Raw genomic sequence first — 140,070 nt, forward strand, 5'->3', positions numbered from 1 at the left:
TAGCAAGAAGATATTCTAACAGCTGTCTCTGTGTAACATGTGCAGTGTTATTTGCCCAATTATGTTTTAGTCACTGCATTTCTATATTTCTGATACGCTTTGTGGAAAACTGGCACTATTACTGATTTAGCTGTTTACTCTGAGGGTTTTTAAAAAATTTGTATTTGTGAAAAATTAAAATTTCTGCTTCCTTTTTTCTCATTCTGATTTTATTTGTGTTACAGATCCGAGTAAATAGTTCCAAATTGGTTCGAGTCATCCAGGTGGAGAATGAGGAGAAACTGAAGGAGCTAGAGCAGTTTAGTATCTGGAACTTTTTTTCCTCCTTTTTAAAAGAGAAATTGAATGACACCTATGTTAACGTGGGTCTATACAGCACAAAAACCTGCCTCAAAGTTGAGATTATAGAGAAGGACACCAAGTACAGTGTCATTGTGATCCGGAGTAAGTCTCACCTCTGTTTTTCTGATGGATTCTGTAGTGATAAGGACTGAGTTTTGAAGGGTATAATTAGTGAGACTGAGAAGTCGCCCAGGACAGCTCCAGTTGGGTTCTGATGATAGCCCTGAGTATACCGCTGCTCCAAACAGTTCATGGAGACTTCACCTGACATCAGACACTTTAGACCTAGAATTGAAACTCCACCTAAGGAAATTCTGAATACCTCCTTACCTAGAACTGTGAAGACTTTTATTCCTAATACAGTGTGCTACTAATGGCCCTGAGCATATATGTCAAATACTCTTAGAGTAAATCAGGTAGATGTATTCTACCTTCTGGACACTTCTAGACAAAGGTAACTGTCTGATGTGTACATGCCTACATTTGAAGACGTGAATGGCTAAGCAATAAAAATTGGAGAAAGGTAAAATTGAATATTAATAATTCACAAGTAAAGGCTGGGCGTGGTGGCTCACACCTGTAATCCCAGCACTTTGGGAGGCCAAGGCGGGTGGATCACAAGGTCAGGAGTTCGAGTCCAGCCTGACCTACACGGTGAAATTCTGTCTCTACTAAAAATACAAAAAAATTAGCTGGGCATGGTGGTGTGTGCCTGTAGTTCCAGCTACTCAGGAGGCTGAGGTAGGAGAATCACTTGAACCCGGGAGGTGGAAGTTGCGGTGAGCTGAGATTGCACCACTGCACTCCAGCCTGGGCAATAGAGCAAGACTGTCTCAAAAAAAAAAAAAAAAAAAAAAATCACAAGTAAAAAGAGTATTCGTGGAACCATAAAGATGAAGACCACTGCAGTTTAAAACTTATTCAGTGGAACTGGGAAATGACTGAGAAAGTTTCAGAGGAGGCGAATCCTGTTGAATTCTCTCTAACTTTGTTTCCCCTTGGTTACTATACAGAGCCCTGGGATGTAAGTAGCAGAAATGTTTCCAGGTTTAGCTATGAAATAGGTTGTGCCCTTCCATTTGTCCTAGGGTTCTTTGGTTGTGTAGGGTTGGCTTGTTTTTTGACGTTCCTTCTGCATTTACTGATTCCTCCTGCTCCTGTTCTGTTTGTGGGCCTCCTGTAGACTTAGAGCTCTTGAATGTGAAAGCTGTGGGAGTATCTGGTATGCCACCAAGGGGCCTTTGCTAGGGCCCCCTGGTCCTGAGTGAGATGTATTTGTGTGTAGGCTTTTCCAGCACAGTGCTCTGTAGCAAAAGGAAGTAGGTGGTATTGTTGGGCAAGAAAAGCACCCAGTTAGAGAACAGCACAAGGCCCTGACCCACAGTTTTGGGCAAATCTGCTGAATTCCATGACTCTGGGTGCCTTAAAACTTGAAAGCCAGAGTGATAGAGACCCCTTGTGGGTGATTACATGAATTGCTGATGGTACTGTGTATAGCTCTGTCCAAAATGAAGCTTGAGTTAATTTTAACCTTAGCATAGGTAGTCGAAATAAAAATAAGATCTTCAGGCAAATACAGGTTAGACAGAGACCTAATTATACATTGGAAGGGTGCCCAGGCTGTAGGTGGAATTTACAATGCTTTTTAGATGGGCTGTTTGCATTTATTTTTACTGTAGCTGATGAATAGTGCCAATATTGTCTTTATTCTATAATGCCTTAAGCTGTTTTGTTCCCTTATTAAGCAAAAATCTTTATTTATTTCAGGATTTGATCCCAAACTCTTTCTTATTTTCCTTCTTGGACTTATGCTATTTTTTTGTGGAGACTTGCTAAGCAGGTAGGTTCTAAGACTAGTGTGCAGAATGACATGGCTCAAATCTATCCTGCTTGGGTTTTATCATAATAACTATTAAGTACTGCCATTCCTGTTTCCTGAACCTTTATGGCTTGGCCATTGCCTGCTTGGATATTTTAAAAAGTGCTTTAATGTGTATTATGATTTTTGTTTTTTCTTATTTGAACAATATTGGCAAAAATGAAATTCCCACATTAAGTTGTTCCATCATTAGATTGACAGGAGTTAGTCAATACAATGAAATGGAACACCTTCTCTATTGCTAGAAGTAATGTGTTAAGTTGTCATCTTTATGGATCCATGGGTTGATGAGTTTCATTTTGTTCAGATGTAAAGAGACAAATATCAACTGCTCAGCCTGGGCAACATAGTGAAACCCTGTCTCTACAAAAAATACGAAAATTAGCTGGGCGCCGTGGCATGTGACTGTGGTCCCAGATACTGGAGAGGCTGAGGCATGAGAATTGCTTGAGCCTGGAGGCGGAGGTTGCAGTGAGCCGAGATCACACCACTGCACTCCAACCTGGGCCACAGAGGGAGACCCTGTTTCAAAAAAAAAAAAAAAAAAAAAATCAAAGTTCTTATTCATTTTCTTCTTTTAGGAACCTACTAGCTAAAACAGGTGTACTAATATGAAGAAAACATATAGGTAACTAAATAAACATTGAATGAAGGTAAAATCAACATTAAGTTTATATACAAGTAAAAAGTATTTCTGGAGTAGTGAATGAAAGATTAACAAATTAGAGTTTGAAGTTGGGCTGGAGTGGGGTTGGTGGAAGTTGTTCCTTATTTTAGGGATGCTGAGAGAAATAGTGAGGGAGGAATAACTGGTAGAAAAAATCTGGAATGAGGGCTGGTTGTGGTGGCTCACACCTATAATTCTAGCACTTTGGGAGGCTGAAGGGGGAAGATGACTTGAGCCCAGGAGTTTAAGACCAGCCTAGGCAACATACTGAGACTATGCCTCTACAAAAAAATACAAAAATTAGCCAGGCATGGTTGTGCGTACCAATAATCCCAGCTACTTGGGAATCTGAGATAGGAGGATCACTGGAGCCCTGGAGGTTGAGGCTGCAGTGAGCCATGATCACACCACTGCACTCCAGCCTGGGTGACAAAGTGAGACCCTGTCTCAAATAATAATAATAATAATAATAATCAGGTTGAGAGAGATGATGGGGTTGGGAATAGGACATTACGCAGAGGTTTATTATTGTGAACTATTTGAGGGGAACCCTTTGATATTAATCTTCATAATCTGGTAGTAACTACATACTATTAGTCTAGTCTCTGAAGTTCTCTGACCTCAGGTTTTGGGCAAATACAGGCACACTTCACTTATTGTGCTTTACGTTATTGTGCTTCACAGGTCGTTTATTTCTTTCCAAATTGAAGGTTAGTGGCAACCTTGTGTCAAGCAAGTCTATCACACTGTTTTCTCCAGTAGCATGTGCTCACTTTGTGTCTCTGTGTCACATTTTAGTAATTCTTACAATATTTCAATTTTTTATATGATTATTATGTCTGTTACAGTGATCCATGATTAGTGATCTTTGATGCTACTATTGCTATTATTTTGGGGTACCATGTGCCCACGTAAGACAGTATATTAGTCCATTTTCATGCTGCTGGTAAAGACATACCTGAGACTGGGTAATTTATAAAGAAAAAGAAGTTTAGGCCAGGCGCAGTGGCTCACGCCTGTAATCCTAGCACTTTGGGAGGCCGAGATGGGTGGATCATCTGAGGTCAGGAGTTCAAGACCAGCCTGGCCATCATGGTGGAACCCCATCTTTTTAAAAAAAAAAAAAAAAAAAGAAGTCTAATGGATTCACATTTTCACATGGCTGGGGAGGTCTCACAATCATGGTGGAATGCAAAAGTCACGTCTTACATGGCAGCAGGCAAGAGAGAATGAGAGCCAAGTGAAAGGGGAAACCCCTTATAAAACCATCAGGTCTCGAGAGACTTATTCACTACTGTGAGAACAGTAGGGGGGAAACTGCCCCCATGATTCAATTATCTCCCACCAGGTTCCTCCCACAACACGTGGGAATTGTGGGAGCTACAATTCAAGATGAGATTTGGGTGGGGACACAGCCAAACCATATCAGACAGTGAACTTAATCGATAAATGTCATGAGTGTTCTAACAGCTCCACCAACTGGTGATTCCCTTGCCTCTCTCCCTCTTTTTGGGCCTCCCTATTCCCTGAGAAACAACAATATTGAAACTAGGCCAATTAATAACCCTACAGCAGACTGTAAGTGTTCAAGTGAAAGGAAGAGTCATGCATCTCTCACTTTAAATAAAAAAGCTAGAAATGATTATGCTTAGTGAGGACGGCAAAAGGCAAGATAGGTTGAAAGCTAGGCCTCTTGTCCCAAGTAGTCAGCCAAGTTGTGAATGCAAAGGGAAAGTTCTTAAAGGAAATTAAAAATGCTACTCCAGGGAACACAAAAATGATAAGAAAGTGAAACAGCCTTATTGCTGATATAGAGACAGTTTTAGTTGGCTTCTGAGAAGATTAAACCAGATACAACTTTTTTTAAAAAAACTAAAGCCTGATCCAGAGCAAGGCCCTAACTCTCTTCAATTCTGTGAAGGCTAAGAGAAGTGAGGAAGCTGCAGAAGAAAAGTTTGCAGCTAGTGAAGGTTCTTGGTTATTGAGGTTTAAAGAAAGAAGCTGTCTTCATTACATAAAAGTGCAAGGTGGGCTGGGTGTGGTGGCTCACACCTGTAGTCCCAGCACTTTGGGAGGCTGAGGCGGGCAGATCACTTGAGCCCAGGAAGTTTGAGACCAGCCTGAGCAACATGGTGAAATCCTTCCTCTACAAAAAATATTTTAAAAGTTAGCCAGGCATGGTCCTAGCTATTCGGGAGGCTGAGGTGGGAGAATCACCTGGGCCCATTGATCGAGGCTGCAGTGATCCATGATCACGCTATTGCACCCCAGCTTGGGCAAGAGAGTGAGAAAAAAAAAACCCACAAGGTGAAGCAACAGTTGATATAGAAGCTGTAGCAAGTTGTTCAGAAGATCTAGTTAAGATCATTGATGAGGTGGCTATAACTACAGAGATTTTCAATGTAGACAAAATAGCCTTATACTAGAAGAAGATGCCATTGAGGACTTTCATGGCTAGAGAGAAGTCAGTGCCTAGCTTCATAGGAGGGGTGATCCTCTTGTTAAGGGCTAATGAATGCTGTTGGAGGATTAACTCTAATTTTGAAAGTTCTCTGGTAAAATGCTATCAGACGGTATTGCATGCTTTAGAGAAATCTTCATGAAAGGAGTCAATACAGCAAATTTCATTGTATTTTAAGAAATTGCCACAGCCACCCCAGCCTTCAGAAACTACCACCTTTATAAGAACAGCCATCAACATGGAAGTAAGATCCTCCACCAGCAAAAAGACGATGACTCACTGAAGGTTTAGATGATCTTTAGCAGTCTTTAAGCAAAGTATTTTTAATTAAGGAATATACTTTTTTTTTTTTTTTTGTGACGGAATCTCACTCTGTTGCCAGGCTGGAGTGCAGTGGTGCGATCTCACTGCAACCTCTGCCTCCCAGGTTCAAGCAGTTGTCCAGCCTCAGCCTCCCAAGTAGCTGGGATTACAGGCATGTGCCACTATACCTGGCTAATTTTTTTTTTATATTTTTAGTAGAGACGGAGTTTCACCATGTTGGCCAGGCTGGTCTTGATCTCCTGACCTCATGATCTGCCCGCCTTGGCCTCCTAAAGTGCTGCGATTACAGGCATGAGCCACTGGGCCCACCCATAGGAATATGCATTTTTAAGACATAATGCTGTTGTACACTTAATAGACTATAGTATAGTGTAAACATAATTTTTATATGCACTGGGAAACCAAAAAATTTGTCTGACTCACTTATTGCAATATTTGTTTTATTGCAGTGGTCTGGAACCAAATTTGAGATATCCCTGATGTATGCTTGTACCACTCTAATCTTGTACCTTTTACAATCTTTTGGCTGGGTTAGTTGTCCTAGTTTCAACAGTGCTATGTATGAAATATGTGCATATGGTCATGAAATACATTTTCTTTCTGCAGAAGTCCAATTTTTTACTACTCCACCGGGATGAGTGTGGGAATTGTGGCCTCTCTACTAATCATCATTTTTATACTATCTAAGTTTATGCCTAAGGTAAGTATCAGAATCCTCATGTGCAGCTATGATGAATTTGGATAGCTGAAGGACTGTTTTCCTGGGTAATCTTAGAACATTGAAAATGTGTATTGATGGCTGATGAGTCAATGTCCTACTCTCCTTGATTCAGAAAGGTACTTTCCACGATGAATCTTGGAGCCCGATTATAAATTCTTTTTATATAAAATCCTGTGCCCAGAGGGGGATTAAAGTCTCCTTCCTGTTTTTTAATTATATAGCCAGGCTTTTAAGTTATTTATCATCTCATCTTCCCAGTGTTCCTTGCAGACTGTATCATTTTAAGTATAAAGGACATCTTTTTAAGAGAAGTAGTTTTTGTGCATTTTGAGTAGGTTGAATTTTTTTTTTTTTATCATAGTTCCATTTTGCTTCTTTTATGTATGGAAACCCTGTTGTAACTTTTTGCTTTCACTTCTACTCTCTGTCTTAGAAAAGTCCCATTTACGTCATCCTGGTGGGAGGCTGGTCTTTTTCTCTGTACCTCATTCAACTAGTTTTTAAAAATTTACAAGAGATCTGGAGGTGGTACTGGCAGTATCTTTTAAGTAAGTGTTGTTGGTTTTGCTTTCCTTTTTGTACGTTTATAGGCTGTTTCAGTTAATTTGATCATGAAAAGATGTTGACTGCTTATGGGATTTAAAAGTTCATGTCATTTTTAAAAAAAATTTATTTATTTATTTATGTTTAAAGATGGGGTTTCACCATGTTGGCCAGGGTTGTCTCAATCTCCTGACCTGGTGATCCACCCACCTCAGCCTCCCAAAGTGTTGGGATTACAGGCGTGAGCCACCATACCCGTCCCATGTCATTTTTTAAAACTTTTTAAAAATCACATTTTTTCACATATTTCTAACCCCTACCTCTACAATGATCACCTCTTAAATTAGAATGGTGCGTTAAGGAGAAGACATTCATTTGTTGGTATTTATAAGTATACCTTTCTTTACAATAAACATCTTTCTGAAAAGCTGTAAATTGACTTTATTAATGTAATCATATTTTAAATATACTTGGGGACCTTAAGTAAAGGACTCTGCAGTTAACTTTTTTCTCTCCTTCATTTCTGAATGAACTGCTGTAGATTTTATGTACAAAGTAAAAATCCTTTGGTCATACAGATAGTAACCTTTGATTTATCCTTTAAGAGGTGACTAATCTGGATTTCCATATATTGGTTTTTTTAAATAGACTTATTTCAGGGTTGTTCAACATGAAGCTCTAATGTTCTATTCGAACCAAATAAATATGGGACAACAGAAAGGATAGAAACTTAGAGAATTATATTTTAAGAAAAAAGTGTGAATAATTAAGTTAAAATCTTACCTGATTTCCTTGTTCAATGGGTGCTATACAGTAAATTTACTACTGCTTCCCACACAAATTATTTTTACCAAGTATAGATGAAAAAGAATGTCTTCTGATAACTCTTCTTACAGGCTATGTCCTCACAGTTGGATTCATGAGTTTTGCAGTGTGTTACAAGTATGGGCCCTTAGAGAATGAACGAAGTATCAACCTGCTGACCTGGACCTTGCAGCTGTTGGGCCTGTGTTTCATGTATTCTGGCATCCAGATACCACATATTGCCCTTGCCATTATCATCATTGCTCTGTGTACTAAGAACCTGGAATACCCTATTCAGTGGCTGTACATCACCTACAGGTGATTGAAAGGCAGAGTAACTTTATTGACATGTACAGTGTGGGATGCATTTGCAGTAAGAGGATACAGAGGTGTTGACCTTGGAGCCTCTTTGTTAATGAAAAGTCATTGTATTGTACTTCCACTTTTGTTCCTTCCCGAGTCTATTTTTTTTAACTTTCTGTAGGCATTTTTATATTTTTATTCTAGTCATTTTAAATAAAATAAAAACATCTAGTAAAATGTCATGTGTTCCCGTTACCACAAGGTGGTGCAAATTATATCACTTTTTTTTTTTTTTTGAGACTGAGGCTCGCTCTGTTGCCCAGGCTGGAGTGCAGTGGTGTGATACCGGCTCACTGCAAACTCTGCCTCCCGGGTTCAAGCAATTCTCCTGCCTCAGCTTCCCAAATAGCTGGGATTACAGGCATGTGCCACCACACCTGGCTAATTTTTGAAATTTTAGTAGAGACAGGGTTTCACCATGTTGGCCAGGCTGATCTCAAACTCCTGACCTCAGGTGATCTGCCCGCCTCGGCCTCCCAAAATGCTGGGATTACAGGTGTGAGCCACCATGCCTGGCCGCAGATTATATCACTTTTATGCCGTATGCTTATTCAGATCTCCTGGTTTCAGATTTTTTTTTTTTTTGAGACAAGAGTCTTGCTTTGTCATCCAGGCCGGTGTGATCTTGGCTCACTGCAGCCTCCACCTCCCAGGTTCAAAGGATTCTTCTGCCTCAGCCTCCTGAGTAGCCGGGACCACAGGCATGCACGACCATGCCTGGCTAATTTTTTTATTTTTAATGGAGATGAGGTTTCACCATGTTGGCCAGGCTGGTCTCAAACTCCTGACCTCAGGTGATCCACCCACCTGGGCCTCCCAAAGTACTAGGATTACAGGTGTGAGCCATCACGCCAGGCCTGTTTCAGATTATTTCTCATTAACTTTCAGATTGCTCTGGAGGTTCTAGTCTTATTTTAAGATGTAATTCATAGAATGTTTTGTCACTTTGCAAAATAAATCAGAATGTTCTGAGGTTGTCTATTATAGATAGTGAAGGTGATACCTTCAGTTTGGGAAACCAAGTTATTAGACCACAATCTTTTTCTTTTTTTTTTTGAGATGGAGTTTCACTCTTGCTGCCCAGGCTGGAGTGCAATGGCATGATCTCGGCTCACTGCAACCTCCGCCTCCTAGGTTCAAGTGATTCTCCTGCCTCAGCCTTCCAAGTAGCTGGGATTATAGGCATGAGCCACCACTACTGCCTAGCTAATTTTGTATTTTTTAGTAGAGACAGGGTTTCTCCTTGTTTGTCAGGCTGGCCTTGAACTCCTGACCTCAGGTGAACTGCCTGCTTCAGCCTCCCAAAGTGCTGGGATTACAGGCATGAGCCACTGTGCCCAGCCAAGACCACAATCCTATACCATAATTTTCTTGTTATTTTCCCATCTATTAAAAAATAAGGATTTTATCATTTTTAGGAAAATAATGTGAGTTTGTTCACAATAGTGAATAATATTGACTGCTCTGAGTTGTCACTCATAGCTAAAGATGTCTATAGAAAAAAGTTAGGAGTGATGACTCTTAATGTTCAGACTATCTACTGTATGCTTGGCCCACTAAAGCAAGCTGGAAGTAAGGATAGATATAGATTACTGATTAATTATTCATAATGTTATTTTGGTGAGCACAGAAAGATGTGTAAGGCAGCAGAAAAGCCTGTCCCCCCTCGTCTCCTGACAGAAGAAGAATATCGGATACAAGGAGAGGTAGAAACCCGAAAGGCTTTAGAGGAGCTCCGAGAATTTTGTAACAGTCCAGACTGCTCTGCTTGGAAGACTGTTTCTCGAATACAGTCTCCAAAAAGGTAAACTCTTGGGCAGATATACTAAGCATCTATCAGGGTAATTGTGACCTTAAGTTCTACCAGAGATCATACTTCTAGAGAATCGTGCACTTGAGGTTTTTGTTTTCCTGTTAATCTACAAGTAGTCAAGAGAAAGGTAGAGATAAAATCACACATTAAAAAGTAACCTGGGGCCGGGCGCGGTGGCTCACGCCTGTAATCCCAGCACTTTGGGAGGCCGAGGCGGGTGGATCACAAGGTCAAGAGATCAAGACCATCCTGGTCAACATGGTGAAACCCCGTCTCTACTAAAAATACAAAAAAATCAGCTGGGCATGGTGGCGCATGCCTGTAATCCCAGCTACTCAGGAGGCTGAGCCAGGAGAATTGCCTGAACCCAGGAGGCGGAGGTTGCGGTGAGCCGAGATCACGCCATTGCACTCCAGCCTGGGCAACAAAAGCGAAACTCTGTCTCAAAAAAAAAAAAAAAAAAAAAAGTAACCTGTTTCCTCAAGGAACTATCTACTCTAGCTTTGATTGTAGCATTAAGATGGAAAGACTCCAGTACCATATTGTTTCCCTTCTGAGAGCTTTGCATTGCTGTCTGAGTTGGTAGGGTTCCCCCCACCCCCTTTTTAGTTGGGAGCAACTGTACCAATGAGTATGTGAAGTTTCAATTTGGAATCCTGATGGCATAAAGTTTATAGGGCTATAAACATGAATAATTGTGTGATGCCCCTTAATCTTCTCTTATCAGGATTACAGATGACTAAAGGAACCTTGGCACTTTCATAATTAGAAAGGATAGGCAAATGCTTATTAGGCAGGATGGAGTTGCAGGGGTATTGGCCTATGATCCCAGCTTTCCTTTTCTTTTAACTTCATGCTTCAGTCTACTTACCTGCCAGAGTAAGGACAGGGATGTTGGCAAGACTCAATATAATTTGAATTGTGAGCATAACAAGGGTTTCAATTTGTTCTTATTTTGAAAGAAAACCAGAAAGGACAGAAGGCATATTTCTAATGAGTATTATCTTCTGTTTTCCAGATTTGCTGACTTTGTGGAAGGCTCTTCCCACCTTACACCAAATGAAGTTTCGGTCCATGAGCAGGAGTATGGATTAGGGAGCATTATTGCCCAGGATGAAATCTATGAGGAAGCATCCTCTGAGGAGGAAGACTCATATTCTTGGTGTCCTGCTATCACACACAACAACTTTCTAACCTAGGTGGTGGTCAGTTCTCTTTATGTGGAGTGATTTGGTGCCTTGGTCCATGTTGCATGTGTTGTGCAATTGCTTTCAACCCTTTGAAACAGAGTAAGATAGTGTAGACATTCTCCCACTGAAATGAGGCCTATAAAGGCCTCCCTTTGGAAATGGGAGGTCTCTACAGGATCCCTGAGGAAGGAGAGTAGATGAAGTAGTGAATGCTGTGGAAGTTCACTTCCCATTGATTAAGCTAACAGTCCACTTTTATGTTCCCAAAGAAGTTGGATGGCCACAGCTAGCATGGAATTTTAGCTCCTTTTTGAAAGTTGATTCAGTCATGGCATTTCTGTCACTGGGTGGCTCTCCAAAGTAAGAACTGTTGTTAAGTACGGGAATGCTTTTAGACTATAGTCTGCATCTTCCAGAGAGAAATTCACAAATCTGAGCGTCCTTCACTTAGGCTTTTATTTCAGTGACTTGAGAATAATTATTGATTTAACTGTTTTGGGAGGAAAATAGATTTTTATTTTTTGTTTTTTAAGTGAATGTCTTTTAAAAAAATGTAACAAACTCACGTTCCAGAACCAGCAAGTACACCAGAGTGGCAAACCCCTTGGGCCCCTACGTATTTATTAATATGGATTATCCATTAAAGCCCCAGGAGCTGTTGTTTTAAGCTTTGAATTAGTTCTCATACATATGATATAAAGTCCTATTTGCCTTTAGGAACATGCCTGTAGCTCTTCTGCAGGTGAGGTATGTTGGGCTTCTTATTATATTCAACTTTGAATTTCATCTTAAAAAACATTCTTACCTTCTCATTCTTTATTGCCCTGCTTTTGCCCTGTTGGGAAGCATCAAATGCCTTACCTGTGAACTATGTATGTTCAGAGTAGCATTATTCCTGCTAACTAGGAGAAGTTATCATTTTTAGGCGATTTGGATGCCTTTTATAAGTTCTCCATTTTTTCAGTCATTGAGTCATGTATCTTTGAGTTGCTGTAAAATCAAGAAACTGCCTCCTTTTCCTTTCCCTTCCTTCATGTACATGTTCTATCCATTCCTTTTAGCCTTTCCTCACTACCCACATTACTCCAAATCTGGCTAATTTGTAAGCCCTGAAACTATGTAGTTTCCTGATACAAAATTTGTGTTATGCAGCAGCCACAATTTGCATCATCAGGAAATAGATTCCAGATTATCTTCATGCCTCTGGGTGCTCATTCAGTTGTCAGGTTTCCATGAACTTTACACTTATTTGTAATTATGTTTCTGATGTGAGATTTATGCTGCCTGTTACTGCAGTAGCATTAGTTGTAGATTATTTTGCCATTGCAAAGTACCCCTTGTAAGCCAGCAATGCCATCTATGAGGAAGCAGATTCTCAATTGTCTGTCTTTGCTTGGTTCTTTTTCTTTGTGGTTTTCATCCTCATACCCTAGAAAAATCTTTAGTAATTTTTCTAGTGAAAATTTTTTCTAGTAAAAAAAATCTAGTAATTACTTTAGCCAGAAAGATATATGCTCATGGCAAGCGCACAGTATCAGACTTACTGGCTCACCATGATTATGAAAAAGGCAGATGATTTTTTAAAAAGCTGCAATGACTCCTTTAGACCAGCCATTTAGTGTGGGTAATTTTGAAAGGCCTGGCTCCATTGCTGACTTCCAAAGGGTCACCGCTGAGACTTCCCTCCAGCTGGGCAGTTGATTATTTCCACCAGTATTTTCCACAGCCTTAAACTGTCCTAAAGTGACAACTACCTCAGTTGGCATGAAAGAGACATATAATAGAAAGTGAAAAAAGAAGCAGTATTTGGGCAAATGCAGTGGGCTACAGTTGAAGGGTGAAACGAACTTTACACTGGGAAACCTTTATACCCTAGTGAATTATGTACATGTTAAAATGTTATCACTCTACGAAGAACTATTAAAACTTCTGAAATATACCACTTTTTACCTTAGTTATAGAAATTGAGACCTAGCATATTTAAGCGTAAGTTTATTTTAAAAAAAACATTCAACTTGTGCAAGTGGTCTCAGGATTCTCTGGAGATTTTGGTGCCTCCCCTACTTAGGGAGGTGGTAGCTTGCCTCTAAGGGTGACTTTTCATGATCATGTCTTTATTTCCATGAGAAAGCACTGTGAAATAGTGAAAGGTTCTCCTCCTTCTCTGTTTAATAAACCCCCATGAAATATAACTTTCATCTCTAGGTCAGTTTTTTTCCCAACGTGTTTAGATTTGAGGTGAGTAAAATCAAACTCCGTTTTTTGCTCCCTGTTAGTTGGAGACCTGAGCTGTAGGCAGTGGAGATGGCAATTGGTTCTGCAGCCTGAGAGTTGTCTCAGACAGTGAAGGACAGTGCTGCCCTGGTGTGCTGTGTGTCCTTGCCCTGCCTGCCTGCGGCTCCGCCCAGATGCTTCAGAGCCTCTGTGTTCCCGGAGATTGCTTGACTTCAACCTTCTTTAGGAGCTGCTCTTGTCTCCCTCTTGGCCACTTAGTTTGCTAGCTCAGTCACTACTTGAAGACCCCATTTAATTTTCTCTGGCAGTTATAGCTCTTGTGATTTCAGTACAGTCTCATCTCTCAGACCAATCTCATCAAGGATTGAAGGAATAACTATGAAGTAAGCTGGGCATCAGAGCCATGTTTGCTGCCACGTCAGCATCTTGTTCGGCAAATGTCAAGCCATAAATGGGCTCCAGGGCTCCAGATCTCATCAGCACTGGAAATCTATCACCTCTCATCAGTCTGACCAAATTGTGTAGAGCATTAATGTAGAGACTCTCATTAATGGGAATACAAGAGGCAAGTGGCATAAAACATTTCTCTTTCACTTTCCTTTTCCACTGAGATTTCTTCAGGAGACCAAGAGAACACAGTGATTAAAAAACAAGGAAAATTTAGTCACTTTGTTACCGTCTAATAAGTAATTCCTGTTGGCCACTGCATCCCACCAAAACTAATTTATTTTTCCCCTCAAATTCATGATTTTTACATCTGTTACAAAGGGAATTATGCTGATGATTACTCTTTGGGTCCCACTGTTCCATTTTATGCTATAGATTCCATTCTAGGCTCCAGCGTCTCTTCTCTTCATTGATGGTGTTCCCTTTAACCCTTGGCATGTATAATAGAATTTTGGTGATTGAAAGAACCCAAATGGACCAGATAGTGCCCCCAGTCCCTGCTATCCATAAAAGGCTTGGGAATGCATTATGTAATTGTCCTTAGTCTTTTTGTTGTTTTAGATAAAAAAAGATGGGCTCAGATGGGTGCTTACGTAAAAATGGTTCCTAGCTGTGTACTCGTAACTTGTCTCTGAATTGAGTAGCAAAAGGAAGTAGGAAGAAAGGAAATTAAATGTCCTTCTAGTATTCTCTGGACTCAAGTCTGACATGTGAGATAATAACCTATATTGAAATTCCAAGAATTTTATCTGAAACGAGAACAGTTTGACACATTTATCATGCCTTCATATTACATATTAACTGAAACCAATAAACATACGAAATATCCATTGCACAAGGCAAATGCACCTAGACCTTTTGTTTCTGTTTCTACATAGCAGAAATCGATTTTTTTTAGGGGAACCTATATAATTGTGACCCAGTGGTGTCTTCGGTGACTTAAGCTTATGGATTCAGGTTGCAGTTGAGTTGGATTCTAGATGGTTACTACCTTGAAAAGGATGTTGGTGCCTTATGTGACATGAGCCAGAGCCTGCTGGGAATAAACAAAGCAGATTCATGCCAACACCAACTCATAGCTTTAGCAGGGGACAGGAGTTGTCACAGACTCCCAGAATGTGGGGCTTTGGATTTCTACACCACCCTGTGTGTGTGTCATCTTCCTCTTTCATACTCTGATGATAACTTGAAAATGGTGAAATCACCTTCTCTGAATTTGCCTGTAGCATGAGCACATTCTTATGATAACAGATAGTTCATAATGTGAATATTAGAAACTGTTACAGCCTGCAATTGCCGTAATTTTCCATGTTTGTGGAATTGATATTGAAATAACAGGGCGAAGGAATTACTGGGCAAGTTTTAGCTTGTGGGTAATACCTTAGGGTTATTTAAATATTTGTAATTTTATTTAAATGTTCATGAAAGTTTGAAAGGAACAAAATTATCAGGGATGGCTCTTTGCCATGGGTCTTATTTTCATGCTCTTTTCTGTAAGAAAAAAGAACAATGTCTTATGTATTTTTAAAGTTTTTGGTATAGTTTCTAATTCCAATTTTAATAAAAGTTTTATAGATATATAGTGGTCTTTCTTAATAAACATAGTATTTTCTTGTTTGGATTTCTTGTTTTCAGGTAATCAGCAATTAACTCCTCAGTTTCATCTTTCTAATGAGATGGTTTTGCATGCCATTGATTTCCCTTTTTCTCTTAGCTACCCTTCCTGTCCTGAATTGGTACCAGTTTACTTTCATCCTTGGACTGGATGACTTCCCAGGATGCAAAATCTCTAAGGGATATTCTTGCAGGAGTAGCAGGTTGCACTACCATGCTGTCTCATAGAAAAGCAAAATATAAGTTATTCCTGGCCCAAGGAACTACTCTGGTTATACTTTAGTTCTTTGTTTTTTTAATGGCATAAAGTATCTGTTTGTCCATTGGGATGGGGGGAAGATGTATGACTCCAGCTATGGGATCCCTACCAAGAGCTCTATATAGGGTAGAAGAATAGGGCTATACTGAGCATTATGAGCCATTGAATAAAAACTTCAATTATGTCCAGGCCTAGCTTCTGCTGTAGGAGTCTGGTACCTTTCATTTTCTTTTATGTATTGACTGTCTTTGCTCTGGGAATCCTTTGTAGTATTCTTATTAATTCTGTACCTGTCTTCTTTCATCTTAGTTATTTATTATTATTTATTTTTATTTTTTGAGACGGAGTCTTCTTGTCGCCCAGGATGGAGTGCAGTGGTGTGATCTTGGCTCACTGAAACCTCTGCCTCCCAGGTTCAAGTGATTCTCCTGCCTCAGCCTCTCGAGTAGCTGGAATTACAGGCACCTGCCACCACATCTGGCTAATTTTTATATTTTTAGTAGAGACAGGGCTTTACCATGTTGACCAGGCTGGTCTTGAACTCCTGACTTCAAATGATCCACCTGTTTTGGCCTCCCAGAGTGCTGGGATTACAAGCATGAACCACTGCACCCTGCCTATTTATTATTATTATTATTGTTTGTTTTTTGAGATGGAGTTTCACTCTGTCACCCAGATTGGAGTGCAGTGGCGTGATCTTGGCTCACTGCAACTTCCACTTCCTGGGTTCAAGCAATTTTCCCTGCCTCAGCCTCCAAGTAGCTGGAATTACAGGCACCCACCACCATGCCTGGCTAAATTTTTGTATTTTTTAGTTTAGACAGGATTTTGCCACGTTGGCCATGTTGGTCTTGAACTCCTGACCTCAGGTGATCTGCCTGCCTCAGCCTCCCAAAGTTCATCCTCAGTTATTTAGACTACATGGAAATCCATTGTCTATTTTTTTTTTTTTTTTTTTTGAGACAGTCTTGCTCTGTTGCCAGGCTGGAGTGCAGTGGTGCGATCTTGGCTCACTGCAATCTCCGCATCCCGGGCTCAGGCGATTCCCCTGCCTCATTCTCCTGAGTAGCTGGGATTACAGGCATGCACCACCATGCCCAGCTAATTTTTTGTATTTTAGTAGAGATGGGGTTTTACCATATTGGCCAGGATGATGTTGATCTAACCTTGTGATCCACCCGCCTTGGCCTCCCAAAGTGCTGCACATGGCAGTGTCTATTTTTTTTAAAAACAAAGTTGGCAAGGAGGAAAACAGGATGTAGAACATATATAAATTTATGTTGATTAATGCACACTAGTGACATCTTTTCTCTCCCTTCCATAACTACCACTAGGTAAATAAGAGACATAGGTGATCATTAATGGTACAACTAAAAAAGCATAATTGCTAGATATACATCATAGGGTTTTAGTGAGGACAAATAAAGATAAGTTGTATAAAGCAGTTCTCCAACTTTAAAAGTGCATGGGAATCACCTGGAGATTTTGTTAAAATGCAGATTCTGATTCAGTAAGTCTTCCATGGTGTCCAAGAATCTACATTTCTTTCTTTCTTTCTTTTTTTTTTTTTCTTAAGAGAAAGAATTTTGCTCTGTTCTCAGGCTGGAGTACAGTAGCACGTTCATAGCTCAGTGTAGCCTGGAACTTTTGGGCTCAAGCACTCCTCCCACTTCAGCCTCCTGAAGATTCTGGATTTCTAGTAAGCTCCCACGTGATCAGATGGTGCTGGTCTGTGGACCTCATTTTGAATAGCAGTGATGTAAAAGCACTTAGCTTGTTGCCTGGCACATCTTAGTCCAGTCTAAGTATGATCAATGTTATTAACACCAGATAATTTATGAGAGCCAAGAAGATTCTCTACCAGCAAATATCTTCCTCACCATATCTGAAAATACCTGCATTTTTATTGTGTAACATCTTTTTAAAAGTTAATATCTGTGGGGGGATTAGTGAGCGAATTGGCTTAATCAGATTGCCGCCCTCCCAATTTGTCAGAAATCAAATGATTTAGAATTTTTTTCTTTTTTTTTTTTGAGAGTTTTGGCTCTTGTTGCCCAGGCTGGAGTGCAATGGTGCGATCTTTGCTCACTGCAACCTCTGCCTCCCGGGTTCAAGCGATTTTCCTGCCTTACCCTCCTTAGTAGCTGGGATTACAGGTGTCTGCCACCATGCTTGGAGAATTTTTTTTTTTTTTTTTTTTTTTGTATTTTTGTAGAGACGTGGTTTCACCATGTTGGCCAGACTGGTTTTGAACTCCTGACCTTAAGTGATTGGCCTGCCTTGGCCTCCCAAAGTGTTAGTATTACAGGCAAGGGCCATTGTATCTGGCTAAGATTTTTTTTTTTTTTTTTGCCAGTTTCATTGAAGTAAAATTTATATACAATAGAATTCACCAGTTTTTTTTTTGTTTTGTTTTGTTTTTGAAACGGAGTTTCACTCATGTTACCCAGGCTGGAGTGCAATGGCACGATCTCGGCTCACCGCAACCTCCGCCTCCTGGGTTCAGGCAATTCTCCTGCCTCAGCCTCCTGAGTAGCTGGGATTACAGGCACGCACCACCATGCCCAGCTAATTTTTTGTATTTTTAGTAGAGACGGGGTTTCACCATGTTGACCAGGATGGTCTCGATCTCTTGACCTCGTGATCCACCCGCCTCGGCCTCCCAAAGTGCTGGGATTACAGGCTTGAGCCACCGCGCCCGGCCTGAATTCACCATTTTTAAGTGTACAAATTTGCTAAGTTTTGACAAATGGAGACAGTTGTATAACCACTACCACAATCAGGATATAGACAATTTCTATAACCCCAAAAAGTTACCTCTTGCTCCTTCCAAGGTCTAAAATGTTAATGGGGGAGAAAGGAAGGTGATTTAGGAGTCAGAGTAAAGGAAGACTAATAAGTTCCGGTAGTTTTAGTTTTGCCTGGAAAGCAGGAGATTAGAAAATCCCAGCTGACTTGGATGCATTGTTAATTTAGGCTGGCCCACTGGTTCCAGTTTGCCTGGGACTTTCCTAGTTTTAACACTCAAATTTCCATGTCCAGAGAACCCCTTTTGTGTCCCACAGGCAGACCAGTACAGTTGGTTGCCCTAGCTGTGATGTTCATGTCATTGTTCTTACGCCTGAGATTACCATCTTGTTTTAGAGGCACTTTTCTCATGAGTAAGCACAGAGTAGGCATTCAGTTGAGTGAATGGGTGGACATGCAGATAAACCCCACATGGCTGCAGATTCCTGGCCTAGAGAACATGAGACGTGGGTTTTGGTGCAAGCTCTGCCAGGTTTGCAGTGGTGTGACCCTGGGAAAGTGGTTTTCTCACTCTAGGTCTGTTTACTCCACTAGTAGTTAGGGGATATGTAACCACTTCTGCCTCTAGGACATGGATACTCCTCTACCTACACATGGCATTATGTTTTGATGTTACCTCCACTCAGCTTTCTCTCTTTTCCTTGCCCCCCTCCACCTTCAAATATATGTAGTAGATTAATAAATTATGTAAAGGCAGGTTGATAATAGTTAACTGCTGATGGGCTGGGCTTATGCAGAGTGCTTCGGTGAAAGCAATAGAGCTTGGACCTTGCACCAAGCAGCCATAGCTGGAAATTGGAGAATCAAGTCTCTGTCTTCAATTAAGTGTCTATAATTGCCTAATTTGTTCTTTGTGCATGCCTGGGAGAGAGGATGGTAGGCAGTGCGGGACTGCCACTTTTTTTTTTTTTTTTTTTGAGACGGAGTTTCGCTCTTGTTACCCAGGCTGGAGTGCAATGGCGCGATCTCGGCTCACCGCAACCTCCGCCTCCCGGGTTCAGGCAATTCTCCTGCCCCAGCCTCCTGAGTCGCTGGGATTACAGGCACGCGCCACCATGCCCAGCTAATTTTTTGTATTTTTAGTAGAGACGGGGTTTCACCATGTTGACCAGGATGGTCTCGATCTCTTGACCTCGTGATCCACCCGCCTCGGCCTCCCACAGTGCTGGGATTACAGGCTTGAGCCACCGCGCCCGGCCTGGGACTGCCACTTTTAGGAATTTTCCTGGCTGCATGAAGGGGTACTTCTTATCTATCAGAGGGAGCTATTACAGCATCTCAGGGTCTTACTCAGTAGCTTAGTGCTGAAGAAGAATTGAAATTAGAAATATCAGAACTTGGCCGGGCGCGGTGGCTCAAGCCTGTAATCCCAGCACTTTGGGAGGCCGAGGCGGGTGGATCACGAGGTCAAGAGATCGAGACCATCCTGGTCAACATGGTGAAACCCCGTCTCTACTAAAAATACAAAAAAGTAGCTGGGCATGGTGGTGCGTGCCTGTAATCCCAGCTACTGAGGAGGCTGAGGCAGGAGAATTGCCTGAACCCAGGAGGCGGAGGTTGCGGTGAGCCGAGATCGCGCCATTGCACTCTAGCCTGGGTAACAAGAGTGAAACTCCGTCTCAAAAAAAAAAAAAAAAGAAATATCAGAACTTGGGTTGCAACCTAGGGCAAACTTAGGGTTAGGGAGCTGCATTCTGTTTCTGATTCTGCATGTACTAGCATGGAACTGTGGGCACATTGTGTAACCTCTGAGTCTGGTGTTTGCCTCGAGTTTTCCATTTAATGGAGTATCTGTATTGCCTTCAGGGTGGTGCTAGTCAGTGAGGCAATACGGGGGGAGTTCAATGAAACTGGGACATCTATACATGTGTGAGGTATTATTATTAATCACTTAGTCTCTATGATGGGGCCTGATACCTGGGGGAAGGAAAATGGAGAAGAATTTGGGGATTTTGTCTGGTTAGCTCTCCAAGTAATCTCATTAACACACCTGACTTCCAATAAGATAGGGAAAGTAGATTTAAGGGAGGTACTTTTTTTTTTTTTTGCTAGGAAGACACTCTTGTAGAGACAGTTTCTCGCCATGTTGCCCAGGCTGGTCTCGACCTCCTGGGTTCAAGTGATCCTCCCGCTTTGGCCTCTGAAAGTGCTGGGGGTATAGGCATGAGCAACCGTACTTGGCCCTACCTGTCTTTGACAAAATTCCTGACTTCTATTTGGGAAATCTTTTCCTTGGCTGTAAGTTCCCTTATTCCAGCTTTCATTTCCAAATTTGGGAGACAATAGAGCAAGAATCTTCCTTTAGTTAAGCCTCTCAGCTAAAGCCAGGCAGATACCCCTTCCTACCTAGAGCAAGCTTGGGTGTCTCCCTCTGGGGCTTCAGGCCTGTGAGGGGTTAAGTGAGCCACACCCTCAGCAGGAACAGCCTGGACTTTGTGCTGAGCAGCCATCTCTGGCCTCTCCTGGTTTGGCTGGCACAGGGAGCCTGGGTTGGAAGAGGCAGCAAACGGGAAAATCAGAAGAGTGGACACTGGCAAGAGGAGGGCAGCCTCTTTCCTGGCTTCCCTGAACCATGGACAGCTCCCATTAAGCCACCTCTCCATCCTTGGGGCTGGAATTCCTATGCCCCATTCCTGTCAAATTGAGATTTCATCCACCATTCTTCAAAAGACAGTGAAGTTACACCCTCGTTCCTGTGTTGGGTGAGTCCTGCATTAATTAACCTGTCACTGTGTCTCTTTAACACTTTGGGGTGCTCCATCTGATGCCTGTTGCCTTTTTCCCTTCCCCACCCTCAACCAGTCACATTCCTGCTCCCTTCAAATCCAAATCCAAAGAAGCTGCCGATTCCCAATCCACCTTCTGCTTCTCACCCTTCCCTCCCAAATTAGTTAAAAGACTTGGCTTTTTGTAAAATCTAGAAAATACAAGAATAGTATGTACTTCGTGGGGATATTGTAAGCACTAAATGAATTTGTGTATGTACAGTGCTTAGAGCCCCGCCCAGCTTGTGGTAAATGTTGCATGATTCCTAGAGACTGCTATTATTGGTATTCTTATTGCTTCCTCAGGTGTGTCCTTCTGGGAAGTGACAAGCACCCTCTTTTCCTAGAGCTTGGGGAAAGCCAAGTGAAGGGAGAAGGAAGCCTGTGCCCCTTCTTGCCCCACTTCCATTCCTGCTTTCTGCCTGCCCCCACCCAGGTTCAGAGATGCAATAGCATAGGAGGATGTGTCTCTTTCATTCCTGTTAGGGAGTGGCATTGACCATTGTACTAATAATTCTGTTCTGTACCCAGCCATTCTGCCTACTCAGTCTCACAGGAAAGACTGAGAAGGGCCGGGTTTCCTCCCTAGGGGACACCTGCCATGTGCCTGCTGCGTGGGGGCCAAGCCCTGCCACCCTCCCTGCAGCTCCAACTCTGTTCCTTCTTGCCCACTCCCACCAAGAAGCTGGGTGTGTCCCTCTGGGACAGAGTCCATGCCAGAAGGTTACAGGAGTGGGTGTAAAAGCTGGAGATGGAAAAATAGAGACAGATCTGTAGCACATCCAGAGGTCTTGACAACTGCTTGTTTGTTGGGGAAGCAAACCTCACTTTCATTTTCTTTGGGAAATTCCAGTGTCTTAAACGGAGGAACTCCTGCCTCTGTCCTCTATAATTCTGCCTTGTCCAGTTCCCATTTTAAAAATGAAACTCACTGTAGCAATGACAGGGGAGGAGGGATCTTTGGAACAAGTTCTGAAATGGGTATGGGTAGGTTGGGTGTCTTTAATAGGGGCTGTGAGAGGTAAGGCATTGAGAAGAAGCACTGGGGCAGATAGGGAGTCTGGACCCTGGCCAGGGTCCAGTGCAGGAGAGAGAGGGCTTTCTGTACCTGGTGGCAGCACGAATCTTTGCTTACGCTTTCCTCCTCAGCCCTCTCTCCTTCAGTTACAACTCTGCTTCCCCAGCTGTAGCCCACTCGGTGCTTGGCTTCCCCTGGTGATCAGAGGCAGGTGTTCCTGTCCCACCTCTGCCCCACCCCCACTAACTCTAACCCAAGTAGCAAGCGATCCCCCCACGTCCTGCTGAGAATTTCAGCCTCCCTTAGTTAGCTTGGGCTGGTCCAGAGGCCTCTCCTAGATTGGGGGCTTTCTTTAGGGCCAGGGCAGGAAGAAAGGAAGGCTCTTTTGGTCCTTCTGCCATCCTCCCCTCAGTTACTGGCCCCTAAGGCTGAGTTGACATCAGCAAACTGTGCTCCTCATCCCCAGGATCAGTGGCCCCTCTGGACATGCCTCTCCTGGAAGGTTCTGTGGGAGTGGAGGATCTTGTCCTCCTGGAACCCCTGGTGGAGGAGTCACTGCTCAAGAATCTTCAGCTTCGCTATGAAAACAAGGAGATTTATGTGAGTGTCATATGGGTGTCTATGGCTGTGGATTTGTGGCTGGAGGGGTCACAGGCTCCTGCCTTACCCCCCAGCTGATTCCCTTCACCTTCTTCCTGGCTCCAGACCTACATTGGGAATGTGGTGATCTCAGTGAATCCCTATCAACAGCTTCCCATCTATGGGCCGGAGTACATTGCCAAATATCAAGACTGTACTTTCTATGAGCTGAAGCCCCATATGTGAGTAGACCAAGGGAAGGCCGACAGGGCGCCAGCTTTTTGACCCTGAGGCATCCTAATTTCCTCTGTCCCTTCCCCTGAAGGGGCTTCTCCAGCTTTCCCTTCCTTCCCTGACCTTCTGGAGGTCCCTTCCAAGCCCTGTCACATCTTGTACAGTCTGCTCCAAGTAGAGAGAGTGGGTGAACGTGCGTGCTGGAGATTGAGTGAAAGATGGTGTCTTGAACTGGCTCCACAACAGTCATTGTCCACTTCCTCCCCACAAGCTACGCATTGGCAAATGTGGCATACCAGTCACTGAGGGACAGAGACCAAGACCAGTGTATCCTCATCACAGGCGAGAGTGGATCGGGGAAGACTGGTGAGGCCCCTGGCTGGGGGAACACCTGGAGTCACCTCTGGAACTGCTTCTTTGTCTCTTTCTAAGCCAGTCCTAGACCTGACCCTCCACTCTGCAGAACTTCCTTCCCACTTTTTCTGACTCCAAGGGGTGGTGAGGCACTGGAGTGAGGGAAGTTAAGGAGGCGGGGCTATGGGCTGGTCCTGGGTTGGGACCCACAAGTGTTTCTCCTGCACAGAGGCCAGCAAGCTGGTGATGTCTTACGTGGCCGCCGTCTGTGGGAAAGGAGAGCAGGTGAACTCTGTGAAGGAGCAGCTGCTGCAGTCTAACCCAGTGCTGGAGGGTGAGAATTCTGGTCTCTGGCCTCTCCACCCTCCACCTAGCCCTCAGAATCACTCAGCCCTAGGCCCTCTTTTCCAGTGCTGCAAAATCACTGCTCTTGTTCAGCCCCCAAAAACCTATTGGCAAGAGGACTGGAAGCCCTTCCTCCTTTCCCTTCTCTAGAGTTTCACTTCTCCCCTCCTCACCTCTGCAGCTTTTGGCAATGCCAAGACCATTCGCAACAACAATTCCTCCCGATTTGTGAGTAAATGTCTCCCCACCTGGGAGGAGAGGAGATGGGGGCTTGAGAGGGAGGAATGTAGCACAGACCCCTCCTGGGCAGGGTGGTAAGAAGAGGAAGAAGCTAAGTCTCTCTCTCTGGTCTCTCTCTGAAGGGAAAATACATGGATATTGAATTTGACTTCAAGGGATCCCCCCTTGGTGGTGTCATCACAAACTGTACGTGTCTTCCCATTCCACTTACCTATCTTCCACCTGCCTCGGGTAGCCCTTCCTGCTAATCTGTCCCTGTAGAAAGGCAGAATGTTAGACATCAAGGAGACTTCCCAACCACTAGTAATGTTGGCAATGGGGGCAGAATTGGAGGGAAGCCTCGGTATCTCCCTGGCCCTCAGTATGTTTTCTAATTATCTGCCAGATCTGCTTGAGAAATCCCGAGTGGTGAAGCAGCTCAAAGGAGAAAGGAACTTCCACATCTTCTATCAGCTGCTGGCTGGAGCAGATGCACAGCTGCTGAGTATGTTCTTGCATGGGGAAAGTGTCCTCATGAGTGACACATGGCAAAGTCCCCAACCTCCATTCAGTCCCAGAACCCCTGTTTCCTCTGAGCCCCTGAAGCCCTCTTCCCTTGAGCCTCCCAGATTTTCCTTGCTGCATTTCCCACTCTGAGCCTCACCCACTCGTTGGGAACAAATTCCTTTAACCGCCTGTTCTCTTCCTTTTCTGGGTTTTATTGCCAGGGATATGGCTTCTTGCCTTTTCACTGTTCTTACTCCTGTTTCCTGCCTGGGTTCTGCTTTCACTGAGCTGGCTTCAAATATGAAACACTTGTTTCCATCTACTTTCCTTTCTACCTTCAATTTAAGGGGATTTAATTAAAGCAGGTAATCAGGCAGGATGTTGTAAGTGTTCAGGAACTTCCAGTGAGCTCCAGTTGAAGCTGTCCTGGGTCTACATCTGCCTCACCTAGGACCCTGTTCCTGATTTTCTTTTCATCCATTCAACATCTCTTGAGTACCTACTATGATCAAGTATTATGCTAGCCTCTAGGGAAACAGAGTTGAGTAAGACATAACCCTGTCCTTGAAGAACTTATAGTCTTTTAGGGGTAACAGGTATGTGAGCAGATCCATTATAATATTGTGTGATCGGGGCCATCAGGCCTGTGCAAGTGACTGTAAGAGCAGAAGGCCTAGAGCCCCTTGCCTTGGCCTAGGGAAGAGTCCATCGAAGCCTGGATGCCGGACTGGCCTGAAGTGGCTCTGGGTGGACATCACTGGAGGGTCTGGTGGACTTTAAGCCCTACTAGAGTTTGCCTCCCAGTCTCCCCTCTGGCTGTGAGCACCATGGATGTCTGGCTCCCAAGAATGTCTCTTTGGTTTATGGTGATTCTATGCTGGACCTGTGCTATCTCCTTTTCCACTCTTGGAGATCTCTATGATCCCCAGGAACCGCTGCAGATCTCATGCTCATTTCTAGCTTAATAGTTTTGGTAGTGTTCAACTTGTCTGCATCACAGGCATTAGTGTCTTGTTCTGGTTGGTTCTGTCACTATTGGTTTAAATCAACTCTGGATGAAATCTCCCAGGTGTCATCATCTCCACACTTTCTGACTCATTCTCCCTCCAGATGCCCCTCCTTAGCAGGCTCTTGTTTCAGAATTTGTGTGCCAGGGGGAGCTTCCATTAGAATAAGGTTTGAGAGATACTCCCTGATTCTCAGATCATTTGCATACCAGATAATTGACAACCCTCAAACTCCATGATTAACCCAATCCTTTCCATCCTAGGGAAACAGCTTTGATCATTCACTTGATTCATTTATTAAAAAGAGAAAAGTTCCTGTCTACCAGACAGGCACACAGAATATGGAGATGAGAAACAGTCCCAACACATAAGTTGCTCATTTATGGGAGAGACAGAAAAACATAACCTAATCCGTATGATATGGGCTGGGATAGAGATTCACCAGTGGGGAACGCAAGAGAGCCACTTGGCTCAGGCCCTCAGCATCAGAGAAAACTTTTTAGAAGAGGTTTCAGGGTCAGGGAACATCCTATCTGCCTTTATTGGTATTCAGTGTTCAAACAGTGAATGAGCAACCCAGGCCAAGAGTTGAGGCTAGGGGCAGGCAGGAGATATAAGCTTACCTTTCTCCCCTTACCATCACCCTCTAGAGGCACTTGCATAGGATGGAGGGGTTGCTTATTTGTTATTGTTTAGAACCCCGAGGGTGGGGAGAAGAGTTAAACAGGCTTTTGTTTCATAAAAGTTGGGGGAAAACCTAATCAGTATGAGTGTCAAAACCCTAAACGCTACTTAAAAGTGCACTTAAAAATTTAGTATATTAAGCAGAGTGCAGTGGCTCACACCTGTAATCACGGCACTTTGGGAGGCTAGGTGGACAAATTGCTTGAGTCCAGGAGTTGAGACCGGCCTGGCCAACATGGCAAAACCCTGCCTCTACTAAAAATACCAAAATTAGCCAGGCATGGTGGCATGCACCTGTAGTCCCAGCTACTCAGGAGGCTGAGGCATCAGAATCACTTGAACCTGGGAGGTGAAGCTTGTAGTGAGCCAAGATTGCACCACTGTACTCTAGCCTGGGTGATAGAGTGAGACCCTGTCTCAACAACAAAAAATTAGTCTATCATTATAAGAATTAATGACCCCAAAACAAAGGAGGCAGGGGAAGAACCCCAAACAAAAATTGCTCCTTTGAATAAATGAATGAATCCATCAGGGCAAGGGCTGTGAGGTATCAAGGCTGTAGGGCTCCAGAGAGCCTGGGTACTAACCCTCTTCCCCAACACTGGCCCTCCCAGAGGCCCTGAAGCTTGAGCGGGATACAACTGGCTATGCCTATCTGAACCAGGAGACATCAAGAGTCGATGGCATGGACGACGCCTCCAGCTTCAGTGCTGTACAGGTGGGTACCCAGGGCGGGGCAGGCTTGGGCCCTTAAGTCATCCTCGATTCTCATTGGACTGGCACCAACAGTTCAGGTTTTGATTCCTGTTTTCTGCCTAAGAGTGCAATGGCAGTGATTGGGTTCTCGGAGGAGGAGATTCGACAAGTGCTAGAAGTGACAGCCCTGGTGCTAAAGTTGGGGAACGTGATGGTGGCTGATGAGTTCCAGGCCAATGGGATACCAGCAAGTGGCATCTGTGATGGGAGAGGTCTGCACCCTACCCTGCTGGAGCCCCAACCCAGGCCTTGAATCTCCTACTTCGAGTCGTGTCCTTCTACCATGTCTAGCATAATTGACTTCACCCTGATGCAGCCCCACTCAGCCCACTCCTGAATTCTCTGCTAAACAGACTCATTGAGAACTCCCAATGAAACATATTGGAATGAGGTTTTGAAATTTGATAGACCTAGGTCTGGAAATTCTCTGAGTCTGAGTTGATTCTTTTGCAGAATGGGGGTAATGACACCTAATTCAGGACATTCTCATGTTAAAGTAGATGATGCATGCAAAGTGCCCAGATCCCCTTTTTCCTGCCCCCTAACTCCCTGAGATTCCTCCAAGGGCCATGTTTTGGGTTGGCTGCAATGACTTCTCCAGTGAGACCCTGGGATACCTGTTTCTCAGGCAGTTTCACTTATCAGATTGTGGTCCCTCCCCTGAGAGAAAGCTGCCTCTAAGGACATGCTGTACTTTCTCATTACCTCAGGTGTTCAGGAGATTGGGGAGCTGGTGGGCTTGAGTTCAGAGGAACTAAAGAGAGCTTTGTGCTCAAGGACCATGGAAACAGCCAAGGAAAAGGTGGTCACTGCATTGAATGTCATGCAGGTAAGGGGCTCAGTGGAGTGGAGGGGTCTGTTTTGACTCTGTTCTGTAATGGCACCCTAACCAGCTGGGCCTCATCCACAGGCTCAGTATGCTCGGGACGCCCTGGCTAAGAACATCTACAGCCGCCTCTTCAACTGGATAGTGAATCGAATCAATGAGAACATCAAGGCAAGTGCCCACTCCTCTCTCAATGCTCTCCTGTCTGCCTCACCTACTTGCCCAAACCTTGGTTTCTGAGATGAGCAGCGTAGGGAAGATGACAGGGAGCGTACAGTTCCTTCCAACGGTGTGTTGTCATAGAAGCATCACTGACTTTTGAGTTAGACAATCTGGATCCATCATCTACTAACCAGTCATGTGGACTTTCAGTTTCACAAAGATTCTGGCACTCAGTCCCCTGATTTGGAAATGCCCATTAAGAAACACTAATGTGCTGGGTGTAGTGGCCCATGCCTGTAACAGGACTTTGGGAGGCTTGGGTGGAAGGATTGCTTGAGCTCAGTAGTTCAAGGTCAGCCTGGGCAATATAGTGAGACCCCAACTCTATATTTTATGAAAAAAAGTAAATAAAAAATATTTAAGAAACACTAGTGCATGCCTACCTGCTTCATAGGGTTTAATGAGGATCAGATAAATTATGTAAATAGTTACCATACGATTCCACAATTCCCACTCCTAGGTATATATCCAAGAGGACTGAAATTAGATGTCCTCACTAAAATTTGTACACAAATGTTCATAGAAGCCTTATTTGTAACAGCCAAAAAGTAGAAACAGCCTATATAACCATCCGCTGATGAAGAGATAAACAAAATGTGGTATATCTGTACAAAAGAATGTTATTTGGCCACAAAAATAATGAATAATGAAGTACTGATACATGCTTCAAGATTGATGAGCCTTGAAAACATTATGCTGAGTGAAAGAAGCTAGTCACAAAAGGCCACATTTTGTTTGATTCCATTTATATGAAATGTCCAGAATAGGCAAATTCATAGAGATGGGAAGTAGGTCAATGACTGCCAAGGGCTGAGGGGAGAGGAGTATAGGGAGTGACTAATAATGGGTATAGGAGTTCCTTTAGGGGGTGATGAAAATGCTCTGAAATTAGGTAGTAGTGATGGTTGTAGAACCTTTCAAATGTACTAAAAAGCCACTGAATTGTACGTGGTATGGGAATTATATTCAGTAAAGCTGTTATTAACAAATTACCCTCAAGGAAGTGCTGTCTATTTAGAAGCTAGTACTGAAAGGTAGTAGCATAAGAAGGGATTTAAGTCTAGGCTTGGGTAAGTACCTATCCTTCTAAAATTCGACTTTTTCATCTGTAAAATGGGAATACTAATACCTCATAAGTTTACGATAAGCCTTAAATAAACACATAGACTCTTTTATAGAATGCTCTACAAATATAAGAGATGGTTATTGTCCTGAGAGGTTTTAATGTCTTTCTAGCTGGTACCATGGGAGCACCCTCCTGGAATCTATCTGTATCTTCCTTTTCCTCCTTTCCTCCCTCTTTGCTTGTCCTCTAGTGCGTGGAGGAAGGAGAGTAAAATCACAACAGTTCCTTTCCAGTTTGGCAAAGCTCTTGCTAATTCTGTTTGCCCCATACTCCAACCCCATCTGCTCCAGAAGGACCTTTCCTGGTGTGCAGAGGGGGCCTGTTTTCAGATTTATCTTTCCCTCCTCCTCAGGTGGGCATCGGGGAACAGAAGAAGGTAATGGGAGTCCTTGATATCTACGGTTTTGAGATATTAGAGGTGAGAGCACCTCACTTCAGCACCCTGCTCCCATAGGTTTAGAGGCTCATGGCGGGGAGGTGGGGGGAGGTTGTGAGGGAGGGGAGGTAGGGCTGAGAGGGAGAGAGTGTCTTGGAGTGAGCTCTCTAACCTGTGCACCCTCTCTCAGGATAACAGCTTTGAGCAATTCGTGATCAACTACTGCAATGAGAAGCTGCAGCAAGTGTTCATAGAGATGACCCTGAAAGAAGAGCAAGAGGAATATAAGAGAGAAGTAAACTAAGTCTTTTCTACTTCCCCCTCTTAAACAACTTCTAGGCATATGCCAGAGCTTCTTTTCTCCTTGTTCACAATTTCTTCTAAGTCATCCCTAGATGGGAACACAGAGGACAAAACGTTGCCCTTGCATAGTAGATCATTCCAAGGAGCCGCGGTGGCTCGGGCCAGTTGTCCTGGTGCTTGAGGAGGCGAGGCTATGTGTTCAAAGCCAACATGGGCAACATAAGAACCTCTCATTCATTTAAAAAGAAAAAAAAGTTTGGCCGGGTGCGGTGGCTCACGCCTGTAATCCCAGCACTTTGGGAGGCCGAGGCAGGCGGATCACCAGAGGTCAGGAGTTCAAGACCAGCCTGGCCAACATGGTGAAACCCCGTCTCTTAAAAAAAAAAAAGTAGATCATTCCAGCATTACCAAATAGCCCTAATCCTCTGCTCTCCCTTTCTGTGGCCTACCATTCCAGGCCAGGCAAGGTAGGGGCACATTGATTAAAGGGTGCATGTGTAGAAAGTCCTGACAAGAAGGAAATGACAGCTGTGCTTGGCCTATGGCAGACTGTGAGCCAAATATAGAAAGGACATTTCTCCTGGGCTTGGCCCAACCACATCTCTTTCTGTTCCCTTCTCTAACATCTCAGAGCCCTTGGTCTCCCCCAGGACCTAGCTACTATTGCTGTCCCTTCTTGTAACACCATGATCCCAGACTTCCTCACCAGAAGTGCCCCATGGCTCCAATATCTATGGGCAGGTGTTAGAAAAGCTCTCTGATTGAGCTCATTCCCTTCAAAGTGTTAATGGCTGAGTCTCACGCATCAAAACCCTCCCAGGGATGTTCCCTTGTGAGCTCTCAGGAATCAGTTGTAACAGAATTTCAGGCAATGTGGTCACAATGTGTGAAACAGTTTTTTAATTTGTTTTGTGTGTTTTAATTTTAACAGTTTAAATGATCAAATACATAATACATTCCCATGCTTCAAAATTCAAAAAGCTTAGAAAGTATATAAGGAAAGGTTTCCTCCTACTTCTGCCCCTAGACTCCTAGTTCCCCTCCCTACCCAGAGGCAACCAACATGGGCCTCCTTTCAGAAGTCTCTTACACATATGCAAGCAAATTTATAAATATATTTTTCCACAAAATCTATACAAATGGCAGTAAATACACTCTGTTCTGTACTTTGTTGTCATCACGTAACAAGATATTTCCATATCAGTATGTAAGGATGCTTTTATATAGTATTTTAAGGATATCATAATTCCTTTAACTGGTTAGGGAAGGTATTTTGGGGATGAAGTGGGAGGGCAACTTAATTTAATTCTGTTTTCTGTAAAGATCTGTGATAGAGGGAGGAAAGAAAGACCTATGCTTCCCAGCCATACCTGAGAATGTCTCAGCCTGGGGCATCTGGCCCTTGGGTGGGATTAGGAGCTATCCTATCTGTGGGCCTGATGCCCAGCAGGTCCCCAAAGTAGAGAACGATTATCTTTGTGTCTTCTGCTTTTGTACCATTCTTGCTTTTCAAAAAATTATTTTGTCTCAAAGTCTAGAGTAGATAAGGTGGTTCCTAAAGGGTAGCCCTAGACCAGCAGCATCAAAACCACCTGGAAACATGTTGGAAATACACATTCCAGGCCTATATCCCAGACCTGTTGAATCAGAAACTTAGGGAGTGGGACCCAGCAATCTGTATTTTCATAGCCCCTCAGGTGATTGTGATGCACACTCAAGTTTGAGAATCACTGATATAGATCTTCGAAAATGTAACCCATTAGCCCTGTTGTTTGATAATAAACTCTCACTCATGTGCTGTGGTTTTATAGAACACAGAGTAGTGTGGCCACTGTTCCACATACACATGTATCCTTCCCCACTCCCACATCGGAAATCTCTATCCTAATCTTCACTCAGCATTTTACACTTTCGTCTCCACCCCACACCACCTACAGGGATCTCTGCACTGTCTCACTCTCTCACAGCCGCTCCAGTTCCTTCCGTGTGTCTGTCTACCCACCCCACAAATTCTCCACCAACCTTGGAGGGATGGAGACAAAATAGAAATCATACCAAAGACCCCTGTGAACTATGGGGCTTTCTGATGTCCTTTGTTGGGTGGGTGAAAGGCTGGATCTGGTGAGGTCTCTGGAGATTTGTCTTGGACCAGTTCCCTGTAATTTGTTGTCTCTCCCGACCAGGGCATACCATGGACAAAGGTGGACTATTTTGATAATGGCATCATTTGCAATCTCATTGAGCATGTGAGTTATCTTTCTCTTATCTGTGGGACTTGCCCTTCCAGACTGTCTGAACATCCTTCCCCTGTCTCTTCCTGATTCCCCACTTGGTAAGCACAGTAAAGAGGGCAGAAAATGAGAAGGGGGAAGAAGGGGCAGCAATGAGAACGTGGACATCTTGGGAGACCAGATTTAGGTTGGGTTTCTTTTGTTTCCCCGGCCCAGAATCAGCGAGGTATCCTGGCCATGTTGGATGAGGAGTGCCTGCGGCCTGGGGTGGTCAGTGACTCGACTTTCCTAGCAAAGCTGAACCAGCTCTTCTCTAAGCACAGCCACTATGAGAGCAAAGTCACCCAGAATGCCCAGCGTCAGTATGACCACACCATGGGCCTCAGCTGCTTCCGCATCTGCCACTATGCGGGCAAGGTGAAATAACAGGGCCGGAGGGCAGAGATTAAGGGCCCAGGCCCAGGCTGAAGGCAATAGGGGAGGAACCTGGGGAAAGTGAGAGTCTGGAATACTTCACAATGAGACTGGGAGGGCCAAGTGCTAGGACAAGGTTGTGAGGTCTCCAAACCAATAACTGCTCCTTTACAGGTGACATACAACGTGACCAGCTTTATTGACAAGAATAATGACCTACTCTTCCGAGACCTGTCACAGGCCATGTGGAAGGCCCAGCACCCCCTCATTCGGTCCTTGTTTCCTGAAGGCAATCCTAAGCAGGCATCTCTCAAACGACCCCCGACTGCTGGGGCCCAGTTCAAGAGTTCTGTGGCCATCCTTATGAAGAATCTGTATTCCAAGAACCCCAACTACATCAGGTGACATGCTGGCATGCAGGGGAACATGCTGCATATGTGATGGCATGTGCAGGGTCCATGTGCTGTAGAACATGTGTGTGTGGAGGTACCTCTGGAATAAGGATATTAGAAGTCCTTTCCTCACAGAAAACAGCCAGATAAGGAGCTGAGAGTCCCATAGGAGGAGAGCATCAGATTCAGTAGGGAATACTTAGAAGTGAGTGAAACTGGGGAGGCCAATGTGTCTACTTTCTTTGAAAATTTTCAACGAAGTAGACTGTATGAAGCACAGGGGTATAGGATGGGCTACACTGGAAGTGGTGTCAGCTCCTGAAGCCTGTACCTTACCCCGCCTCCCACCCAGGTGCATAAAGCCCAATGAGCATCAGCAGCGAGGTCAGTTCTCTTCAGACCTGGTGGCAACTCAGGCTCAGTACCTAGGACTGTTGGAGAATGTGCGGGTGCGACGGGCAGGCTATGCCTACCGCCAGGGTTATGGGCCCTTCCTGGAAAGATACCGATTGCTGAGCCGGAGCACCTGGCCTCGCTGGAATGGGGGAGACCGGTAAGCCCCCGTGGGGAGACGGGCATCAGGAAAGGGCAGTGCAGGAAGAGACCTGGGGGAAGAGACCTGGAGGTGTCATGCACATCTGTTGAAGCTGGGTGAATGGATACTTGAAGGAATAAATTGAATGATCACTTCTTGGAGGCTGAAAGGATTAGGGGAAAGGTGGAAGAAGACTCTCTCCTGAGGTACCCCTCTGCAGCTCTCCATCATTTGCTTCCATAGGGAAGGTGCTGAGAAGGTCCTGGGGGAGCTGAGCATATCGTCAGGGGAGCTGGCCTTTGGCAAGACAAAGATCTTCATTAGAAGCCCCAGGACTGTGAGTTAGAAAATGCACTTGCATTTGGTGAGGATGGAAGGTGGAAGAGTGAGAGCCCACCTGAGAAAGGCTGGAGGGGGAGGGAGCATGTATAACGTGGAATGGATAGAGGATGGGAAGCTTCCTGTCTGCAGGAACCTTATCCCTGGAAACTGAACTCTTGGGTTCCTAAACTGCCCTGAACCTGGGGAGCTCCATGCTGCATGGCTCTAAGTGCCTCTGCCTGAGGCACAACTCTTGAGGGTTGAGGTGATGTGCTACTCGTGTCTGATTTCCCAACATCTAGCTCAGTGCCTGCTACAGAGTTAGAGTTCAGTAGATACTTGTTTACTAAACGAATAAATGAATGAACTAAGAAGACAAAGGAATGATCAAATAAGGCCTTGTTGGGAAGCCTCAGTACTGTTGGGGTACAGGAGAGGAAAGCACTGTTCCTCTGGGCCAGTCTCTCTGTCCCACCCTTCCACCCCTCCACAGCTTTTCTACCTCGAAGAGCAGAGGCGCCTGAGACTCCAGCAGCTGGCCACACTCATACAGAAGATTTACCGAGGCTGGCGCTGCCGCACCCATTACCAGCTGATGCGAAAGAGTCAGATCCTCATCTCCTCTTGGTTTCGAGGAAACATGGTATAGTCACCCCCAAAGTCCCACCCTGTTCACTCTAATAGGGAGGGTGGGAGGTGGCTCAGGAGGTGCTGTTTTTCTAACAACTCCCATGTTTTCTACAGCAAAAGAAACGCTATGGGAAGATAAAGGCATCCGTGTTGTTGATCCAGGCTTTTGTGAGAGGGTGGAAGGTAATGGAGAGTGGAAGAGGGGTTTCCTCACATTGTTCCTCCTGGATTGTGCCACCCTCTGGCTACAGCAGCAGAGAGCTAGTCCTACCTGCACCCAGGCCATACCTCTGTGTATCAGCCCGTCCATGTATGGGTGGGTGCCTGGGAGTGAGAGGCCTGTAGGGGAGACCTGTGTAGGTGTCTGGGTGTGTAGATGCCTAACTTGGCAGCAGAACTTTGCCTTCTGCTCTAAGTGTCCTCACTGCCAACTTGTCTATTTCCTCTCTCCAGTTACAATCTCAGCTCTTTGTCTTCCTCTGTTCTTTGTGTGGTTGAAAAATAGTAGAACCTCTTTTAGAATCTATCTTTACTTTGGCCCTTTTCTTGTACTTTTCTGCCAGGCCCGAAAGAATTATCGCAAATATTTCCGGTCACAGGCTGCCCTCACCTTGGCAGATTTCATCTATAAGAGCATGGTAAGTGGTAGGGGTTAGGGTGGATGTTGGGGGTGAAGCAGGGAGATACAGATTTGGGAGATGGGTTTGAGAAGAGGCAACCCAAAGCTTTCCTGCAAGAGTTTCCTCAGTCTGCATGTACTTAAGTCCTAGGAGAAGAGGGGATGGGCAGCTACCTGCAGGGAGCAGGTCCCAGCGCCTTGGACTCAGGGGAAGAATCAGATAGCAGTTTGGCATGAGTGCACACTGCAGGTGACCTTATGGCAGGAAGAGGTCTCAGCACACCCATCATCTGGTCTGTGGACAAATAGGCTTGTGAAGAGCCTGGAGCTGGATGTTTAACAACAGTTGAAGAGGCTAAGCCTCATTGAAGAGTAGAGTGATCCACACACTAGCCCAACCTCCCAAGATCCATTTTAGGTTTGGGGTGAAGGTGGGGGAATTATGTCTTCCTTCTACTTCCTCTGAAACTATTGTGGACAAGTCAGAAAGTAAATCTTAGGGAGGACCTATCCTAATTCTGGAGGATTTGAGTCAGGTTGGGTGGGAAGACCCACCTGGAAGGCCTACACAATCAAACTTACAGGCAATTCCCAGGGGGAGAGAAACAGAGCCAGAGAAGAGTAACTTCTCGAGATATCAGTCAGATAGTAATGGTGCTTCTGAGAAGTGTCAGGGAGGAAACCAGGGAGGGAGAAGCACTTCCAGTGAAACCCCAGGAAAGACCAGAAAGAAGGAGGAAGAGCATAGGGTCTTGGACTGAGGCTGGAGCAAATTGTAACTGACCTCCACTGATTGGGCTTTTGACCATAGTTAGGACCCTGACTGTGCTCATTCAGACATGAGACACATTTGCTTGCAGCCGCTCTTTGTTGTTCGAGAATCTGGATCCCCCAGCTCAAGACAGGAATGGGTGCTCTGAAGCTCCTGGCCTCTTTTTTGCCTTCCTGAGCCTTCATTTGCTCGTCTTCTTCCCCTCCCCAGGGAAGTTCCATCTTCCAGGTCTCTTTAGTTGCCTGGTCGCCTCTTGTGCTGGTGCTAGAGCATCTGCCTTCCCACCATACATGCTTCTTGCTACACACCTGAGACTTGTAGTCTGATTTTGCTCTTATCTCCTGACTGCTCTTCTTCCTGCTTTTCTTTTACCTGTATATTGTCAGGCAGCTACTAAATGTCAACCCAGAAGCTGCTGGGTTTAGACCAGGGTCTCAATAAATCACACCCCCACAGAAGCCTGCAGCCACTGGGCACTGATCCCCCCCAGTGTTTCTGACAATTCCAGTTTGCAATTGCCTTGACTGTAGCTAATGACAGTACCCATTATCTTTTGTTTTATTCTTATTTGTTTATTTATTTACTATCACTCTTGTCACCAAGGCTGGAGTGCAAGGCATGATCTCGGCTCACTGCAGCCTCTACCTCCTGGGTTCAAGCGATTCTCCTGCCTCAGCCTCCTGAGCTGGGATTACAGGCACGCACCACCATGCCCAGCTAATTTTTGTATTTTTAGTAGAGACAGAGTTTCACCATGTTGGCCAGGCTGGTCTTGAATTCCTGACCTCAAGTGATCTGCCTATCTTGGCCACCCTAAGTGCTGGGATTACAGGTGTGAGCCACCACACCCAGCCTGTTTTTTTTTTTTTTTTTTTTTTTGGAGTGGAATCTTGTTCTGTCGCCCAGGCTGAAATGCAGGAAGCATGATCTCAGCCTCTCTAGTAGCTGAAACCACAGGCACATGCCACCACGCCCAGCTAATTTTTTCTATTTTTGGTAGAGATGGGGTTTCACCATGGTTCCCAGGCTGGTCTCAAACTCCTGGGAGTTTGAGATCGCTCAGGCGATCTGCTTATCTTGGCCTCCCAAAGTGCTGGGATTACAGGCGTGAGCCACTGCACCTGGCCTTACCCATTATCTGTTGCACACCTACTATGCATTAAGCTCTTTGCATGCATTAACTCTAATACTTTCAACAACCCTGTGAGGTAGGCTCTTTTCTTTCTCCCATTTTATAGTTAAAAAGCCAAGCCTCAGAGAGGTTAAGTAACTTGCCAGGGGTTCCACAGCTATAAGTGGTAAAGCTGGGATGGATACAAACTATTTGACTCTATAGTTTTTAAACACTGCCTAAGACCACCCCCACCCAATAGATGCTTGGGCAACCCATGGCTCTAGGCAGACCTGGGGGCAGGAGGGCTGCATAGGGAAAGACAGAACATTCTAGATCTAGAAAAAAACAATAAAAAGAAGAAAGCCTTCAGAACTCCACACTAATTGGAACAAAGAGGATTATGACAGATGCTTAGACATATTTGTTGAATTATTAATAAATAAAATCAGACCAGGGACTGGGGACTCCAGGGTGATTGGAGGCCTTTCCAGGCCCAGATCCCATGGACCAAACCTACCAGACCCATAGTCTGAAGCTACAGTGAGCTTGGATATTTCCTGCAGTTACAGCAATTTACTGTGTGTTCTGCCTCTTTCGATTTAATTTTTTAACCTGCTGATTTTCTTAGGTGTGGTAACAGAGTTACGATTGTGTAAGAGAATGTCCCAGTTCTTGGGAGAGGCATGCTGACATTTTAGGGTAAAATGTCATGATATCTATAACCTACTTTAGGATGGTAGGGTAACAAGGATTTGTGTAAATGTGTGTATGCATGTATTTATATGCACATATATGTGTGTATGTGTTAGAACACACAGCGCAAGGTGTTAACATTATCAGTTGGTGAATTTAAATGAGGGACATACAGTATACAGATGTTAATTATATCAATTTTTCCAACTTTTCTGTAAGTTTAAAAGCTTTCAAAATAATAAATAAGCTGTATTGAATTTAAGAAATTTACATCATATTATGCTACTATTCTGCATAAACTCTCCAATGGTGTTCCATTTCACTCCTTACCATAGCCTACAAGGCACATCATGATCTGTACCGACCAACTCTCTGATCCTCTCTCTTCCTGCTCAAGTGATTCTGGTCACGATTTTTCTTTTTTCTTTTTTTTTTAAATATATAAAGATGGAGTTTTGCTCTTGTTGCCCACGCTGGAGTGCAATGACGTGATCTCTGCTCACCACAACCTCCTCCTCCTGGGTTCAAGTGACTCTCCTGCCTCAGCCTCCCGAGTAGCTGGGATTACAGGCACGCGCCACCACGCCTGGCTACTTTTGTATTTTTAGTAGAGATGGGGTTTCTCCATGTTGGTCAGGTTGGTCTTGAAATCCTGACCTCAGGAGATCCAGCTGCCTCGGCCTCCCAAAGTGCTGGGATTACAGGCATGAGCCCCCATGCCTGGCAGCTTTTTGTTTTGTTTTTGAGATGGAGTCTTGCTGTCACCTAGGCTGGAGTGAGACCTGGAATCCTGCCTTGTAACAACTCAGTATCTAGGAGAGGGAGATGTTTTACATGCAAATAACTATAGTACAAAGACAAGTGTAGGCAAAGTGCTGGGGAGCTTCAAAGGAAGGAGGCAGCAATCCAGGGCCTGGCGAATCAGGGATGGCTTTGAGTTGGTCTCTCAGGTTGGCAGAGTTGAGTCAAGAGAGCAGCGGGAGCCAAAGCACACAGTCATCATGCTTGGGCTGGGGAGGGGCATGGGAAAGAGTCCTGTCTGGGTGGTGTGCCCGGGGAATGCAGGGGTCCTGTGACATGAGGCTGGGCTCTAAATGTCATGGAGGAAACCAGGGAGAGAGAATCATTTCCAGTGAAACCTTGGGAAAGGCCAGAGAGAAGGAGGAAGAGCATGGGATCTTGGACAGAGGCTGGAGCAAATTGTAACTGACCGCCACTGATTGAATATTTTACTGTGGTTAGGGCCCTGACTATTGTGCATTCAGACATGAGATACATTTGCTTGCAGCACTTCTTTGTAGTTCAAGGGTCTGGATCCCTCAGCTCAAGAGAGGAATGGGGGCTCTGAAGCTCTGGGCCTCTTCATTGCCTCCCTGAACCTTCATTTGCTCTTCCTCCTTTGCTCCTTCATTTGCTCCTTCTTCCTTTGAATGGAGGCTGACATGTTTGGACTTGACTGATGTGAGAGGAGGGGAAATTTGGTACCTAGCCAACAGCTGACACAGTAGCTGCCACCTTGTAGGCAATTGTGAACAGAGGGAATAGAAAGCTACAGGGGTAAAACAATGAGACCAGCTTTCATATTGGTTCCTCTTACGACACTGCCCTGGGTAGCAGGTCTCTGGTTGGAACTAATCCTTCTCTCCCTCCAGTCTCCTATTCATGCTCTTAACTCCCAGCCTCAAGCCTACACCTAATGCTGAAAAAGATCTAAGAGGTGACTCCTTTTCATCTCTTCAGCAGCACCCCTTGCTTCTCACTGTGGGTTAACATCCTCCTTTGAAGTAGCAGGATCTGGGTGCCAGTTTGCCTGTTAGGAAGTGTTTCTTCTGATCACTCCACTCCCAATCCCCCTGCTCCCAACGCAGGTACAGAAATTCCTACTGGGGCTGAAGAACAATTTGCCATCCACAAACGTCTTGGACAAGACGTGGCCAGCCACCCCCTACAAGTGCTTTAGCACAGCAAATCAGGAGCTGCGGCAGCTCTTCTACCAGTGGAAGGCAAGTGGAGCCCAGGAACCCCTCCTCTCATTTCGTCTTTTTTTTTTTTCTTCCCGATGATTTTCCTCTTTTGCCCCCCTCTTCTATGTTTTTCCCATTTAAAAAATTGTGGTAAAATCTATGTAACATACAGTTTACCATTTTAACCGTGTTTAAGTGTACAGTTTAGTGACATGAGCGACATTCATTTGTTGTGCAACCATCACTGCCTCGATGGTCCTGCAGCCCCCGCTTCTCCCTGAGGTGTTTAGTGCCTGTCCTCTTTTCTTGATCTCTCTCCTCTCCTGGTGTCTTCTAGTCCATGTTTCTTACTTCCCTCCACAGCCTGCCCTCCCACTCTATGATTTTAGCTCCTGTCCCTCCTTCCTCACAGTGCAAGAGGTTCCGGGATCAGCTGTCCCCGAAGCAGGTAGAGATCCTGAGGGAAAAGCTCTGTGCCAGTGAACTGTTCAAGGGCAAGAAGGCTTCATATCCCCAGAGGTGAGGACCTCCCGGACCCTGCACAGCCAGTTCCATCAGACAGTGGTTCTCAAACTTGAGTCTGCCTCAGAATCACCTGGCAGGATTGTCATCCCCAGGCGCTGTGCCCCTCCTCAGAGTCTCTGATCCAGCAGGTCTTGGGATGGGGCCCAAAATTCGCCTTTCTAACGAGTCCCCAGGTGGTGCTGATGTCTTGGTCCTGGACTGTGCTCTGTGGAGCACTGACAGAGGATACATGGACGTGGGGAAGGGCACGGGAGGACTAGGATGGGAGCTCTGGAGGTGGGGGAGAGGCCTTGTGGGGCCTTGTTTCCACTGCACACCTCCCATGTGTTCTCAGTGTCCCCATTCCATTCTGTGGTGACTACATTGGACTGCAAGGGAACCCCAAACTGCAGAAGCTTAAAGGTGGGGAGGAAGGCCCTGTTCTGATGGCAGAGGCTGTGACGAAGGTCAATCGTGGCAATGGCAAGGTAAAGGGCCTGTGGGCTGAACTCCTCTGCAGAACTATGGGCCAGCAGCTGGAAAGCGGATAGCAGGCTGTGTGTGTGCCCTGCCGGGTGGGGTGGGGGCAATAGTCCTGCCTTTCCTCACCCTTTCCTATTCTGTCCCTAGACTTCTTCTCGGATTCTCCTCCTGACCAAGGGCCATGTGATTCTCACAGACACCAAGAAGTCCCAGGCCAAAACTGTCATTGGGCTGGACAATGTGGCTGGGGTGTCAGTCACCAGCCTCAAGGATGGGCTCTTTAGCTTGCATCTGAGTGAGGTATCAGAGTCAGGTGGGGCAGGCCTTGGACTGGAGAAGGTGGTACGCATCCCAGGGCTGGGGCAGGCCAGAGGTGATGGGGACCAGACCTTTCACTTTGGGCCATTGCCATCCCTCAGGCTGCTCCTGGAGAGAAAAAATGAATCCCTTCCCTGCTATGTTTCCCTCTTTCTAAGATGTCATCTGTGGGCTCCAATGGGGACTTGCTGCTGGTCAGCGAGCATGTGATTGAACTGCTGACCAGAATGTACCGGGCTGTGCTGGATGCCACGCAGAGGCAGCTTGCAGTCACCGTGACTGAGAAGTGAGGCCATGAGTTGGGGTGAGGGGTGGCTTAGGGCAGATGGCCAGGCTGATGGTCATTGTGACCAGGATCAGAAAGCGAAGCATGTAGGGCAGGGCAGGGCAGGGCTTGGAGGTGTTTCTCAGGCCCCTAACCCAGGTTCTCTGGGGCCTCAAGTCCTCTGACTTGCATGATGGGGGAGCTATCATGGAAATGCAGGAGTCAGGTAAAGGGATTGGCACTAGATTTGGTTTTTCTGTTCCCTCTCCAGGTTCTCAGTGAGGTTCAAGGAGAACAGTGTGGCTGTCAGGGTCATCCAGGGCCCTGCAGGTGGTGACAACAGCAAGCTACGCTGCAAAAAGAAAGGGAGTCATTCCCTGGAGGTGACTGTGCCGTGAGGAGGGGCACCATGCAGAGACGGCAGCTGCTTCCTCCTGGCCAGCACTAACCCTCCTCTGCCCTCCTGTGTGGGGAGATCTCTGTCTAACCCCTCTGATCGTGGGGCACAGCTTGGGGATTAAACTACCTTGAAGAGGACCCTTGTCCCAAACCCTTCTAGTTCTCTCCTCCAAAAGTAGCTTCCTGCCACCCTCAGCCTCTCTGCCCACTAATAAAACATGTGCCTTGGTAAGGTTTGGTCAGGGTGGGTGGGTCCTTGTTCCCCATATCTTTTCACCCAGGTATACTTAGACCCCTGCCCCCCATGCCCTTGTTCCTCCTCAAGCTTCTTGGAGCCAGGTAGTGAGGTAATAAGAAAAGAAAAGAAGGGAAATTGTCTTCAGGCTCCTTGACCGGCTGAGCTCTGCGGGGGTTTGGAGAGACTGAGGGGGTGGGGGGCTGTGGGGAGAGTTAAGGATGGGGCTCAGGTCGCAGGTGGCCAGTGGACTGATTCATTAAGTGTGTCCCTGGAGGGAAGAAGTGAGCATCCCTGTCTTGGCAGAAACTGGGATCCTTTGGCGATTTAGCCTGAACAGCGGCCCAAGGCTAGAGGGCTCATGTATGCTGGGGGCTCGGGGGAATGCAGGGTCCCCTGTAGCTGGGAACACCATCACCCTTCTACTCCCACACACAGCACAGGGCTGCATCACACCAGCCTCCATGGCACCCCCTTCCTTCCCACACACCCATGGCCAAACTGCTGCCAACGGCTATCTTGCGGGTTATTTGTTTGGCACTGTCCCACAGCTGGGGCCTGCAGCCCGTGGCACTTCACTGGGGGGCTCCCTCATCAAGACCCTCCCATGCCAGTGAACTGGCCCTTTCCTCTCCTCTTCCTTTGTTTTTTTCTGCATCATTGTCATTATCTTTTTCTCACCCTCCAACGATCTCACACCATCTCATTGTCCCTGTTTCTGTGGGCTCTGACTAATATTAATATGTAATATTTTGTAAAATGCTTTAAATATTTTTCTACTCCCCCTCATATCTATTTTCTCATAGATTCTGTCTCATCTCAGCCTCTCACCATCCTGGCCTCTACCTTTGGGGAACAAGATGCTCATATATTCACAGTAAAATTTAGATCCGTGGTCTGTGGGAGCTTACCAGGGGCTGCCTTTGTCTCTGGCTGTCTCTTCCCCCTCTCGAGATCTCTACCTTGCCCACCTCTTCCCAATTCTTTCCCTGAGCTCACTGTGCCTTGAGGCTGGGGTCTCCCTCCACCTGACTTCCATCTGCAGGCAGCTCACGGCCCCTGGCAATCATGCTGGTGAAGGAGACCTGATTAACTTCTCTTCCTTCCTGCAGATTAATCTGCTCTGAGCACAAGGCACTTGCTTCTGGCACACCCTGCTCTGAGCTGAGATAGGACCTGGGGAGTCATCTGTTTTCAGGCGGGTGAGGGGCTAGAGCCTGCCTTGTTTGGGAGGAGGGCAGCTCTGTTCAGAATAGGAGCAGCTTAGGCTCTGGCCAGCCTTCTTCCACCCCCAACAACTCCCCCTATCCTTGACTTCTCAGAATCAGGCCAAGAAGAGCCTGTCTGGCTGAGAGGGGGGTGGTGACCTGTGCCTGATCGCCCCCGCTCTCTGTCTCATCTCCTGCTCCCAGGGCCCAAATTGTCGTCACTTTCCCAGTGAAGTGTCTGGTCATTTTCAGAAGCAATTTCAGAACATGCAGCTGCTGCTCTCTATCCTGCATTTCTCTTTGCAGGGCTGAAGGCACTCTCGGTTCCCTGGGCTGGGGGGTGGTGGTGGGAGAGGAGAAGGGCTAGGGCCCCACATCTGACTCCTGTTCTCACTGTGTCCATCATGTGGATGGACTGGAGTTCAAGGAAGGGTGGGCACTTCCCTTCTCCTTTACTCTTCCATCTCTCCCTTTGTCCTCCTGTTTCCTGTGCCTCCCTCTCTTGCCTGGAGCCCAGGAGTGTGTATTTTCATCCTCTGAAACCAATAGGGACTCAGTTTCCCCACCTGTGTTGCAGGGTTGGAATTGGCTCCATCACTGTGGAAGAAGCTGGAGTTCTGCTGCCAGTCCTCCCTTCCCAGCCCTGCCCCTTCTCTTCCAGCCCTCTCCCTTCGGCGGCCAGTTCCGCACTCTGAGTCTGGGTTGTTTCAGCCTCTGAGGGGCGCAAGCCATCCTGGATTCCCCTAACCCCATGAGGAGCCATTCTGGCATCTCACAGTTTAAACCAGCTCTAGCTCAGTCCTCCTGGCTTAGTCCATTTCTTCCCTAGGCTCTGAGGGCCTCTTGTTCCTTGGTCTGTGGGTTTTTCTCCAGCTGTCTCCTGGCTTCAGGACATGGCAGGATGTAGAATGCTGTCATCCTTCCACTCTTCATTGGTATCTCCACCCAGTGTCACGTTGACCCTAGCCCTGCCCTGCCCTCCCCTTGCCAGTACCCCTCTGGGATTTTGAGAGTCCACAGGTTGTGCATGTGGTGGATATATTCAGGCCATTTCGTGTGCACAAGCTAGAGGGTCTACTTCCACCTCTGGCCCTTAGTCAATTGCTGACTAACGTGTCTCATCACAGCACAACTGTACACACCTCTTCCTGGCCTCACCCCTAACCCATCCTAGCAGCAAAGAGGGGAAGTGGCAGGGGAGGAGTTGCTAAGGACCCTGGACTCCAAATACCCTGCTCCTCTAGGCCATGGATATCATCTGAGATGTGGCTCAAATAAAGGGTGGGTATTCAAGAAAAGACACTTGGGGTCTCTATAGCTGCAACATCCACTTTGCATGTCATTTCCATATGATCTTTAGGCAAAATGAAACCCAGGCTGTCCTAACCCTCCAGTACCTCCCTCCCTTATCACCTCTCCAACATAGCCTAGCATTAGCTCTTTCAAGTCTTTGCTAATCCCAGAGATCAAGGGGTGATCAGCTCTCCCTGCCATCCCCTTGCCTCCCACCCCCCATCCTCGGCTCCTGCCATCCTCTGTGAGATGGTGCATCATCAAAGGACATTATTTATGGTGGACCTTTGCTGAAGCACTGCTTCCCTGGTGCCAGGGGTTGGGAGCAGGGATGAATGCAGAGATTGGACCCAGGAGGCTTTTGGTCCTCAGCTCTTGGCTTAACACCTCCTCCTCTTGCATATCCAACTTCCTCCAGGCTGCCTAGCTTGGGACTGCAGCCCCAGACTGGTGGGGTTAGGAGAGGAGGAGAAGGGAGATGGATGGATCCAATTAGCAACAGCACTTGGGCTTCTCACAGGAATGAACCAGTCATGCCATTTGCATGTAAACAGCTTCTCACTTCTCTCCTCATCCTACCAAATGCTCCCAACCCTGGGTCCTGGCCCATGCTCTTTACCCACACAGCACTGTAATTAGCTGGGTAATGAGAAGCTTTTGATGAGGCCCCATTAGCATCTCACGTAATAAAGAGGCCTTGAGACCCAGCTGCTGTCCTCACTCTGCGATGAACATGGGGCCCTATGTAGCCACAGTGACTTCTGTCAGTACAGTCTAAGTTCCAGGGTGGGTGGGGTGGGAGACAAACATTTCAGGACCTGAGCAGCACTTGAGAAGTTCCATGGTGGATCCATGTTTTGGACTGTGATACAAGAAACCTGGCTGTGGCTTCCTTGTTCATTTTGTAAACATTTTCTTTTTTTAAGAGAGAGTCTTAACTTTGTTGCCCAGGCTGAAGTGCAGTAATGCAATTATAGCTCACTGCAGCCTTGACCTCCTGGGCTCAAGTGATCCTCCTGCATCAGCCTCTGGTGTAGCTGGGACTACAGGCATATGCCACCATCCCTGGCTAATTTTTTTTTTTTTTAATTTTTTTTTTTTTTTTTGGGACGGAGCTTCGCTCTTGTTACCCAGGCTGGAGTGCAATGGCGCGATCTCGGCTCACCGCAACCTCCGCCTCCCGGGTTCAGGCAATTCTCCTGCCCCAGCCTCCTGAGTCGCTGGGATTACAGGCACGCACCACCATGCCCAGCTAATTTTTTACAGTTTTAGTAGAGACGGGGTTTCACCGTGTTGACCAGGATGGTCTCGATCTCTTGACCTCGTGATCCACCCGCCTCGGCCTCCCAAAGTGCTGGGATTACAGGCTTGAGCCACCGCGTCCGGCCCCCTGGCTAATTTTTAAAAATTTTTTGGGCTGGGCGTGGTGGCTCATGCCTGTAATCCAAGCACTTTGGATGCCAAGGTGGGTGGATCACCTGAGGTCGGGAGTTCAAGACCAGCCTGACCAACGTGGTGAAACTCAGTCTTTAAAAAAAAAAATTTTTTTTTAATAAAAAAAGAAGGAAAAAAAAATTTTTTTTGTAGAGATGGGGTCTTGCTTGCTATGTTGCTCAGGCTGGTTCTAGAACTCCTGGCTTCAAGCAATTCTCCCACCTTAGCCTCCCAAAGTGCTGGGAATATAAGCATGAGCCACTATGCCCAGGCTTGTAAATATATTTTTATTGAGCACCTATTATATGTTAAACATAAAATGGGGGATAAAATGGCAAACAAAACAGACAAAAATTCTTACCACCATGACACTTATATTTCTGGTTGGGAGTGAGGGTAGAGAGACAATAAGTGAAATACTTAGCATGGTGGATGTAATAAGTTCATGAAGGAAAAAACTGGAGTGAGATATATGGAGTTTTGGGGTGGTGATAATTTTAAGTAGGGTGATTGGGGAAAGCCTTGTTGAACAGATTGTTTTTGTAGTAAATACAATATAAAAATACAGTTCTCTCCCAATCCCAAGATGTAGAAGAGTAGCAGATTCCAAATCTTCAAGTCTCTTGGAGAGATGGGCCACCCATTCCCTCTGGCACAGTTAACAGTTCCCTCACAGATCAAAGTTTATGTCAGTGCAGTAAAAAGAGTGGGAGATCTCGGGTGAGACAAACTGGATTTGAGGCTGTTCTTCACTGGTTAGTAGCCATATGTACTAGAGCAAATGACTGAACCTTCTGGGCCTGTTTTCTCATCTGGAAAATGGGAATATTTCCTACTTACATAGTCATGGTGATGAAAACCAGATGGATTGCTCGACGCCAAAGCACCCTGCAAACATTCAAACACTGCACCCTTTGCAAACGCTGGGCTGACAGTTGGCTCTGGCTTTGATTTTGCATCTCCCCTGTCTCACTGAGCAGCAGCATCGGGCTCTGGCTCTTGGCTCTAATCCTGGCTCTGACTTTTTCCTGGGGCTCTCTCCCTTGGGTGTGAAATAAGCAGATAATCCCCCTCATCTGTGTGGGATGTGAACAAGAGGCTTGAAAGGTCAGAGGAGAAGATGCCTGAACTGCAGGGAGATGAATTAGAGTGGGAAAAACGTAACTTCGAGGAAAAAGGGAAGCAATTAAGAGATCAAGGGCTGGGAGGGGATGGGGGCATGCAGCCATCAAATTCTGTTCATCTTCTCTGAGATTACATCAGGAGAACTCTAGAAGGATGCAGCTAAATCCAGCTGCTTCAGGGGTCAAAAAGGATTGGGGTGGGAGAGGCATGACCACTGCCAAGGAGTGGAGGGAGGCTGACACTGGAGCTTTCTTCACCCAGTGGCAGGGGAGGGGTGTGCCACTCCGGAGGACCACTGTGATGGGGCAGCTCCCTCTGGGAGGAGGATGGGAGAAGACTGGAGGGAATGCCAAACTCACTTTCTAACCTTCGCCTGGTTGTCCTGGGAGGAGTGCCTGCCTGAGACTGTCCTAGCCCAGACGTCAAGCCTGAAGGCTAAATGGCAAGGAGCTGGTGGGTGAACAAGGTGGGGAAAGAGGCCCAGGGTCCACATCTACTGAACTGGACTCAGGCATGGAAACACTGACATGGAAACACTCATTGATTCGTAGGAGAAAAGGTAGATAAATGTATTTAATATGTATATATGAGAGCCTTCAGAATGAAGACCCAAATATATAGGGGAAATTGCCCATTTTTATGTTTATGTTTTGCAAAGTATGGACAGCTGTGTAGAAATATGACTGGACAGAAAGGGCAAGATCTAATGTTAACAGACTGAGTGGGGAAACCCAGCAAGACCTGTCTGTTGAGATTCCGCCTGGCCTCCTGCATTCCTTCCTTCTGAGTGTGGAGCAGGACCCCCTCCGGAATGGGGGTCTTACTACCTAAGTCAAATGAGGTAGGTCATACAATTTTTTATGGCCAGTTTTTACATAGTGTAATTTTAGGTTTTATGGCTGGCTTTGGAGAAAAGGGGTTCTGGTTTTTATAGCTGACCTTGGGGGAGAATGGGACCCAGAGACATGAGGGCAGGAGAGGGTCAGAGAAAAACTTCTGCTTTTGTGGCTGCTACTGAGGCCTTCATTTTAGGGTATCGTCTTCTGAGTCCCGGCATTCCTCGGTGTGAAAATTTTAAAAGAAATTTTATGGTCCAGAAATTGAGTTGATGAATTGTCTTATAAGCCATGGAACTAGTCTCTTAGTCCTAAGAATAGGCCTGTCTAGTTAAAAGTTATTAGTTGTGTCTCATTTAGGCAGTGGTGTTGCAGATGGGCTTCCACCAAAGCCAGGCCTCTATGTGATATCAGTAATCAGTTATTTAGTAAGAGGCATTTTTGTATCAATCAATCAATCAATCAATCAATGTATGTTTCTTATCAGACTTACTGTGTGCTATCAGTAATTCCAAAAGGGAGGAGTTCCCCCTTCCCATCATGTCCTGACCTAGTTTTCAGGTTAATTTTAGAATACCATTGGCTGTGAGGAGTGGTCCATTCAGATGGTTAGGGAGGCTTAGAATTTTACTTTTGGTTTACAAAGTCATGTGAATTAAACAGACATTTCAGTTAAAGTTTTTATTTTTTTAATAAAATATAATTTAAGCACTTTTTAAAACTGAATTAGAGCTCTTTTATATATTTTGATAATGGAATATTACATACACAGGCACATATAAATATACAGACATATAAACAGAAGTAGAACTTATAGATTTATAATTTTTTTTTTGAGATAGGTTCTCCCTGTGTTACCTACGCTGGAGTGCAGTCGTGCCATCACAACTCACTGCAGCCTCAACCTCCAGGGCTCAATCAATCCTTCCACCTGACTGAGTAGCTGGGACTACAGGCATATGACACCAGGCCTGGCTAATTTATGTATTTTTTGTAGATAAGGGGTTTCACCATGTTGCCCATGCTGGTCTTGAATTCCTGGGCTCACGTGGTTTTCCCAACTTGGCCTCCCAAAGTGTTGGAATAACAGGCGTGAGCCACTACCCCAGACCAGACTTTTTTTTTTTTTTTTTTTGAGATGAAGTCTTTCTCTGTCACCCAGGCTGGAGTGCAGTGATGTGATCTTGGGTCACTGCAACTTCTGCCTCCTGGGTGATTCTCCTGCCTCAGCCTCCTGGGTAGCTGGGACTACAGGCATGCACCACCATGCCCGGCTAATTTTTGTATTTTTAGGAGAGATGGGATTTCACCACATTGGCCAGGCTGGTCTAAACCCCTGACCTTGTGGTCCGCCCACCTCAGCCTCCCAAAGTGCTGGGATTACAGGTGTGAACCACCAAGCCTGGCCCCCAGACCAGATTTTTTATTTGTCAGTTTCTAGGTAGTTTTCCCCAACTTCAGACTATCAATTTTTAAATTATCTGTTTTATATCTTAATTATTAACTAGGCAACTCTAAACTTGTATCTCTAAGACATGACTTTTAGGTGAAAAAAAGTAGAAAATGTGTATCTCTAAGGCACAGAATTTAGATCTAAATAAAGTTAAGGTTTGTTATCTAAACTTTAAGCCATTGTCTTTTCTATTCTAAAAGGTTTTGGAGGTTTGGGTGTAGAGAGGGAGATGCCCTTACAAATGGAGATTTTTTTTTTTTTTTTTTTTTTGAGACAGAGGCTCACTGTGTCACCCAGACTGGAGTGCAGATCTTGGCTCTCTGCAATGTCCACCTCCTGGGTTCAAGCGATTTTCCTGCCTCAGCCTCCTGAGTAGCTGGGATTATAGGCACCTGCCACCATGCCCAGCTAATTTTTATAGCTTTAGTAGAGACAGAGCCTTCACCATGTTGGTCAGGCTGATCTTAAACTGCTAACCTTGTGATCCGCCCACCTTGGCCTTCCAAAGTGCTGGAATTACAGGTGTGAGTCACTGCGCCTGGACTTTGTTTGTTTGTTTGTTTGTTTCAGAAAGCTGTATTTTGGGCTGGGCGTGGTGGCTCACGCCTGTAATCCAAGCATTTTGGAGGCCAAGGTGGGCGGATCACCTGAGGTTAGGAGTTCAAGACCAGCCTGGCCAACATGGTGAAACCCTGTCTTAAAAAAAAAAAAAAAAAAAGAAAGCCGTATTTTGGGCTTTTTAACTAGCTTTTTAAAATTAGATTATTGGCTTTGGGGTGGAGCCCTTTAATAAGTAGGGGGAAGAAAACCTAGTTTTTAGGGCCTCATATTTAAATGTGTAAAGCAGGCATAGCAGGAAGGTAGAATACAGATCCCTCCCATCAAGGATCTCATTTTTATATTGAATCCTGGTTCCCCCAAAAGAGGGACAAAATGTGTGGCGTTTTTCATTGAGTGTCCCACTGCAAAGATGCTCCCCCGAGGCTGGTGGGCAGCCCAGTGCCGATTAGCCCACCCCGTGCTTGGCCTATTTTTAATGGGAGTTTCATCTCTCTGTGGGGACTGCTTTTATTGTCTTTACATGCACCAAACCATGTTTTTAAAAATTTAAATGCACAAATAAGTAGCCCTGTATAGTAGTAATAATTTGTTGTGAATAACTGTCATAAGTCATCTCTAAAACTATATTTTTATCTAATTATATATGTCTAGCTATTTGTATAATTTTTTAAAATAATACAAATTTTTGGTATCCTCAAAAACAAAAGAGATTAGTTAATCTAGTGTAGAAGAGAGCAGAGCTTTAGACCTGAGAAGAATCTGCCCATGACTCTTGAAACTCCACAAGGAAAGTAGGAGACCCCAAACAAGGGGAGAGTGGCATCTTTTCTGAGGTGTTTTTTGTTTTTGGCAGAGTCTCAACTCTGTTGCTCAGGCTGGAGTGCAGTGGTGTGATCTCGGCTCACTGCAACCTCCACCTCCTGGGTTCAAGCTATTCTCGTGGCTCAGCATCTTGCGTAGCTGGGATTACCAGCATGCACCACCACACCCAGCTAATTTTTGTATTTTTAATAGAGGTGGGGTTTCACCATGCTGGCCAGGCTGGTCTCAAACTCCCAACCTCAGGTGATCCACTCGCCTTGGCCTCCCAAAGTGCTAGGATTACAGGCATGAGCCACTGCGCCCGGCCTTTTCTGAGTTTTTTAAGAGTCTGAGTCATTAGAAGTCTTTTTCTAGATTTTTTAAAAACGTGGTATAGAAGATGGCAACAAGGAAGGAGGAATAGGATGGAATAAAAGTAAATGGGAGAATAATTTTTAAGAAAGTGCATAGAGATATCGAACATATTTTTTAAAAAAGATTTTAGTCTACTGAAAAAAAATTTTTTAAATAGGATTTAAAGAGAAAACACAGAAAGGTTTTAAAAATAGACACATAGCTTGAATATTAGCTTTTAATTAAGCTGACTTCTAACCATGGAGCTCTTTAACAAAAATTCTTTTAAATCTCTCTCTCTCTCCCCTTTAAAACTTTTTATAGAGATTGGGGCTTCACCATGTTACCCAGGTTGGTCTCAAGCCTGGGCAACTTCGGGGCTAACGCAATCTGCCTGCCTTGGCCTCCCAAAGTGATAGGATTACAGATATGAGCCACTGTGCCTGGCCTTAAATCTCTTGTTACCAGATTTTAGTTGGGCCAAATCGCTGATACTTTAAAAGTCACATAAATATTAAGTTGAAAAGGACCGATTTCTGATTAGGAAGGAGACCCTAAGCCATGGTGGGAATTTTAATTATTAAACTGTAAAACGGAGCAGCCTCCGTTGTTAATTTTGTATGGAATCCAAAGTGGGAAGTTAGCGTATAATTGTTTTAGGTCAGGTTTTTGTACTTTAGTCAAGAGAATTTTTAAGGATAGCTATGACACTATTATGTGTCCTTTTAATTTGATCTTCCTATCAATTGTTAAGAATAAGTGTTTTTTAAAAATTTACAAATTTTAGTCTAAAGGATTTATCTTTTGGCCATTGACAATTGGAATTTTTAATGGGGTATTTAATTCCGATAGTGACTTAATCAAAAGGTTTCTTTATGTCAAAGAAGACAGAGCCTAGTAGGGATGAGACTTTGTAAGACGACACTCCCCTAAGAGCTCGGAATGTTTGAAAAGAGGTCTTGGAGCCGGGCGCGGTGGCTCACACCTGTAATCCCAGCACTTTGGGAGGCTGAGGCAGGCAGACCACCTGAGGTCAGGAGTTTGAGACCAGCCTGACCAATATAGTGAAACCCTGTCTTAAAAAAAAAAAAAAAAGAGAAAAGACGTCTTGGGTTCCCAATCTTTTCATACAGGCTGTGATGTTATCCGATAAATCACATCCTTTGGATGGTGGAGACCAAGTGGGAATATCCCCATCTAGTCATGTCATGCTCTCAAGGACATAAGACGAGAGGGAAACCTCACCCTGTTTTTATTTCAGGGACCGGCAGCAAACTTTGTTGTAACAGAAGTCGGTCTAACCAGAACCACGAAACTGACGGGTTTGCAGGGCCTACTCAATCAGTGGGTTGCAAGCCTGTTCTCCCCTAGGGTACCCCCTCTTATGACAGAACACCAAAAGGCAAAGACAAAGGAAAACTGCGACAACAAAAAGGCTATTTCTGAAAAGAACGGGGTCAAACAACATGAATATTCATAGCACAAAATAGCAAAAAATACATCAGCGTCACTATACCAAGGTTAGTCACACACAAAACCTGTTCTCTCGTTAATCTTACATTTGGAAAGGACAAGGGAAACAACAATTTCTACTGTCCGTCCACTCATCCAGAGTCCACGGAAAGAGAGAGGAAAACTGGGAGTCCAGCAGGAAATTCATACTCTTCTGCTGGCTTGTCAAATTCCTGTGTTTCCTTCTCTGCGGCTTCCAGAAAAACACAGTAACTCTGGTGATCTTATTTGTGATGCCAAACTGTGGTCTTGGCTCCCTAAAATTTCAGTAAAAATCACTGACATGAAGCAGATTAATAGGGGAAAAGGCATACAGATTTATTTAATATGAATGGGAGCCTTTAGAATGAAGCCCTGAAGATATAGGGGAAATTGCCTCTTTTTATGTTTATGTTTTACAAAGTATGGACAGCTGTGTAGAAATATGACCAGACAGAAAGGGCAAGATCTAATGTTAACAGAGTGAGTGAGGAAGCCCAGCAAGGCTTGTCTGTTGAGATTCCTCCTGGCTTCTCCCATTCCTTCCTTCTGGGTGTAGGGCAGGACCCTCTGTGGAACTGAGGTCTTATGATGTAAGTCAAATAATGTAGGTCAGTTTTTTTTGTTTGTTTGTTTGTTTTTTTTGAGACAGAGTCTCGCTCTATCACCCAGGCTGGAGTGCAGTGGCGAGATCTCGGCTCACTGCAACCTCTGCCTCCCGAGTTCAAGCGATTCTCCTGCCTCAGCCTCCCGAGTAGCTGGGACTACAGGCGTGTGCCACCACGCCCAGCTAATTTTTGTGTTTTTAGTGAAGACAGGATTTCATCGTGTTAGCCAGGATGGTCTCAATCTCCTGACCTTGTGATCCACCTGCCTCAGCTTCCCAAAGTGTTGAGATTACAATTGTGAGCCACCACGCCCAGGCCTGTCAGATAATTTCTTATGGCCAGTTTTTACATAGAGTAATTTTAGGTTTTATGGCTGGCTTTGGGGAAACGGGGTTCTGGTTTTTATAGCTGGCCTTTGGGGAGAATGGAACTGAGTGACAAGAGGACAGGAGAGGGTCAGAGAAACATTGCTTCTGAGGCTGCTGTTGAGGGCTTCATTTTGGGGTACTGTCCTCTAAGCCCCAACAGTGTCAAAGTGTACACAAACCATTCACAGCACTGTTAGGAAATGGGCTCCTGGCTGGGTCTGTGGGGTATGTGTGTGTCTGAGTGTGTGGCTGCTGTCTGCATCCTTCTCCCCCTACTGCCTCCCCGCCTCCTCTCCAGCCACCCTGGGATTGGTGACTCTCAGCCCCTCCCCTCGGCTCCCCTAGACCCTCCCAGAGCGTTTATCAGGGAGCTGGGACGGAGTGACTGGCACCTTCCCAGATCCCTGCCACTCGGTTTGTCTCTTTGCAGCAGCACAGGCAGCACCAGTGCGTGAGGGGAGCAGGCAGAGCTCCCAGCCATCTCCCTGATCCTGCTAGAACACCTAGCCCCAGGCACAGAGCTGCTCCACAGGTAGGTGAGCGGGAGAATGCTGGATGGACTGGAGTTGGCATCAGGGGACAGGAGCCAGCGTCAGGAGGGAATAAAGGAAATGGCAGCCTTTGATAGGGGAGCAGGGGACTGGGAAGGTGAGCAGAAAGCACCTGTAGGGCCGAGAGCTGGTTAGTGTTTGGAGCCTGTGGCTACAGACTAACTCTTTCAGACCAGAAAGTTTTTGCCTAAGTCTTGGGGTTATCCAGTACTGGAGAACAGCTCCAGGATTCCTCCTCCAGCTGACTAGGGAAACAGACCACCAGCCCATGTCCTATAAATCTATCATCTTCCTTGGGAGTTAGAGTCCCCCTGGCATCACTATACCATTGCTCATCTCCTGCAGAGATGTCTGATGGGGGAGGAGGGAAACTAAGCCCAAGGGCTGTACCCCCTTCTCAGAGATACTTTCCATCCTTGTTCCAGACCAGGGCTTGGACAACGGAGTTGGGGGCTGGGGAAGAAGGGCCAAACCAAGCTGCTGGTAATGAATGTCTCTTGTGTCTTCACCCATGCTATATCCTCCTCTTCTCCCCCTTACCTGAGTCCTGCCCTTTGCTCTCCCAGGCACCATGAGGATCACGCTGCTATTCACAGCCATCCTGGCCTTCAGCCTAGCTCAGAGCTTTGGGGCAATCTGTAATGAGTCACAGAAGGAGGTGGCTTCTCGAGGGGGCCACAACAAGGTAAGTGCCCCCCGGCAGAGTACTGGGGACATCACGGGAACCTGGGACTCTGGCTGTCTGGACAGCTGTAGTGAGGAAGCTGGGGTGGGTGGGTTATCCATCAGAGGGCATTTTGCCTCCCTTTGGATTCCTTTGCTTTTCTGGTCCTCTCATGTTCCCACTATTTCCAGGTGTGTTGTTTGTGTCTCCATATCTCTTCATGTCTTTGACACCTTGTACATAAAAGGTGCCCTACAAATATGTTGTTTGGTGGGTTGATTGATGGGAGACTTGGTGATTGGCTGGGACTATGAGGGGTGAGCTAGGGTGGTCTAAGGCTCTCTGTGGTCTACCTCAGTTCCCTTTGCAGGGAACAGATCACTTTTATTTTCTGGATGGTATGAAACAGTCAGAATTTCTTTCCCAAATGGTCATTTGTGTGCTATTTTACCTATCAGTTATGTCTATTGTTTTATTTTCAAAATGCAAATAAATCCCCTTATCTTTGGCTCATCTACCCCCAGTAACCTCAGGTGCTTCTAAGGTCCCAACTCCTTCCTTCTTCTCTCCTCTCCTTTGCCCACCTCTATCCTCTGCTTAGTCAGGATAGGAAAACAACAACAGCAAAAAAACCAGGTTGAGCCTCGATGTCCACAGTTCCTTTATGAAAAAGAATAGGAATTGTCAGGGCAGGGTGTACGGGGGAGGATAGGGAGGAAGCCTTTTCGAGGTTTTGCAATGACAGCAATTACACCAGTACAAATGCTTTTAAGATGATCACAGGTGGGACTTATTACAAATTCAATGTGTGAAGTTTAACTGCCTCCTCTTCAGCTCAAATCTGTTTAGCATCTCATTACAGGAGGTGGGCAGAGTATTCAACAATTTGGGAAAAGTGGCTGCCTGATAGCCACATGCTGGGCCAAGAGAGATATTGCCAGGGCAGCCTTGCAGGTGGCAGCCGTTGTGCTGTATCCAAAAGACTAGAACCATTCAGAAAATACCCAGAGAGTACCAAGTATGGGCTGGACACCATTTGGAGCCACAAAATTCCAGCCCAGGATAGAGTATCTGGGTTCTTCTGAGACAAACTTGCTGTAGGACCTTAGCCAATGAGATGTCCCCTCTGCTGCTCTTGGTCAATGAAAGAGAAGGATTTCCATCCTACCCCTTCTCCCTGAGAGTCTATGAGAATGAGAGAAATTGGGGCAGGATGAGGGTAGTATGTATGTGTGCCTAGGCAACTGGGTTGGTATGTGTGTGGTGTGTGTTCTGTGTAAATGCACTTCTGTGTGTGCACAACAGCCCAAGGATGCCTGGGTTCTGGAAAGAGAGGCACTGCCAACACTTGAGATTTGAGGTGAGGCTCTCCAACCATGATCATTATTATTGTCTCTCTGTAGCTGCAATTAACTGGCTGTGAGTGTGTGCCCGCCATCTTGCTGTGCCCAAGTTGCTAACAAAAAATCACAGGGACAATCAAGAGCCCCTGCTGGGCAACAGCTCTAGAATTTGGGGTTCAGTTGTGGGGAGAAGAAGGGGTGCCTTCTGAGCATGTTGCCTTCCTGGAATTCTAGACCCAGGGCTGAAAAAGGAGAGGGAAGAAAACTAGAGGCAGAAAGCCATGAAGAATAAAGAGGCAGTGCAAAACAGGGAGAGAAACATCCGTGGACATTGTGCAGCATGGGGGAATCACAGGTGCAAATGTGCGCCTCAAACCTCACCATGCATGTGAATCACCTGGGGGGCTGCTTAAAATGCAGATTCTGTCTCAGGAAGTCTGGGGTAGGACCAAGAGTCTGCATTTCTAACAGGCTCCATGCAGGGCTGGTGTGGCTGTTGGTCCACAGGTCACTCCTGGAGCGCCTACTTCTCGTCCAGTGTGAACCAGAGGAAATTCTGAAAGAAATAGGGTCTCAGATTCTGGATGGGTTCAGGAAGAGGCAGTTTCTTGTGGGAAAAGGATGAGTGAATCCAGGTGGAAGCTTCCTGCCTTAGCCCTCTTTGTTTTTTCTGTAGAAGGACATGAATCTCCACCAGCTGGTCCAGAGACTCTACAAAATCCACTCCTTTTCTCTGGAGGAACTGCTCATAGCCCTGAGCCAGGCTATCTTGGGTAGGAGGCCGCCTTAGGGAGAGAGGGGAGTGAGGGGCAGGATTCTGAAGTTGAAAGGCCTGGTAGACCCTTTCAGCTGGGAGGGAGATGGGGGATAGTCTAGTGAATTGGTGACGGTGTGATCCGAATCCCCTCTCCTCACTTTCCAACTTCACTCCCCATTTAGACACTTGTTCTTCGTTTCACAGATTCTAGGGGATCAGAAACACCACTTCCCCGGAAACGTGAGTAGCCTCTTCTCCCTCCCTATCTTTGATGACCACTTGCCCAGAGCTCCTTGGGGCATTGGGCCGAGGGGCCATTTTGTCCAGCTCCTTCTCACCTGGTACAAACAACATGCCAGCTGCCACTGCTCAGCCAACCTTTCCTGAAAGGGAGAGGCTATCAGGAACTAGGAGGAAGCCAGTGTGAGGGACATGGTGGACTCTCCCTCTGCTGGCTGGTCATTGGGAAACAAGAGGATCTCTTGGTGGCCCTGAAGATTCCAAGCCAAACACCTGCTAGAGCAGAAAATTCTTGAAATGTGGAGGAGGGAAAGGTGGGCAGAGAGAGTGGTTAGGGGAGGCACTTGCTAATGTGAGGAGTCATGCTTTGACAAGAAAAAGGAACGGAGACCAGAAATCTGGAAGTGCTGACCCATGTCTGGGGAAATGCATCACTTTCTCATCATCACTGCTGACAATGTTGGCCCTTTTCTACAGGTAACATGCAGGACTTATTTGTGGGACTTATGGGCAAGAGGAACGTCCAGCCAGGTAGGAGTGTGTGGGGGTACATTGGAAGGGTTTAGGGTATGGGCAGAGTGTATGATAGAAGTCACATGCCTCATATTTGTCACCAGAGGGAAAGACAGGACCTTTCTTAGCTTCAATGAGGGTTCCTCAGCCCCTTCATCCCAATCAGCTTGGATTCACAGGCAAGCCTTCCCTGGGAGAAGAGGAGGGGGTACCTTTATAAGGTAGTCTTGCTGCAGCTGGGAGGAAGGACAGGGAGACTCTGCTTCCTCCCCAGTCTTCCAACTCTGTCTTTGAACGCTGCCCTTCATAGCCAGCCCTTTGCTGTTGGGTTAGGCTGGCTATGAGAAAGATGCCTCTTACTTACACTGTTCACTTTACTCTAGACTCTCCTACTGATGGGAATCAAGAGAATGTCCCTAGCTTCAGCGCCCTCAAGTATCCCCCCAGTGCGAAATGAGGTAAGGATTGTGTTAGAGAGGGGAGAGGGGATTGGGGAGGGAGCTGTGAGGGTTGCCAGCTGCTACAGGCATTAAAGCTCATAGATTTGCCCTGAAATACACTGCCAGTGCCCAGCACACTATCGGTCAAACACAGACACTTGGAGGCACATGTGTGTGCATGCACATCCCCCCCGTCTTTCCTCTCTTTTGCCCTGGATCATGGACTTCAGCTTTGAGCAGGAGTGAGGGTTGGGAGATGAGGAGAGAGGAGCTTCCTAGATGGCAACTTCTGTTGTTTGGACTTCATTCTTTTGTGATCTGTGCAAAAAGATGGAGAGATTATTATCTGATAATTACAAACACCACAACCAATTCACAGGCAAGCATTGCTTCCCAGACAGGCTGAGCCTTTTAGATCACTCAGAATCCCCGGTTACCGGGTCCAGAGGGTAGTGATACTCAAGGATGACTCAGGAAGAAATTCAAGGAACTCTGAAATCTAATGGGGAGTAGCTGGAAACCATATCTTAATCTCACTCTTTTTTAGCACAATGAATAAGAACATGGCCTGCATGTGAATCCTGGACCTGCCACTCTCTATCTGTTTCCCTTTGGCCAAGTTACATAACCCTTCTGTGCCTCAGTTTTCTCATCTGAAAAATGAAAGTGATAATAGTTTCTCGCAAGGTTGTGGTTTTAAGGATTGAGTATAGGTAAAGTGTTCAGAACAGTGCCTGGTGCACAGTGCTGTGTGCCAATTTTCTGATGATTGTCCCAGTTTGGGCGGTGTGGGGGATGTCCTAATGTTTCCCCTGACTGGCTCTGTCTGGACCCCAGGCCTGAGTGGGCTGACAGATTCCTCACTTGGTATGCAAGCGTGAGAGTCCCCCAGGGAAGTGTCTAGTCAAAACATGAACCTTCTGCCTTGACACCGTCTTCCCACACACAGCAATAGCAGCTCCGCCAATGGCTTTCTTTTCACTAGCTTCTCAAGAAGTGGGGCAGGGGAAGCGAAAGGAAGAGGGAGAGGGATTGGGAAGCCTCATAATCATGGAGAGCCTCCTGCCTTACTCCCTGTGTCCCTGTTACCCATACTCATTGGTCTCAAGGTGGCACGCCTGAGATCCAAGGAGCTGGCACTTGATGATGCTGCCTATACATGACTTCCTGGGACCAGAGACTGGGTCTGGCCCCCCATTTAGTGTTGGGTGAGAGGGCACAAACAGCTATAATAACTGTAACTCGCTGATTACATGGTGCTTACTGTATCATTTTGCTCTCATTAGATGGTTATTTCAGTCCTACCCACGGCCAGATAATTACACAAGCAGCTATATCTGGATGACATACTCTCCTCCAGCGTTATGCACTGGCCATAAAGATAATTACAGTGCAATTTTGCCATAGTATTTTATGTAAATGGCAAAAACAGGTGCATTGTGGAAATCTACTTTCAATGCTTGCTTGTGAATCCAGGCTCTTTCAGAGGGACCCGTAATTGCAGCCTTCATAATCTTACCACTGAGGGAGCATTCTCAACCTGTTAGGTGGCAGGGAGAATAGGACATAAGGTTTCCGGGAGCTGGCATTTAACGATGGGATGAGATGGATCAACACAGATCATTGTGTCATCTGATTTCATTCATGTGACACTGTTGAAAAAGGAAGTTTTCCTGGGCCTGTCCTTCCTCTAGGAGGTTTCTAGGAAGAGGAGAGGAGCATTCATAGTAGGGCACCTTGGACGGGGCTGTGTGTCTGTTTGGCTCATGGGGGTGCTAGGATGGCATGAACTTGGTTCTACATTTTTGGTTCACATGGGCCCCACTGGCCATGCACACAGGTGTGTATAGTAACGTAAATATGGTGGCTGGGAAGGTGCAAGCACCTGCTGCTAGGAGAGTTCCAACCTCAGGCCCAAAGGCGGGAGGGGAGGCTGAGGGTCAAGACTCTTGTTCTTTTTTCTCTCCCAGGTGGCCCTTCCCTTCTCTCGTGCTGCCCTAGCAGGTGTTCAGTGGAAGTTTTTTACAGGATGTAAGAGATGATTTCGGTGTTGTTTTTTTTTTGGTCCTCAGCACTCTACTTTTGGACCCTTGGACTACGTCAGGAAGACCTGTCTCCCTGCCCCAATCCCCAGGTGCACATGCTCCCATTGCCCTTTTTCTTCCCCATTCTTGTAACATTCTTGTGATTTGACTCCTTCCCTATCTTTTCCACCTGACCCTGGCATGAAAACTGCGTAGTGAATATCCCCAATCCCAATGGGCATTGACTACAGAGTCCCCTAGAGTTCCTGAAGTGTCCTACATTAAAAATATAATGTCTCTCTACTCCTCAACAATAAAGGATTTTTGCAGATGAATGATGTGATATGTGTGTTTACTTGTTTGGTTAGTGGGTTTTCTGTTCCTTGACTCTTCCAGCTACATGGTAAATACACACATATGTATGATACACATGTTCATATTTAAATGTAAATATCTTCACATATCTTTCTGTATTTATCTATTTCCTGAACAGTGCCTTACACAGTGCTTTGCATGATGACTATCAGATTTATTTAGTGATTAAAATAACAAATATGTAAATTCGGAAGATGGGTTTTTTTCTTTTTATTTTTCCAAGACGGAGTTTCACCATATTGGCCAGGATGGTCTCGATCTCCTGACCTCGTGATCCGCCCGCCTCGGCCTCCCAAAGTGCTGGGATTACAGGCATGAGCCACCATGCCCGGCTCGGAAGATGGTTTCTAACACAAAGATATTCACAGACCAGTTTTAGATAAAGAAAAAAACATTCAGAATGACTTGTATTACTAGGATGGGCCTGGGAGACATGCATTCCTAAATCTGACTCGACTTAACTAGAGGAGGTGAGGATAAAGGCTGTGCAGAGACCTAGCCACAGAGGAGGAATATGTAACACTATATCATTTTTCTGTCTCCAAATGCCAAGCCTGCGTTCTGTGACAGATCCTGCAGATGAAATGATGACTCATACACAGAGTTTACAGTCTAGCAGGGCTATGGATGAGCAAACAGAACTTGATCCAGCTACGATGGGGTGTGGACAGGGAAGTTACTAATGAGACCAAGAGAGGAGCAGATACATTCAGCGTTAACTGTCTGCCTTAGTTATCATAAAGGGGAAAACATTTATCTCTGACTCTTCTCTAATGTGCCTGTTACCAGCCCCTGCAGCTCTGATCTGACAGTCCCCAGAATGTGTAAGGCACTTACATGTGGTATGCATGGGTATGGGTGTCTTTTATTAAGCTGAGATGTCAACTATCAGCCTATCATCCCAAGGGGGGTTCTGTACCCTAATGGAACAGCCAGTGAAATCCTCAGGCTCCTTATTCTTAGCCTGGTACAAAGGCCTTGGTTATGCCCCTGAATTGCACTGATACAACATCCACACGTGGATTTCCCAAGGCAGTGTAAGGACAGGGCCACAGAGCCAAAGGCCACTTCCTATAGTCCTTTCATTCCAGTGAAAGTTCTGTCTTCCCAGAGCCTGACTTGGGGCCACTTTGGAATGACAGCTGTACAGTGGAGGGCGGAGAAAGGAGGGAATACTCACCCCAGTATTACTTATGTCAGCTTTATAGCCAGAGGTCAAAGAATGCCTCCACACCAGAGCATGTGAAGTTTATTGGGGTCAATACTTTTTCCAGTGAGTCATCAACTTGACTTTTGAAAATTATCTGTCTGTGGGGCTTAACACTGGGGACACTTTTGCAGAGTCTAGGGGCTTTCTTTGGATCCTAAAAGCCGCAAGAGTTGGTTCTGCTCATACTTGGTGGGAATTAGGCACGTAGGCTGAGATGAGACTATTGCTTTGCAAGCAGGAACAAAAATGCAGAAAGATTGCTCTCTAGTGGGACTGACAAAAATTGCAGTACTGGGGACTCCAGAAAAAAAAATGAAGACAAATGTTAAGTTAGATCCCTGTTTTTGTACTTGAAGAATGTGTGAAGGGATCCTGACTCTCCCCTTCCTGTTGTAAAATGGTTGATGTCTAAAGAGATCTGGTCAACAAGACCTTGACTAAATTCCTGGCCCTTTCTTCTCCACTTAATTGTGTATGTGTTTTATTGTGACTATATCGTGATTTACTTTAAAAAGACTTCAGTGTAAGTGGTATATACTTTCACCTACACCATTTGGGTGCTTTATTTGCATGTGAAGTTTATTGGTAGTGTTGTAACCCAGTGAGCACGAAATCGGCAGCCACGGAGGACTTGTGTCTCTCTAACCCATGGCCCCGAAAGGAGGGTGTCAAGACCTTTTATGCCCATAAACCACCTCCTGGGCGGGGGTGAGGGCAAGGGGCTTCGGACATTCTGATTGTTACTTAAGTGGTTTACAGAAGTTAAGATAAAGCGTTAGTTTACACATTGTCTGGGCAGGGTGGAAATTACAGACCTTAGTTACTTATTACAAGTCGAAGTGGCCAGGATGGTGTGGGTTTGGACTGCTTGCCTGTCATATTAGGGTTACAGAGAGCAGTTTCAATGGAAAGCCGAGGTATGGTCGAGGTATGCAGCTTATGGGGCAATTACCATGTCACAGTGTCAACACTCCGGAGATGGCTGGGACAGTTGGTTAGAAAGACTGAACAGGCCCAGGCCCTTGCAAGCCCAGCAGCCCTAGGTCTCCAGAGTTGTGCTGGAGGTCTGGGTCTGCCGATTGTGTGATATTCCACTTTAGGGAGACTCAGTCACCTTGCACAACTGTGGGAGCTGGGCCTGCCATTGAAACATTGTGTTGGCCTCCAAGTGGCCCTTTCACTAGATGGCAAAGTGAGATTTCTCATTCCCAAAGTATAAGAACAGTATGTGGAATCATACTGGAACATGGAGACCATGTAGCTCAGGTCAATGAAGGGACCATTGATGGCGACAATATCCACAATATCCACTTTACCAGAGTTACAAGCAGCCCTGGTGACCAGGCGCCCAGTACGACCAAATCCGTTGACTCCGACCTTCACCTTCCCCATGGTGTCTCAGGGATGTGGCTGGCGATAGGAGACAAGTTGCGGCTGTCTGGCGAACAGGAGGAGCAGAGAGCTAATCAATCTTACAACTTTTTGTAAAATGCCCATAGCAGATGTTCTGAGGACAGGCTTTAGGAACTGTGAACGTAGAACAGGGGAAGCAATGAGGGTTTCGACAGGGTTTTTCACTCTTCAGGCATCAGGTCCCCCACACAGTGAATCATCGCTTGGAAAACGCCAGGCCTGGGGGCTTGGAAGCCCCTGCCCCGCTCGCGCGGGTCCTGGCCCCTGCCCCGCCGTCGGGGGGCGCTGCCTCCTCCCGGGCGGCGGGGGGCGCTGCGGCCCGGCGGCGGGGGGCGCTGCCTCCTCCGGGACGGCGGGGGGCGCTGCGGGCCGGGCGGCGGGGGCGGCCCGGGCCGGCGCGGCGAGCCGCGCGGCGGATGGAGAGTCTGGCCGCGGCCGGCGGCGCCGCCTCCTCGTCGGGCCGGGCACGGCGGGCCGGGGCCTTTGTGTGAGGCGGCGGCGGCGATGGTGCTCGGGGCCCCGCGGAGCCGGGTAAGCGCGGCCGGGCAGAGGGCTGCCCCTGGCCGAGGCCCGACCCCCGGCTCGGCATTTCTCTTGCTCTTGCTGGGGTCCCTCCTACCAGCTCCCCTCGGCCGGACCCATCCTCCCTGCCCGCGCGTCGACCCCGGCCGGCCCCGCTGCCCCTCCCTTGGCCCCATATTCAGCCCCGTGACCTCTCCGGGCTCACCCGGGTGAGCCCCCACGCTGTTTGTGGAAGGACCGAGGCGCGCAGTGCCCCCCAGAGGGAGCGCCCCAGCCGATCCCGTGCCCTTCCCTCCCAGATGCGACTTTCCGGAGGAGAGACCGCCGCTCCCCGGGATTGTTGGGGTGTCCTTCTCGGAAGTTCCCAGCCTGCCCCTCTCCCGCCCACCACTACGGCTGCCCAGGGCTCCGACCCGCCGATCCTTCACGGGTGGCCACCAGGGGCCGAGAGATGCTTGGCCGGTACCCCACAATACTCAGACGCTTGCTGGGCCCCAGAAAAAGTTGGGAGTTGTTGGTAGAATCTGGAGAGATAGAGAAAGGGGCTGTGTTGCGCAGAGTTGTGAGACTGAACAGGGATGCAAGTAGCTCTTCTTTAGTCTTGCAAGAGTCAGAAAGGGCAGAAAGTGGTAATGAACTAGCCTCTAGGAGTCTTAACTGTATGATTAGAAGTCTTTCTTGCGGCATCAAGTAAATCTGTTAGCACAGGGCCAAAAAAGCATAGACCCCGAAAAGGATGGCAAAAAAGAATACATCATATTAAAGTTACATTAAATGCTACCACAGTTGTGTTCTACTTTGCTTTACTGTGCATTCTGAGTGCTGTAACTTCACAGAATACAGGGACTGTGATGAACCAGTATCTGGAGTGGCTCTGCGTTATCGAAAGACCAGAGAGCAAGTATGTAGTATAGGCAGAGAGAGATGGGGCTTCAAGAATGTGAGATTTAGTTAGAGATTTATTGAGAGGCCGAAGACGCAGCAATGACAAAGCCAAAAGATGGAGCCCCCTTACTGTTCCTCAGCAGCAAATGGAGCTTTGATAGTTGTGTCCAAGCATGTGTATGGCATTTGGCATCGTGAGGGAAAAGAATATGCTCAATGAATTAGGGAAGCTTGTATTTAGAAGGAAATTAATAGGAGAAAAATCTGGTCCAGTGGCTCTGGTAATGAAGTATAAGATTGTGTCCGAGGGAGTGCCTCTGGCTCGTTTCTAGGCACTAGTTTAAGACCAAGCTATGCAGGGGGAGATGCCATTGCCTTGTGATAATGGAGGAACTCTCCATGCCCATTTACTCCTGATTCCCACCCGTGGCTTGGAAGAGTTGGGAGTGGTGGTATTTTCTCCTGCATAGCCTCTCTTTTGCACAGGTGTGTTTGGCTATCCATCTTTTTCTCTTGCTCTCCACAGATTAACCGTGCTGATAAGGAGATAATTTCATAGGAGCTGCTAAGATGGGCATGAGGATCAAACTGCAAAGCACCAACCACCCCAACAACCTGCTAAAGGAACTCAACAAGTGCCGGCTCTCGGAGACCATGTGCGACGTCACCATTGTGGTGGGGAGCCGCTCCTTCCCGGCCCACAAGGCTGTGCTGGCCTGCGCAGCTGGCTACTTCCAGAACCTCTTTCTGAATACTGGGCTTGATGCTGCCAGGACCTATGTGGTGGACTTCATCACCCCTGCCAACTTTGAGAAGGTTCTGAGCTTTGTCTACACATCAGAGCTCTTTACAGACCTGATCAATGTTGGGGTCATCTACGAGGTGGCTGAGCGTCTGGGTATGGAGGACCTCCTCCAGGCCTGTCACTCTACCTTTCCTGACCTGGAGAGCACTGCCAGAGCCAAGCCCCTGACCAGCACCAGTGAGAGTCACCCTAGTACCCTGAGTGGTCCTTTAGCAGAACCTGCCCATCCCCTTGGAGAACTCAGAGGTGGTGGGGACCACTTTGGTGCTGATAGAAACTATGTGTTGCCCAGTGATGCCGGAGGCAGCTATAAAGAGGAAGAGAGGAATGTTGCCAGTGACGCCAACCATAGCCTGCCTCTGCCGCAACCACCACCACCACCACCAAAGACAGAAGACCATGATACCCCTGCTCTCTTCACGTCCATTCCTAGCATGATGACCCAGCCAGTCCTAGGCAGTGTCAGCACAGGCATCCAGACCAGCACGAGCTCCTGCCAGCCATACAAAGTTCAAAGCAATGGAGACTTCAGTAAAAACAGCTTCCTCACCCCTGACAGTGCAGTAGACATTACCATTGGGACCAACTCCTGTCTGAGCAATAGTGAGCACTCCAAAGATCCAGGCTTTGGGCAGATGGATGAGCTTCAGATGGAGGACCTTGGGGATGATGACTTGCAGTTTGAAGACCCTGCTGAGGATATAGGCACAGCTGAGGAGGTGATTGAGCTAAGTGATGACAGTGAGGATGAACTGACTTTTGGAGAGAATGACAATCGGGAGAATAAGGCCATGCCCTGCCAGGTGTGCAAGAAAGTTCTAGAACCCAACATTCAACTGATCCGGCAGCATGCTCGGGACCATGTAGACCTGCTGACGGGCAACTGCAAGGTCTGCGAGACCCACTTCCAGGACCGAAACTCCCGGGTAACCCATGTCCTGTCCCACATTGGTATTTTCCTTTTCTCCTGCGACATGTGTGAGACTAAGTTCTTTACCCAGTGGCAGCTGACCCTTCACCGACGGGATGGAATATTTGAGAACAACATCATTGTCCACCCCAATGATCCCCTGCCAGGGAAGCTGGGTCTCTTTTCAGGGGCAGCCTCCCCAGAGCTGAAATGTGCTGCCTGTGGGAAAGCATTGGCCAAAGATTTTCATGTGGTCCGGGGCCACATCCTTGACCATCTGAACTTGAAGGGCCAGGCCTGCAGTGTCTGTGACCAGCGTCACCTTAACCTCTGCAGCCTCATGTGGCACACGCTGTCCCATCTCGGCATTTCAGTCTTCTCCTGCTCTGTCTGTGCCAACAGCTTTGTGGACTGGCATCTTCTAGAGAAGCACATGGCTGTGCACCAAAGCCTGGAAGATGCCCTCTTCCACTGCCACTTGTGCAGCCAGAGTTTCAAGTCAGAGGCTGCCTATCGCTACCACGTCAGCCAGCACAAATGTAACAGTGGCCTTGACGCACGGCCTGGTTTTGGGCTACAGCACCCAGCTCTCCAGAAGCGGAAGCTGCCAGCAGAGGAGTTTCTGAGTGAAGAGCTGGCACTGCAGGGCCAACCTGGGAATAGCAAGTATAGCTGCAAGGTCTGTGGCAAAAGATTTGCCCACACAAGCGAATTCAACTACCACCGGCGGATCCACACGGGCGAGAAGCCATACCAATGTAAGGTGTGCCACAAGTTCTTCCGAGGCCGCTCGACCATCAAATGCCACCTCAAGACACACTCGGGGGCCCTCATGTACCGCTGCACAGTCTGTGGACACTACAGTTCCACCCTGAACCTCATGAGCAAGCATGTCGGTGTGCACAAAGGCAGCCTCCCACCCGACTTCACCATCGAGCAGACCTTCATGTACATCATCCATTCCAAAGAGGCAGAAAAGAACCCAGACAGTTGACTGGGTCCCACAGAGCCAGGGGGAGCACCCAAGCAGCGGCCAGGACGTTGATTTCTAAGGGCTGTTGGTCCCTCCCCAGCTGAAGTTATAATTTTGCCTTGGTAGGAATTCTGTTCTGTGTTTGTGTTTAAAGAAGAAAGAAGAGGAAATAGCACACAAGCTGTTACTGTTTTTGAGACGCAACAGCCCTGTCACATTTACCTCCATACCTGTTCTTGCCCATGAAGGGCTGCATTTTTCATTCTTTTGAGGCTGATTTTGGGATCTAGTCAAGCAGTTGGTATCAACCAGATCCCTTCCCCAGCCTCTCTAGTTTTAGTTTACTGATAGGTTTTATGCTGCTAAGAATCCAACCAACAGCCTCACTGAACAGAGGAGGTGAAGGGAGCTTTTCACTGTGGGTGGTACTGCCAGGCCTCCAACTGGGATGACCAGCTTTGAGAAAGATTGTGGGGATGCGGTTGTTCAGAAAAGACAGGTCAGCAGGGCAGTCAGGTTCCAGCCTCAGCTGGGTATCAGGGATGTAGGTGTCTGCTTACTTTACGGCCCTAATCTGCTGATTGGACAGTGAAAATCTTTTGGCAGCTAGATTCACACTGGGGACAGAGCTTTCTATTTAGGTCAGAAAGCTTTGGGTTGAATCCCTGCCAGCCACAAGGGGTGCTCTGTGGTGCTACCAGAAGTGGCAGTCTGGATGGACAAGAAAGGTTTCTCTTTTCTCCTCATTTCCAAAGAAACATGATTTTGTGGAGTCGTGGGCCGGGATTTCCGGCCTGTGGGGCAGAGAGGATAGGGAACCCCTTTGATATAGTCATTTCTGTTGTGGCTACTCCTGTTGGCCGTGAGTGTCCTGGTGGAGAGGTGGGGATGTCTCTGACAGCAGCAGCCTTGCCTTAATTTATATCTGGTCTCCCACCCAGAAGTGTTTGGCCCATGGTGTAGATAAGCTGACTCCATGAGGTAGTGGAGTGGTGGACCCCGAGCCCTTCGGGATTAAAGGGACCTGGGTAGCTGATGGTGTGTAGCAGGGTGTGCGTTCTGACTGTGCTAGTCGGGTAACCTGTTTACTTTGTGCTAACAGTGCGGGAGCTTTGGCAGCTCACCTTTGACCTGCTGGAATTTATCCTGAGCTGTCGTTGCTGTGACCTCCAGGGGGTGCTGTTGGATGGCAGCTGGTTCAGGCCCTCCCTGGGTGGCTGCAGAGTGTGCCCGCCCAGCCCATGCAGCTGGTTAGCTCCACTCTTACTTGGTTTTCTAAGGGGTTTTTCCCAAAGAAGGCTTGAGGGAGAGGGCCCTCGATCTTGCATACTTACGAGGTGTCACCTCAGGAGCTCATACTACCTCACCCTGCTCAGGCAAGCCCTGGCCTCAGCCCTGACACTGCCCCTGGTGGGATTCCACAGTACCCCGGGATGTTTCACAAGCAAGTGGTTTTCATTAACTCACAAAGCCTTTTTGGACATTAATATTTATTTATTTTTGTTTTTTTATACCTATTATCCAGCATCTCTTTTGTGTAAGAGACTTTAGGAAAATGAGTTTCTCCCCAGCAAGTAGCCATATTCCAGAGATCAGTCTTGACCAGAGATTTGGAGAACCAGGAGTATAACTAAGGGACGACATGTCAAGCCTTTAAGCAAATTCTTTTATTCTCCAGATTGTCTCTAGCGTAATAAAACCAGTGAAGCCTTTAGGCCATGGGTATATGTTCTAGAAAGTTTGGACCAGTTTAATTCCAGGCCTTTCATCCCCCTTCCATCCTGTGATGGAGTAGATTGGGGATGGGGTTGAATGGAACAAGTGACATGAAGGACCTTTTTGCACAGTTTGGAAGCCTCCCGTCCTTATTTATATTGAGACGTCAAACAAACCAAAGCTCCATCCCTATTGGACCTGCTGCTTCTCCCCAGCCCTGAACTGATAAAGCCGCAGAGTAAGAGTGCATGGCTCTCTGATGGGGCGACTATTAGATGAAGGGACTTGTACAGTGGCCAGTTTAAAGGTCCACCTTAGACCATCTAAACCCACCTTATTCAGTGTCCCCTCAGGACATTCTTATCAGGAAAGCAGTGTTGAGACTCTTCATTACTGACTGGCTCCCTTTCTGACAGACCATTAGAATTTACAAAGGAGATGTGTAACAGACTACAATCAAGTGTCTGCTACATTTTCAAGCATGAGCAATCCCTCCCAAATTGTTGGTGAGGACTGATTTTTGAAATGCCGGTGTGAGAGAGGCAGTAATTACTGGAACCATCCAAGTGGCTGAGAGTGGATAAATGTGCTGGAGAAATCTTTTTCCTTAGCAGAGGGCATCATGGATGCTGGGTGGTCTGTGTACTTAAACTGAAACTGTGAAGTTTTCCCTTTTTGCCAGTAAACCAAAAAGCAGATCCTTGAAACTTTGCCCTTGAAACACGAAACAAAAAACTGCACTTCCTGATCCCCCTGGGGCTAGGTGGTTGATCAGGGTGGCCCATTTGGTCCCAATCAGATATGTCGTAGGATCAATAGCTCATGAGACTTGTTGACAAAACCCCTATATTCACACCTGAACTTCCCCATTCCTCAACCCCCCCCCAAGGTCATGTCTGCTTCCTCTGCCTCTAGCTCACCCTCTTCTGAATGGTTTTACTTGAAACACTACATTGTGGCAGAGGGCACCCGGGGATACCTGGTAGAAGGTATTCATTTTATTTTGCATTTTTAGTTGTTTTGACTTTCTGTTCATTTGATTTTGTTGCTCCCTCTCTCCTGGAGCCCAGTTTAGTACTGTCTTCTGTGTTCCTCTGAAGTTCTGTTTGAGCCTTGAATGTCCTCCCTTTTTCTTGGTATGTACTCAGGACCAGCCACATCATTTGTGGAGCTCTCTTATTCACAAATTATTAAGAATTTCAAGACGGTGATCATAGAGCATCAAACAAATATGAGGCCATTCCCAACTTGTTTTCTGAAGGGAAAATGGTAATACTTGTGTGGCCTGGGGTTAAACAGCAAAGGCTCCATGTGGCCAGAGGCAGAGATTAATATTCTGGCACTCCAGTGGCCCACTGCACTGATGCCACAGCACCCACTGGGAAGCTCTGCTAAATCTTAGTATTTGGTCCTAAATTTTATGACTCCGTGGAGTTCCCATAGTCTGTGGCTAGTTAGGAAGAAAGGAGGTGTGATGGGGTCAGGCCCAGGTGACTTTTGTAAGAACAAGGAGATGGGTAAAAGGTTTTTTGACATCCTTCTTTTCTGATCTGTGAGTACCCATTTGTCTCCAGGCAAACCTTTGGGCTTAAATATCTTTCCTAGACAGGTTTTTGCTACTGTTGAATTTTCTTCTTCCTCTGGCCTCCTGCTGTGCCCCCTTCACCAGGCCCCAGGCTACTCAACTTCCCAAATTTAAACTTCTTTCTAGATGGACGCTGAATTTGTTGGTAAGGGAGTGGGCTCTATGGAGTGGTCTGTGCCCATCTGGGACTCTTTTTCCCCAAATCCTGCTCCAAATATGTCAGGAGGCAGGGTGCACAGCATTAGTTTCAGTGCGGTTATTAAGCTTAACATCAGAATGAAAATGAAACTATCAATTTTGATGTTTCTTTATAACCCTTCCCCGTCCAATCCACTTGCCCACCCCCCACCTTGAATAGCTAAAGTCTCCTATGAAACAGATATGAGTTGATGTCTAACTCCTTCCATTAAATTAATAAGTACTGACCTCCTAATATTTAAGTTTACTATCTATTGCTGTAAAGTTTTGTATATTTTGTAAACTTTTTCCCCAAATAGTAGATGTCTAAAATCGTTGTACATCTGATTCTTTTATATTCCATTGTTCAGCACAAAGTGTGGTTTTTATTTAGAATAAAAAAAGAAATTTGAAATGAGAGTTCTCTTCCTGTCTACTATCATATGCACATACCTGGAGTTGAGAATACCTGGGCTCATCACCCTTTCAGTAGCGCATTTCTGCCCAGCAGATGCCACAATTCTCTCAGGTAGCACATTTTCTTTCCTATAGCTGGAATTCCCCAGGATGAACTTGCTGACCCGTTTTTAGTGGGAAATTAAGTCAGACTCAACCTTTACAGGGGGTGTCCCTGAGAGGATCCTCCATCAGCCCAGAGACAGTGGTGGGTCTCTGCCTATGTCTAGTTGGACTAATTTTACCAAGCGAGAGATTTGGCTACAACTTACCTTGCCAGTGTCATTTAATTTGCTGGGACATCATGTTTCTTTGAGCGGAGCAAGTCAGATTCAAACAGGGAGGAGGCAAAAGTTTGGCGTAGTTTAATGAGGTTGATACACAGGTATTTCCACAGAGGAGACAGACCTCAAGAAGTCAGGGAGTGATGTCCATTTGGTCCCAGAGCACATGGCCCAGGTGGGGCACCCATCGATGCTGAGCATAACAGCTGGTTCCCACTCTTCCCCTCCATGGATGGGAGGCCTTAGGGAAGTATTCATACTGCCAGGGTGATAACTAATCTTGGGGGAGTGGCCTCTGAGGTGACCTGGAATGTGATAGATACAAAATTTGGTTTCCCTTGGGAAACTCCTGTAGCCCAAGTCAGAGGATGCAGTGATATGTGCATCAGATCTTGGCTTGCTTTTTTATGTTGGGACAAGGGAAGAAAGTCTTTTCAATGTGAATTCTGTGTTGGTAGGTTAAGCCCTTACTGTGACCCAACCCACAAGCCAGACTCCTGGTTCAAAAAGCCTTCAGCTCTGTGCTACTGAGCAGCTGTCTGCAGTGTAAGACCCTTTCAGGTTTGGGCCCAGTGAGGAGGGGGATGGATGATAGATGCAGGTTTCCGTCCATGCTCCTGGTAAACCGGGGTGTGTATGCAATTGGAGCACACGGTCAGTGCATCCGCACAACAGGTTCTGATTTATCAAAGCAGAACAGGTGGTCTCGGGGTCAGTGAGTAGTTACTCCAAGTTAAATATTCCGGACACATCAAGCGCTTGAGCAGGACAGAGGAGATGGTGAAGAGGCTATCAGTGATTCCATCCAGTCCCTTCACCACAGGCAGGATTAAGAGGCAAAGGACGTGGACTTGGAGGGTGGAAACTAGATCCCGTTCTTAGGCCTTCACCTCAGAGTTCTTCATGGACAGGGTCCCGGTCTCCCAAATGTAAGTGATCCTTTTCCAGAAGGCCTACTTGTTAACAGAGGACTTGTTTCATCCATAGAACAAATGTGAAGGAACATAAGTTGTGGGACAGGAAAATTATGAAAAGATGTGGCCAGGGAAAACTGACTTATAACAGCGTCAGCACTCTGCCCTGTGACGGAATGAGATGTGGCCTTACCCATCTGTGCCAGGGACAGAGGGTGAAGGACAGAGCATCTGTCAGCACCTGCTGCTGGCCGTCCCAAGGGCTGCTCCCAGAATGACATCCCTTGATACTTTCCTATTATCTGGAAAGAAAGAGATGGGGTGGGTTAGGCTTTCTGGTAGCTCTGTGTCTCCCCAGAAGTCTGGAAGTGTCCTAGACCTGAAGCCAGGAGGAGGTCAGCTCTGAGCAGCTGGCTCTGGGACAGCTCCTCTGCTTGTGGGAAGGGAGCAGGATGGACAACAGGGAGGGGAGGGTGTCAGCAAGGAAATGAAGCTGTGTTTCCTGGATGGCGGTGGGTGGAGATACTATCCTGCTGACCCAGTTGCAGGGTGCAGGTCTCAGACCTTGGCTTCGCCCCACCCCTGCCGTCCCCATCCCCTTCACTTATCATAGTTGTGCATAGGATGCACAGCTAGGGAACGTCCTGCTGGAGCCGCCTGGTTCCTTGGCCTCTGGCCTCTTGTCCCCATAACCTGCATAGTGAACTAGAAAATCAACAAGCCTACAAATACAAAAGGAGATTTGTGAGGTTCCTGCGGAGCTCACTTTTTCCGGCCAGAGTGATTTATGAAATGAATGTGTCTAGTTTCCTCTGCCGAGCACCTCTTTAGCCTCGGCTCCCTTCCCAATCCCAGCTGGAAGTACAGATTTTTAAAAGATCCAGAGTCCATGGCTGTCTCTCCCATTTATTTCACCTTTTTTTCCTGCATGTCTCCCTTAGACACAAGGACGGAGACAAATAGTACAACACTGAGGGCCTGCTCTATCCCTCCCCATCCCGTCTCCCTCTCCCCACCTCAGTATTTTAAGATAGGCTCAAAATTGAACATGAATCCTCTGACTCTCCCGCTGCATCCCCCCCCAAATCTCCCACCTACACTCTCACCTGTGCCATTTCCTTCACTGTTGGAAGAGCCTGGCCTCTACTTCAGCTGGATGTAAGAGGTTGAGGGGGAGTGATGGGGGAAGTATTTGGAAGCAAAGGGGGTGCCTGAAAGCTCAGGCTTGGCTCAGACAGACAGCCTACTGCAGCGGGCTGGCTGTCCACCTTGGTGATGACAATGGAATGCTGGGTGGAAGAGGAGGCCGGTGTGCCTGCCCTGGCCGGGTCCTTAGGCAGGTAATGGACTATGGTGTTCAGGAGCCGGTCCCGGAAGCGCGGGCTAAGAAAGTTGTAAAGGATGGGGTTGATGACACAGTGCAGCATGGAGAAGCAGTCGATGACCTCATAGAAGAAGTAGAGCAGGTGGACCAGGTGGCAGTGGAGGGAGATGTGGGTCCAATGCAGTGTGAGCAGCAGCAGGGTCACATGGTAGGGCAGCCAGCAAATAACAAAGACGGCCACGTAGGCACACATCAGCAGGCAGTGGCGCCGGCTCTCAGGCTGTCCTGGCTGCCGCAGCCGGCAGGCCATCAGCACATTGAAGACTGCAATGAGAGGGAGGGGCAGCAGGAAACCCAGGATGGTGGTAGACAGGGTCACCGCCAGGGCCCAGGTGCTATACGTTTCAAAAGGTGCCACAAAGAGGCACACGGGCTCGGGGCCCTCTACCAACTGGATGTGGACCACCTCAGGCAGCGGGATGATGGCAGAGAGGACCCAGACGCCGGCACACACGGCCCTCCGCACCTGGTGCTGGTGACGCTGCCAGGAGGGGGAGGCGCTGGTGAGGGTGGCGTAGCGATCGATGCTGAGGCACACCAGGAAGAAGATGCTGCTATACATGTTGGCGAAGTAGAAGTAGTGAGTGAAGCGACAGAAGAAGCTGCCCCAGAGCCAGGTGTAGTCCAGCATGACCTCCAGCATCCACACGGGCAGAGACAGGACGACGCCCAGGTCCGCTATGGCCATGTTGAGGATGTAGAGGTTCAGCAGCCCCGCCCGGCCTGAACTGTGCCAGTTGACGCATATCACCAGGAGGTTCTCCACCAGCCCAACCACAAACATGGCCAGGTAGAGGACAAAGAGGACCGCACGCTTGGTGCTCTCGCTGAGCTCCACGTGGCACTCAGACAAAGTGTGGTTGAAGAGGTCGAGCAGCTCAGTCCAGTTGTGGATCTCTCCAAGGTCACTGGCAGGCACTGCGGTGACCCCCTCCCAGGGGCCAGGCCCCCAGCTGGGTTTCACTGACATTGGGACCAGCACACAAGGATGAAGGCAGGGTTGGAAGGGAAAGCAGACCTCGAGAGCCTTGTGTCTTCAAGGTAGAGGCCAGAGGGAGTCACCTGCTTTGGGGAAAGATTCCAGGGCTGATGAGGCAAGAAAGGGAAGTTTAGCTTTCGAACTGTGATTAAATAAATAATACGCAACTCGCTAGCTCTGACCCAACAGCAGAGATAGTTTCTTAAGGGGTTTCAGTGCTGGAACAGGCCAGGACTGTTGGTGTCTACCAGTTCTTCTCATCCCCAGCCAGTCCCCCTCAGCAGCACCTCACCCCCGACCCCCACCATTCCTAGGTGGTCTCCAGTCTCCCCCTCTCTCCTGGCACCTCATTCCTCGGCCTTTTTGCACGGGTCTTCATTGCACTTTTTCTGTCTTGTTATTTGGACTGTGAGTATGGAACACCCACACACCCCAACGCATCTGATTCACCCCAGGAAAACCTGTGGATCATGCAGGAAAGCCAGCTGCCTCCAAAGTCCTGATTCTCATCTTCCCTGGGACAGGACGACACTCACCTGAATTTCCCTTGGGAGCCCCTAGGTCCTGGAGGGAGGACCGGCAGGTCCAGGCTGTGGGGAGCTGTGCGGAGGCTGGAGGGGCCGTGGCTGTGGGGCTGGCTTCCCTGCTGGCTTTAGGGCCGCCCTCCTCATCCGGGAAGCAGCTGTCACTGCTGAGGCTCTGTGGGGAGGGCTGGGGTTTTTCCTGCACTCCCCCAATCCGGTTACAGCGGACATCCCAGTAAAAGACCCTCTGTGCCAGTGGCGGGGAGGTCATACTGCCAGCATTAGAATCCCAACTCCTCCCTCACTCTCGGAATGAATTTACCTCTTTCCCTAGCCTTAGTGCTCTCCTCTGCAAAGTGGGGTCAGCAATATTATCTACTAAAAGGGAGATTGTGAGAATTAAAGGAGCCATTGAGGAAGGAAAAGTGCTTAGCTCAGGTCAGGCCTGTGGGAAATGCTTTACATATATGTGTATTTCCCACTCCCTAAGTCGGCTTGGAATCCTGCTCTCCCCTGTCTTGATTCCCACTAGAGTGAAACTGGATACAGGGGTGTAGGGAAGAGCTAAAATACATCTGAAAATCAGTTGGGCTTTTAATGGCTCTGGCCTGCCCCTACCATTCTCCCCAGCCTCTCACAGGGCTGTGAGCTCCCTGCCTTCATCTTGTGACTGGAGGTGAGAATCTGGGGAGAGAGAAAAGACTGAATGGCTGCACTTGGTGGGTCACGCCCGTAACCCAGCACTTTGGAGGGCCAAGGCGGGTGGATCACTTGAGGTCAGGAGTGTGAGATCAGCCTGGCCAACATAGTGAAACCCTGTCTCTACTAAAAATACAAAAATTAGCTGGGTGTGGTGATGTGTGTCTGTAATCCCATCTACTCGGGAGGCTGAGGCAGGAGAATCACTTGAACCCAGGAGGCGGAGGTTGCAGTGAGCCGAGATCAGTCCACTGCACTCCAGCCTGGGTGACAGAGCGAGACTCTGTCTCAATTAAAAAAAAAAAAAGATTGCATGTGGGGTGTCAAGGGGACTTTGTCAAAGCTTCAGGGAGACTACTGAATGGGCAGGGAGAGTGAGAACAGCACCCTCCCCGCTGTCCCCGCCCCGTGGCTTTATACTTCTCTGCGTGAAGGGTGTGGTGTGTGACTGGCAGAGATTGCCCAGGAGATGGGGCATGGGGGAGGGAGGGCAGACTTTTCTTCCCTCCAAGCTAGAGGGTAAGGGACTCTGAGCCGTGTGTTATGGGTCAACATCTTGTGTCTGCAGAGCTTCCTGCCTCTCAGAGTGCTTTCACCTCACTTCATCTCATTTGATTCTGGAGATACTCAGGTGGAGAGGATTGTGCCGCCACCACGTCTGTCTAGGTGCTAAACATCTTCATTACTCCAAAAGAAAACCCCATAACCATTAAGCAGTCGATCCTATTCCCCCTACCCCCAACTTTCTGCTTCCTGTCTCTATGGATTTACCTATTCTGGATATTTAATAGAAAGGGAACCGTATGACATGTGACCTTCTGGGTCTGTGTGTCTTTTTCATTTAGTATGTTTTCAAGGTTCATTCACATTGGAACATGCATCCGTACTTCATTTCCTTTCATGGCTGAGTAATGTTCCATGATGTATGTGTGTACATATATACACACACCACATTTTGTTTATCCACTCAAAAAGAATATTTTTTATTTTTAAATTTTTTAATTATTTTCTTAAAGACAGGGTTTCACCATGTTGGTCAGGCTGCTCTTGAACTCCTGACCTCAGGTGATCCGCCCACCTTGGCCTCCAAAGTGCTTGGATTACATGCGTGAGCCACCGCCCCCAGCCAAAAAGAACACTTTTTAAAAGTCTCCTAATTGATTCTTTTATTATGGTAAAATATACATAAAATTTACCATGTTAACCATTTTTGGGTGTGCAGTTCAGCAGCACTGAATGCATTCACACTGCTGTGCAACCATCAGCACCATTTATCTCCGTAGGAGGGGATATTTTTAACTTTGTGGTTTTCTTAAACCTTCCACTTACATATCAGATCACTCCGAGATCACAAAATCTATCATGGCCAGCGCAGTGGCTCATACCTGTAATCTCAGTGCTTTGCGAGGCTGAGGTGGGAAGACTGCTTGGGCGCAGGAGTTTGAGACAAGCCTGTGCAACAAGATGAGACCTCCACCTCTACGAAAAAATAAAATAATAACTAGGGCCGGGCACGGTGGCTCAAGCCTGTAATCCCAGCACTTTGGGAGGCTGAGGTGGGTGGATCACAAGGTCAAGAGATCGAGACCATCCTGGTCAACATGGTGAAACCCCGTCTCTACTAAAACTACAAAAAATTAGCTGGGCATGGTGGCACATGTCTGTAGTCCCAGCTACTCAGGAGGCTGAGGCAGGAGAATTGCCTGAACCCAGGAGGCGGAGGTTGTGGTGAGCCGAGATCACGCCATTGCACTCCAGCCTGGGCAACAAAAGTGAAACTCTGTCTCAAAAAAAAAATAATAATAATAACTAGGTGTGGTGGTGCAGCCTGTACTTGGGAGGCTGAGGTGGAGGGATCACTTGAGGCAAGGAATTCAAGGCTGCAGTGAGCTATGATCACACCGCTGCAATGAAGCCTGGGCGAGAGAGATAGATCCCATCTCTTAAAAAAAATACAATCCTTGGCTAGGTGAGTGGCTCATACCTGTAATCCTAGCATTTTGGGAGGTTGAGGTGGGCGTATCACCTGAGGTTAGGAATTTGAGACCAGCCTGGCCAACATGGCGAAATCTTGTCTCTACTAAAAATGCAAAAATTAGCCAGGTGTGGTGGTGTGTGCCTGTAATCTCAGCTACCCAGTAGGCTTAGGTGGGAGGACATCTTGAACCAGGGAGGTGGAGGTTGCAGTGAGCTGAGATCACACCACTGCACTCCAGGCTGGGTGACAGAGTGAGACTCTGTTTCAAAAAACGACAAAACAAAACCAAAAAACATCATGATGAACCATGACAGTGTGAAATGTGGTTTACTTTGATTTTTCAGTTAGTTTTGCTCTCTCATTCTCTCTCTTTGGGATCTTAGTTTCTATGCCATTAATATTTTTCTCCAGTAAGGAGACTTCTGAGAATTTGCCCTTCCCACTACATGCTTTTGACCCATGCATATGAAGCCTGTCCTAGACCACCCTCCAAGGAAGACCCTGGTCTGGTCTTTGTCCTCTCCAGATGGCCACATCTGTGTCCATTTCTGTTTCTCACAAGACTGCCCTTTAGTGGCTCCTATCTCCTGGGTCTCTGAATTGTCCTCCCAGATGGAGACATCCCCCTGCAGCCTCACTTCTACCTGCTCCCTGTTCCCACCTACTTCTGTCACCCAATGTATATTTGTAGAAAGAGGAAGTGATGGTGGTTCCTTCTGGCAGAGGCTTAGAGGGAAAGTTACTCCCTCAGGAAGAAGAAAGTGATAGCTCTACAGTTTCCATGTGGGGCTTTTTTAGGGGGTGGGGGGGTGCAGCTAGAAAGAGAGAAACTGGGAGGAAGAGAAAGACGGAGGAGCAGGAGGCCAGGCTCCTTGCCAATCTGGGCAAAAGGAGCAAGCCAGCAGCTTTGCTATGTGCAGCAGGAACACCAGCAGTGAAACAATTCCTGGAAATTTACTCATTCTCCTCTCCGCCCCATTTTTTTGCCCCCAAAAGTGTAAACAAGACTTTGTGATCAACAATCAGAAAGGAAGGAAGGTACCAGGGAGGAGGTATTGAGAGACAGAGATAAAGGCAGACGACTTCCCAGGGTTGGGTCAGGCAAAGGGCTTCGCCTGGACCTTGGCAGAAGGGGTGAGGCAGGCTGCCCCAGGGATCCACCCACGTCCCTGGCTAATGGAATGGAGGCAGGTGCCTTGTGGACAGGTTAAGGCTGAAGGATTTGGCAGTGATTGCACTCACATCCACAGTGTGAACTCCCAGAAGGTCACTGAGTTAGGAAGCCAAGTCTAGTCATGGAGGCTGCTCTGCCCTCCTGCCACGGCTTCCACAAGCTAGAGAGGCAGCTAGAGGGGCATCTGGTCAGCCTAGCAGTACCAGATTAGGACCTTCCCAGGTTCCTCAAAGCCTGTGGCCCACTCCCCTGTCCTGGCTCTGTCTGCTCAGCTCTTCCTTATTCACCGGCCCTTCATAACACACCGTGGAGATAACGCCAGCTTTTGAATCAGACCTGTTTTTGAAACTTTTTTCCACCATTTGGTAGCTGTGTGATCTTGGGCAGGTCACTTAACCTTTCTGAATCTCAGTTTCTTATATTTTGTTTTAAAATATTTAATTGTACAGGTTTATGGAGTATATGTGCAGTTTTCTTACATGCATGGATTGCATGTTGGTCAAGCCAAGGCTTTTACGGTATCCATCACAAGAATAACATGCATTGTACCCATTGACTAGTTTCTCATAATCCACTCCCCTCATTCTCTCTTCCTTCCATGTTTTCACTGTTTACCATTTCACTCTCTACATCCATCTGTACACCTCTTTTAGCACTCACATATGAGTGACAACATGCGATATTTGATTTTCTGTGGCTCGCTTGTTTTACTTAAAATAATGACCTCCAGTTCTGTCCACATTGCTGCAAAAGACACTATGTCATTCTTTTTTATGGCCAAACAGTGTTCTACTCTGTATATATACACCACATTTTCTTTATCCATTTATTCATTGATGGACACTTGGGCTGATTCCATGTCTTTGCTATTGGGAATAGTGCTGTGATAAACACACTAGCGCAGGTGCCTTCTTAATGTACTGATTTTCACTTTGCGTAAATACCCAGCAGTGGAATTGCTGGGCCAAATGGCAGGTCTCAAAAACTTTTAGTTTTTTGAGAAATCACCATACTGTTTTCCATAGAAGTTGTACTCGTTCTAAGAGTTCTCTTTGCTCCACATCCTTGCTAACATTTGTTATTTAAAAAAATCTTTTTGATAATAGCCATTCTGACTGAAATAAGGTGACATCTCATAGTCGTCTTTATTTGCATTTCTCTGATGAGCATTTTTTTTCATATAACTGTTGGCCATTTGCATGTCTTCTTTTGAAAAATGTCTATTCATATCATTTGCCCACATTTTAGTAGGATTATTTGTGGGGTTTTTTATTTGCTTGAGTTCTTTGTATATTCTGGACATGTCAGATAAATAGTTTGCAAATGTTTTCTCCAATTCTGCGGGTTGTTCATTCTGTTGCTTATTTCTTTTGTTGTGCAGAGCTTTTTAGTTTGATTAAGTCCATTTGTTTATTTTTGTTTTTGTTGCCTGTGCTTCTGAAATCTTAGTCATAAATTCCTTCCCTAGACCAATGCCTAGGAGACTTATACTAGATTCTAGATTTTCCCCCCAATACTAGTATTTTCTTCTAGCATTTTAGTAATAGTTTTGGGTCTTATATGTAAGCCTTTAATCCTGAGTTGATTTTTGTGTCTGGTGAGAGATAGGAGTTGAGTCTCGGTATCTTAATATGTAAAGTGAGGATTATGATGCTTCCATTACAGGTTATTACAGGGATACATGAGATAATATATATAAGCATGCCCTTTTTCCACTTCTTGGGGATAAGGAAAAAGGAATCCGCTTTTGAGGAAATGACATTGAGAGACCTCTCTAGTCCTACTACCACCAGCCAATTTTTCCTCTCTGAATTAGATCAATGTGAGTTTTCTCTTTTATTTGGCTGTCTGGGGTTGTGGTTTTTTTACATAGAAGGGTGAGAACATTCCCAAATGTCACTATGAATTACCACAGAAGAGATGCAGTAAGAGCTAATGTTTATCAAATATGCACCATTGGCCAGACACAGTTGTAAGGGGCTTTATCCGTATCACCTCATTTAATCCTCATAACAACTTCATGGAGTCGGTACTACCATCAACAAGGAAACTGAAGCACGGAAACGTTAAATCACTTGCCCAGTCACACAGCCGATAGTTCAATAAGCCCATATTACAAGGATTCAAGAGAGCTGGATTCCATGCAGCTAATGGTTTTAGGTGTGAATGCTATGAAAAGCATAAGCAAGTTTTTGATTGTTGTGTTATGTGCATTTTTGTGGGGGCTTATAACCTTCCTTAGATTCTCTAAGGGCCCATGATGTCCAAAAACTTAAAAAAAGATGACCCTTGGAGAGCTTTTCCTGGACTGGCGTCAGGGTAAAAAAAAAAATCAACGTTGGGTACCCACTTCTGTGGACCTGACTCAGCCCTGAGAATTCTAGGAAATTTCTTACATGAGGAAGGAGATGTCTCCTTCATGAAGGCTGAGGGATTTGTAGGATAATCTCGGAGGGATTTGAGAAGGGAAAGTGAATGTCTTTGTTTCCCACCCCCTATCTTTCACGAGATGAAGGACAACTGTTTCCTCTGTGATTTCCCAAGAGTGAAAAGGGAGGGTGTGACATTAGTCTCAGGAAGAGGAAGCTTGAGAAGACTGATAAGAGACTGGAAAGGCCCCAGATACTGTTAATATTCCTCTGCGGCCTGCAGCACCAGCAGCCTCCCCTCATGCCTCTACTCTTCTCCCTCCTTTGGTCTCCTGTCTCCCCCAGCTTCCATTTCTCCTTCACTCTCCCATCTCCAGATCTGCACCCCTCCCCCAGCCTCTCTGTAGATGTGGTAAGTCTCTTGATTCTAGATTTTTTCTGTTTTTATCAACTTTTGTTGAGCACCTAATGTGTGCTGGTCGGAAATTCTCCAGTGCTTCCCAAGATCCCATCTTTCTAAGTTTTTGTCATTTTAATAAAGGCATACGGATTCTTAGACTCCCTGAAATTTGAGTTGGGAGGACTTGACAAATTCGTCTTGATTCTCCTCCCTTGTTATAAAGATGAGAAAAATGGAGGCTTTAGGAAATCTTATGTTGTTGGATGATGTAAGAAAAAGTGATGAAAATGGAAAGTGAAACCAGATGTTGCAGTGTCATCTACCCCAACATTCATTCATCTCTGCTAGATGCTAGCACAGCCAGGGGCTGGAAATACAAAAATGACTGGACTCGGTCTTCCCCAGGGGTCTCTGAGTCTGTCAAACCTCTAGTATGCAGCACACTCAAGGCACCGTTCATGTTGCTTAACACTAATCCAGTCTCTTGCCAGCCAGCAGACTTGCTGTTTCCCTCCTTCTTTGGATATCCGTGCAGGAGGATATGGGTGCGTCCTGACGCTGGAGGCAGTGGCCACTAGGATGGGTTGAAGAGCCTTGGCCAATCCGAGGCCGATGCCCACGTCGAGACTGCAGGGCTAGAGAAGAACCACCAGGGGGCGCGCGGCTCTTTGTTAGCCTCTGGTTTCTGCAGGAAATCTCTCCTCCTCGCCCCCAGTCCATCTCCACTTCTTTCTCCAATTATGTAATAGAAATTGGGCAAACGTGGACAGTGGGAAAAACGCCCAGTACAAAAAAACTCTGCATTATTCTGTCCACCTTTATTTCTCCAGCTCCCTGACCCTTTACACCTGCCCCCAGGTTATGAAATGGTTTCCTTGACCTCACCTGGAGGGACCCTCCGTGGACAGCAGTGAGGTCCAGCCTGTACCCCTTTCTGTAGTCTCCCGAGGAGAAGATCTCTCCTGTCCATCAATACCCTGATATAAACTGAAATAATACCTTTCCAGTTACTAGGGTTCATATCCTGCTTGGGCAAGGTTTTAGACACAGCATCCTCTGTCCTTGTTCAAACGAGCAATGCTTTTAGACGCTCAGTGTGTGAGGGGTCCAGATCCTGGATGTGGGAGGGGAGAGGGCAGTGGAGCCAGCATCCAGGGCTGGGTACAGGGCATTTTTGGAGGTGAGCGGGTGAGCCCTGTGACACCTGAGTAAGTCATTCCATTCCCCCTCCCAGCAGCCCTGGGCACTTCCTTCCTGTGGGTTCCAAGTCTCCATTCCCTTCTCTCCCCCTTTCTTTACCTGTGAGGTCGGACTCCTTCTGTGGGTCCTCCACCCCTTTCTGCCCCACAAAACTACTATAGCAGGAAGGACCTGCTCCTGTCCACTCTTTTGCCTTTTCCTTCTAATCCTAGAGAGCCTGACTATGCCCTACTTTTCTGGGGAGTGATTGATTCTGGGTACTGAGCAGGATGAGGAAACTCAGGATCAGAGGATTTCTATCTAATGTGCCTGGAAACCATGTGTAGCTTTCCAGTAAAGTGTGTGTTCAGGGACACCATGGTCCAGGAATGTTGGTATACAGGGTGTGTTAGGCTGTTCTTGTATTTCTGTAATAAATACCTGAGACTGGGTAATTTATATTAAAAAAACATTTAATTGGCTCATGGGTCTGCAGGCTGTATAAGCATGGCGCCTGCATCTGCTTGGCTCCTGGCGAGGCATCAGGAAGCTTACAATTATGGCAGAAAGCAAAGAGGGAGCTGATTTGTCACATGGCGAGCAAGAGAGAGAGCTGGGGAGGTCCCACACTTTTAAACCACCAGATCCCATGACAACTTACTCCAGTATCTCCAGGACAGCACCAAGCCATGCAGGATCCACTACCATGACCGAACACCTCCCACCAGCCCCTGCCTCCAATATTGGGGACCACATTTCAACATGCAATTTTGGTGGCACAAATGTCCAAACCATATCATAATATAGGTAGAGACAAGTTCTGACCCTTGCTTGTAGATCAGAGTGGTGTATGTCATGGTGTCTGTGTATGGGCACCTGTGTGGACACCTCTGTGGACACCTGAGTAGGCATAGCAAGGCAGAGACATTGGTGGACTAGGGAACAATCCTGAGTAGTGATATCTACTCACTGGGCAGGACTTGGGGTATGCAATGGTGTGCATCAGTACTGGCAAAAGCAGTTGAAAGAACAGAGAGATGAAGCCAGGATAAAAAATGGTGCAGAAAGACAGTGATCAGGGAGGAAAGTGAGGACTCCCTGCCAAAATGCCTGGGGGTCTCCCTGCCTACCATAGCCGTCGGTGTTATTAAGTCCTCCTGTCTGAACAGAGGCCAGACTCACCCCAGCCTGTCTGTGTCTGTCCTTTGCAAAGCCATGTGTCTCTACCTGGCAGTCCTCCTGGGCCTGTACCACCTTCTCCCTGGTACCGGGAGGGGCAGGTGCTGAGCTACCTGAGAGACAAGTACGTGTTCATCACAGGCTGTGACTCGGACTTCAGAAACCTACTGGCCAGACAGCTGGAGGCTTAAGGCTTGTGGATGCTGGCTGCACGTAGGACAGAGAAGGAGGCCGAGCTGCTGAGGGGCCAGACTTCAGACAGGCAGGAGGCGGTGACGCTGGACATCACCAAGATAGAGACATTGCTGCAGCTTTCCAGTGGGTGAAGGAGTGCGTGGGGAGCAGAGGTACCACCTCGATCCCGGCTTGTGCCTGTTTGTTTCTTCTCTCTCTGTGTCACTAGAGGAGACCTAGCATCTGCTAACTGGGAACATTCCCAAGACTTTTATTTTCAGGGGCTCGAGCTTTCCATTTTCCAGAGCAGAAGTCCTAGAGTGGTTGTGGCTGGGCCCAGGGTTAGAGGATCCAGCCCGTGGTTAGAGCCCAGTCTCTGGAGAATGCTGGAAGCAACCCAAGCCTCCATTAACAGATTATGGATAAAGAAAATGTGGTACATATACACAATGGAGTACAACTCAGCCATAAAAAGAATGAGATTCAGCCAGGCACAGTTACTCACACCTGTAATCCCAACAGTTTGGGAGGCCAAGGCAGGTGGATCTCCTGAGGTCAGGAATTTGAGACCAGCCTGGCCATCTCTACAAAAAATACAAAAATTATTGAGGTGTGGTGGTGCGTGCCTGTAATCCCAGCTACTCAGGAGGCTGAGGTGGGAGAATCACTTGAACCCAGGAGGTGGAGGTTTCAGTGAGCCAAGATCGTGCCACTGCACTCCAGCCTGGGTGACAGAGTAAGACTTCATCCAGAAAAAAAAAAAAAAAAGATTGAGATTCAGTCATTTGCAACAACATGGATGGAAGTGGAGATCTTTTTTTTTTTTTTTTTTGGAATAACAAATGTTTATTCAGAAATGGTTAAGTAATACATAATCACCCTTCATCCCTTAATGCCTCTTCCTCTCTTTTTGCACAAGAAACACAGATGGGTAATGCAGGGGCATGGGAAGTGGAGGTGGAGGAGGACACAGGACTGGCCCACCACCTTCTCTTCCATGTCTCCCAAGGTGACAGCTTATACAGTGGAGGCAGCAAACAGGTCCCCTCAATGTACCAGATGATCACCTACAGCACCAGCTCCAGATGGCTGCAGCCGGGGTCAGTGAAACTGTGACAACCAGAATATATCAGCTTTGGGACTAGAGGGGCGGGTAAAGCCTCGTGGCAGGATACTTACCGTCCCAACCCTAAGCAGAGTCCAAGCAGCGAGCCCCGTTCCCAGTACCTGAAAAACCAGGTCCTACTGCCTTCTGGGTGCTCTCTTGGGCCAGAAAGGGTAAAGTCTCGGAGGAGTGTCTTCCAGCTGTTAACTAGAAGCCAGTCTGCACCCGCTTGAAGGGATTAAGAGAATAAAAAGCAGCATCTTTAAAGAACTGGAGGTGGAGCACCACCAGGCCCCTTCCTTGGCCTTTCCTGGCCTGGGGAACCTCAGAGCCTGAGGATTGAAGCTGGGTCCAAACCCTGGGTCCTTCCTGCCTGACAGACTGACCTCTAGAAACATGAGTTTCTGGGTTTTTCTTCACTGGGCTAGCCTCAAGCAGGTCTTGGGCACTCTGTCTCTAGCATGCACCTTTCCCAGTACTTGCAACTGAATCTGCAGAGCTCCGAGAATCCTGCTCCCCTCCAGCTCTGCCAACCTGGATTCCCTTCAGTTCCAACAAACCAGCAGGGGACCACTCAGTGACACTAGGGGCAACACTGGCCTGGTAATTCAGGGACGGCCCTTGGGATCTATAGCTTTGTGCCCACTGCCGGCACCGATGCTGGGGAAACAGCTTGCCTAGAGAGTTGCCTTGTTCCCTTGACTCCTCCTCCTCTGCCAAGGCAGAAAAATATCCCTCTGGTCATGGATGGATGGGTCACTCACAAAAGTGGGAATGCTGGGTGGCAGCTAGATATATGCCTCTGGCCATCCCTGACTACTATCCTGTAGGCAACTGAGGCTAGAAATGGAGAGCCAGGAGCAAACCAACCTCTTGCATTCAAATAAGCCCCAACCCCTCCGTGTCGCAGAATGGGAGGTGGAGCCTTCGAAAGGCCCAACCAGAGGAGAGCTGGCAGCTGCACCAAAACCAGGATGTGATGAGTGCCAGCCTAGGTGAGAACCGGGAGGGCTCACAACACAACCTCCCTCCCAGCAGTGACACCCAGAAGGGAAAAAGACCTGGGGTGGGGCATTCAGCACAACTCAAGGGCAAGGTGAACTCTGGAGAACGACCTCTGGGCGGCGGCAGTGTGGGCCTCCAAGCCAAGCACACTCCTGGACGGACTCTTCCCAGCGGTGCAGCTTCATCCTGCCCTTGCCACTAGTGAGGCCTGGAGCTAATGTGGAGAGGACAAGAGGCGGAAGTGGAGATCTTTTTTTTTTGAGATGGAGTTTCACTCTTGTTGCCCAGGCTGGAGTGCAATGGTGTGATCTCAGCTCACTGCAACCCACGACTCCTGGGTTCAAGTGATTCTTCTGGCTCAGCCTCCTGAGTAGCAGGGATTACAGGCACGTGCCACCACGCCTGGATAATTTTTAGTATTTTTAGTAGAGACAGGGTTTCACCATGTTGGCCAGGCTGGTCTCGATCTCCTGACCTCAGGTGATCCACCTGCCTCGGCCTCCCAAAGTGCTGGGATTACAGGTGTGAGCCACTGTGTCAGGCCAAAACTGGAGATCTTTATGTTAAGTGAAATAAGCCAGGCACAGAAAGACACACACAGCATGTTCTCACTTATTTGTGGAATCTAAAAGTTAAAACAATTGAACTCATGGATATAGAGAGCAGAAGGATGGTTTCCAGAGGCTGGGAAGGGTAGTGGCAGACTCGGGGGAAGGTGGGGATGGTGAATGGGTAGTAAAAAATAGAAATAATAAGTAAGACCTACTATTTGATAGCACAATAGAGTGACTATATTATAACTTAATTGTACATATTAAAATAAAGAGTATAGTTGGATTCATTGTAACTAAAAGGATAAATGCTTGATGGGATGGATACCCCATTGTCCATGGTGTGCTTATTTCAAATTGCATGACTGCATCAAAACATTTCACATACCCCATCAATATATAAATACAGAAATAACCCATAAATACATACACCAACTCACACCTCCACTTTACCGTATGTAAGCCGTGCTTTGCCGGGCGCTAACTAAAGTCTAACAGAAATGTGACCATTCACCTGCCTGCCTACCTGCCCCTCTACCTACATTTCTTTCCGCTTTAAGGAGATGTATAAATACTGAACCTCCTGAATACCTTTTTGGAAAAACAGGAACAGATATGTCTCTGGTTCCTGTTTTTCCAGGATGTGCACTTGTCAGGGAATAGGGACCCCTCTTAGGGCCCTGTTTTGCTCTTTCCACAAGCATGAAAATAAAGGAAAATCTTGAGACTCTTCAAGGGAAACTCCCGATACTTATCTAGCCCTGAGAAGTCAGTGAACAATTTGATAAGCAAGAAGGTAATAGTACCATAAAACAACAGCAAGTCAAGGAAGTTAGAGTCACACGACAGTTTGATTCTCTACTGCAGCCAAAGATAACATCGTAACACATACACGTCCCTTAAATGATTTTCAGAAACCCAGACCCCTTTGCTGGGGGTGGTGCCTCAAGTCTGTAATCCCAGCACTTCGGGAGGTGGAGATGGGAGAGTCCTTTGAGCCCAGAAGTTCCATATCAGCCTGGACGACATAGTGAGACCAAGTCGCTACCAAAAATTTAAAAAATTAGGCATGGTGGCACACACCTGTAGTCCCAGCTACTTGGGAGGCTGAGGCGGGAGGATCACTTGAGTCCAGGAGGTTGAGGCTGCATGAACCATATTCATGCCATTACAGTCTAGCCTGGGCAGCAGAGTGCGAGCCTGTCTCAGAAAAAACAAAAATCCAGACCTTCACCAGGTGAATCCCCTGGCACTAAGAGCTCAGGTAAGGGGTGCTGATGCCTCTCATTCTGACTGCTGTCCTTCATTCTAAATTCCTTCCTGAGGTGCCTGGAGGAGGTGACATCCACAAGCCAGAACTAATATTCTTTTTTGCTGATCCCAAATTTTTATTCAAAGCCTTGCCTCCTAAACCAACCACAAACCAGAAAATCTTTGGTTCACCTAGGACTTGCTCCCTGACCTCAGTCTGCAAGATGTCCCACCTTTTTAAGTCACAGCAATGTATATCCTCCAGGTGTTGCTTTGTGACTTCTCCTGTAAGTTCTGCCTCCCTGCTTTGAAAAACCATTACCTGTGAGCCATAGGGGCTTAGGTTCTTAAGTCTGAGCTGCCTGGTTATACTTGATTAGTGTCCTGCAATAACTAGCTCCTTTCACTTGTCGCTGTCCTGATGTCAGTGTTTGGCTTTGCTGTGCAGGGCGAGAGGACCTCAGTGCAGTTCCATGACAGCCTGACTTTATTGAGATATAAATCTCATGACTGACACTTAAGCCCCAGTCACACATTTTGGTTGTCAAAGGACTTAGGTAGTGGGGAGGAAGTCTGCAAGCCACAGGCAAATCTGGGTGATTTCACATTTGGGGTGAGGGGGTGTCTCCCAGATGCCTCCTCCCTCTGACTGCCCCCTCTGGGACTTTCTGTAATTGCTCTTGACTAGAGTGTCTGGGGAGCAGATACCACCCCAGCAAGGGTCCCGTTACTCTCAGGATGAATAAGAGTGGAGCAGTGAACGTGAAGGTTGGGAAATGTCTCTGTGCATTTCGGCCCTTGAGAACATGCAGTTGAAGGAAGCCCTGGTCAGTGAGAAGATTCTGGAATGGGCCCTGGCAGGGGAGGGCAGAGGGCAGCACCCAGGGCTGGGCATAGAGTATATCCAGGGGTGAGTATGTGAGCCCTGTGACAGCTGCATGTGTAATTTCTCCCATTCCTCCTCCCAGCAGCCCTGGGCGTTTCCTTCCTGTGGGTTCCAAGTCTCCGTTCCTTCCCCCCACTTTCTTTACCTCTGAGGCTGGACTTCCCCTGTAGGATCCTGCACTGCTTCTGCCCCAGAAAACTACTATAGCAGGACAGGACCTGTTCCTGTCCACTCTTTTCCCTTCTCCTTCTCATCCTAAAGAGCCTACGGTGTCCCAGTTTTCTGAGGAGTGATTGATTCTGGGTGCTGAGCAGGATGAGGAAACTCAAGCTCAAAGAGGGGTTTCTGCTTAAGGGGCCTGGAAACCATGTGTAGCTGCCCAATAAGGTCTTTCTGTGTTCTGAAGGTCATGGACCAGGAGGTTTGGTATAGGAGCTTTGTAGAGACAGTTCTGACCCTTGTACTTTGATGGGAGGGGTGTGTTTGGCATGGCGAGTGTGTGTGGGCAGCTGTGTGTGAGCCTGTGTGGTCTGTGCATGTTCTTGTGTGAATACATATGTGTGCTCCTGCATGGACACAGCATGCCACAGCAAGGCAGAGAGAAATCAGGGGACTAGGGACACATTGCTGAGTCATAATATCTTTCTACTTGGCAGGACTTGTGGTGTTCAAAGGCACACATGAATACTTGCAAAAGCAGTTGAAAGAGTAGCGAGGTGGAGCCAGAATAAATACTTGGCAGAAAGACAGCGATCAGGGTGGAAAGTGAGGACTCCCTGCCAAAGTGCCTGAGGGCGCCGCCCTCTGTGTTCTTAAGTCCTCCTGTGTGAACAGAGGCCAGACTCTGGGTTCCCCCACATTCTGTCTGTGTCTGTCCTCTGCAAAGGCATGTGGCTCTACCTGGCAGTTTTCGTGGGCCTGTACTACCTTCTGCGCTGGTACCGGGAGAGGCAGGTGGTGAGTCACCTGAGAGACAAGTGTGTGTTCATCACGGGCTGTGACTCGGGCTTCGGGAACCAACTGGCAAGACAGCTGGATGAACGAGGGCTGCAGGTGCTGGCTGCGTGTCTGACGGAGAAAGGAGCGGAGCGGCTGAGGCGCCAGACTTCAGACAGGCTGGAGACAGTGACCCTGGATGTCACCAAGACGGACAGTGTTGCTGCAGCCGCTCAGTGGGTGAAGGAGCGCTTGGGGGACAGAGGTACCACCCAGATCCCTGTCTGTATCTACCTTCTGTGTGAAGGGGCCGCCTCCTGTCTTCTTCCTGGGAAGATTTCTACAGTGTCTTTCCAGGCTGGAGTAGCAGTAGCTTCTTGGTATTTCTCACTTAGGCTGGCCTGAGCTCCATGTCTTTCCAATCCTTGCCCACTTCCAACAATGGAGGTGTCTAGTCTTGGGGAGAGTCTGCCCCGATGAGAATTTTCTCTCCAGAATTCCTCTCTATCCTCTCCCCTCCATTCTAAGCAGGAGTCATGGGTTGTTTGACGCTGAGGGCCTGGGCTAGAGATCTGGAGACTTGCTGGAGGACGCTGAGAAGGGAGCACAGGGCTGCAGGTGTGCACGGAGGCTGTGGCTGTGCTGGACCCGGGCTCGTGTTCCCGGCACTTTACCTTGTTCCTGCCGGGCCCATTGGCGTCCACCAAGAGCCACGACCATCCTCATCTTCAGAGGAGGGTATCAGCATCAGGACGAGTTAAGGAAGGCTGAAGTAGTAAGGGATTACTTTTTCTTTCTTTCTTTCTTTCACTACACTAATTCATCTGTATTATTACAGGTGAAGAAAGAACATGAATTTATTTTATGTAAGAATAAGTGCAGAATAGGATCTTTGTGGAAAATACTGAAAAGAATAAAAATGAAATTTCCCTGAAATTGTTCATATATAAGTCCTTTTTACAGTTTTACATAATTAAGATTCTATTTTTTTCTTAGTTTCTGTCACCTTATATTCTATAGAGAAGATGAACATTCTTCTACCATAATGATCATTTTTATAAAATTGTATCTAATGATGTAGAAAACTGTGTCCTCCAAATAGCCTTATCTCTGTAATCCATACTGAGTGGTTGGATATGAAATTCCTTCCACTGTTTATCATCACAAATGTCATCTTGATGGACTTTGATTTGCCAACATCCATGTATGTGTGGGTAATGATTCAATTTTGATAATGAGATGTCTGGGTGGAGGAGTCTGCGTTTGTTTCAGAGCAGGGCCTGTTTCTGAGCAGGGGACAGATTCATATGCCTGGGCCAACCCTTCCAGATCAACAACTGCCACCCCCTGTCCTGACTCAAGGGACCCTGTGCTCCTGCTCCCTAGCTCTGTGAGTGGAAAACTGTTGACGTGAAGTCCTGGGGATTGTGTGTTTACATCTTCCAGAGAGATTTTCCCAGAGCTGAGTGAACTTGGGACTGCAGGGAAAGTTGGAGAGTGGGCTTCTGATGCAGCAGGAAGAGACGGTGACATTTTCTGGGGCAGAGGGTGAAGTCTGTGTACTGGGTGGGGTGAGGCAGCCTTGCCTCGTCCCCAAAGCCTGTGCATTGGAATTTTCCAGCACTTTCTCTAGGAATGTTACTGGATATCAATGCAGGATGTTTGAAGACCAGTGCCCTGAGGTCAAACACAGGATCTCCTCCGAGTTCCCCCAAGCACAGGATTTCAGGCCTGTCTCTCTTCTGTCTCTCCCTTACTCTTCCTCTCTAATCTCCAGCTCTCTCTCTCTCTCTCTCTTTTTTTTTTTTTTTTTTTTTTGAGATGCAATCTTGCTCTGTCGCCAGCCTGTAGGGCAGTGGCGCAATCGCAGCTCACTGCAATCTCTGCCTCCCAGGTTAAGCAATTCTCCTGCCTCGGCCTCCCAAAGTGCTGGGATTACAGGTGTGAGACACCTCGCCCGGCCCTTCTCTTGTCTCTTATTTCATCAACAGATGTTGAATACTCATTATGTAAGGTATGAAAATTCAGGTGTCTGTAATGTCTGCAAGGCAACGTTAATGTTTAAGTAACCAAACATGGATCTTCATGTTTCCAGACTAATACATGGACAATATCTCTTTAACATGATTTCCTGTAATGCTTAAATAGGGGTAATAGCTTGTTGTCTCTCAGGCAGTGGGCTGGGCCCTGAAGAGTAAATGGAGAAGGACCTGGGTTCTGTGGCCCACCAGCTGCCAAATGCCCAGTCCCCAAGCCTGTAGATACCGTGGTGTTGTTTGCTATGTCCTCCTCCCCTCTCACACCTGTCATTCTGCCTTCACTTTGTTGTCATGTGAATTGCACCCTGTGTCCATCTGCACAGGCACAACACAGTGATGCTCTCTCATCTCCCCACTGTCCCAGGACTCTGGGGCTTGGTGAATAATGCTGGTATTGCCTTGCCCGTTGCCCCCAATGAGTGGCTGACCAAGCAGGACTTTGTGACCATACTGGACGTGAACTTGTTGGGGTTAATTGATGTGACTCTGAACCTGCTGCCCTTAGTGAGGAAGGCCAGGGGCCGTGTGGTCAACGTCTCAAGTGTCTTGGGCCGGATAACACTTTTCAGTGGAGGCTACAGCATCTCCAAGTATGGCGTAGAAGCCTTCTCCGACTCCCTCAGGTATGTTTCTGGGATGGGGCCCACCCAGGTCTTCCTGCTCCTGTCCTTGTTGGGAAGGCTTTTTCAGGGAGTTCCTTGAATCCAGCCTGTAAGGCCCTTTCATGAGATCCCTTTCTGTCTTCATGTGTGAAGCTCTCATCATCCTCTTTCTGGATTGGGCTGGCCATTCAGTGGGAAGCACATTCCTGAGTGCTGGGTGGCAGAGGGGCCCCTGGTCAGAGAGTTTCTTTAATGATTCCTCTTCCCTGAATGGATCTGTTCGTCAGAAACTGCCAGAGTCAGAATTGGACCTGGATATTTTATTCTTTGTGTTTTACCTTCTAAGGCCCCTAAGGCTTTCCCCCTCTGTTTCTCTGTCTTGCAGGAGGGAGCTCTCCTACTTTGGGGTGAAGGTGGCTATGATTGAGCCTGGCTTTTTCAAGACTGCTATAGCCAATAAGGATAGAATCTTTAAGAGCTTCCTGGATATTTGGGACCGGGCCAGGCCAGAGGTCAAGCAGATCTATGGCGAGAATTTCGTTACATCCTGTGAGTAAGCTGTGGACAGCAGGGAGAGAAGCAAACCCTTGTGGGGAATCCCTGGCCTACCATTGGTGTCTGAAGGGCATTAGAGTTTGATCTCCAGGCTCTCCCTGCCCCACAAAGTGGAGACCTTTAGCCCCATTTCCATAATGTATGCTGTGTGGTCAACTGGTCACGTAAAGCAAGTGTCCAGGCTTCTTAGAACTTGGGACCAGTGTCTATCTGAACCCGTCGTTATTTTGAGAAGCAAAATAAAGCCAGAAAAGGAAGACATTAGGGGCCTGATCACAAGCTGGCATTAGAGACAGCTGGTTTTTGTGTGCTGAGACTTCTACTATGCGTGGAGACCATCATTTACGCAGATCAGATATTCCCAAATAGAGACAGACGTGGCTTAGTGTGGAACACTTCTTACTTTCTCATGGATGGGCTCCAACTCAGGGAATTTGGATAAAGTAGACTTGAGGCATTGCTTGCCTGGGGGTTGTGGAGTGAGTTCTTAGAACCTTTCCATTTTAAGTTGAATTCAAAGCAGGATTGGTTGCAGGTGGAAATATACATGGATCATTTCTCATTCTTAACAGATAAGGAGTCAATTGAACAATTCGATCATAAGTGCACACAGGATCTGTCCTTGGTGACCAACTGCATAGAGCATGCACTGACTGCCTGCCACCCCCGCACTCGCTACTCAGCTGGCTGGGATGCCAAACTTTTCTACCTTCCCGTGAGCTACATGCCCACCTTCCTGGTGGATGCCATTCTCTACTGGAGTTCTCCAAGGCCAACCAAGGCTCTATGAAGCCGGGACTTGGGTGCATGGTTGCATGGATTTGGGGTGTGCTATGAGGGGTGATGTATCATGGAGAAAGAAATAAAGTTCTCAGGTCAGTAGGGCACCAATCCCACCTTCTTCATGATCTCCTGGCCATAATTCTCCTGGGAAAGGATTCCTCTCTCTGGAAATGTTGCTGGGAAAGTTTCAAGTTACACAGCTGAGAAACAGGGACCAAAGAGTGCTCCTGGGTGCATTGTCACCTTAGGTGGCCACTCAAGGCTGCAAACTTCTGGGGTAAGCGTGAGCATATGGAAGGAGCCTCAGCCATGCTATTACCTACTGCTTCCTTCTCAGACTGTGTGTTAATTCTGGGCCAGTCTACACCTTCCCATGGGCTGGAAATGGCCCGAAGGATGTGAGGGCAACTCTCCTCTGAAGATCCTTGTACACAAGGCATTGGGACTGGGAGCGCAGCCATTATGCAGCCCCAGAGGCCTCAGGAGTCATACCAGCAGTAGTGGCTTGGAGGTGGTGTCCTCAGTAGGGATCTGTGCAGAGGACAAATAAACCAGTTTTCTATTTGTCTTGAAAGCATGGACTTCCTTTAATTCTTGTGATGTTGAAAAAGTTGATAGTTTGACCCACGTGCAGTGATTTGAATGTTCTTGTGAAGCTACGCTGGATTTCAGGCACATGAGATTGCAATCCCTCTCTGAGTCTGGGTTCCCTCCTTTGCTCAGCACCCAGGATCACTCTATTGAGAAAGCCAGGTCACTGTCAGCCTCTCTAGGACTCCAATTCAAAGGCCCAAATGAGTCAACAAGAATGGGTCTCCTCCTAATACTGGAATTCTCTGCTAGAAGGAGTACAAGATCTCAGTGGGGAAGTCTTATCTGAGATTGTGCCACTGCACTCCAACCTGGCTGATAGAGTGAGACCCATCTCAAAAAAACAAAACATCCCAAGCAAAACACACAATGAGGACTGGGTGTATATAAATGGCATAATAGAAGGCTTCACAGATCATTCTCTTCTCCCCGTCCCCCACCAGGACGCCAAGTTAACAACTATCTCTGCACCAAAAAACACCTTCATAAGAATCAACAATTAGGTGATAACTCTTTTACCTGGTTTTAACTTCATATTGCTGAAGGAGGCACTGAAGAGATACAAAAAATAGTCATGAATCACGGACACACCCACTCTCGAAACCCTGGGAGTGGAGGCATGGTGCTGAGAGCGTCTCTGGGTGCTGGGGGAGGGAAAACACAGCAATTGTGAGGCACTGAGCTCAGAGCTGTCCTGTTAGAGCAGAAAGAAAAACCAGACCAAACACAGCTGATGGCTGGCCACAGCAGGAGCATTTAAACCAGCCCTGGCTGCAGGGAAACCACGGATCCCAGCAGTCCTGATTTGAGTGCCCATAAACCTCGATACTGAGGGCTACAACAATCCATGTCTCCAAGTAAACTTGAAAGGCAGTCTAGGCCATAAGGTCTGTACTTCATAGGCTAGGCATAGTGCAGAAGTAGGCCCAGGGGCACTGGATTAGGGGGACATGCACCATACTGAGACATCAGCTGCAGTAGTCAAGGGAATGTTGGCATCACCCCACCAGTAACCCCAAAGTGCACAGCTTGAGATTTTGAAGGAGATGCCCCTCTTCCACCTGAGGAGAGGAGAGGGAAGAGTGGGGAGGATTTCATCATGCATCTTGGATATCAGCTCAGCCACAACAAGGCAGGACAATGAACAGAGTCATGAAGCCCCCTTTTCAACCCCTAGCTGCCGACTCACATTTTTAGACAGGCCCTGGGCCAGAAAGGAACCTAGTGCCTTCAAGGCAAGGACGCAGTGCTGGCAGAATTTATCACCTGCTATCTGAAGAGACGTTGGGCCATGAATAACCAGCATTGATAGCCAGGTACTACATCGAGGGCCATGGGTAAGCCTCTGAGATGTGATGGCTTCAGGTGAGACTTGGGACATTTGCAGCTGTCGTGGCTATGGAGAGAGACTTCCGTCTGAGAAAAGTGGAAAGAAAAGTCAAGGAGACTTTGTCTTGCACCTTATGTTCCAGCACGGCCACAGCGAGGAGGAGCCCGAAGTAGACTATTGTGGTTTATGATTCCAGGACTTGACTCTTGGATGACATTTTCTGGGCCTGCTCTGGGCCAGTGGGGAGCTCACTGACATGAATGGTGTGTCTCAGGCCAGGCACCATTCACCACAAGCTGATGTAAAAGACCTTGGACTTTAAGGGAACATCGATGGCAAAACTCCATGTGACCTGGGGTGGTGCTGGCTATGAGGTCAGGCTCCTCTGTCTTTGGACAAGGAACAAAAGAGTGGGAAAAACTTTGTTGTGTGATTTGAGTGTCAGTTCAGCTGCAATCCAGTAGAAAGAACACCAGGTACACTTCTAAGATTTGACTCTAGTCCTTGACTCCTGCACAGCAGTTCTGGACCCACATGGAGACTGGGGACCTCACTGCCCTATCAGAAGGACACAGACCTAACTAGCTTTGCTACCTGCTGATTGTAGAGTCCTTGGGCCTTGAGCAAACATAGGCAGTAGCCAGAAACTGGTTCCAACAGGCCTTGGGTGAGACCCAGCACTGTGGTGGTTTCAAGTCTGACCCAATGCAGCCACTGTGGTGGTGACACAGGGGTGCTTGTGTCACTCCACCCCCAACTTTAAATATCTCAGAACAAACACACACAGAGTTAATCTGTACGTATGGGAGAAAGTAAGGGAAGAGAACAAGAGTCTCTGCCTAGTAATCCAGAGAATTCTCTCTGATCCTGTCCCAACCATCAGGGTGATACCTCTGCGAGTTCACAAGAACTACAGCATTACTGGGCGTGGGTTGCCCCCTAGAGCAGATAACAGCTTAGATCACAACGCCCAGGTCTTTCCAAATTGTCTTGGAAAGCCTTAAAACAAAGATGGTTACAAATAAGCCTAGACAGTGAAGACTACAATAAATACATAACTCTTCAATGCCCAGACACTGAACAGCATCTACTAACATCAACATCATGTGGGAAAACATGACCTCACTAAATGAACTAAATAAGGGACCAGAGACCAATCCTGGAGAAACAGGTATGAGAATTTAAAATAGCTGTGTGGGGGACGATCCAAAATGGCCGTTTAGGAACAGCTCAGGATTGCAGCTCCCAGTGAAAGCGCAGAGGGTGAGTGGACACCGCGTTTTTATTGCCCACAGACTAGGAAATTCCCAGGCAGAGGTGCTCCATGGTCGCCAGCGCGGCTGTGCCGGCCAGCGCGGCTGCTTTGCCCTGCGCGGCTGCTTTGTCAGCGCCCCGGAGCCGCGGTTCTCCGTACAAAATACACCGGTCCGGGGGCCCTTTTGGCTGGCGATTAGAGCCACGGGAAGTCGCCCATACACCGGTTCAAAAAGGGGACTGAGCAGAGAACCAGGACAGTAGATTCCAGGGCGAAAAAAAAAAAAAAAAAAAAAGAGCCACAAACCTCAGTGCCGCTGTTTAAGCCAGCCCAGTGAGTGGCCGCAGGGGAAAACAGACCCTGGCGCCTCTTCAACAGGCGACCGGAACACCAACTTAAAAAAGGCTCTGAGGCAGGGAGCCAGGCGATCAGGCTCGGCTGGTCCCACCCCCACAAAAGAACAGCAACCAGGAACTCTGGATTGAGAGTTTCACAGCAAGCGCAGCTGAGCCCAGGACGGTCCAGCTCTGTGGGGGAGGGGCGTCCACCATTACCGAGGCAGCCCACCGTTGCCAAGGCAACCCGCTATTGCTGAGGCAGCCCGCCGTTGCCAAGGCAACCCGCCACAACAGAGGCGGGCCACCAACGCCAAAGCAGTTCTAACTACACCCATATAAACAGGACTGCAGGGAAGTTCACTCGGCAGCGGGGCGAAGCCCACAGCAGCTCAGCAAAGCCGCTATAGGCCGACAGTTACTAGGCTGCCTCCTTGCCGGGCTGGGCAGGTCTGAAGGAAAGAAAAAAAAAAAAAAAAGGCGGCAGCATAACGGAAACTCATAAATAAAGCCCTAAATCCCTAGGACAGAGCACCTGGGAACAAAAAGCAGTTTATGAGTTCTGCTGCAGCAGACCTAAAAGTACCTGCCCAGCAGCTCTGAATGAACAACAACAGAGCTCGCAGCTCATCATTTGAGCTCCTATAAAGAAGAGACCGTCTCCTCAAGCAGCTCCCTGACCCCTATATATCCAAAAAGACGCCTCATAAAAGAGAGATCAGATTGACACTAGGCGGGTATCCTTCTGGGATAAAGATAGCAGAAGAAGAAAACTGGTAACAACCCTTGCTGTTCAGCAGCTGCTGCAGGTGAACCCCAGGCAAGCAGGGCCTGGAGTAAACCTCAGCAGACCTACAGCAGAGGGGCCAGACTGTCAGAAGGAAAACCAAGAAACAGAAATAACCTCATCATCAACAAACAGAACGTCAATCTGAAAGATTTGAGACCCAATCTGAAAGCCAGCAACTACAAAGTCGACAGGTGGATAAATCCTTAAAGATGGGAAGAAACCAGCGCAAAAAGGATGAAAACACCCGAAACCAGAACACCTCTCCTCCTAAAAGGGATCACAACTCCTCACCAGCAAGGGAACAAGGTTGGAGGGAGAACGAGTGTGATGAAATGACAGAATCAGAATTCAGAAGGTGGGTAGTAAGAAACTTCTGTGAACTTAAAGAACATGTTCTAACCAAATGCAAAGAAACTAAGAACCTTGAAAAAAGATTTGACGAAATGCTAACAAGAATGCACAAAATAGAAAGGAATATAAGTGAATTGATGGAGCTGAAAAATGCAACACGAGAACTTCGTGAAGCATGCACAAGTATCAACAGCCGAATGGACCAAGTAGAAGAAAGGATATCAGAGGTCGAAGATCAACTCAATAAAATAAAATGGGAAGGCAAGACTGGAGAAAAAAGGGTAAAAAAGAATGAACAAAGTCTCCAAGAAATGTGGGACTATGTGAAAAGACCTAATCTACGTTTGATAGGCGTACCCGAATGCGACGAAGAGAATGAATCCAAGCTGGAAAATACTCTTCAGGAAATTATCCAGGAAAACTTCCCCAACCTAGCAAGGCAGGCAAACATTCAAGTCCAGGAAATACAGAGAACACCACAAAGATATTCGTCAAGAAGAGCAACCCCAAGGCACATAATTGTCAGATTCACCAGGGTCGAAATGAAGGAGAAAATACTAAGGGCAGCCAGAGAGAAAGGTCGGGTTACCCATAAAGGGAAGCCCATCAGACTCACAGCAGATCTCTCAGCAGAAACCCTACAAGCCAGAAGAGAATGGGGGCCAATATTCAACATCCTTAAAGAAAAGAACTTTCAACCCAGAATCTCCTATCCAGCCAAACTAAGCTTCATAAGTGAAGGAAAAATAAAATCCTTTGGGAACATGCAAGTACTCAGAGATTTCGTCACCACCAGGCCAGCTCTACAAGAGCTCCTGAAAGAGGCTCTACACATATAAAGGAACAAGTACCAGCTCAACTAAAGGGCAAAACAGCCAGCTAGCACCAAAATGGCAGTATCAAATTCACACATAACAATATTAACCCTAAATGTAAATGGACTAAATGCCCCAATCAAAAGACACAGACTGGCAAATTGGATAAAAAGACAAAACCCATCGGTGTGCTGTATCCAGGAAACCCATCTCACATGCAAGGATACACAAAGGCTCAAAATAAAGGGATGGAGGAAGATTTACCAAGCAAATGGAGAGCAAAGAAAAGCAGGAGTTGCAATTCTCATCTCTGATAAATTAGACTTTAAAGCAACAAAGATCATAAGAGACAAAGAGGGACATTACATAATGGTAAAAGGATCAATGCAACAAGAAGAGCTAACGATCCTAAATATATATGCACCCAATACAGGAGCACCCAGATACATAAGGCAAGTTCTTAATGACTTACAAAGAGACTTAGACTCCCACACAATAATAGTGGGAGACTTTAACACCCCATTGTCAACATTAGACAGATCAACCAGACAGAAAATTAACAAGGATATCCAGGACTTGAACTCAGACCTGGACCAAGCAAACCTAATAGACATTTACAGAACTCTCCACCCCAAATCCACAGAATATACATTCTTCTCAGCACCACATCACACCTACTCTAAAATTGACCACATAATTGGGAGTAAATCACTCCTCAGCAAATGCAAAAGAACGGAAATCGTAACAAACAGTCTCTCAGACCACAGTGCAATCAAGTTAGAACTCAGAATTCAAAAACTAACTCAGAACCGCACAGCTTCATGGAAACTGAACAACTTGCTCTTGAATGTTGACTGGATAAACAATGAAATGAAGGCAGAAATAAAGATGTTCTTCGAAACCAACGAGAATGAAGACAAAACATACCAGAATCTCTGGGACACATTTAAAGCAGTCTCTAGAGGAAAATATATAGCAATAAGTGCCCACATGAGAAGGAAGGAGAGATCAAAAATTGACACCCTAACGTCAAAACTGAAAGAGCTAGAGGAGCAAGATCAAAAAAACTCAAAGTCTAGCAGAAGACAAGCAATAGCTAAGATCAGAGCAGAACTGAAGGAGATAGAGACACAAAAAACCCTTCAAAAAATCAAGAAATCCAGGAGCTGGTTTTTTGAAAAGATCAACAAAATAGACCACTAGCCAGATTAATAAAAAAGAAAAGAGAGAATAACCAAATTGATGCAATAAAAAACGATAAAGGGGATATCACCACAGATTCCACAGAAATTCAAACCATCATCAGAGATTATTACAAACAACTCTATGCACACAAACTAATAAACCTGGAAGAAATGGATAAATTCCTGGACACTTGCCTCCTGCCAAGCCTAAACCAGGAAGAAGCCGAAACCCTGAACAGACCCATCACAAGGTCTGAAGTTGAGGCAGCAATTAAGAGCTTACCACCCAAAAAAAGCCCAGGTCCAGATGGGTTCACAGCTGAATTCTACCAGACATACAAAGAGGAGCTGGTACCATTTCTTCTGAAACTATTCCAAACAATACAAAAAGAGGGAATTCTTCCCAAATCATTTTATGACACCAACATCATCCTGATTCCAAAACCCGGCAGAGACTCAACAAGAAAAGAAAACTTCAGGCCAATATCCATGATGAACATAGATGCAAAAATCTTCAATAAAATACTGACAAGCCGATTGCAACAGCACATCAAAAAGCTTATCCACCATGATCAAGTAGGCTTCATCCCGGGGATGCAAGGCTGGTTCAACATACGCAAGTCTATAAATGTAATTCACCACATAAACAGAACCAAAGACAAAAACCACATGATTATCTCAATTGATGCAGAGAAGGCCTTTGACAAAATTCAACAGTGCTTTATGCTAAAAACTCTCAATAAGCTAGGTATCGATGGAATGTATCTCAAAATAATAAAAGCTATTTATGACAAACCAACAGCCAATATCATACTGAATGGGCAAAAACTGGAAGCATTCCCCTTGAAATGTGGCACCAGACAAGGATGCCCACTCTCACCACTGCTATTCAATATAGTATTAGAAGTTCTAGCCAGAGCAATCAGGCAAGAAAAAGAAATAAAGCACATTCAAATAGGAAAGGAGGAAGTCAAGTTGTCTCTATTTGCAGACGACATGATTGTATATCTAGAAGACCCCATCGTCTCAGCCCCAAACCTCCTGAAACTGATAAGCAAGTTCAGCAAAGTCTCAGGATACAAAATCAATGTGCAAAAATCACATGCATTCCTATACACCAATAACAGGCTTAAAGAGAGCCAAATCAAGAACAAACTTCCATTCACAGTTGCCACAAAGAGAATAAAATACCTAGGAATACAACTAACAAGGAATGTAAAGGACCTCTTCAAGGAGAACTACAAGCCACTGCTCAACGAAATAAGAGAGGACACAAACAGATGGAGAAACATTCCATGTTCATGGTTAGGAAGAATCAATATCGTGAAAATGGCCATACTCCCCAAAGTAATCTACAGATTCAATGCTATCCCCATCAAGCTAGCAATGACCTTCTTCGCAGAACTGGAAAAAACCACCTTAAACTTCATATGGAACCAAAAGAGAGCCCGCATAGCCAAGTCAATTCTAAGCAAAAAGAACAAAGTAGGGGGCATCACACTACCAGACTTCAAACTATACTACAAGGCTACAGTAATCAAAACAGCATGGTACTGGTACCAAAACAGAGATATAGACCAATGGAACAGAACAGAGGTCTCGGAGGCAACACAACATATCTACAACCATCTGATCTTTGACAAACCAGACAAAAACAAGCAATGGGGAAAGGATTCCCTGTTCAATAAATGGTGTTGGGAAAGCTGGCTAGCCATGTGCAGAAAGCAGAATCTGGACCCCTTCCTGACACCTTACACTAAAATTAACTCCAGATGGATTACAGACTTAAACATAAGACCTAACACCATAAAAACCCTAGAAGAAAATCTAGGCAAAACCATTCAGGACGTAGGTGTAGGCAAGGACTTCATGACCAAAACACCAAAAGCATTGACAACAAAAGCCAAAATAGACAAATGGGACCTAATCAAACTCCACAGCTTCTGCACAGCAAAAGAAACAATCATTAGAGTGAATCGGCAACCAACAGATTGGGAAAAAATTTTTGCAGCTTACCCATCTGACAAAGGGCTGATATCCAAAATTTACAAAGAACTAAAACAGATTTACAAGAAAAAAACTAACAAGCCCATTCAAAAGTGGGCAAAGGATATGAACAGACACTTTACAAAAGAAGACATACGTGAGGCCAACAAACATATGAAAAAATGCTCATCATCACTGGTCATCAGAGAAATGCAAATCAAAACTACATTGAGATACCATCTCACGCCAGTTAGAATGGCGATCATTAAAAAATCTGGAGACAACAGATGCTGGAGAGGATGTGGAGAAATAGGAACACTTTTACACTGTTGGTGGGAGTGTAAATTAGTTCAACCATTGTGGAAGACAGTGTGGCGATTCCTCAAGGACATAGAAATAGAAATTCCATTTGACCCAGCAATCCCATTACTGGGTATATATCCAAAGGATTACAAATCGTTCTACTATAAGGACACGTGCACACGAATGTTCATTGCAGCACTGTTTACAATAGCAAAGACCTGGAACCAACCCAAATGCCCATCGACGATAGACTGGATAGGGAAAATGTGGCACATATACACCATGGAATATTATGCAGCCATCAAAAACGATGGGTTTGGGTCCTTTGTAGGGACATGGATGAACCTGGAAACCATCATTTTCAGCAAACTGACACAAGAACAGAAGATCAAACACCGCATGTTCTCACTCATAGGCGGGTGTTGAACAATCAGAACACATGGACACAGGGAGGGGAGCACTACACACTGGGGTCAGTTGGGGGGAAATAGGGGAGGGACGGTGGGGGGGTGGGAAGCTGGGGAGGGATAGCAGGGGGAGAAATGCCAGATGTAGGTGATGGGGAGGAAGGCAGCAGATCACACTGCCAGGTGTGTTCCTATGCAACAATTTTGCATGTTCTTCACATGTACCCCAAAACCTAAAATGCAATAAAATAAATAAATGGGAAAAAAAAGAAAAATAAAATAAAATAAAATAAAATAGCTGTGTTGAGGAAACTCAAGGAAATTCAAGATAGCACAGAGAATAAATTTAGACTCCTATCAGATAATTTTAACAAAGAGATTGAAATTATTAAAAAGAAAGACACAGGCATTCTGAAGCTGAAAAATGCAACTGGCGTACTCAAGAATACATCAGATTCCCTTAACAGCAGAATTGATCAAGCAGAAGAAAGAATTAGTGAACTTGAAGACAGACCAGTTGAAAATACATAGAGGAGGCCAGGTGCAGTGGCTCATATGTGTAATCCCAGCACTTTGGGAGGCTGAGGCAGGCAGGTCATGAAGTCAGGAGTTCGAGACCAGCCTGACCAACATGATGAAACCCCATCTCTACTAAAAATACAAAAATTAGCCGGGCATGGTGGCACATGCCTGTAATTCCAGCTACTCAGAAGGCTGAGGAAGGAGAATTACTTGAAGCCAGGAGGCAGAGGTTGCAGTGAGTGGAGATCATACCACTGCACTCCAACCTGGACTACAGAGCGAGACACCGTCTCAAAAAAAAAAAAAAAATACATAGAAGAAAAAAGAATAAATGCAATGAAGCATGCCTTCAGGATCCAGTAAATAGATTTAAAAGGGCAATTTTAAGAATTACTGGCCTTAAAAAGGAGGTAGAGAAAGAGATAGGGTTAGAAGGTTTATTCAAAGTGATAATAACAGAAGACTTCCCAAACCTATAGAAAGATATGAAAATCCAAGTATAGGAAGATAATAGAACACCAAGCATATTTAACCCAGAGAAGACTACCTCAAGGCATTTAATAATCAAACTTCTGAAGGTCAGGGGTAGAGATAGGACCCTAAAAGCAGCAAGAGGAAAGAAATGAATAACATACAATGAAGCTCCAATACATCTGGCAGCAGATTTTCAGTGGAAACTTTATAGGCCAAGAGAGAGTGGCATGATATATTTAAAGTGCTAAAGAAAAAACTTTTACCCTATAACAGTACATGTGGTGAAAATATCCTTCAAGCATAAAGGAGAAATAAAGACATTCCTGGACAAACAAAAGGTGAGGGATTTCATCAGTATCAGACCTGTTGTACAAGAAATGCTAAAGGAAGTACTTCATTCATTCAGAAAGAAAAGAACATTAATGAGCAATACATAGTACCTGAAGGTACAAACCTCACTAATAGTAACAAGTACACAGAAAAACACAGACTATTATAGCATTGGAACTGTGGTGTGCAAACTACTCTTATACTAAGCAGAAACACTAATTGATGAACTAATCAAAAAAAGTAACTACAACAACTTTTGAAGACATAGTACGATAAGATATAAATAGAAACCACAAGAAATTCAAAAGTTAAGGAATGAAGTTAACATGTAAAGTTTTTCTTAATTTTCTTTGTGCTTGTTTGTTAGTTTATGCAAATAGTGTTAAGTTGTTATCAGGTTAAAATTATGGGTTATAAGATAGTATTCGCAAGCCTCATGGTAACCTCAAGCCAAAAAACATACAATGAATACACAAAAAATAAAAAGCAAGAAACTAAATCATATCTCCAGAGAAGAACATCTTCACAGCAAGAAGACAAGAAGGAAATAAAGAAGGAAAAGAAGTTCGGCTGGGCGCGGTGGCTCACACCTATAATCCCAGCACTTTGGGAGGCTGAGGTGGGTGGATCACGAGGTCAAGAGATCAAGACCATCCTGGTCAACATGGTGAAACCCTGTCTCTACTAAAAATACAAAAATTAGCTGGACATGGTGGCACGCATCTGTAGTCCCACCTACTCAGGAGGCTGAGGCAGGAGAATCGCTTGAACCCAGGAGGTGGAGGTTGCAGTGAGCCGAGATCATGCCATTGCACTCCAGTCTGGGTAACAAGAGCAAAACTCCATCTCAAAAAAAAAAAAGAAGGATGAAATCAACCAGAAAACGAATAACAAAATGGCAGGAGTAAGTCCTTATCTACCAATAATAGCATGGAATATAAGTATCCTAAACTGACCAATCAAAAGACATAGACTGCCTGAACGGATAAAAACACAAAAGACCCATTAATCTGTTGCCTACAGGAGAAACACTTCACCTATGAAGACAAACACAGACTGAAAATGAAAGGATGGAAAAAGAAATTTTTTGCCAATGGAAACCAAAAAGAGCAGGAGTTTTATCTCCGATAAAATATATTTCAAAAAGGGTCACTATATAATGGTAAAGGGGTCAATTCAGCAAGAGGATATACTAACAATTTTAAATATGTAATATATGCACCCAACACGGAAGCACCCAGATATATAAAGAGAATATTATTAGAGCTAAAGAGAGAGAAAGGCCCCAATGAAATAATAGTTGGAGACTCCAACACTCCTCTTTCAGCATTGGACAGATCTTTCAGACAGAAAAATCAACAAGGAACATCAGACTTAATCTGCACTGTAGACCAAATGGATCCAATCGATATTTACAGAACATTTTTTCCAGTGGCTGCAGAATTCTTTTCCTCAGCACATGGATCATTCTCAAAGATAGACCACATGTTAGATCACAAAACAAATATTAAAACAGTGAAAAAATTGAAATCATATCAAGCATCTTCTATGATCACGATAAAATGTAACTTGTAATAATAAGAAGAATTTTGGAAACTATATAAGCACATAGAAATTTTAAAATATTCTCCTGAAAGACCAGTGGGTCAATGAAGATATTAAGAAGAAAATTGAAAAAAATTCTAAAAACAAATGATTAATAGAAACCCAACATACCAAAACCTATGTGATACAATAAAAGCAGAACTAAAAGGGAAATTTATAGCTATTAGTGCCTACATCAAAAAAAAAAAAGGAAAATTTCAAATGAACAATCTAATGATGCATATATATACATATGTGTGTGTGTGTGTGTGTGTATCATACTTTAAGTGCTGGGGTACATGTGCAGAACATGCAGGTTTGTTGCATAGGTATACATGTGCCATAGTGGTTGGCTGCACCCATCACCCTGTCATCTACATTAGGTATTTTTCCTAATGCTATCCTTCCCCTAGCTCCACACCCCTGACAGACCCCAGTGTGTGATGTTCCCCTCCCTGTGTCCATGTGTTCTCATTGTTCAGTTCCCGCTTATGAGTGAGAACATACAGTGTTTGGTTTTCTGTTCTTGTGTTAGTTTGCTGAGAATGATGGTTTCCAGCTTCACCTATGTCCCTGCAAATGACATGAACTCATCCTTTTTTATGGCTGCATAATATCCTACAGTGTATATGTGTGCCACATTTTCTTTATCCAGTCTATCATTGATGGGCATTTGTGTTGGTTTTAAGTCTTTGCTATTGTGAACAGTGCTGCAATAAACATATGTGTGCATGTGTCTTTATAATAGAATGATTTATCATTCTTTGGGTATACACCCAGTAATGAGATTGCTGGGTCAAATGGTATTTCTGGTTCTAGATCCTTGAGGAACACTGTCTTCCACAATGGTTGAATTAATTTACACTCCCAACTGCAGTGTCAAAGTGCTCCTATTTCTCCACATCCTCTCCATTGTTTCCTGACTTTTTAATGATTGCTATTCTAACTGGAGTGAGATGGTATCTCAATGTGGTTTTGATTTGCATTTCTCTAATGACCAGCGATGATGAACTTTTTTTCACGTTTGTTGGCTGCATAAATGTATCCTTTTGAGAAGTGTCTGTTCATATCCTTTGCCCACTTTTTGATGGGGTTGTTTTTTCCCTGTAAATTTGTTTAAGTTCTTTGTAGATTCTGGATATTAACCCTTTGTCAGATAGGTAGCCTGCAAAAATATTTCCCATTCTGTTGGTTGCCTGTTCACCCTGATGATAGTTTCTTTTGCTGTGCAGAAGCTCTTTAGTTTAATTAGATCCCATTTGTCTATTTTGGCTTTTGTCACTATTGCTGTTGGTGTTTTAGTCATGAAGTCTTTTCCCACGCCTATGTCCTGAATGGTATTGCCCAGGTTTTAGGTCTTACATTTAAATCTTTACTCCATTTTGAGTTAATTTTTGTATAAGGTGTAAGGAGGAGATCCAGTTTTAGCTTTCTGCATATGGCTAGTCAGTTTTCACAACACCATCTATTAAATAGGGAATCCTTTTCCAGTTGCTTGTTTTTGTCAGGTTTGTCAAAGATCAGATGGTTGTACTTGTGTGGCATTATTTCTGAGGCCTCTGCTCTGTTCCATTGGCCTATATATCTGTTTTGGTACGTACCATGCTGTTTTGATTACTGTAGCCTTATAGTAAGTTTGAAGTCAAGTAGCATGATATTTCCAGTGTTTTGTTTTGTTTTTTTCTTAGAATTGTCTTGGCTATGTGGGCTCTTTTTTGGTTCCATATGAACTTTAAGGTGTTTTTTTCCAATTCTGTGGAGAAAGTCAATGATAGCTTGATGGGGATAGCATTGAATCTACAGATTACTTTGGTCAGCCTGGCCATTTTCATGATATTGATTCTTCCTAACCATGAGCATGGAGTGTTTTTCCATTTGTTTGTGCCCTCTCTTATTTCTTTGAGCAGTGGTTTGTAGTTTCTCCTTGAAGGGGCCCTTCACATCCCTTGTAAGTTGTATTCCTAGATATTTAATTCTCTTTGTAGCAATTTTGAATGGGAATTCACTCATGATTTGGTTGTCTGTTATTGGTGTATAGAAATGCTTGCAGTTTTTGCACATTGATTTTGTATCCTGAGATGTTGCTGAAGTTGTTGCTTATCAGCTTGAGATTTTGGGCTGAGATGATGAGGTCTTCTAAATATACAATCATGTCATCTGCAAATACAGACAATTTGACTTCCTCTTTACCTATTTGAATACCCTTTCTTTCTTTCTTTTGCCTTATTGCCCTGGCTAGAACTGATTGTGCTGGCCAGAACTTCCAATACTATGTTTAGTAGGAGTGGTGAGAGTAGGCATCCTTGTCTTGTGCCGTTTTTCAAAGGGAATGCTTCCAGTTTTTGCCCATTCAGTATGATACTGGCTGCGGGTTTGTCATAAATAGCCCTTATTATTTTGAAATACGTTCCATCAATACCTTGTTTATTGAGAGTTTTTAGCATGAAGGCGTTGTTGAATTTTGTCAAAGGCCTTCTCTGCATCTATTGAGATGATCATGTGGTTTCTATTTTTGGTTCTGTTTATGTGATGGATTTTGTTTATTGATTTGGGTATGTTGAACTAGCCTTGCATCCCAGGGATGAAGCTGACTTGATCGTGATGGATAAGCTTCTTGATGTGCTGTTGGATTTGGTTTGCCAGTATTTTATTGAGGATTTTTGCATTGATGTTCATCAGGGATATTTGCCTGAAATTTTCTTTTTTATTTGTGTCTCTACCAGGTTTTGGTATCAGGATGATGTTGGCCTCCTAAAATGAGTTAAGGAGGATTCCCTCTTTTTGTATTGTTTAGAATAATTTCAAAAGGAATGGTACCAGCTCCTCTTTGTACCTCTGGTAGAATTCAGCTGTGAAACTGTCTGGTCCTGGACTTTCTTTGGTTGGTAGGCTATTAACTGCTATCTCAATTTCAGACCCTGTTATTGGTCTAGTCAGGGATTCGACTTCTTCCTGGTTTAGTCTTGGGTGGGTATAAGTGTCCAGAAATTTATCCATTTCTTCTAGATTTCTGTTTTATTTGCATAGAGGTGTTTATAGTATTCTCTGATGGTGGTTTGTATTTCTGTGGGATTGGTGGTGATATCACCTTTATCATTTGTAATTGCATCTATTTGATTCTTTTCTCTTTTCTTCTTTATTAGTCTGGCTAGTGGTATACCTATTTTGTTGATCTCAAAAAACCAGCTCCTGGATTCATTTTTTTGAAGGATGTTTTGTGTCCCTATCTCCTTCAGTTCTGCTCTGATCTTGGTTATTTCTTGTCTTCTGCAGGTTTTTGGATTTGTTTGCTATTGCTTTTCTAGTTCCTTTAATGTTAGGGTGTCAATTTTAGAGCTTTCCTGCTTTTTCTTTTGGGCATTTATTGCTATAAATTTCTCTCTACATACTGCTTTAAATGTGTCCCAGAGCTTCTGGTACTTTGTGTGTTCGTTCTCATTGGTTTCAAAAAACATCTTTATTTCTGCCTTCATTTTGGTATTTACCCAGTAGTCATTCAGGAGCAGATTGTTCAGTTTCCATGTCGTTGTGTGGTTTTGAGTGAGTTTCTTAATCCTGAGTTTTAATTTGATTCCACTGTGGTCTGAGAGATTGTTTTTTATGGTTTCCATTTTTTTGCATTTGCTGAGGAGTGTTTTACTTCCCATTATGTGGTCAATTTTAGAATAGGTGTGATGTGATGCTGAGGAGAATGTATGTTCTGTTGATTTGGGGTGGAGGGTTCTGTAGATGTCTATTAGGTCTGCTTGGTTCAGAGCTGAGTTCAAGTCCTGGATATTCTTGTTAGTTTTCTGTTTCATTGATCTGTCTAATATAGACAGTGGGGTGTTAAAGTCTCCCACTATTATTGTGTAAGAACCTAAGTATCTTTGTAGGTCTCTAAGAACTTGCTTTATGAATCTGGGTGCTCCTGCATTGGGTGCATATATATTTAGGATAGTTAGCTCTTCTTGTTGCATTGATCCCTTTACCATTATGTCTCTTTACCCTTCTTTGTCTTTTTTGATTTTTGATGGTTTAAAGTCTGTTTTATCAGAGACCAGGATTGCAACCCCTGCTTTTCTTTGCTTTCCATTTGCTTGGTAAATCTTCTTTCATCCCTTTATTTTGAGCCTATGTGTGTCTTTGCATATTAGATGAGTCTTCTGAATACAGCACACCAATGGGTCTTGACTCTTTACCCAATTTACCAGTCTGTGTCTTTTAATTGGGGGCATTTAGCCCATTTACATTTAATTTTTTTTCTTTTTTGTTAGCCCATTTACATTTAAGGTTAATATTGCTATGTGTGAATTTCATCCTACCATTATGATGCTAGCTGGTTATTTTGCCCATTAGTTGATGCAGTTTCTTCTTAGCATCGATGGTCTTTACAATTTGGTCTGTTTTTGCAGTGGCTTGTACCAGTTGTTTGTTTCCATATTTACTGCTTCCTTCAGGAGCTCTCGTAGGGCAGGCCTCAGCATTTGCTTGTTCGCAAAGGATTTTATTTCTCCTTCACTTATGAAGCTTAGTTTGGCTGGATATGAAACTCTGTGTTGAAAATTCTTTTCTTTAAGAATAATGAATATTGGCCCCCACTCTCATCTGGCTTGTAGGATTTCTACTGAGAGATCCACTATTAGTCTGATGGGCTCCCCTTTGTGGGTAACGCAATCTTTCTCTCTGGCTTTCCTTAGCATTTTTTCCTTCATTTCAACCTTGATGAATCTGATGATTATGTGTTTTGGGGTTGCTCTTCTCAAGGAGTATCTTTGTGGTGTTCTCTGTATTTCCTAAATTTGAATATTGCCCTGCCTTGCTAGTTTGGGAAAGTTCTCCTGGATAATACCCTGAAGAGTGTTTTTCAACTTGGTTTCATTCTCCCCTTCACTTTCAGGTACAATAATCAAACATAGATTTGATCTTTTTACATAACGCCATATTTCTTGGAGGCTTTGTTCATTTCTTTTCACTTGTTTGTCTCTAATTTTGTCTTCTCACTTTATTTCATTGAGTTGATCTTCAATCTCTGATATCCTTTCTTCTGTTTAATTGATTTGGATATTGAAACTTGTGTGTGCTTCACAAAGTTCTTGTGCTGTGTTTTTCAGCTCCATCAGGTTGTTTATGTTCTTCTCTAAACTGATTATTCTAGTTAGTATTTCATCTAACCTTTTCCCAAGGTTCTTAGCTTCCTTGCATTGGGTTAAGACATGCTCCTTTATCTCAGAGAAGTTTATTATTATCCAGCTTCTGAAGGCTGCTTCTGTCAACTCATCAAACTCATTCTCCTTCCGGCTTTGCTCCCTTGGTGGTGAGGAGTTGTGATCCCTTGAAGGAGAAGAGGTGTTCTGGTTTTTGGAGTTTTCAAACTTTTCGTGCTAGTTTCTTCCCATCTTTGCAGATTTATCTACTTTTGGTCTTTGAGGTCAGTGACCTTTGGATGGGGTCTCCGAGTGGACGTCCTTTTTGTTGATGTTGAAACTATTTCTTTCTGTTTGTTAGTTTTCTTTTTAACAGTCAGGCCTCTCTACTGCAGGTCTGCTGGAGTTTGCTGGAGATCCACTCCAGACCTTGCTTGCCTGAGAATCTCCATCAGAGGCTGTAGAACAGCAAAGACCGCTGCCTGTTCCTTCCACTGGTAGCTTTGTTCCAGAGGGGTACCCACCAGATGCCAGCCAGAGCTCTCCTGTATAAGGTATCTGTCAGCCCCTATTTGGAGGTGTCTCCCAGTCAGAATGATATACAGGGGTCAGGGAGCCACTTGAGGAGGCAGTCTGTCCCTTATCAGAGCTTAAACGCTGCATTGGGAAATCTGCTGCTCTCTTCAGAGCTGCCATGCAGAGACGTTTATGTCTGCTGAAGCTATACCCACTATTGCCCCTTTTCCCAGGTGCTCTGTCCCAGGAAGGTGGAGACTTTATTTGTATGTTCCTGATGGACTGCTGCCATTTTTTCAGAGATGACCTGCCCAGCAACGACATCTAGTGAGGCGGTCTGTCTGCAGCTGCTGAGCTGTGTTGAGCTCTGCACAGTTTGAAGTTCCCAGAAGCTTTGCTTACACTGTGAGGTTGAAACTGCCTACTTGAGCCTCAGCAATGGTGGACACCCGCCACCCCCAAGCTCAAACATCCCAGGTTGAGCTCAGACTGCTGTGCTGGCTGTGAGAATTTCAAGCCAGTGGATCTTAACTTGCTGGTCTCCATAAGGGTGGGACCCACTGAGCCAGATCACTTAGCTCCCTGACTTCAGTCCCCTTTCCAGGGGAGTTAACAGTTTTGTCTCACTGGTGTTCCAGGCACCACTGGGGTATGAAAAAAAAACTGCAGCTAGCTCGGTTTCTGTCTAAATGGCTGCCCAGTTTTGTGCTAGAAACCCAGGGCCCTGGTGGTTGTGTAGGTATTGCGGGGAATCTCCTGGTGTTGGGGCTATGAAGACCATGGGGAAAATGCAGTATCTGCACTGGAGTGCAGGGAACAGTCTCTATTGGCTTCCCTTGACTAGGTGAGGGAGTTCCCTGGTCCTTGACACTTTCCATGTAAGGCAACACCCCACCCTGTTTTGGCTTGCCCTCCTTGGGCTGCACCCACTGTCCAACCAGTCCCAATGAGATGAGCCAGGTGCCTCAGTTAGAAATGTGGAAATCACCCAACTTCTGCATTGATCTTGGTGGGAGCTGCTCACCAGAGCTGATCCTATTTGGCCATCTGGCCCAGGTACCAAATATTTATTTATTTATTTATTTGAGATGGAGTTTTACTCTTGTTGCCCAGGCTGGAGTGCAATGGCAAACTCCCAGCTCACCACAATGTCTGCCTCCCAGGTTCAAACAATTCTCTTGCCTCAGCCTTTCAAGTAGCGGGGATTACAGGCATCTGCTGCCATGCCCAACTGATTTTGTATTTTTTAATAGAGATAGGGTTTCTCCATGTTGGTCAGGCTGATCTCGAACTCCCAACCTCAGGTGATCCTCCCAATTTGGCCTCCCAAAGTGCTGGGATTACAGGCATAAGCCATTACACCCAGTCCCAATGCATCTTAAAGAACTAGAAAAGTAAAAGCAAACCAACTCAAAATTAGTAGAAGAAATGAAATGATAAAAATCAGAGCAGAAACAAATGAATTGAAATGAAAAAAAAAACTATATGAAAGATTAATAGAACAAAAAATTGCTATTTTAAAGTTGAACAAAATTGACAAACCTTTAGTCAGACTAAGAAAAAAAAATAGGATCCAAATGAAGTCAGAAATGAAAAAGGAGGCATTACAACTGGTACTGCAGAAATTCACAGTGTCATTACTGGTCACTATGAGCAACTATACATGAATAAACTGGAAAATCTAGAAGAAATAGACAAATGCCTAGATACATACAACCTACTGGATTGAGCCAGGCATAAATTTAAAACCTTGTTATTTAAAACCATTAATAAGTAATGAGATTGAAGCTGCAATAAAACGTTTCCCAGAATTACTCCTGAATTCTACCAAACATTTCAATAATTACTAACACCAATCATACTCAAAACTATTCCAAAAAATAGATGAAGTGGGAATACATTCAAACTCCTTCTAGGCAGCTAGTATTACACTGATACTAAAACCAGACAAAGACACAATAACAACAAAAAGACCATGGGCCGATATCTTGGATAAATTTTGATGCAAAAATTCTCAACAAAATACTAGCAAACCAAATTCAACAGTATCTTAGAAAGATAATTCATCATGTCCAATAGGATTTATCTCTTAGATGCAAGGATAATTCAACATATGCAAATGAATCAATGTAATACATCATATCAACAGAATAAAGCATAAAAATCATATAATCATTTCAATCAATGTTGAAAAGCATTTGATACAATTTAACATCTCTTTGTGAAAAAAACCCTAAAAAAACTGGGGATAGAAGAAACATACCTCAAGATAATAAAAGCCATATACAACAGGCCAACAGCTAGTATCATACTGAATGGGGAAAAACTGAAAGCCTTTCCTCTAAAATCTGGAACATGACGAAGATGCCCACTGTCAATACTGCTATTCAAGATAATACTGGAAGTCCTAGCTAAAACAATTAGATAAGAAAAAGATATAAAGGGCATCCAAATTAAAAAGGAAAAAGACAAATTATTTTTGTTTGCAGATGATATCATCTTATATTTGGAAAACTCCAAAGACTCCACAAGGAAACTATGAGAACTGATAAACCAACTGAGTAAAGCTATAGGATATAAAATCAACATACATAAATCAGTAGCATTTCTATATACCAATAATGAACAACATGAAAAAGAAATTTCCAAAGTAATCCCATTTAAAATAGCCACTAATAAAATTAAATACATATGAATTAACTTAATCAAAGAAGTGAAAGATTTCTGTAATCAAAACTATAAAACACTGAGGCAAAACATTGAAGAGGACACCAAAAAATGGAAACATATTCTATGTTCATGGATTGGAATAATCAATCTAATATAATTAAAATGTCCATACCACCCAAAGCAATGTATAGACTGAATGCAATCATTATCAAAATACCAACAACATTTTTCACAGAAATAGAAAAGCAATCTAGGCTGGTGTTGAGTGCCTGTGGCTTTTCCAGGTGCATGCTGCAAGTTATCAGTGGATCTACCATTCAGGGGTCTGGAGGATGGTAACCCTTTTCTCACAACCCCAATAGGCAGTGCCCTAGAACCCCACATCCCTTCCACACTGTCCAAGCAGAGGTTCTCCATGAGAGACCCACCCCTGCAGCAAACTTCTGCCTGGATATCCAGGTGTTTCCATACATGCTCTGAAATCTAGGTAGAGGTTCCCAAACCCAATTATTGACTTCTGTGCACTGGCAGGCTTAGCACCATGTGAAAGCTGCCAAGGCTTGAGACTTGCACTCTTTGAAGCCACAGCCCGAGCTCTACACTGGCCCCTTTCAGCCATGGCTGGAGCAGCTGGGATGCAGGGCACCAAGTCCCTAGGCTGCATACAGCATGGGGACCTTGAGCCTGGCCCATGAAACCACTTTTTTCTCCTAGGCCTCCTGGTCTGTGATGGGAGGGGCTTCTGTGAAGACCTCTGACAGGTCCAGGATGACATTTTCCCCATTGTCTTGGGAATTAACATTGGGCTTCTTGTTACTTATGCACATTTCTGCAGCTGGCTTGGATTTCTCCTCTGATAGTGAGATGTTCTTTTCTATTGCATTGTCAGACTGCAAATTTTCTGAGCTTTTATGCTCTTCTTCCCTTTTACAACTGAATACCTCGACAGCACCCAAATGCCTTTTGAATGCTTTGCTGCTTAGAAATTTCTTCTGCCAGATACCCTAAATCATCAGTCTCAAGTTCAGAGTTCCACAAATCTCTAGGGCAGGGGCAAAATGCCTCCAGTCTCTTGGCTAAAACATAATGATCACCTTTGTTTTGGTTCCCAACAAGTTCCTCATCTCCATCTGAGAGAACCTCAGCCTGGATTTCATTGTCCATGTCATTATCAGCATTTTGGTCAAAGCCATTCAACAAGTCTCTAGAAATTGCAGACTTTCCTCGTTTTTCTGTCTTCTTCTGAGGCCTCCAAACTGTTCCAACCTCTACCTGTTTCCCACTTCCGAAGTAGCTTCCACATTTTGGGTGGGCTTGGGGAGCAGTGGCAGGAAGAGACAGGTGCCTTCCTGGAGGTCAGGGGATGAGAGGCATGAACTGAGAACAGATTTGAAGAGGAAAGTTATTCCTGCCGTCTCCCAGCCGTTCTTGCCACCGAGGTGAGAAGCAATTGCTTTCTTTCCATAGATTTTGGATTATCCTTGAATCACAGAAATAGACATAAGGACGAGCCAGCAAGGAAGTGTCAATAAGGCACTGGCAGACCCCAGGTCCTTTCCCTGGGGAAACTGAAGCCTCCTCCCCTCACCTGTGCCCTCTGTGGCACTCAGTGACCGGCCCTCACCTTAAAGTCATTGCACTTTCCCTGTGCCATCCCTCAGCCTCCACCACATCCCAACACAAACACTCCTCCAGTGGCAGGGAGTGATAGTCACTTCTGGATTCATCTTTTACTTTGTGCTACACTTTATTGAGCCCCTGCTGTGCACTGGACAGAAATTCCCTTGAATTACCATTGTTTTCAGTTGTCAGTGTCGTTAGTGTTCTGATGATCTTGCAAATGTGGACTCAACTCAGAAAGCATGAGGAGAAAGGGGTACCTGTTCCTGGACTCAGAATAAATTTTATTTGGTAGGTACCTTCTCAGGTATCTCAGTTTTCTTTCTTCAGGATAAAAATCCAGCATATGGAGCCTTTAGGGAACCCTATGTTGTTGAACAAATTGGTGTTCATTGTAAAACAGAGAGTGAGGTCAGATGTTGCAGGGCCATTCAATTTAGAACATGTAATGAGTGTTGGTGTCAGGCATGTGAATGTTGAAGGTACTGTTAAAGGCACACCTGCTTACCAGGTCTCTTTTTAATGAAACATGATAGCGTGACTCCATCTTGAAGCAAACAGCTAGGCACTCCCAAGGCAGCTCTAAGGTTAATGCTCATAGTCTGAAAATAGCCACATTTCAAGCTGACCACCAATATAATGACAGAATATTTATGGTTATACAGAACATGTTTCACCAGGCCTGTAGAATATCCAGATGTCCTAAGAATCCTGCCCACTTTACTTAAAGATAACATTAATGAGAAGAGTTTGCTTAAAGGGTTAAGGGTCATTGACAACATCAATAGCCCCTACCATTCATGAGCATATCGGCACAATTCTAAGTTTAATCATAGTTCCTGATAGTTTGCTAGTACCTAGTATTAAGGAAGGGACTAACGAAGGCCGGCACCCTCCTCCTCCTGCTTTCTGAAGACACCCTACTCTGTATCAGACTAGTTTCCAATAAACTTGCCTCTTTCACTGTGCTCTGCGGCTCACCTTGAATTCATTCCTATGTGAGACACTAGAACCTGCTCTTAGGGTCTGGATCAGCACCATCCTTTCTGGTAACAAAACAAATATAGCCAGGAAGGGTCCTCAGGAGGCTCCAGGTCCCTGAATGCTCTTGTGCCCTTAGCAGAATAAGGGTCTCTTCTTTTCTCCTTCTTCCAGGCCTCTTTTCTTAGACAGGGAGCCAGGTCCAGTCTGAGAGACTTGGTAGGGAGTGGGGCCCAATCCCACAGAGGCCAGGGGAGCCACAGAAGCTGCCTCACTCCTTCTCTTTGCTGTCCTGGTCCTCTATCAGGAGCATGGGGTCTTTGAGACCCAACCTCCAGAGTCTTTCCCTCCAGCCCCTGATCTCGGTCCTTATCTGTGAGTCGTAGGGGATGTAGGGTCTTAAGGTTGAGCTGCCCAATTCCCCTTGATTGGTGCCCTGCAATAATAAATAGCTCACTTTCCCTTGCTGCTATCTCGATGTCAATGTTTGGCTTCACTGTGCAGGGTGAGAGGACCTCAGTGCAGCTCCAGGACACCCTGAGGCTGCCTTAGTAACCCTGGATGATTGAGCCTCAGTCACTCATTTTGATTGTCAAAGGTGGGCTAGGTCCAAAAAGAGAGTCAGCGGAGGGCGGTGGGATAGGAGTTGGTTTCATAGGTTTGGGGTAGGCAGTGGAAAGTTACAGAAGTTACAGTTCAGGGCAGTTTTTGCAAGCTGGGAGGGGGTCGTAGGGTCCGCAGTCACGAGGTTGACCTATCAGTTGAACAAGGTCGGTTACAAAGTCCAGTTGCCTTATGGTAACAAGGAACAATAGAAAAATGTCTCAAAGTTAATGAGGCCCCACAGAGGTTGATCATTCTTCTCCTTTTGTGTTTTTCCAGTTACTTCTGACTTTCTAGTTCCAGGAACCCATCTGGAGGTGTATGTGCAGGTCAAAGGACTTAGGTAGTGGGGAGGAACTCTGCAAGCCAGAGGCAGATCTGAGGGATTTCACATTTGGGGTGGGGGGTGTCTCCCAGACACCTCCTCCCTCTGACTACCCGCTCTGGGACTACCTGGAATTGCTCCCTACTGGAGCGTCTAGGAAACAACTGCCACCCCCTCCAAGGGGTGAATAAGAGTGGAGCCGTGGATGTGAAGGTTGGGAAATATCTCTGTGTATGGCCATTGAGAATGTACGGTTGAAGGAAACCCTAGTCACTGAGAAGATTCTGGATGTGGACCCTGGTAGGGGAGGGCAGAGGGCAGTGCAGACAGCACCCAGGGCTGGGCACAAGGTATATCTGGAGGTGAGCGGGCGACCCCTGTGGCACCTGCGTGTGTAAGTCCTCACATTCCCCCTTCCAGCAGCCCTGGGCGTTTCCTTCCTGTGGGTTTCAAGTCTCCATCCCCTCCCTCCCCTTTCTTCACCTCTGAGGTCAGACTTCTCCCTTGGGATCCTGCACTCCTTCTACCCCAAAAAACGATTATAGCACGACAGGACCTGTTCCTGTCCATTCTTTTGCCTTTTCCGTCTCATCCTAGAGAGCCTGACTGTGAGCTAGTTTTCTGAGGAGTGATTGATTCTGGGTGCTGAGCAGGATGAGACTCAGGCTCAGGGAGGGATTTCCACCTAAGGTGCCTAGAAACCATGTGTAGCTGCCCAGTAATGTCTTCCTGTGTTCAAGTCATGGACCAGGAGTGTTAGTATAGGAGCTTTCTAGAGACAGTTCCAACCCTGTACTTAGAGGGGTGTGTTTTCCAGGAGAGTGTATGTGGACACTTGTGGGTGTGTGCCTGTGTAAATCACATGTTTGCACCCACATAAACATCTGTGTGGGCACAGCGAAGCGGAGAGAAATCTGGGGACTAGGGAAGCATTGCTGAGTCTTACTGAGTAGAACTTGGGGTTTGCAATTGCATGCATGAGGACTTGCAAAGGCTGTTCAAATGGTGGAGAGATGACGCCAGGATAAAAAATGGTGCAGAAAGACAGCGATCAGGGAGGAAAGTGAGGACTCCCTGCCAAAATGCCTGAGGACCTCCATGCCTACCGCAGCCCTCTGTGTTCTTAAGTCCTCCTGCCTGAATAGAGGCCAGACTCACCCCAGCCTATCTGTGTCTGTCCTCTGCAAAGCCATGTGTCTCTACCTGGCAGTCCTCTTGGGGCTGTACCACTTTCTGCGCTGGTACCAAGAGAGGCAGGTGCTGAGCTACCTGAGAGACAAGTACGTGTTCATCACGGACTGTGACTCGGGCTTCCGGAGCCTGCTGGACAGACAGCTGGAGGCTTATGGGAGCTGAAGTCTTGTACGTGTAGGACAGAGAAGGGGGCTGAGCAGCTGAGGGGTCAGATTTCAGACAGGCTGGAGGCGGTGACCTTGGATGTCACCAAGACAGAGACTGTTGCTGCAGCTGTCCAGTGGGTGAAGGAGCGCGTGGGGAGCAGAGGTACCACACCGATCCCGGCTTGTGCCTGTTTGTTTCTTCTCTCTCTGTGTCACTAGAGGAGACCTAACATCTGCTAACTGGGAACATTCCCAAGACTTTTATTTTCAGGGGCTTGAGCTTTCTGGACATTCAGTTCACTGAGAGCTTTGGAATTTCCAGGTACACAGGGTGACCTTTTTTCCAGGAGAGATATTGCCTTGTCATTGATGCGGGCTGTAGCACAGCTTGTCCCCTGATGTCCCGGGAAGGCCTGTTCTTTAACTTCCCCTAGTCTTAGGACTTAAGTGTCTCTCTCCTAACCAGGATGCAGAAAGCAATTACTCATGTGTTTTTCTTTTACTTTCCTTCCCTGTTTCTTTTCTCTTCTATGCTTTCCCCTGGTTTTCTCTCTTACCTCATTCCTGTCTTCCTGTTTTCCTGTCTCTGTCTCTCTCCCCGGAGAGATAATTGTTGGGCCCCGGAGGCATGGGGAGAGCATCTGAGTCCTAACAACAGGCTCTTTAGGCCCTTGGGAGTGCCCAAAAAACTCAGCCTAGGACAACAACAAGATTTTGGCCCTGACCTAAAAGCTCTGACAGCTGAGAGAGGGGCAAGAGAGCCAGAATCCTTGTTGCCAATTCTCACAGGGGTTGTGACCCAGTCAGCCCTGCTGGCCATGGCAGCCTCCTGAGTCGGGGAGGATCCTGGAGATGGGGTCTGAGCTGAAGACTGAGGATCCCCACCTGGAAGCCTTGAACAGAAATGGGGGAATGACTTGTGTCTTCAGCCCAGGGGGAGCCTCAGCCACCTGCCTGTGCTGTGGGGTCCTCGTGGGGTGAAGCACAGGGCCAGGCCTGTGGGGGAGCTGGGCAGGTGGGTGCACGTGGGCTCATGGAGGCCCTGGACAGGAGCTGTGCCTCATGCTGTTGGCAGTGGAACCCCCAAAAAAGGGATTTGCTCAGGGGAGCTCCTTGGTCTAATCGGCTTCTAGACACCCCTGACTACGGTGAGCCCAGTGTGCGGAGCTAGGCCGAAGGCAGAGGGGTGCTCCTTAGAGGAAAGCTGCCGTCGCCCAGCTCGGACTCCAGGGAGATTCTTGGGGCAGGAGAAGAAGGGAGGGAGCAGAGGAGATAGAATATGAGAATTCTGGTGATCCATTGGCTGTGAGGGGCATAGGAGGTGACAGCACTGAGGTGCTGCCTTGCTCTTGAATTGGTAGGATTTAGGGCTAGTCTGCTCCAGTACGTAAAATGTGGAAACCCTACACTGAGGCAAAGCCACCATCATAACTTTTTCTGCTGTCTGCTGCCCTTCCCAACTCTTCAAGCTTTCTAGCGTCTCTCACTGCCGTTGCGTGCTGGGTTTGTGCTGGGTTTCTTTGTTTTTTGTGTTTTGCCCCCCAACACCTCTGAAGTCCTTGCCCTTCTGCATGCCTGTCTTGCAGGAGGCAGCTTTCCCACCTTGGCATGAAGGTGGCGGCGATCGAACTCTGTTACTTCGAGACCAATATGAGCAGCTAGCTCTGAGAGGCATTTACAGAACCTCAAGGAACTATCAGACCAGGTCATCCCCGAGGTCAAGGAGACCTATGGGGAGAAGTTTCTGACAGCCTATGAGTGAGCTGTGGACAATGGGGAGAGAAACAATCCTTGTCTGGAAGTCTGGGTCCATCATTAGTGCCTCCAACAGTATGAGAATCTGTCCTCCAGACTCTGCCTCCCCAACACAGTGAGGACATTTAGCCCATTTAGCCATGTGGTGAACTGGTCATCTAAAGGAAGCATCCCAGCTTCCTATAATTCGGACCACTGGCTTATCTGAACCCCTCAATATTTTGAGGATGAAACTAAAGTCAGAGATGGTGGATAGCAGAGGGCTCATGGGAAGCTGGGTTTAGAGACAACTGATTTTCATATTCTTAGACTATCAGCAGAGGCCTTCAATCTATGGGTCCAGATAGCTCAAAAAGAGAGGCAGAGGGGGGCTTACAGCAGAACAGGTGTTCCTGGGATGAAGGTGGGGGCACTCCCTTGGGAATATGGATGGATTAGACTTGAGGCATATCATTAGGGGTCCAGGGATTCTTAGACACTCTCCTCTTAATTCAGAGGTCTAAATGGGAGGGGAGGAATGTGCTGGTACATTAAGGATCTTTTCTCATCCTGAACAGACATCAGAAAAGCATCTAGAAGCCTTCGGGCAAAATGCGGTACGAATCTATCCTTGGTGACCCACCGCATGGAGCACTCACTACTTATTTGGCTGAGATACCAGTAAGCCCCTGTGAAGCCAAGACTGGGGTGCATGGTTGGGAGGGGCTAGGTGACCTGGGAGAGGTGATGTGTCCTGGAGAGAGTAATGGCATGATGGGAGGGAGTGCTCATGTCATCTGGATGCCTACCCCACCTTCTTCCTCATGCCCTCCACAGGATTCCTCTGAGATATCAGTGAGGACTGGCAATATTAGGAGGAAAGAACCCAGGTGTTCTGCTAAAGAATGGGATCCAGTATTATTCATAGGTGCCCTGTTGTCTTTGAGTCTCTTGGCCAATTCTGAGGTGTCTACACAAGGGAAGGGTGTGACCAGGGGGAGGATCTGCAGCCCACGCCTTCTCTGCTTCCTGCTCCTTCCCCAGGTAGGCCTCGACCTATTACACGCTCCCCGTGATGGAAATGGCCTGGAGAAAGTCGGGGAGGGGACTCCTCTGAATATACCTGCGGACATGGTGGGGGATGACAGGGCAGCCATCAGTCTGACTCCTAGACCTCAGTGTCAGCTCTGGGGGCATTGGCTGGCAATGGTGTCCTCAACAGGGATTCTGAAAGAGGAGACAGAAACCAATTTTTGACTCTCTCAAAACCATGGGTTTCTTTGGTTACTTTTGTTCTAGAGTAAAAGCTGAAAAGGGCAGCCATGTGCAGCAAGTTGCTTTCTAGTCGGAGGGGAGCGTGGGCTGTGAACCTGAGGGAGGAAGAGGCAGGTGCCTTCATGGGGGTTGGGGATGGGAGGGACGAACTGGGAAGAAAACTGAAGAGAGAAGTTGGATTATCCCTGCCCTGTCTCAGCCCTCTGTGTTCTCACCTTTCTGCCACCAAGGTGAGAGGCAATTGTTTCCTTTCTAGGAATGAGTCAAGTAGCCTGGGGTCACAGGAGTAGACAGACAGACAAGGAAGCCATGGCATGTCACTAAGACACTGGCAGGCCCCAGATCCCTTCTCTGGGGCACCTGGGTCCTCTTCTCTCCAGCGACCTCTTTGTGGCACTCAGTGACTGGCCCTCACTTTAACATCATGGCACGTGCGAGGGGTGCTATTTCAGAGAAATAGAGTGGTGGGAGGGAGCTCTCAAGTTCAAGATCCTGTACCTTACCTCTGTTCTAGGTTTTTCCTGAGACATTATTCAGGACCCTGGTGATTTTAGGAGAAAAGAACAAGGTTTTGCTGCTTAGGAAGGAAGACCCAATCACAGATAATGGCTTCCCACTTCCTTGGGTTCTGAGCCTCATGGCCCACCTGTCACCCTGAAGAATCCACATTTGTTGAAGGTCTTGAGCAACTGGGGGTGGGTGAGCCCAAACCTGCTCTTCCTCCTGTCCACCTCATCAGGGTGTGCCTTGGCCCTTGCCAGTCTATGCCCTCCCACCAGAGGGAAATGGCCTGGCAGAGGAGAGGGCTCCTCTCCACTGAGACACCTGTGTGCACAGGGTGGGGATGGGGAGCGCAGCTACCAGTGTGACCTATCAGGCCTTAGGGGCCAGCTCAGCAGGCAGACCTGTCACCTGAGAGAGGGACATATTTCTACCTCTGAAAGGAAGAGCATTCTTTGTGGTCCTACAGCACGCACTCCCCCGACTCTCATGGGCTGTGTGTTCAGTTTAGGCCAGAGGAACACTGCCAGCATAGAGGCCCTGGAGGTGCTGAGTCAGGACCAGGCCTGTGCTGGAGCAGTTCTGAGTTATCCTCATTTTAGGTTCAGAGCCAACTCCTGGACCTCACCTGTGTCCTCAAGAACTGGGATACCCACTGAGCTGGGCCTGCTCAGCCCTTGAGTGACATGGTATGACCTTGGCAAGCCAAGACTTCTCCGTTTATTCACCCAGGAGGTGGACAGAGCCTGGGAGATGCTTCCCAGATCCCACATAGGAGGTGTTCTGCCTTGGGGTGGTTATGAAGTCGGTGCAATTTGCTTTCTACCATTTCCCACCTCCATCCCCTATAAGCTTTGGGTCTGCTCTTCGGGGTGTGTTCATAATCTGGCCTCCTCCCCTCTCTTGGTAAGGAATGGACAAACCCTGTGGGACTTTCCAAGGTGACACCTGCTTTATCTGATTCTGTGCTGGTCAGACTTGGCAAATGGTGGATCACAGAGAAACATCCCTTGTCCCTTCATGCTAGACAACTTTGTGGTCCCATTTCTGTGTCAGGCTTTCTAAGCCATGAAGGTGTGAGCTGGGACCAGGCTCATCCTAAGCAATGGTGACCCTAGATGTCAATCCAAAGAACACCGGTGGCTCCAGCATCATTCTGTCCCTGCATCTTAAGCAATTCTGTCACTACTTACACCTCTGATTTCCTAATTTTCTTTCCTTTACCACCTTCCCTCTTAGCTTTCTGCAAATTATTTGCTAAATTGCCTGGAATCTCTCCTTCTCCTCCAAGTCCCGACCCTGAGAATTTTCTATGTCTCTGGCCCCAGTTCTCTGCTCCTCCTATATCTCATCCCCTCTCAAAGCCAAGACCCCTGCCAGACCCTTCCCTCAGCTGCCCAGTGAACTCATAATCCCTCCTCATTCATCTGGCCTGGGGCTGCTTACTGGTGATCTGAGTATCACTGCCCCTTCCCTAGGGCATCAGGCCTGAGTGGCCCCAGGTCTTTCTGCTTTCTGGTAGCTGGGCTTCACATGACCAGCCTTCCCTGTAGAATGGCCCTGCTGCCTATGGCCTCAGAACAATGGAGGTGCATCCACACTGGGAGGAATCTATTGCTTTTCATCCTCTCTCATGATGGAGACTTACCTAAGAATTCTGAAGAGCTGACCTCATACTGTTTCTCTTGAGGTTTGGAATGCACAGAACCAGTGTTGTTTGTTTTGCATTAATGAATTCATCTTGAGCATTTTCCCTGAAAATAAAACTTAAACTTATTTACATACCTGCACTCATGACAAATGAATCTGACCCCTGGGAACCAAAATACCCAGGCAGGGTTGGGGGCAGTGTGGAGGCAAGATTTCTAGGGGAGCTGTCGGGGGTGAGTCCTCCTCTTTCATTTGCGTCCCTTACACTGCCTGAGTGTGCCACCACTCATCACCAACATTGCCAGTGGATTCTTTCCCATTCTTGTCACCTTCACCCATCAGGGCAGGAGGAGAGTGGGAGGCAGCCACCAGGGCTGTCAGAGGTGACAAGCTTCAGGTTGGACTTGAATTTCTTGCATCTGGGCTAATTGCTGTGATGATGCATCCACCTATAAAAATTACAGCATGGCTCACCCAGGGACCTAGATTTGTTGCAAGCTTTAGGAGGGAGGAGAGCTGTTCTTCCTGGTGGGTTCCCGCAGACTGCTGGCTAGGGCTCAGAGAACCAGCCTCTTCCCTGTTGTCTCCTGAGCCCAGTCCCTCCTGGCCGTCACATTGATCCTGCCTTATGGCGGCCCTCATGGACCTCTCGTTTATGTACCGCTGGTTCAAGAACTGCAATCTGGTCAGCAATCTCTCAGAGAAGTATGTCTTCATCACAGGCTGTGACTCTGGCTTCGGGAACCTGCTGGCCAAGCAGCTGGTTGATCGGGGCATGCAGGTGCTGGCTGCTTGCTTCACTGAGGAGGGAGCCCAGAAACTTCAGCAGGATACCTCCTGTCGGCTGCGGACCACCCTACTGGATGTCACCAAAAGCGAAAGCATCAAGGCGGCGGCCCAGTGGGTGAGGGACCAAGTGGGCGAGCAAGGTGGGGTGAATTGCTCTTTGGCTTTCTTCGTTTCTCTTTCTTTCTCTTCCTCTCTCCCAAAGCATCTGACAGTATCAGAGACCCTGACATCCAGATGGGGTGGGAGAGGTGACTCAGGGAAAGGGCCCCGCCTCAATCTGATTGGAAGCCACTGCATGGTTTGGCCTGTTCACATGTAGGGGTGATTTCCCGAGGAAGTTTTCTGTCCCGGAAACTCAAAGAGACAGGAAAGAGGTCTCAATAGGAAATGATGGGGGAAGATGTGTTCTGTGTGTCCAAACCTTGAAAAACGGATGTGCCTCTCTGAAGCTTCAGCAGTCCTAACCATCAGCTCCTGGGGAAATACAAGTACATTTCTTGTTGGGATCAGGATAGGGAGAGGGGAATGAGACAGGAGGTTGGATCCCATGAGTGGGTGCGTTTTCTCTCTTTGACTGTGTCAGGCAGTTCTTGACATCATGGTGAGTGTTGGTTTGACTTCAGGGCAAGTATGTCAGAGTGGCTGCTCCTATTGGGAAAGGAAGCTGTGGACTGGGGCTGCTCCAGGACTGTGTGGGGACCTGCCTCATGCACTTCCAGCACACAGGGTGTGGGCACAGGAACAGGATGAACAGGATGGCTGCGTTGCAGAAGCAGCAGCCCAGAGGAAGTCCTCCCTCCTAAAGGAGCTAGTCTGGAGCCCATGTACAGGTCAGGGCAGCAGAGTCCTGGAGCCAGGGGGAGTCCGACAGTAACTTCCAGCTTGATTTTTCTCCTTAGCACTCATCACTATTCAAAGTACAACAGATTTTACTTATTTATTGTCTGTTCCTCTACTAGAATAAAGCTTTCTGGGAAGAAGGATTTTTGTCTCTTTTATTTACTGCATATCCTTAATACCTAGAATAATGTCTGGCACCTAGTAAGGTACTCAATACGTAGTTTTTAAATGAGCTAATTAATTAATAATTCAGCAAGAGTGAGCCTCTGTCTTCAGCAGGCTGTCTCAGCCAGTTCCCTGCATTCAGCCTTGAGCCACTTGCCTTAATGCCTCACTTAGCATGTTAGTTTCCTGTTACTGCTGTAACAAATAACTCAAAGGTAGGGTCTGGAGACAATACAAACGTATTATCTTCTAGTTCTGGAGGAGAGATGCCCAAAATGGGTCTCACTGATCCAAAATCAAAGTCAGCAGAGCTGTGTTCCTTCTGGAGGCTCTGGAGGAGATTTCGTCTCTGCCTTTTCCAGCTTCCAGAGGCAGCTGACATCCCCTGGCTCCTGGCCTGCTACCTTCATCTTCAAGGCCCGCAAGGTTGGGGCCAGTATTTTTCACATTTCTCTCTGTCGCTCTGATTCTCTGGTTTCTGCTTCCTTCTTCCACTTAGAAGGACTCGTGATTATACCGGGCTCACCGGATTAATCTAGGATAATTTCCCTGTATTAGCTTCCTCCCTAACTTTAAGGACAATTGATTAGCAACCTCCATTCCCCCTGCAACCTTAATTCCCCTTTCCCATGTAGCCCAGCAGATTCACGGGTTCCAGAGATAATGAGGATGGGGACATCTTCGAGGGACCATTATTTTGCCTAGGCCACTGGGCAATATCCTGGTCTAAGAAAAACTGAGAACTGGGGTGGGTAGGGGGATGGGAGATGAAGTTCTTGCATGCTTCTCATTGCTCCTGGATAGAGAAAGACAGGGAGATTGGGCAGGGGCATGACTTGGGTGGGGACCCCAGACCTAGGGGAAGGGGTGGACTAGAATTTGTTTGCATTGAGATCTGCCTTCAGGAGACAGTGGGATGTGCCTGCAGAGTACCTGGAGGCTGCAGAGGCTGGGGCTGTGGGGAGGATCACCAGAGCAGTAGGGCTTGGGGAACTCTTGCATGAAGGAGCTGGAAGGGGTCCTTGAGGAACATTTAGAGGAGTTTCCAGTATATCCTTTGTATTACCCTCCCTCTGGTGGAATTTTTTGGAAGCCCAGTATGTAAAACAAATGAGAGGAGAGCTTCTCCTGCATTTTCCTCCTCCTAGCAGGCTTGCAAAACACCGTCTGGAAACAACTGTTGCAGTCCACTGGATGAAGAACCTGAGGCCCAGAGAGGGAAGTGACTTGTCCAAGGCTGGAAGTAAAACCAGGACTGTACATCAAACTCTTCAGCCCTGGGCCCCTGCAGAGTTGAATGGCAACACTTAGCATTATTTCTTTCCATTTGTACCAACCCAATGGAAATATCTCAGAGTCCTCATCACATTTTCCATACAAATTTTATTTAAATATTTTATATATTTATTTATAAACAGTATTATTTCCTTTCTGGCTTGTGAGTTCCTTCAGGGGTAAGATGCTGTTTTGTTCATTTTGTGTCTCCTTTACCCTGTATTTTATTTTATATCATTTTATTTTATTTTTAGAGATAAGGTCTCACTCTCTCACCCAGGCTGGAGTACAGTGGCACCATCATAGCTCAGTGTAATTTTGAACAAGGTAACCTCTAATCTGGGCTCAAGTGATCCTCCCCACTCAGCCTCTCAAGTAGCTAAGGCTACAGGTATGCACCACCATGCCTGACTTTTTTTTTTTTTTTTTGTAGAAATGGGGCTCTCACTCTGTTGCTCAGGCTGGTCTCTAATCCTGAACTCAAGAGATCCTCCCACCTCATCCTCCCAAAGGGTTGTAATTACAGGTGTAAGACACTACACCTGGCTTCCTTCGCCCTGTAATTTTCACCTTCTAGATGCGTGCATGAATAAACATGTGAAGATGAATGAATGAACGGACTGATTTTGGTAGTATGTGAAATGCAGTTGGTTATACTTAAGTGAATAGAGAGGGCGAAGCAGGATAGGGAAGGATCCAAACATTAATTCATTGGTATAAAAACGAAACTCTTGTCCCAAAGCTGATAGCTGAAATACTGTGAGCTAACACCTAGATTATAGCTGGTACAGAGCCCCAGCTAGCTGGCAGATTTTACGTGTTTCAGGAAAAATTGTCCCTTTGGGGAAAACCAATTAGTAAAAGGCACACTTTCGTTTTATGTTATAACCTGACCGTGTTATGTCTTGTGCACCTGCTCAATCATCCTTGAGGGCCCTGAGCCGGTGGGGAGCAGACCTTGGTTCTTTCCCAGACCCATTGCTGATTTCTGTGTGGTTCTCTATCTTGCCCCCAGGCCTCTGGGCCCTGGTGAATAATGCTGGTGTGGGCCTGCCCAGTGGTCCCAACGAATGGCTGACCAAGGAGGACTTTGTGAAGGTGATCAATGTGAACCTGGTGGGACTGATCGAAGTGACCCTTCACATGCTGCCCATGGTCAGGAGAGCCCGGGGCAGGGTTGTCAACATGTCCAGCTCTGGTGGTCGTGTGGCTGTCATTGGTGGTGGCTACTGCATCTCCAAGTTTGGCGTCGAAGCCTTCTCTGACAGCATTAGGTAACTGGGCCCTGGTACTAAACCATTCTGGGTGGAAATCCCAGGGGTCAGAGAGAGTTGGGAGTGACAGCATGTGGGCAGCGGACTTCTGCAGACAAGAAGCTGACACAATAGCAGAAGGAAGGTTAGACTTCAAGGTGTTTTCTCCAAGACTAAGAGAAGAGCTGAGGAGAAGAGGTAGAATGGAATTATGAGGCATCAGGCGGGCCTTCCCTTGAGCTGCACAGGGTAAGTAAAACCCTGTTGGGGCCTGTGAGAGGAGGAGGGAGAGTCCTCCAAACAGACAGACAGGCCTGGAGGCAGAGGTCCCCTCTGGGAGGTCCTCAGAGGAGCATGCAGGCCTTGTGTAGACCCACGCCCTTCACCATGTGGGTGGTGGGTGAAGGGCTGATAATGGGAGGGACCTGGTGGGAGACCAGACTTTGGCCTAGATTCTCTATTGACTTCTTCCCACTGGTCATGCCTCATGCAAATTGCCCAGAGATTGCTGAGCCAGCTTGGGAAAGGGCTGAGGGCCTCAGGAGGGGATTATTTGCAAAACAACAATGCCAGGGCCAAGTGCAGGGGTGGGGGAAGCATCTCTATGTTCCTGAAAAACAAGTCTATCCAGAGGTGACTCTCCATGATGATTGTCATCTCGGGGCCCAGACTGAGTGCAACTCGTCTTTCCCAGGCGTGAGCTCTACTACTTTGGGGTGAAGGTCAGCATCATTGAGCCAGGGAACTACCGGACAGCCATTCTGGGCAAGGAGGGCATGGAGTCACGCCTGCAAAAGCTTTGGGAGAGGCTGCCTCAGGAGACCCGGGACAGCTATGGAGAGGAGTACTTCCGCATCTGTAAGTTCCTGGGGCTGGAGAGGGTCTCTGAGGGGAGCGGGTTGGTCTTGAGGTCACTGGCTGGCTTTCCATTCAGAGATGGTGAGACAAAACTCAGAGGAGTTCAGGACTCCAGGTCACACAGTGGTAGAGCTGGGGTTTGAGAATAGATAGCAAGTGGCAGAATTATCACTGCTGGAGCAGTGCGGGGAGTTAAGAGCAAGGTGGCCCACTCCTGGCACCTACCCCCACAGCATCATGATGCAGGGGAATCAGGTGAAAATGCACTGAGATAAATACAACCAAGAGATCAAGTGCTGGCTCTACGACTTACCAGCTAGGAGACTTTGGACCTGTTACCTAGTTTTCCCATGCCTCAGTTTTCTCATTTACAAAATGGAGCCAAAGATAGTGCCTCCCTCATGGGCTTGCTGTGAGGGTTAGTGTGTGTAAAGTACCTTGCACACTCTGAGTGCTTGTTAATAAAGAAGAAAAAGAGCACATGGTGATTTAAAAGGGAGGGTGTCTAGGCAGCTCTCTTTCTCTCACTGAGCTGAGGGTCTCCTGTGAACCGTAGCTGTTTTTGGAGGGTGAAGGGGACATGGCAGCTGTTTGCCCTGCTGCCCCAAAACTTTGTGCTGCAAAAAATTGTCTGCTGGACATCATACGTTAACAGAACACAAAGCCAAGACAGACATTTTTTCACTGAATACATACATGCTTTATTGTAAGGCTGCCATGTCCCAAGCATGTGTGGAGCCGGAGAGCTGGAGTGGACAAAGTGGTATGCTTGACCCTCACTGACTGTAGCTTAGGACTCAGTAGGAGAGACAAACATTAATAAAAACACATGTGTTTAATGGTAAACGTGGATATGTGCTACAGAGGAGAAAGAGGGATGTGAAAGAAGAATGGAGTGGGAAGTTGTGCCCCAATTCAGACGATGGTGAAGTGGGGAGCTTCTCTGACTTTGAGGAGGAATAAGAGTTAGATGTTGCTGGGAAAGGGAAAAAGGAGCTGGGTAGGGACTTTTTTTCTGCAGGAAGGCTCTGAGGCAGAAAACTCCATTTGTCGAACTTCAAAGGAACCAGCCGGTGGGGAGCAATGGTGGGTAGCTGGTGTATACAGAATAAATTAGAGCATCAAAGCACACTGAGGATGAAGGGGTGAGGGAGAGGAAGCCATCAAGGATGAATGCCACGTTTACAGCTTGAAGAACCTGGTGGATGGAGGAGTCATTCATTCACTGATTTTGGGAAGCCTCCAGGAAAAATTTGGAGTACCCCTTAGATAAAGTTATCTTTTAGTGCTAGGCATGTTAGGATTCTGTGAGAAGAAAACATCTAAGGATTTACATTAGTTGGGACTTACTCAGGACAGAAGATCCCATGCAAATTATTTAAGCAGAAAAGGAATTTCTTGCCTCACCTAACTAAAAAGTTGAGTAAGATAAGCTTCAGGTGCAACCCCAACCAGCCCACAAATGACGCTGTCAGGATGCACCCATTTCTTGGCTCTGCTTCTTTTGCATTGACTCCAGTCTCTAAGCTCTCTCCCCTATGGGGGCCACATGGCTGCAGCATCTCTTCGCCTCCACCCAGGGCGAGGTCTGCTGGGAAAATAGGAGAGTTCTTTCCAGTGTGTCTCTCAAAAGTCCTAATGTACACTCTGACTTGGAGGACCTATGGTAGCCGAATCATAGGCAACCACAACATGTACCCAACCCTAAGCCAATCACTGTGCCTAGGGGAATGTGAAAGTGTGGCGCAGGCTGGGCCACGTGCTCTGCCCAGACTGACTGACTCAGTGTGGGGGAGGCATAGGTCCCCAAAGGGAAATCTGTAGCTGTTGGGAACAAGGAGAGTAGATGTTAGAGTGCGGGGGGAAGAATATTTATCCTTTGTGTGATCTCTCTTAGCAAAGAGTAGTTTCAATTATTTGTGGAGCTGCCCTGAGGCTGAGCGAAATGGATTCAGCCGGTATCTAGAAACTTTACTAAGTCATTTTCTAAGTAAGCACTCAGGGTGAAGAAAGCTTGCAGAGTCTTTAGTGTGGTCCATGAAAGAATATGTATAAAGGCAAACTCCTCTGAAAACCTTGTCCAAAAGCTTACCAGCTTTTGTTATACTAAAGAATAGTAAGGATTGGGTTTATAAAATATCATACACCAATTCACCTGTAGTCCACACCACCATTTCAGAGGAAAGTTTTCAGGCAGTGATCAACTACATTTAGATAAACGTTTTCCCAAGTGGTTATGTGAGAGTTTTCGCTTCCGTTACCCAGTGTTTATTGGGATACAGAGATGAGACAGTCTCCAGGAAACTAGCAGGGAAGATGTGAAAGCAAATAAACCACTGCATGAAGAATCTTGCAATAACGGACGTGCATACAAGGCAAAGCAACAACACAGACTTCATTCCGCAACAGAAGCCTCACAGAGGTGACAGTTGATGCCTTAGTGAGTTTTGAAGGATGAATACGAGTACACCAAAAGGGAAAGAGGTGGCGGATGTTTCACACAAGAGGAAGGGCGTGAACCACATGTTGGAGACCTGACGTAGCATTGTATGCTTTTGGAGGCAGTGCAGATTCAGGCTTGCATTCCAGCAGTCCCTCTAATCATGTTACACAGCTCTCCAAACTTCAGTTTATCCATTTATAAAGTACAATTCCTCTCTCATGGATTGTTAGGAGAATTAAACAGAAATGCAAAGTACTCAGCTCTGCCACAGTAAGAACCAAACAAACCTTTGCCATTGCCATTATAGTCTGGCAGGAGGAGTGCTGTGGGTGGTGACTGAGGAGGGGAGACATTAGGAGTCAGATCATAAGAGGCTTTGATGGCTAAAGGAGTGTGGATTTTATCCTGAGGGCATTGGGGAGCCTTGTAAATGGCTCTGAAATGACAGATCAGATTTGTGTCACGATGGGAAGGATAAAGAGGCCACCTGGGAGACTACTGCAGAAACCCGGTGATGGAACAATAAAAACATGAAGTTCTAAGTCATCGTGGTTCTGGTGGTTGGGGGCAGCTGTGCAACAGGCTGAAGAAATATTTAGGAGTTGTCACGGAGCATCACTGGGTACCAGCTCAGCAAGTTGCTGTGCAATCAAACAGGCCCCTGGCTTGTAAGCCCCAGGACCAGACCTGGTACTTTTATAGACTTTATCTTACTTAATTCTCCCCATAACAAAAATATTTTCCCAGGTGCCCAACTCCAAAGCCTGTGTCCTTCCTCACGGTGGAGGAGAGTGACAGGGCTGGATGTGTCCTTCCCTCTCCCTTCCCACTCCATGCCCAGCAGGGTGCCCAGCGCTGAATGGCAGCTAATAGCTATTTGAGAAAACAATGAAAGCATGTACCTCATACTGCTTCCCATGTCTGGGGTACCTTCTTCCACCCACTGCCTGTGCTAGCCCTCCTCACCTCTCAGAACCCAGGCCCCCGCCCATCTCATCATGTTAGCTTGCTCCGCCTCCTCAGCCCACAAAGGCTTCCCTGGCTCCAAGCAGGCAGACTCAGCCCCCTGGGCATCCTGAACGATTCCGTTGACCCTCAGCCCTGCTGCTGGTGGCCTCTGTGCCAGCTCCATGGTCAGAGGGCAGGGTGTGCCTTCCTAAGACTTTGCTTCGCAGACAGTCTGGCTTTAAGTTTATGTGACTTGTTGAGATTCCAAAGTGTAGTTTGGCGTTTTCCCTGCATCAGTTTTCTTTCCAGGAAACAGAAAATGGAGTTTCTCAGAGTCTGGGGTGAAGGGGACTTAAGTGACACCGCCCCATTCTCACCAGCCACCCTCAAGGGCCCCGAGCCCAAGCAGGTCAATTCCTTGCCTGCCTGGACCATTCTCAAAGTCAGGGCAGCTTTGACTTCCTCTCCATTTTCAAGTTTTCATCCCTTATCAGGGCAGTCTGCTGAAGCACCATTTTCTCTGGAGTACTCAGGGCTCTCAATGAAGCATGAATCCTCCTGTCCTGGGGCGAGGGTGCAGATGAGGGCCTGGTGGGTGTGTGGTGTGGCCCTTCTCCTGGTTATGTGGTTATGTCATGAGCTTCCGCAGACTTGCACTACTCGGGTGCTCTGTCCCCATCTCCACCCCTGTGTGCCAGTGCAAACAGAACAACCTCTCACATTTGTAAGGGCCCTACCAGCTGCTTCTCTATGCCTTAGATTATTTGAGTCCACAATGGTCTTATGACTGAGGTAGGGGCAATATTACTATTTTTTAATAATATTTTCTCCTGGATGCTTTTGTTTAAATGTGGGAACTTTAGGAAGTACATAGAAGGAAAAAAAAAAAGCCCCTTGTCCCACCATGTTTTCTATTTTGCACTCCCCCAGTGTCCACTCTGCTATTAATCATCTTTGTTATTTTCCAGGACAGATTTTTTTTTGGCGGGGGGTAGAGGGGGGCGGAAGATGGAGTCTCACTCTGTTGCCCAGGATGGAATGCAGTGGAACAATCTTGGCTCACTGCAACCTCCTCCTCCTCCCGGGTTCAAGTGATTCTCATGCCTCAGCCTCCCGATTAGCTGTGATTACAGACACATGCCACCATGCCACCACGCATGGCTAATTTTTGTATTTTTAGTAGAGATGAAGTTTTACCATGTTGGCCAGGCTGGTCTAGAACTCCTTCCTGAATTCAGGAAGAGAAATAAGATTATTTATTTATTTTATTTTAAGACAGCATATCATTCTGTCCCCCAGGCTGGTGTTCACTGGTGCAACCTCGGCTCACTACAACCTCTGCCTCCTAGGTTCAAGTGATTCCCGTATCTCAGCCTCCCAAGTAGCCGGGATTACAGGCATGTGCCACCACACTCAGCTGATTTTTGTATTTTTAGTAGAGATGGAGTTTCGCCATGTTGGCCAGGCTAAGATTATTTATAATAGTCTGATAAATGTGTGTTAGTTTAAGGGGCCACCTGGAGCGTGTGACAGACCTGCCTGAAATGTTGGATCAGGGATCTGATGGAAAGGGAAGTTGGTTGGAATTCAGAAGAAACCGTCTTTTATGAAGAATAACAGAGCCTTTTTCTCCTCTGTGCCTTCAAACAGATACCGACAAATTGAAAAACGTGACTCAGCTGGCAGAGCCCAGAGTCAGAGATGTCATCAACAGCATGGAGCATGCTGTTGTTTCCCGGAGCCCTCGCATCCGCTACAACCCTGGCCTGGATGCCAAGCTCCTCTACCTCCCTCTGGCTAAGCTGCCCACCCCTGTGACAGATTTCATCCTTAGCCGGTACCTTCCAAGGCCAGCAGACGGTGTCTAAACTGCAGAGGCTCAAGAGGTCAGTGGAGCGTAAAAGAGGGGGTAGAAGGACTTTAGGGTCACAAACGGTGGTATCGGATATCCTGGGGGCATTGGCTGCAAAGGACACTTGGCTCAGCTGACACCCACTGCTGTCAAACTTACCAGTAACTTCTAACGGAAGATGAATGCCTCTTCCCACCCCCTGGGGCCCCACAGAAACCTGAGGTGGCCTCTGCAGGTTCGGTGATCTGTAGCAATGTCTCCAAGGACATCTACCACCCAGTCAGGATATGGCTTCTTCTGGTCCTGGAAAAGTCATGGAGAAAACCAGCTCCTGCTGAATCATGAGCCCCTTTCAGTTATCCCTGCCACTGAGAAATACTGTGGGATAATCTAGCCCCCGGGAGAATCTAACCACCTTCCTACTGAGTCCCTCAATATGCACAACTTCATTCACATAACCCATTACTGAAGTACATAGTGGGGGCAGATAGGGAGTGCAAGATTACATCAGACAAAAGTTTAAAATATTTTCTCTCTTTTTTAGATTCTTCTATCTATAGGTGATTGGGATCCACATGAAATAACATTCATTTGTTTAATCATCATTGAGTAATTTTTCAAATAATTATTGAATGCCTACTGCCTACCAGGCACTTTGTAGGTGCTGGGGGAATATAAAGATGATTAAACCATGGTCTTGGTTTTTTATTGTTTATTTTGTGTTTTGCTTTGCTTTGTTTTAGCGCAACATCTAGTAGCGGAGTTAGGACAAACAGTGATAGAAGGAATAGAAATCAGAATACAAATTTTTAGAGCTAGGAAGGACCCTGGAAGTCTTCATCCAATACTTCACAAACTTGGCTGTACCTTGTAAACACCCAGTTAACTAAAAATACAGACTCCTGCACCAATATTAGAAAATCTGATTCAGTAGGACTGAGAGAAGACCCAGAAATATGTGTTTGTAACAAGGACCTAGAAGATTCTGATGCACCTGGGCAATTGGGAGCCACCAAAAGTTCCACAGAAGAAGTAACTGACACTCAGAGGGGAAGGTGACCTGCCTAAGACCCCAGCTTAGTAACTAAGACAAGGATAGAAATTACGTATTCAGACTACCAGACCAGGATTCTTTTTAGTTACAGGAAAATCGATTTCTGAAGTTAGTAACATTGTCAAATAACTCATTGAACTAATTTAAAAAAAAACAAAAAAACTTAAACTCCTGCATCTATGAAGTTCTGTTGAAAATACTTTTATTGATCTTGATAAATGGTCATATAATAAAGGTCAAGTGTGAATTTTTTAACTAAAATATCTTTCATTTGGGTCTCTTCAACATCTGAAAATAATACAATACCTACAAAGACTCTTTCCAAATAAGGTAGCACTCACGGGTTCCAAGGGTTAGCTTGTAGATATATCTTTGGGGGGCTAGCGGGCAACTCACTACGGTTTGTTGTTTGCAGCACTTCTGTTCCTGACACCAAATTCTAAATCAGATAGAATGCAGCGAACAAGTAGCAGAAAAGCCAACTCACATTGGCTTAGACAGTGAAGAGTGAGGGCAGGGCCCAGCGGCTGAATGATGGCATCGAGATGGTAGTCTCTTTCTACTTCTTTGCTCTGCTGCCCACAGTTTTGGCTTTACCCTTTGCTGCTGTGGTGTGACTGCCAGGCAATGGGAACTCTACATTTCCTCATTCACAACTTACGGAAGAAGAAAGAGCCTGCCTTTCCACAGCATTCAAGATTGAAGAAGTTTCTTTCCTAGAGCCCTCATTATGTGTCTCCTTGAATCTCATTGGCCCAAATTGGTTTAGGCTGTCCACCCCTGACAAAGAGGTAAATTGCCATGAATTGCTTAGATTAATCATGGAACAGATGGGATGTTGGAAAATCAGTCACAATGTCTACTACCTTGAAAAATGCAAAACTCAGACAATGTGCTGTTGAGAGGGTTGAACAAAGGTTAAAAATAAACTTTATGAATACACAAAAATTTGCTAAGGGGAAACTGGCTAGGTACTATTTTGAGATAATAATTTACACTTTTTTCTTCCTCCTTGTTTTTCTATTTCCCCTTCTTCCATTCAAGTAGATAGCCAATTCGGTACTTCTTTACTTAGGGTGAGAGGTTTGATGGGATAAAGCACATAAATTTCCTGCACTTTCTCCAGCTTTAGTTTCCCCCAACCCTAATATCTTTAGAAAAATTATAGAGTTTGGGGAAATAAGTAAAACAGAATGTGACTTATGGGTGTACCAAATGACTCAGAGAAACAGAGACTTTCCCCATGACAAGGAAATTGACTCTGATGAGAGAATAAGGTGATGTTTTGGGTTCCCGAGACAGGAGGGACCACGACTCACTTTCTGAAAACACCTTGGGGCACACCGTGGGGAGATGACTCAAGAGAGTCACAGCTACATTATATGTTTAGGCAGATGAGACTCTGGATGACCTCACAGGAGACTCGTGTGTCCTGCCACCGCAGGAAGGTAGTAGAAATTTGCTAGATATAAAGGGCATGTAGACTGGAAGAGCAGACACTAAAGTGGCAACCTTTAGAAGATAGAAAACTTAATTTTTTGGTCTGAGGGCCATCTCTCCACCTCATCGTTAATAGCTGGGGTATTTTTTGAACTTATGAGCGGAGAGTCATCTCTGCTCCAGAGTTACATTTTGGTTGATTTCATATTAAGACCATGACCTTTCTTACATAACTTTTGTATTTCCTGGAGTTTTAAACTGCCTTTTCTTGTTCATTTCTTCAGCTTCTTAATCATTTTTATCTCCATTTTTGAAGTAGGGGAGCAATACTATCTGATTTATATTTTCAAAAGACCACTGGGGTCTCTGTGGAGACTGAAATGAAGGAGCAATGGTGGAAGCAAGGAGGCCATTGCATGATTGAGGCAAGAGATAACAGTGCCCTAAGCTGAAATGATCTTAGCAGAAATAATGATAATAGATGAAATCAACAGATCATTTGGAGGTAGAACCATTGATGGACGTTCATCATTAGTCAGTCTGCCAAGAAGAATTTATCAGCTTCCTACTATGTGCTAAATGGGCAGAGTGCTTGCCCTCAAAGAGTTCGTATTCTAATAGAGGGATGAGTTGGGCAACAGACTTACAAAAAAATGAATGAAATAATTTTATATATTGATAAGTGCCATGAGAAGAGAAAATATAATAATGTAATAGATGACCGGGGAGGCTGCTTACCTTTTTTTCTTTTTCTTTTTTTTTTTTTTATTATACTTTAAGTTCTGGGATACATGTGCAGAGCATGCCGGTATCCCAGAGAGGAAGGTGACCTGCCTAAGAACACCTTATGTAACAAATCTGCACGTTCTGCACATGTATCCCAGAACTTATACTTTACTTAAGTTCTGGAATGCATGTGCAGAACATGCAGGTTTGTTACATAGGTATACATGTGCCATGATGGTTTGCTGCACCCATCAACCTATCATCTACATTAGGTATTTCTCCTGATGCTATCCCTCCCCTAGTCCTCAACTCCCCAACAGGCCCTGGTGTATGATGTTTCTAATCAACATTATTAAGGTAAAGTTTTCATAAAAAGAAATGCATCCATCTAAATGTACAGTCTGATGAGTCTTGTCATATGAATACACCTGTGCAACCACCACCAGTCAAAATATAAAACATTTTTCTCATCCTAGAAAGTTACCTTGTACCTATTTGCAGTTAATCTTCCCTCCACTCCACTTCCAGACAACCACTGATGTGTTTCTGTCACTATAGATTCATTCTGAGGCTGCTTACTTTTTAAAAAGACCACTTTTGCTGCCATTGGGGAATGAACTGGAATAAACTGGATTGAAGAGGTACAAGTCTAAACCTGATGAAAGAAATGTGACAATAAAATAATAGAAATAAAAATAGTTGGCATTTATTGGATCTTTATTCCATCCCAAGCACTGTGCTTAGTATTTCCCACACATCATCCATTCAACTTTATTTCATCTCTGCAACAAGGCCTGTGAGGTTACTCCTACATTATAGAGGACGAAACTGAAGCTCAGAGAGGTAAAGTAATTTGCACAAGATTACACTGCTAATAAGTGGCAGAGTCAGAATGCGGTTTGCCACATGCTACGATAGCAAACACTTCCAGAGTGCTCACCACATTCCAGGCACTGTTCTAAGCACTTTGATTTTCTTTTTAAAAACTTTTTTATTGGCTGGGCGCGGTGGCTCAAGCCTGTAATCCCAGCACTTTGGGAGGCCGAGGCGGGTGGATCACGAGGTCAAGAGATCGAGACCATCCTGGTCAACATGGTGAAACCCCGTCTCTACTAAAAATACAAAAAATTAGCTGGGCATGGTGGTGCGTGCCTGTAATCCCAGCTACTCAGGAGGCTGAGGCAGGAGAATTGCCTGAACCCAGGAGGCGGAGGTTGCGGTGAGCCGAGATGGCGCCATTGCACTCCAGCCTGGGTAACATGAGTGAAACTCTGTCTCAAGAAAAAAAAAAAAAAAAAAAAACTTTTTTATTTTACTTTAAGTTCTAGGATACATGTGTGGAACATGCAGTTTTGTTACATGGGTATACATGTGCCATAGTGGTTGCTGCACCTATCGACCTGTCATCGAGGTTTTAAGCCCTGCATGCATTAGGTATTTGTCCTAATGCTCTCCCTCCTCTTGCCTCCTATCCTCCAACAGGCCCTGGTGTGTGATGTTCCCCTCCCTGTGTCCATGTGTTCTCATTTTTCAACTCCCATTTATGAGTGAGAATATGCGGTGGTTGGTTTTCTCTTCCTGTGTTAGTTTGCTGAGAATTATGTTTTCCAGCTTCATCAATGTCCCTGCAAAGGACATGATCTCATTCTTTTTTATGGCTGCATAGTATTCCATGGTGTATATGTGCCACATTTTCTTTATCCATTCTATCATTGATGGGCATTTGGGTTAGTTCCAAGTCTTTGCTATTGTGAACAGTGCTGCAATAAACATATGTGTGCATGTGTCTTTACAGTAGAAAGATTTATCATATTTTGGGCATATATGCAGTAATGGGATTGCTGGGTCAAATGGTATTTCTGGTTCTAGATTCTTGAGAAATCACCACACTGTCTCCACAATGGTTGAACTAATTTACACTCTACCAACAATGTAAAAGTGTTCCTATTTCTCCACAACCTCACCATCATCTGTTGTTTCAGCACTAATTTTCATAACAATCCTGAAAGATAGATGTTATTACTCCATTTTAATGAGGAGGAAACTGAGGCCCAGAGAGGCAATTATAATACATAGCCTATAAGCATCTGCTAGAGCAGATTCTTTGA

General features: G+C 46.2%; 7 protein-coding genes and 1 pseudogene across 18 annotated transcripts in view; 6 read left to right on the forward strand and 2 right to left on the reverse strand.

Annotated features, from left to right (window-relative positions):
- NEMP1 (nuclear envelope integral membrane protein 1) overlaps positions 1–12,477 on the forward strand; it is a 19,910-nt gene extending 7,433 nt beyond the window's left edge. For 2 of the 4 annotated variants that reach the window (XM_032290058.1, XM_032290067.1), the window contains exons 3-9: positions 225–444; positions 2,110–2,182; positions 6,280–6,373; positions 6,828–6,942; positions 7,834–8,059; positions 9,735–9,908; positions 10,936–12,477. In XM_032290058.1, the coding sequence (XP_032145949.1) occupies positions 225–444; positions 2,110–2,182; positions 6,280–6,373; positions 6,828–6,942; positions 7,834–8,059; positions 9,735–9,908; positions 10,936–11,116 (1,083 nt within the window). In that variant the 3' untranslated portion in view covers positions 11,117–12,477. The remainder of the gene's footprint in view (positions 1–224; positions 445–2,109; positions 2,183–6,279; positions 6,374–6,827; positions 6,943–7,833; positions 8,060–9,734; positions 9,909–10,935) is intronic. The other 2 variants (XM_032290076.1, XM_032290085.1) reach the window with 2 other exon arrangements.
- Positions 12,478–20,671: 8,194 nt separating this feature from the next.
- On the forward strand, positions 20,672–41,674 carry MYO1A (myosin IA). Of its 4 annotated transcripts, XM_032290099.1 has the most exons (28): positions 20,672–21,172; positions 22,720–22,853; positions 22,959–23,074; positions 23,338–23,432; positions 23,650–23,754; positions 23,947–23,993; positions 24,128–24,191; positions 24,391–24,489; positions 26,797–26,900; positions 27,003–27,150; positions 27,649–27,767; positions 27,849–27,935; positions 29,465–29,530; positions 29,679–29,783; positions 31,975–32,037; positions 32,239–32,439; positions 32,611–32,837; positions 33,181–33,381; positions 33,607–33,700; positions 34,178–34,327; positions 34,429–34,497; positions 34,878–34,952; positions 39,381–39,515; positions 39,889–39,995; positions 40,336–40,468; positions 40,611–40,763; positions 40,940–41,067; positions 41,318–41,674. In XM_032290099.1, the coding sequence occupies exons 2-28, from the start codon at positions 22,740–22,742 to the stop codon at positions 41,442–41,444; spliced, it is 3,132 nt and encodes a 1,043-aa protein (XP_032145990.1). In that variant the 5' UTR covers positions 20,672–21,172; positions 22,720–22,739; the 3' UTR covers positions 41,445–41,674. The 4 variants fall into 4 exon arrangements, with proteins under 4 accessions (XP_032145990.1, XP_032145998.1, XP_032146007.1 ...); XM_032290107.1 differs by lacking the exon at positions 32,239–32,439; XM_032290116.1 differs by lacking the exons at positions 23,947–23,993; positions 24,128–24,191; positions 24,391–24,489 and having other exon boundaries at positions 20,673–21,172.
- An 11,549-nt stretch (positions 41,675–53,223) lies between these two features.
- Positions 53,224–60,079, forward strand: TAC3 (tachykinin precursor 3). Of its 4 annotated transcripts, none has more exons than XM_032290170.1 (7): positions 53,224–53,744; positions 54,330–54,448; positions 56,450–56,543; positions 56,732–56,767; positions 57,245–57,298; positions 57,664–57,738; positions 59,793–60,079. In XM_032290170.1, the coding sequence occupies exons 2-6, from the start codon at positions 54,335–54,337 to the stop codon at positions 57,735–57,737; spliced, it is 372 nt and encodes a 123-aa protein (XP_032146061.1). In that variant the 5' UTR covers positions 53,224–53,744; positions 54,330–54,334; the 3' UTR covers position 57,738; positions 59,793–60,079. The 4 variants fall into 4 exon arrangements, with proteins under 4 accessions (XP_032146061.1, XP_032146044.1, XP_032146034.1 ...); XM_032290153.1 differs by having other exon boundaries at positions 53,558–53,748; positions 56,447–56,543; XM_032290143.1 differs by having other exon boundaries at positions 53,559–53,744; positions 56,447–56,543.
- A 3,052-nt stretch (positions 60,080–63,131) lies between these two features.
- ZBTB39 (zinc finger and BTB domain containing 39) lies at positions 63,132–70,735 on the forward strand. The gene is made up of 2 exons (XM_032290185.1): positions 63,132–63,273; positions 64,676–70,735. Exon 2 carries the CDS (start codon positions 64,720–64,722, stop codon positions 66,856–66,858), a length of 2,139 nt encoding a protein of 712 aa, XP_032146076.1. The 5' UTR covers positions 63,132–63,273; positions 64,676–64,719; the 3' UTR covers positions 66,859–70,735.
- A 386-nt stretch (positions 70,736–71,121) lies between these two features.
- LOC116559419 lies at positions 71,122–72,594 on the reverse strand (annotated as a pseudogene).
- GPR182 (G protein-coupled receptor 182) lies at positions 71,122–75,109 on the reverse strand. Of its 3 annotated transcripts, none has more exons than XR_004272447.1 (3): positions 74,869–75,109; positions 73,068–74,439; positions 71,122–72,271 (listed from the first exon to the last, which is right to left on the reverse strand). XR_004272447.1 is itself a non-coding variant. In XM_032290198.1 (3 exons), exon 2 carries the CDS (start codon positions 74,321–74,323, stop codon positions 73,118–73,120), a length of 1,206 nt encoding a protein of 401 aa, XP_032146089.1. In that variant the 5' UTR covers positions 74,324–74,439; positions 74,869–75,109; the 3' UTR covers positions 71,122–72,271; positions 73,076–73,117. The 3 variants fall into 3 exon arrangements, 2 of the variants coding, with proteins under 2 accessions (XP_032146089.1, XP_032146101.1); XM_032290198.1 differs by having other exon boundaries at positions 73,076–74,439; XM_032290210.1 differs by having other exon boundaries at positions 71,122–74,415.
- A 14,005-nt stretch (positions 75,110–89,114) lies between these two features.
- Positions 89,115–94,295, forward strand: RDH16 (retinol dehydrogenase 16). Its single transcript, XM_032290231.1, has 4 exons — positions 89,115–90,007; positions 92,146–92,404; positions 92,769–92,932; positions 93,511–94,295. Exons 1-4 carry the CDS (start codon positions 89,695–89,697, stop codon positions 93,726–93,728), a joined length of 954 nt encoding a protein of 317 aa, XP_032146122.1. The 5' UTR covers positions 89,115–89,694; the 3' UTR covers positions 93,729–94,295.
- A 30,497-nt stretch (positions 94,296–124,792) lies between these two features.
- Positions 124,793–135,450, forward strand: SDR9C7 (short chain dehydrogenase/reductase family 9C member 7). Its single transcript, XM_032290246.1, has 4 exons — positions 124,793–125,248; positions 128,404–128,662; positions 129,336–129,499; positions 134,541–135,450. The coding sequence occupies exons 1-4, from the start codon at positions 124,948–124,950 to the stop codon at positions 134,756–134,758; spliced, it is 942 nt and encodes a 313-aa protein (XP_032146137.1). The 5' UTR covers positions 124,793–124,947; the 3' UTR covers positions 134,759–135,450.
- Positions 135,451–140,070: the final 4,620 nt, after the last annotated feature.

Source organism: Sapajus apella, unplaced genomic scaffold (assembly GCF_009761245.1).
Source record: "Sapajus apella isolate SASKATOON/1434 unplaced genomic scaffold, GSC_monkey_1.0 scaffold2, whole genome shotgun sequence".
NCBI lineage: Eukaryota > Metazoa > Chordata > Mammalia > Primates > Cebidae > Sapajus > Sapajus apella.

Excerpts from the sequence above, each read along its gene's own strand:
- ZBTB39 (XM_032290185.1), top strand. The coding sequence starts at position 64,720 with ATGGGCATGAGGATCAAACTGCAAAGCACCAACCACCCCAACAACCTG.
- MYO1A (XM_032290099.1), top strand. The coding sequence starts at position 22,740 with ATGCCTCTCCTGGAAGGTTCTGTGGGAGTGGAGGATCTTGTCCTCCTG. Across the intron at positions 23,755-23,946 it reads GTCTAACCCAGTGCTGGAGG|CTTTTGGCAATGCCAAGACC; the intron begins GTGAGAATTCTG and ends TCACCTCTGCAG. Across the intron at positions 40,469-40,610 it reads TCAATCGTGGCAATGGCAAG|ACTTCTTCTCGGATTCTCCT; the intron begins GTAAAGGGCCTG and ends TTCTGTCCCTAG.
- TAC3 (XM_032290153.1), top strand. The coding sequence starts at position 54,335 with ATGAGGATCACGCTGCTATTCACAGCCATCCTGGCCTTCAGCCTAGCT. Across the intron at positions 54,449-56,446 it reads CTCGAGGGGGCCACAACAAG|AAGGACATGAATCTCCACCA; the intron begins GTAAGTGCCCCC and ends TTTTTTCTGTAG. Across the intron at positions 56,544-56,731 it reads CCTGAGCCAGGCTATCTTGG|ATTCTAGGGGATCAGAAACA; the intron begins GTAGGAGGCCGC and ends TTCGTTTCACAG.
- SDR9C7 (XM_032290246.1), top strand. The coding sequence starts at position 124,948 with ATGGCGGCCCTCATGGACCTCTCGTTTATGTACCGCTGGTTCAAGAAC. Across the intron at positions 125,249-128,403 it reads GGACCAAGTGGGCGAGCAAG|GCCTCTGGGCCCTGGTGAAT; the intron begins GTGGGGTGAATT and ends TCTTGCCCCCAG. Across the intron at positions 128,663-129,335 it reads GCCTTCTCTGACAGCATTAG|GCGTGAGCTCTACTACTTTG; the intron begins GTAACTGGGCCC and ends CGTCTTTCCCAG.
- GPR182 (XM_032290210.1), bottom strand. The coding sequence starts at position 74,323 with ATGTCAGTGAAACCCAGCTGGGGGCCTGGCCCCTGGGAGGGGGTCACC.
- RDH16 (XM_032290231.1), top strand. The coding sequence starts at position 89,695 with ATGTGGCTCTACCTGGCAGTTTTCGTGGGCCTGTACTACCTTCTGCGC. Across the intron at positions 90,008-92,145 it reads GGAGCGCTTGGGGGACAGAG|GACTCTGGGGCTTGGTGAAT; the intron begins GTACCACCCAGA and ends CCACTGTCCCAG. Across the intron at positions 92,405-92,768 it reads GCCTTCTCCGACTCCCTCAG|GAGGGAGCTCTCCTACTTTG; the intron begins GTATGTTTCTGG and ends TCTGTCTTGCAG.